Raw genomic sequence first — 144,179 nt, forward strand, 5'->3', positions numbered from 1 at the left:
GAAAAACCAAGGAAATTTAAATATCTTGAATAAATCATCCAATAAAATTAATTACAACAAAAATATAATTAAAGAAAGAATAAAGAGATTAGTAAAAGCATAATGTTTATCTAGGAACGTCTACTACGAGAAACTTTCTCTAAAAATAAATGGAAGTCTCAACACTGTAGTGATTCGACCAGAGTAGTTAAGTGAACGCAAATGGCTATCAAAGAATTTATCACTAGACAGATTAGGAACACAAGGAGGAAGGACTGCAAGAATAATAATTAGAGCAATACAGCCAACATGAAAGAGTAATACGAGAGGCGTCAGAACATATAGAAAGTATTAGAGGTCGTAACATATACCGGTATAAGATTCAAAAAACTGAAATAAGAAAACTTTCCTGAACCAGAATGAAAAATGCTCTTATCATAGCGCAAAAAAAAGGCGAATACTTTTTGGGAAGAGTTAGGTGTGTAAAACAATGGATCTAGGTTTCCGACACATCTGGCAGCTTCAACAACATTTAAATCATACCATCTTGAAACCTTCGCGCGTTTTTACTTCTTAGTATCAGTACCCATGTCATGTAATACAATGCATCGTGTCAAGTAGAGTAATATGACATATGATGTCGTGGCACATAACATGACTCATGCCACATGTCACCGAACATGGCAATAAAGTTTAGGATATATACATCCCCACTCCTGGTACTTCCTATTATAGACTCATCCTACTCTCCAGAAGCACATAAATGTATATCTGTTCTTACATTCCTCACCACACGTGTAACAGGGAGTGTATTTGGCGGAGAAGTGGTCCCATCGGGGAAAAAATCAACCTGTCCCCCTCCAGCCAGATATCAAAAAGTTGTTTTAGCGTTCTCCCAGGAACAAATCCACCCCCAGAAATTTTATCCCGCCAGGGAAAACTGTTTTAATTATTATATGTGTATATTTTACACTGTTTACTACGACTGACAAATCTTCTAAATTTGGGGCTTCAGTGAACTCATTTTAATGAAAATGATTCGAATCAAATTAGTTCTTTAAAAACAGTGCTCATATAATAGCACGATCGTTATAACAAACTTCTCTAGCTGAAGTATGGAGCCGAAATTAGTTACGCACGAGTTGCGAAGAATATTGTTTCAGGTAACATAAGTCAGTGTTGTGCGCGGCTGATATTCGGCGGTTTTAATAATCATTTTGCTGAAGATAACTGTTTCCATCATAATCCATAGTTGTATAGAATCCGTTGTATAAACAGTGATTTAGTGACACGTACACAACTTACAGACAACACTTTAACACGACGTTAACTTGGAGTTCTTTAGCAACTTCATCAAATCTTTAGCCGGGAGAAAAATTATTTAGTAATTGCTCAATGTAATAAAATAAGAGTATCATTTTCATTAGCAAATTAGTTAAATACCAAACCACTGACAAACACAGCGAACGCCACACTGGCGCCCAACGTGCGGCCACCAATGCACATTTATTCATTTTATTAATTGAAATTGTGATCTATTACAGGTACGGGGTACCAAAACAAACTATGAATCATTGTATATTTTCTTGTTTCATGAGCATTGACATGTTCCTACCAAACTGCTGTACGGATCTGTATCTGCGCTGATCCGAGACACAGGAGTAACTTCATATAAGCAGTGCAGTTCACCACCCTCACACAGGTAGGAACAGATGTGCCTGTTCAATAGTTGCATAGCAGCACATCAACAATATTCGCTGTATTTACAATTTGAAAATTAAAAATCAGTACCTGCAAAAAAAAATTTAGAACTACTTAAACCTAACTAACCTAAGGACATCACACACATCCATGCCCGAATTAAACATCAATGCCTACAAAAAAAAATTTAGAACCACTTAAACCTAACTAACCTAAGGACATCACACACATCCATGCCCGAGGCAGGACTCGAACCTGCGACCGTAGCAGTCGTCAGTACCTGCAACGATAAGTAGTAATGATTGAATATTCTGGCTGCAAGAATAATATTTTTGAGTGTTATTTGTGTATATGTGTTAGTTATAAGATCATTTTGTGTCAATTGGTACTTGTCAGTGATTTATATATTTGTTGTGCTATATTGGTGATAGAATGGCTAAACAAAAGAAAAATAAACCGAATGAGCATACTGATGCAGAGATGACATCAGAGTCTCAGGTAGAACAATCTACCCATATTTCTGTCGAATTATTAGCAAATTTAATTATGAATGATAATTTAGAAACTGATGTGCCGAGTGATAGTACAACCGAGGAGTTGCCAAAACAAACTGACACTACTGGATTCAACCAGTTAGGAATTAATGACAATATTTCTTCTGGGCAAGGGGCAGAAGTTAGCAATGCTCAAGCTATGTCCATACAGGATATGCAAACAGCATTATTTAATAAGTTTACTATTAAAGAGCAGGAGCGTGAAAAACAACGCGAGCTTAAAGAGCAGGAGCGTGAAAGACAACGTCAGCAGGAAAACGAAAAACGTAGACAGGAAAAGCTGATAGAAAAACAGCAACAGGAGCTCAGGGACCAAGAAAAGGAAAAGAAATTTATGGAAAATATAAACAATATTTTTCTGGAAAGAGATAAAGAAATTGTCCGTAGGATAAATCAAGTGTTGGTCGATCGTGATAATGCTATTACTACCCATTTTAAGCAGGAGATCGATGCAGTAAAAACCACTATTGAACCGTTAACAAACATTCCAGTTCAGGTCAGTAGTCTTCAAAGTGAAGTAGATAGACTAGAGAACCAATTCAAAGCCTTGGCTACCGCTGTGGAAACAATGCAGGAGGACATTCCCTCGGAAATCCGAAAGCAAGTCCGAACAGAAGTAGCCAGGGTGCTGAGCTCTGAAAATCAAAACTTTGAAAATCTGACAGTATGCAGTAATGACAACACTGGTACTGACAGGCAAAAGATCGCAAATAATCTGACGGCGAATTTTAATGCACCACAAAGAAGACCAAATTTTGGTAATCAACCTATGTTAGCAGAGCAATATGTGGCACCAAGGAACAATAATAGTGGAATAGAATGTACTTGTAACAAAGCAATCACACCACCTGCGAATGATAGCAATTCCATGCACTTAACTACTTTGATGCATGAAGAAAACCTAATTAAGCATAGACAGTTTCAAATATTTAACGAAGAAAGCAAGAAAAACATACATCCAGTAGTTTTCATTTGGAACTTCAAAAGTGTTCTTCCAAAATCATGGTCGGAAGAACAGAAAATACAGTTTGTGATTTCACATATTGCTGGTGATGCGTCGCTCTGGGCATTAAATGCAGCAGAAACTTGCAAGACTTTCCACGACTTTGAGAAGGCGTTCCTTGATCAATTCTGGTCAGCGTCTACTGAAGAGCGACTCCGTAAAATTGTTTACAATGCAGAAATGTACAATCCGAAGTAAGGTTTCCTTAAGAAAGTACTTTGAAAAATATATTAACGTGACCCGGTACTGGGATGAGCCAGTAACCACCAGAGACCTATTGCGAGTCTTAAAAGCTAGATTACCCATACATACTAGAAAAAAATTATTTAATGTTACAGACACCGATCTGAAAGAATTTCTGTTTGTAATTGATTCTCAGGATCTAGTGCAAGCAGATGCCAGAAAACATTCTGACGTGATCAGCAATAATAATAGTCCTAATAGAAAAAATTCTTGGAATGGAAATAGGGACGAAGGTAGTCCAAAGAAAAATAAAACTTATAGTAACGGAAAATACAATAATAATAATAGTAGTAGAAATCACTACAACCAAAATTGTGGTTATCCTAATAATAATAACAGTAATCATCGAAAGGCTGAAGAACACCAACAACCGAATGGTAATCAGAGGCCGTACCACAATGAAAACCCAAACAATAACAACAGCAACCGAAAGAGACGAAATGACAACAGGTCAGACAGTCCATATAAAGACAAGCCTAAAAATATGCGGGGTGACAGTGAATATTGGCGACAGCCAGGGCCGAGTCATTGGCAGCCGCAGCAAAATTCTATCAATTCAGGTAAGCCAATAAATTATGTACAGGCTATACCTATACCAAGCAATCAATATCCACCGTTGTGAGATCCAAGCAGGCCTCTTCCGACTGAAAACTCACAAAATGTTAGAATAGTGGAGGTACCTTCGGAACAAAACAAAACACTCAGAAGCCAACAAACTAATTTCGGTCCCTGTAGGCCTTCGCCAGGTGACCGAGGCCAACGATGAAGGCAATAGGTCGACAGAACAAAAGATAAACATGATACGGTATCAGGATGGCAACAGGATCGAAGATGAGCTATATCAGGAACCTGCTGTCTCTGATAAGCCAATAAGGGAAAATATCCAAGCAAGTGTCACCGGAGCTGTAAATGGTGTAACAACTACTATTCTGCTTGACACAGGTGCGAATGTATCAGTTATGACCAGGCAGTTTTTTAAGAAGATATCGGAGATGAGATTGCCGATTTTGCCGGTTGCAAATTGTAAGGTTATAGGGGCACTGGGAAAAAAAGCACAGAGTATAAAATACCAGACACAGGTGGAAGTTTCCTTGGGAAATGACTGCTTATTATGCACGTTCCTACTAATGGATAACTTGTCAGTACCGGTGCTTCTGGGTCTTGAGTTACTTCGGGAAAGGGAAGCTGTAATTGATCTCGCCCGTGGAACATGTGCCAACAGCGACATTAATACTGAATCGTAAGATCGGTGCGAACCTTCCGCTGATGAGAAAAATGAATCTTTCTGTCAGCAAACAGAAGTTGTTAGTGTTGGACCATAAGCACCCACAGATGTGTCACAAAAATCGAAATAACGATGCACCCAGCAACGTAAGTGACATCGTCACAACAAGAGAAGAGAAAGTACAGGAGGCAACTTGCATTAATGCTTCAGAGGCTAGACAATTAACAGAATTATTATCCGGGTACCCCGATGTATTCATTGAACGCCCTGGAATCATAAAAGATTACCAGTATAATATGAAAGTATATCCGCACAAGACCTATTGGAGATCATCTTACTCGGTCCCCTGGAATAAGAAAAACGAAGTGATACAAAGGATCAATCAGAAGTGCAAGTGCACTACCCCATAACCGTAAATATAATGTTTATAGTAAAATAATTAGCAGTAATAATTGATAATGTTATGTATGTATTAGTTTATAAGCTTTTATGTCAAGTATTACACTGCAGTGTTGTTGAATTATTTGAAGAAGGAGTAGAGAATCCCCATAATAAATGTATTTTTACTTTAAAAGATATAAATAACTTGATAAACACTTGAGTGCTGTTGCATTAGACGTGAGGAATTTTACCTTTCTGTACGTAGGATAGAAATGATTAAAATGCTGAAGTAATATGTTTGTTCGTGTGTAAGAATAGATATAACGAAAATATTTTCATTAGATCGAGTCATGTAGTCCCATACACGTAGTGAGTGTTGGTGGTGTGTGAGCTGTGTGGCTCAGAAAAAAAAATAATAAATTAAACTGATTTCACCACTAGTGAAGCGAAATCTGAATTTGTACTGATTTACGTACACGGTTTCATTATGAAGTCATTTAAAATGCTCTTATGAGCAACATTCCTGTTAGATAAACCGAACATGGACACCTGTCCCAAAAACATGGTAAATAACAATCCCAATAAAAAGTAAAAAATATAAATACATGTACCTGTAATAAAAATGGAAATGTACTGTTATCTGGACAGTTCAGTAATGATCTCATGGTCAAGATAATGTAGCAGATTCTGAAAGTTTTATATTGTCTCATGTTTACGTGACAGTGTAAAATTTTAAATTTTGTTATTCAGTCATGGTAATATGAACTTACGTGCAAGTGTACCAGACCACATTATTTGAAAAGTGTCATTTGCATATAGATTGTGTGTTAAGTACTGTGGAAAACTGCCGACAGCAATCAGAACAGTGAAACGTGTTTCGCAGGAACTAGTGGACGCGTGAAGAACTGTGATTTACATTGTGAATAATGATGAACAGTGATAAAAACTGTGATCACGTAACCTTATGAACGCTCTTGGAGTGTCAAAGTTAGCAGCAACGCTATGAACGTTGAGTACTGTTGACTGTATTAATAATTAACTTGAACTGAGGACCTTTAGTAGTTTGATATGAAGAGTCTCCGCGTGCCAAATTTAATGTGACAAACTGTACAGCCAGCCGCGTGGCAAAACAATAATGCAACGTTGGCTACGCAGCGCGTCGCGAAAATATTTACATTCTGCTTAAGTGAACAAAGCACACTACGGACACGCGTATGATTAACGGTGCAGTGTTCAAAATGTGCATATTGTGATAAACTTACATGTGAATCACTACATTGTGTTGAACAGTGTCAAAATACAGAACATACTCCAAAAACAGTCTAATTCCATCCGTGTGAATGCAAGTGAAATGGACACTAATAAACTTTTCCACAGGATGAAAATAGTAATTATCTTGTCACTGATGCTTATATTTTGACATTTCATGTACCCGTCTTAAACTGAGGGACGAGGGAAAGGAGAAACAAGACCTGCGGCAGCGCGACTTCTAGCCAGCAGCAGATCCAAACCACGATGCAGCCGACGGCAGCCGACGCCCCACCGACTCGGCCGGGGGCGGTCCAACAGCAGCCACTACCTGTCTGCGGTCCAACGGCTCGACACGGGGGCGGTCTTACGACGTCAGCGGCAAATTCTTGTGACATTAGATAAATGAGTGACTTGATATACCACCATGAGAAAACATTCATTATCTCAGTTGCTTACAACAGAGTCATAAATTTGCATTTTCCAGCATATTTTATTACATTCATGTCAAGCCTGACTGTTAAAAGAAGGTATCTGTATTTTCTTGAAGCCCCTTGGACGGTTTTATTCCCGGTTTTCCGAGTCCAGTGAACCCAAATGGGGGGGGGGGGGGGGGATAAGTTAATACGAGAAGTATCCGCAGCAAATTCCGAGATAATACAGTCACTGAAGTCATGTAAAGTACTCGATTCAACTATAATTTTATCATGTCTAAGACAACATTGAAACTAGACATTGCATCTTGAGAGTAGCAAATCTACGTGGACTAAAAAAATATACAATAGAGAAACTATTTTTTTTTTTTTTCTCAGCCCAAGGGGCATTGTAGCATCCACGTGATAAATTTTTGGCTACAGTGCGACGAGAGGAAATTATGCCTTTAACAGTTATCAACATTATCTATTCGACGTATGAAAAAACATTGAAAACTTATAAATATTAATTATTTATATAATATTCTATGATGTAATCAGACATATCGATGTCTGTCATACAAAGACAATATTAATTGTAAATTCCTATTATGATCTGCTTTTGTCTTCCTTTGTTTTTACCTTTTGTTGATTGGCTTTTGTAGATTGCGGACGCGTAGCGAACTGAGGTCTGTTAAGAAATTGTAATTTATTTGTTAATTATTACTTGAAAATAGAGTTCATTATTATTATAAAAATGTGTGAATAATTATTTGTAATTTTAATTCCTCTCTCAGTAAGCATTGTCTGTGTTAATTTTTCTTTCCGCTGCAAGGAGCGCAGCCATTGATAATAGCGATTTGTATCGCGTTTTTGTCTGTGTTCCCTAGAAACAAATCAAATGTTTGCTTGATGAGGTCTAAATAGTGCACAATATGAAAGTATAGTTTATAGAATTTAATAATCATTTCAGATACTTACTTATTTGGTCTAACAATAGAAAGTCTCTATCAATTGTCTCCCGCCATCTTAACAATTATCTCAAATTCAAATTACCCAACTCTGCAGACATAAATGCTGAACGTAATATAGATGTGTAAAAATAAATGTGCACCGGTGGTTCCGAACTCATTTTAATGAAAATGATTCTAATCAGATTGGTTCTTTAAAAACAGTGCTCATATAATAGCACGATCGTTATGACAAACTTTTCTAGCTGATGTAAGGAGCCGAAATTAATTACGCACTAGTTGCGAAGAATATTGCTTCAGGTGACATACGTCAGTGTTGTTCGCGGCTGATATTCGGTGGTTTTAATGATCATTTTGCTGAAGATAACTGTTTCCATCATAATCCATAGTTGTATAGAATCCGTTGTATGAACTGTGATTTAGTGACACTTACACAACTTACAGACAACACTTTAACAGGACGTTAACTTCGAGTTCTTTAGCAACTTCATCAAATCTTTCGCAGGGAGAAAAGTTATTTAGTAATTACTCAATGTAATAAAATAAGAGTATCATTTTCATTTGCAAATTAGTTAAATACCAAACCACTGAATAACACAGCGAACGTCACATAAAGCACATAGAATAACTGCAAAAATAAATACGATACCTAACGAAATGGTAAATATTGAGTGAAGTTTATGGCGTTAATGTATGTAAATGGTTTATATTACGTAGATGAACTTACGATACGACAATATTACATAGATAAACTTACTTAAAAGCTCACTATATAGCAATCTGAATCATTGGCACAACAAATTATAAACTATTGAAGAGCATACATCTTGGGTTTATCTCTTATCTTAAAATTCTTGTCATTGTTTATTTAAAGAACGAATTAATAAAAACTGAACGTTAAAGAACCGCCGCTATAAAACCTCACGTGAATAATTTTGAAGCGAAATGTTGCGACAGTTAATCAGAACTAAGTGTATGGTGGGCTGAGATAAGCACAAGAACTGCAAAATAAAGTATGCTTGAACATAGTATTAATTGAAACTTCCTGGCAGATTAAAACTATGTGCCCGACCGAGACTCGAACTCCGGACCTTTGCCTATCGCGCGCAAGTGCTCTACCATTTTTTTTTTTCAGTCGCGCGGTTCTGGAATTTTTTTTGTAATAACAAACATAAACTGCTTCTAGCATTTTTTAATATATAAGACGATGACTTCATAAAATAAAATTTTTCTGGGAAACGTAAATAAGTGGACTTTCCACTTTTTTTTTACATAAGAGTGAAAAAAAAATCCTGCTTCTGTCAGGACAAAACAATAACGGTCTACGTTCCTCTTTCAGGCGCGTACCTCGCTAATCCCATCATACCTCGCGTTGGTGTCGGGTACGTCTTCACGTGTGTTTGTGGATCCTCTCCACTGTCCTGGTCCTTTCTTGTTCTAATACTTATAGACAATAATTACATTCTCCTACCCGGGACACCCCAACTTGGTGGGGGATCAAGCAAGGCACTCCCTAAAAAATTTGCGTAATATGTTCGATATCTCGGATGTCTCATAAGCTGTGAGTGATGTTCCTGTAATAAGGCCGAGAAGTCAAGCACATTCTTACTGCCGTCTCGGAAAAGATAACGCACAGTCAAACCTCGAATCCAAGTCACTGCGTTTGTCTTTGTTCGGGGATAATATGTCCTGTCTGGGAGAAGTAATGTGCGTGGTTTTACTGTTTGCGGCCCCACCCGAAGGAGGAAGGCGATAATTTTTTTGGACCAAACACCATACGTCCGCCGAAGGACCGCATATCAGGCGATGCTCCTCTGTGTCTATAACATTGCACTGCAGACACAGTGGCTCGTCCGCCATATGAATTGTATGCAACCTGGAACGAGTCACGTATTTGCCATTTACCACCTGATACCACAGTGCGCGCGTTCCCGTATCAAGGTGTGGATGGTGCACTGTACGCCATACCACTGACCACTTAACTGTTGGTTGGCGGCGCTCTACGGCATTGTTCGGCCGTCGTCGAGTCAAGATATATATCACGTGATATATCACGTGATATATATCACGTGCCGTTGCCGTCCTGGTAGTCGGTAGTTCCATATGTACATAACTGTGTTCCACAAAAAAGGTTCGCATATGGGTAAGCGATGGTGAGATGTGAGCCACCGCTACCGGAGCCGAACGAGAAGGTGGAGCGAGTTCGTCTATCAAGGTGCCCGTCAGACATGTCTGGTGTCGCGTCCACATCTTTATCATTGTGGTTACATAAATAGCCACTGCTCGGTCGCGTACGTGGACTAGTCCAAGACCTCCACGACTACGAGGAAGGGTGAGGGTTTCGTATCTTACCTTAAAAAGCAGACCCGTGCTCACAAAACATCCTAGTGCCGCCAGGATTCGGCGGGCCAGTACCTCCGGTATAGGAAGAACTTGTACCAGGTGGGGGATGCGAAAGGCTAGTTAAGTGTTGGCAAAGGTGACCCGTTGTATCATATCCAGTGCCCTTAACCTGTGACTTCGGACACTCGCACGAATTGTTTGCAGAAGATGTCTGTAACTCAGTGCCGCCGTGCGTCGAACGTCTGTAGTGAAGATAATTCCTAGGCATTTCATCTTGTTGATCGGCTGTAATGGTGCTACACTTCCTGTCGTGAGTCCTCTCCCGATGTTCATCGCTCCCGACTTTGCCATGTTCAGGGACTTCCCGTAGCCATACAATACAAATTAATCCAATGCAAGGAGGCTCTTGCCTCGTTGCCTGACCATGCTAAAAACACTAGGTCATCTGCGTATGTTCGGCATATAAACTTGTTGTGCCTTATCGTCATTCCTTGGAGTCGACTCCGGAGCCCGCAGAGCAGGGGCTCGACAGCGATGGCATACAATATCGTTGACAGCGGGCACCCTTGTCTGACCGATCGTGAGATGGTGATGGGCCCCACCAATCGTCCATTGATGAGCACTTTGGATGCGGCTCCGTGGAGAAGTCTCATAACGACGGTGACAAAACTTACCGGAAACTTCATTTTTGTCATCACGTCCGTGAGATAAGCATGACTCAGCCTGTCAAATGCGCGATCGAAATCTATCGATACCAATACACCACGGAGACGACATGTTGATGCCAGTGCGATAACATCGCGGTAGTCCCTGAGTGCCGTTTGTATATTGCTGTCTCCTCCTAGCTGGGTTTTGTCTAGTGAAATCACTTGGCGTATTACGCGTTAAAAGCGTGCTGCAAGTATCCTGGCGTAGATCTTGTAGTCGCAATTAAGAAGGGTCAGTGGCCGGTAGGCCTGTATCCCTGTGCCGCCAGATGGTTTGTGGATGGGGATGATCATTCCTTCCACGAAGGCGGGTGGAAGAGGCACGTTGGGAGACATCAATTCGCAGTACATGGCAGTCCATCGTGGAATCATGAGATCTTTAAATGTACGATAGAACTCTAACGGAAACCCGTCGGGTCCCGGCGATTTGTGCGACGCTCCCTTATCAATCGCTTCCATTACGTCGTCAACTGTGATTTCACCTGTTAACTCCAGGTTGGCCGACTCGTCGAGACACGCGGAGAGCGTTCGTCGGACCTCCTGAAAGGCTGGCTTATCGTGTTCCGCTTCTTCATAGAGATGACCGTAGTGTTCCTCGAAAGCGTTGGCAATATCTTTTTGCGTTGTCATGCGGCGACCATCTGGCAGTACGACCGTCTGAATTAAGGTTCTGCGGCTACGTTGTTTTTCTCTGATAACGTGATACATCGACGGTGATTCTCCACGGACTCGTTCAAAGGCCCTTGCACGGATTGCGACTCCCTCCAGACGGCGGCGCGTTATGGAAATTATTTGGGCCTGTGCTCGTTTTATACCGGCTCGACGCTCCTGTGAAGGTGCTTGTACAGAAAGTTCGCGGAGCATCGTGAAATAAAATTCCGTCGTGTGTCACCTCCACATCATCTGCTCTCTTCCGTATGCAATTAACGCTCGGCGCAATGCAGGCTTAACGCATTCAGCCACCGCTGCAACGTCGTCGGATATGTCGGGAGGCGTCGTTCACACACGTGCCAAGCGTCTTCGACTATGCGTCTGCACTCAGGTTCCCTGAGGTGTGCTGTATTCAGTTTCCAAACACTGCGACTCCTCCAAACTTGTTGACGACTCAGGGAGACCGTGCAAATACACTCCTGGAAATGGAAAAAAGAACACATTGACACCGGTGTGTCAGACCCACCATACTTGCTCCGGACACTGCGAGAGGGCTGTACAAGCAATGATCACACGCACGGCACAGCGGACACACCAGGAACCGCGGTGTTGGCCGTCGAATGGCGCTAGCTGCGCAGCATTTGTGCAACGCCGCCGTCAGTGTCAGCCAGTTTGCCGTGGCATACGGAGCTCCACCGCAGTCTTTAACACTGGTAGCATGCCGCGACAGCGTGGACGTGAACCGTATGTGCAGTTGACGGACTTTGAGCGAGGGCGTATAGTGGGCATGCGGGAGGCCGGGTGGACGTACCGCCGAATTGCTCAACACGTGGGGCGTGAGGTCTCCACAGTACATCGATGTTGTCGCCAGTGGTCGGCGGAAGGTGCACGTGCCCGTCGACCTGGGACCGGACCGCAGCGACGCACGGATGCACGCCAAGACCGTAGGATCCTACGCAGTGCCGTAGGGGACCGCACCGCCTCTTCCCAGCAAATTAGGGACACTGTTGCTCCTGGGGTATCGGCGAGGACCATTCGCAACCGTCTCCATGAAGCTGGGCTACGGTCCCGCACACCGTTAGGCCGTCTTCCGCTCACGCCCCAACATCGTGCAGCCCGCCTCCAGTGGTGTCGCGACAGGCATGAATGGAGGGACGAATGGAGACGTGTCGTCTTCAGCAATGAGAGTCGCTTCTGCCTTGGTGCCAATGATGGTCGTATGCGTGATTGGCCTCGTGCAGGTGAGCGCTACAATCAGGACTGCATACGACCGAGGCACACAGGGCCAACACCCGGCATCATGGTGTGGGGAGCGATCTCCTACATTGGCCGTACACCTCTGGTGATCGTCGAGGGGACACTGAATAGTTCTACCATTCCTAGACCGGCAAGGGAACTTGCTGTTCCAACAGGACAATGCACGTCCTCATGTATCCCGTGCCACCCAACGTGCTCTAGAAGGTGTAAGTCAACTACCTTGGCCAGCAAGATTTCCGGATCTGTCCCCCATTGAGCATGTTTGGGACTGGATGAAGCGTCGTCTCATGCGGTCTGCACGTCCAGCACGAACGCTGGTCCAACTGAGGCGCCAGGTGGAAATGGCATGGCAAGCCGTTCCACAGGACTACATCCAGCATCTCTACGATCGTCTCCATGGGAGAATAGCAGCCTGCATTGCTGCGAAAGGTGGATATACACTGTACTAGTGCCGACATTGTGCATGCTCTGTTGCCTGTGTCTATGTGCCTGTGGTTCTGTCAATGTGATCATGTGATGTATCTGACCCCAGGAATGTGTCAATAAAGTTTCCCCTTCCTGGGACAATGAATTCACGGTGTTCTTATTTCAATTTCCAGGAGTGTATATGCTATGTGATCTGAAAAGGCGACAGGCCACAGTTCCGCATCGAGGATCGCAGGTTCGAGACGACGTGTTACGTAAATGCGATCGAGACGACTTTCAGAGTGACTCGTGACGTAGGTGTATCCACGTCTGTCGCCATGTATCTTCTCCCATGTATCAATGAGATTCATGTCCTGTATGAGTTGTCGCAGCTCTGGGCATGAAGTATAACGTGGGTGTTGATCTTTTGGTGCGAGCACGCAGTTGAAGTCGCCTCCAAATAAGACATGTTCATACCGACCTAAGAATAGTGTTGCAATCTCCTCTGCGTAAAATCGGGATCGGTCGCGCCGTCTGTCGGACCCCGACGGTGCGTAAATGTTAACGACCCTTACTCCCAGCACTGTGAGAGCCAGTCCTCGCGCTGACGGCAGGTACACCACGTCCTCGGCTACTATGCCGCTACGTAGAAGTATCGCTATTTTGCTGCCGCCGTCGGCAGTAGGTGTAACGTACGTATCGTACTCATAGAGGTCGGGGAAGCTCTCAACACATACTTCCTGCAGCAGAACGATGTCGACGTCTGACGCATGCAACATGTCTCGTAATAACTGCAATTTTACGGGCGCTCTGATCGTATTAATATTAATAGAGGCTGTTCGATATGCCTGCCGCTGTTCCTCAGTGCGTAAAGCGCACATGAACGCTTATGTTAATTTGTGTGCTGCTGCCCGGTGACCTGCTGTCTGTGCGTCAATCTGCATCTTCTGCGCGGTTAACATCCGGTGAACGCAGCACTCGCCATTGCGGGTGCGTCGTCAGTGTGTGGGTCAGCATCGGATTCGTCGGCCCAGTTACTGTGCTGGAGGTCCAGCTCCCGTCGCGTCTCTCCAGCCGGGCTGACCGAAGGCGGTGGCGTTGCTGCGGTGGGTGGAGGGTCTCCTTCCTTCGGCTTTCCGTCCGGTGTGTCTGTATTCAACCCCTGTCTAGCGTGATTCGCGTCGTACTGCTGTGTGGGGCGTAGAACCTCCCGTTGCGCATCCAGATGCACTTTATCGACGTTACACCCAAGTTCGTCTGACATGGACTGCAGTAAGCAGGTATCAGACGGCGCTAGCCGTCGTTTCTTGTGGCGCTTAGGCGACCGTTGTTTGCGCGTGCGCGCCTTCGTATCCGAGTGCGGAAGTGACTCCCGGTGCTCAGGGACGAAAGCAGCTGTCGGCACAACCGCAGGATCAATTTCCATATCTCCTACCGATCCTTTCCGCTCGGTTAAGGGCGTCGTCGGCGCCGGAGCGGCAGAAGTGTGCGTCGTTTCGTCACTGGAGGCGGTCTCTGCTGCAGTCGATTGCCGTAAACTGTCAGGATTCTGTACCTGGTCATTCTTCGGGATGGGATCTGTTCGAAATGCGTCCGCATACGTTAGTGGCGGCGGCGTCAACGTGGACGTAGGTACGGGTTCGCCATTTGGAACTTGCACTATCCTCCGCTGCATACATTCGGAACGCACGTGGCCCTCTTTCCCGCATCCTGAGCATGTTTTGGGTTGTCCATCGTAGATGACTATAGCTCTGCATCCGCGGATGAACAAGTACGAGGGTACATGTTGTGTCAGTTCTATTCTGATTTGACGCACCCCATTGAGAACGGGGTAAGTCGTGAAGTTGGACCATTTTTCCTGAACGTGGCTGAGCACTCTTCCATACGGGCGTAAGGCGTCAATGACCAAGTCAGACGGAACCTCGAAGGGAAGTTCGAAAATGCGTATGTTTCGTAAGCCCCGTCCTGCATGATCAATAATAGTTACTTCTCCAACATGTCCATCAGAGTGACGAAACTTGAGTCCATGTTTAGTATCTCGGATGATTCTGTCACTTACTGCATCGTTAATCAGCTTGACGTAAACGACACTGCTCACTATGGAGAGGTGGATTCCGATAAGTTCGTTGTAGTCAAGTTTAACTTCGTCTCGTAGGAACCATTCTATTTCGTAGGCTTTCGGTCTCGCATATACATTCGAAAAACTAATATTGAGAGTCGACTTTCGGTATGCATGTGCCATTCTGTATCGAGTCGTCTAAACGCGCGAGTACACCGAAGAGGTAAACAACTGCGCGTGCGCGAACTTCTCCGGCAGGGACGTAAACAGACGTCCGTGCCGTAGCACCGCCAAAGGCAGACTGCTATCTGAGCTACCGAAGCACGACTCACGCCCGGTATTCACAGCTTTACTTCTGCCAGTAACCGTCTCCTACCTTCCAAACTTTACAGAAGCTCTCCTGGAAGCTCTCATTATGGAAACATCCCCCAGGCTGTGGATAAGCTATGTCTCCACAATATCCTTTCTTTCAGGAGTGCTAGTTCTGCAAGGTTCGCAGGAGAGCTTCTGTAAAGTTTGGAAGGTAGGAGACGGATACTGGCAGAAGTAAAGCTGTGAGTACCGGGCGGGAGTCGTGCTTCGGTAGCTCAGATGGTAGCCGGCACGGTAGCTCAGCGTGTTCGGTCAGAGGATTAGCTGCCCTCTGTAATAAAAAAACTGAGTGAATGTATCAATAACGAACTCCAATGGGCGTCAGGTGACGTCCGCCACGAACAGTTGAAACGAACAGTAACGAACAAAATGAGATTAAAAAAAAAAAAGATGATAGAGCACTTGCGCGCGAAAGGCAAAGGTCCCGAGTTCGAGTCTCGGTCGGGCACACAGTTTTAATCTGCCAGGAAGTTTCATATCAGCGCACACTCCGCTGCAGAGTGAAAATCTCATTATAGTATTAATTGTTCAGTCTTGTTCGCAAATTGTGTCCGAAAATAAATTTTCTTCAAGATAGCACAGTAGGTTTTGAAGAAACCGCAATAAAACATTTTATATTGGTTAGAAAGGCGCTGACCTTTTTTCTTACTATTGTTTTTATAGCAGTTTTTAGATTAGGTTAATTTTGTACATGCTCATTGATAAAGCTCTGAATGCTCGATCAAATGGTATACCACTTTGTGGAGGGCTGGGAGTAATTCTGATCTGGTACATGCTTTTTTTTGTGCACGTCCAAATATTTTTCGATGATTTTCAGCCACTAGTGAATAAAATCTCTAACGTATTAACAGTGAAAGAATTGCAAACTATAATAACCAATTTTATCCAAATATATTCAAATACAGCGCTTAAAATACAACACATTTCTATGACACACAGTTTTATGTGCAAACGCGTGATTTGTCTCACGTAAAACCCGAACAATGAGAGATTTTTGAAAATGCTCCGCATAATTACCATAAGAACATATTTTTTATTATAATCTGTATCACTTTAAACCGTTTTAGCACGTGCTTAAAACCGGATTTCACGTGCATTTCATGTTCAACTCTAGACCGCTATATCGTGGCAACGGATAAAGCTTTCGCAACACAACAGGAAGATCTTTAGTTACACGTATTTGTCAATCTTCTTACAAAATTTTAACCGATTCGCACAAGTCTGAAACATAGAAGTTGAGCACGTAAAAAACTCACAAAAACATGTTTTTTCACATAAAATCCAAATGAAACAAGATATTTGAAAGAGAGATTTCAATTTTATCGTAAGAATGATTTTTTTATTTATTATTCAATTCACATAAGAACTGGTTTTAGGTGCTACATGTAACTCGATTTTAAACTATCGTATCAGTATAATGTTAATGGTTAAAAAGTATTTTGTTTTGACTTTATCTACTTATCTATCTTCGTGAAAAGTTTGGACCGATTTGTATAAGTTTAAAGTACACAAGCGGCACGATTTAAAACGTCCCAGAGAAACTTACTTCTTGCAGTTAAAAATAATATTTTTTCAAACGTAATAACTTAGCTTAGACCAAGGTCCGATACACCGGTGGACCAAACTTGATTCATCAATCTCTCTCCAGTTCGGAGTATTTAACGGTGACTGTTTTTCCACGTAAAATCAGAACGTGCACGTAAAATCAGAACGATGATGACTGCTTATGCACGTAAACTCCGAACGGTGCTCATACAAATGGTGCCACTAGCTGAGCATTAATTTCAGCCCAATTAAAATCTTTTGCAGAAAGAATCAGTCAGTTCTCACAATTTGCTTGGGCGCCAGCTCTAGTTCGTCGTACTGCAACATAGCTAGAGTAAGAAAGATGTTCGAATGACTATACAAAAGGCCACTGATCAGGGCTAAACCAAAAACTTTTTACCCCATCTTTTTGGCTCAAATAGGAACCGAGCACCAAGACCCCTCTCTCTCGCCTCCCCCCCACCCTCCCACCGAAACCGTGATTTTGCGCGCGGCCTGTTCATACATATTTGTTACAGGGCTTCCGCACTGTAACGACAAGAAGGTAAAGGTAAAAGATAAAGTCTGTGGCGCAAGCCCTCCACTGCTGGTAGAGTGCAGCTCTTCTGTCCCCAGCGGCATTAGGAGAGGGAAGGGTGGCAGGCCCATCTTCCGAACCGCTCTTCGGCGTTGGCAACACTTATAAGGAGAGACACTCGCACGGAGCCGATGGCTCTTGCCGGGCTAAATCAGTTTTTCACAGGTACAGGGACACAAAGAAGTCAAGCACATCTAGTCGTTCGAGCTGGCACACGCTCACACCATAGCCGTGAGCAACTATGTATTGCTTCAGTGTGGCCCGGTAACATGTTTCGTAGCAAATTTATTTTTAAGACATTTGTTTTAATGATAACTGACAATGACGTTGAGCATAATGAGAACTGACAACGAAGTTCAACATCTAATTTAATATTTTGATGGTATAAAGAACGGGGGCAGCTTTGGAAGAAACACGGTATTTCTTACGACTGTTGCAGCTTTATGATCACTGCCGTTTAGGACGAAACTTACATTGGCAAATTTATATTTCGTTACCGTTTTATTTCAACGTTAAACATAAAAACTCAGAATGTCAATGAAAATTACTTATTTTGTTTGTCACTAAAGGGTCAATGGCTGGTGTCAATTTTCGAGTAATAATAATTCGACGACAAGCTCTTAAGTTGAAGTATGCTAGCGCGCTTCTGTGGGTGGATTTTGCTCTCTTCATTGTGTAAAACAACAGCATTTATATGTAAGTCCATACATCGAGATAATCGTAGCTGCAGACTTGCAAAGTGGTGAAATTTTACATTGAGGAAACAAAAACCTACGAGACTAAGTTTGCTACGAAACTAATCACGCAAACGTTACAGTGTAAATGTATAAGTTCTAGCTGTAGCCGAGTTTCCACACTGTTAACATAACCCGAAAATCAGTGAAACGGCGCCCTTTAAAAAAATGCTTTTCATAGTGATAACGTTGGTAACATTACTGACACGTTTATTTCTGTGTTCCTATATGATGAATGCTTTCTTCAATCATCTCTTTAAAAACGTTTTTTTTTATTTTTTCGTAATTTTTGGACATCGGCTTTTCCCTGTTCGCCTTTCAGGTGCGTAAAGGGCTGTGGCACACCGAAAGATCCCAAAGATAATTTTTTATTTCTATCACCTTCAACCAGAACCAACATTTTTTTCTATTCAATTCATTATAATGTTTGCTACGAATTTTAGACGACCTGTTACCTGGAAACCTAAAACAGATCGTACCAGTAACTAAACATGTTATATTGTTCCACATACAATGTTTTATATTATGTATGTAGTAGTAACTCATGTTAACAACAATATTGGTAATATTAATGAAGAAATAAAACAGAACATTTTAAGAATAAGAATCAATTAAAAACGTAATAAAAAAGGAATTAACTCAATTTCCAAACTTACAACTTCCATCTTATATTACTATATATGCTACTGGCAGCTCCGGAAAAACTCAAGGTTCCCCTACAAACTACAGCTACACCTACTTCTAAAACTAATGTTCTACACTATTCTACATCACTCACTGTGGTTGTGCATGCCTCGGCTATCCTCGAGTCTGCGCTTACCCGTGTGAGAGGCCATAGCATCTTTCCTTTTCTTTATATTTTCTTTTTCTTTTTTCTCTTAATTAAATGGATGTGTACCTATCATTGTCAAATGGCTCTAAGCACTATGGGACTCAACATCTGAGGTCACCAGTCTCCTAGACTTAGAACTACTTAAACCCAACTAACATAAAGACATCACACACATCCATGCCCGAGGCAGGATTCGAACCTGCGACCGTAGCAGCCACGAAGCGCTTAGAACCGCTCCACCACCACGGCCGGCCCTATCATTATCTAATTGAGGAAACGCATCTTGTAATTTATTTACATTATTTTGATATTCAAAGCGTCCACTTAATCATATAGACTGAAAGTTAAACAGTTGGCTGTTAGATATCCAATGTGCTATCATACTGACTTTAGTCCACAGGTTTTGGTCACTTACAGCTGTTTGTAGACTGCAGTCTAATTGTCCGGAGTCTTTCTTTCTACCTGAAAAAGGGGGTATCTGAGAACGACACATTCAGCGGAACCTTTTTCTCCACATCCACAGATTGGTGTAATACTACATTACACTCGAAGCAGGTGTTGAATATGTGGACAGTGAGTTGTTAATAGGTGTACCATACTTCGAGTACCATACCTGTTGCCCATGCTTTGGAATATGCTGCATCCACGACTAGCAGCGTTCCTGGTGTCCCAGTCAGAGTGCCAGTCATCTAACTTCCAGAGTGTAAAATATTTTATACGTAATATGCGTTCCTGTGACCTCGTACTCACGATCATATTGCTGACGCCCCATCACTATGTCCATCAGACATATCCCGAGGATTACCAGTAAATCCTCTACAGGTGTAATGCGAAAGGCACCAGTGAGCCTCAGAATTACGTTGCGCTGAATTCGTCACAGTATTGTTTCGTAGCTACCAAGTCTAAGGCTATGGGCACAGATCCTGGCAGTGAAGCCCATAACGGCGTTGAAGACAGCTTCGTGATACGACATCACCACATAGAACGGTGATTTATAGCCAGCAGTGCCAGCACGGGTCATCTTATGTACAATTTTGGCCGCTTTCTGAGTAACAGATTTCACGTGTTCTGGAAAGTTTATTCTCTCGCCTAGAAGAATGCTTGATTATCTATAAACAGTGGTGCGTTATACAGGTACTCCATAAAGCCTCAGGAAAGGATTTGTGGAAAGAGGAAGTCTTCCCTTCAGAAGTATGTATCTGGCTTTAACGCCCATATTCATTTATTGTTCTTGCACCAATTCTACATATGAGCAGGCATGTCATTCGCGCTTTCCTCAAGTCTCGCCCAGGAGCCTACAGACACAACTACTAGGACGTCATCTGCGAATGCAACGACGCCTTCAGTAGCATCCGACCCGTGTAACAGATGTAATGGGGGTTCAGTAATACAGTGGACCACTTATGGAGCCTTGAAGACAGCCCTTGGTAATCTTTTTGATTATCTTGCTCTGCCCTGTAAGCCACTGGTTGATACGTCCGCTACAATAATCTACAAAACATACAGACGTTTGAGTACCCTGAGATCTCGAACGCGTGCGAACGTCGCAAGCCACTAAAGATTGTCGAATGAGCCTCTGATGTCAATCATGGGCACGATTGCAAACTTCTTTGTCGAATTTTCTACGATCTGAAGAGCTCTATTAACCGCAGCACTATGAACTTCACTTTTATGAATCCATATTGACACGGGTTTAGACCCAAGAGCTCCCTGTGTCCCTGCAACCGATCATAGAGCACACGTTCCTGAACTTTGGCAAGACGTTTAGTACGCAAATCGGTCTATAGCTTTTCTGTGATGCCGGGTCTTTACCCTTTCCCTTTTTAATCACTACTGCTCTAGCTGCTTTCCATATCGCCAGGATCCTAGCTACTCGCAATGCCTCGTTTAGTAACACTGTCAAATATGGCATTATCAATGAACCTACCAACCGCACAATCTCTATATAGGCTCTATCCCAACCAGGTGACTTTCCACTTTTGAGGTTGGAAATTGAGCGAAAGGTATCACCCAATGACTGATTGTTGTATTCACTACCTAGTTAATTTCTATGTTGGGCATGTATTTCAGTATCTGTGACTGCGTTATCATCAGGAAGTGGGGCGGTTAGCAGATATTCTGCTGACTCCTTCCATTGAGCTGTCATTGAGCCATCTCCTAACGATTTGTGGACATGGTAGTAGGTATCTTAACCTATTCGGTCAATAATTTATATGGCCCTCCCGATATGTCAAAATTGGAGTTCCCTTTGTACAAATTTCTCCCAGTTTATTCGTTTGGTTTTGGTTTTGTAGAGCATATTAATTGGATGTATTCACGGAGCTTAGCAGTGCGCTCTGGTTGCGCTAGAGCACGTTGACAAGCTCTTCTTCGCGATCTTATTCTTCGCCTCGTGGAAAGTTCTGGACTCCAAGGGATTGTAGTCTGACTGTTTACCTTTTCTTTAGGAATATAAATGTCCTGTGCTCTTTGCAAGAATTTAGTTAGTAGCTGCGCACCCATGTCTACTCGTACTGGAAATGATTCCATTAGAAATGCTGCAAGGCAGCCAAACAAGCCATATCAATCGGTTTTTCTGACGTCTAACCCAATCCAGCTTTCATATGCTTGGCCACTTCTATTATTATCTTTTCCCCTTTCGATGACAAGTGCGCTATGGTCACTGGAGGTTAGGTACTGGAGCACTTGACAACTATTTATCTTAGCTGCTGCCACGCGGTTTGCTAAAGTGACATCTGTGTCAGTGGCTACACCAGCTAACAGTGAGATCCAGTTCCTGTACCACGTCCTCTAGTGTCTCACCTCGTTCGTCATTTTGCCTACTCTGCCACAGATACAATTTTGCATTCGCGTCTGTCGCCACAAGGATCACACACCTCGGCCATATATGAGTTTATCGACATAAGATACGATGGGACGAAAATACTGTATGTACATGCTTGCTATAACCCACTTTGTCTGCGCGTTCTTCACTTCCACTGTGACCATGTTCTTGCTACGCAGGTGTGCCACTTTTGTCGCAGTGAATTTCCTATTTGTAACGACAATGGCAGACATTGGCTCACTGTGGGCAGCAGCTCTTGCAATACGCGCAGGAAAATTTGGGAGCTTGTTGTTTCTACAGTACATCAACACACAGCTGGGCAGTTAGGTTTCGCATTTCCGTCACTAGCTATTTACTTCGAGCAATATTTACCTGTTGTATATTTATCGTTTTACATGTTTAGAGTGTAAACAAAGCACTTTGGAGAGGGGAGGGGTGGGTAAAAGAAAACATGTCCATACGCTTTCACAAAATCCACTTATAAATGCTCAATGTCGAATGGTTCTTTCTTCTCGTGAACGCATGCCGAAAGAGGTCACATAATGGTTTAAACTCTGTTGGAAAATTATTTATTCTCAAAAGAATTCTCTCTAATGCCCAGGGTGTAGGGTACGTAACAGATTTTCCTTTAAGATGCGCAACACTAATAAAAGAGTAACCAGCAATTCACTGGGATTCCCCAAACGACGTCACTGGACATTTACTTCTGAAGGATTATAAATTCTGTCAGTGTGCAATTAAAAATCATTTTCTGTAGGGCTCAAAATGCTAGAAACATTTTTTGTATGTGACAGCAGGACCTGATTTTAACTGCACTTCTCGATTTTGGCGATTTTCGTACTCATCAGTATTATCACGGTCATCACACTCCACTTCACGCGGAAATAGAAGAGGCTCTGCAGACACTGTCGAGGCTTCATGGGTGTCAAACATCAAACAGAACCACCTTTACTCCTAACTTGAAACTCAAATTGGGAAAAACAAGTTGCAAGATTTTCAGGAAAACTGAAGTGAACCACTTGGCAGTTAGTCGCTGGGAATCAGTTACTTTGTCTGTTGACAGTGTATATATAAATTTAGGGAATACAATGAAGTCCTGTACAGTACAATCAACAAGCTCAAAGAAAATAAGCATTGGCCTGCAATCACAATGCACCTCCTCAAGAAGTCAGTGATGAGATTTTTATTCGTAAAATTCACGAAAATGCTACCCTGATCTTCAAATTACTAGAAGCCTCATATAAGGAGGAAGGGGGAAACGTCATGATGCCAACGAATTTTAATTGGTACTTGTTTGTTCATTTCTTTTATAAAATGCTAAAATCCATTTTATTATAAGTTTGTTTTTCTATGCTCAGTGAAAATTTTATTGTCACAAATATTAACCAATCTGACTGAAATTATTGCAGGAAGTAGTCTTGATATGTTTGCATACTTCTATGCACTAATATTATCGAAAATGTGACTTGTTTAGTTTGTCATCATATTTATGTGCCAATAGTTAAAGAAATTAAAAGGCTAAAATTTCAAAGGAACAATGAAAATAAGTTACAAATATTCCCCATAAAATGGATCCACACAATCGTTGAACTATGTCTTGTGAATGTACCTTCAAACAGAGACATGTGAAAAATATGATGTGAGTAACAAAAGTTGGGTTTCAAGAATACCATTAAAATCGTATCAAAACTTCAAAATTTGGATATCAGTGAAGTTATGGACTTCAGAAGTTGGGTATTGCTACAGCTTTGCAAAATGGACACAATATTAAAGTTTAGTTTGCTACCTGCAAAGTAGACGAAACGCTAAACTTTTGGGTGGAGCACTGTGTCGTATATATTGTATGTTCGTATCTAAGACAACGCCAAACCCAGTTACGTTCATTCCTGTGAAGGTGGCACATTGTTCGCACTTCTGCGCTACTATTCGGCCATGCTGTGCTACGTAACGAAGTCTGACCATCCCTTTTTACCTCGAGCGCTCACAACCCAGGCGGCAAGCGAATGTGAGCGCTTTTGCTCCCTTAGCCTCATCCTTAATAGGCCTGACGTAGTCTGCCACATATGTTACTATAAATAAGTTTAACAGACACAACCCATAAAGAAATTTGGAATAGATATCAACATAAACATCATTTCCGCCCTTTTTATTGCCCATGAAAACCACACATTGCATGTTGTACCACCATACAACGAGACGTTCAGAGGTGGTGGTTCAGATTGCTGCACACATAGGTACCTCTAATACACAGTAGCACGTCCTCTTACATTGATGCATGCCTGTATTCGTTGTGGCATACTATCCACAAATTCATGAAGGCACTGTTGGTCCAGATTGTCCCTCACCTCAATGGCGATTCGTAGTAGATCTCTCAGAGCTGTTGGTGGGTCACGTCGTCCATAAACAGACCTTTGCAATCTATCCCAGGCATGTTCGATAGGGTTCATGTCTAGAGAACATTACCCACAATAAACAAATAATACATTAGTTAACAAATTTTATGACAGGTCACGGTAATAAAATAACCTTCACATATTTTTGAGACAGTCACAGTCGAAAAATATCTTCAGATTCCTTTATCCCAACAAGCCAAGTTGTTCGAGTATTTAAGGCCTACACAAACAACAAAATGAAAATATTGAAAACTAACCTAAGTATAAAGTTTAGCAAAGTCGGTTTGAAGGATGATTTGACTCCCAGATATGTAAAACTAAAAACAAACAACATTTCTTTCTCTGTCAAGTGGTCACAAAACGAAGGTGAAAAAATCTGGTTGAAAATTGAGGTGAAACAACACTACAAAAAGAAAAACCACATAAATGTCTTAGTATATAAAATGCACTTAGAATTACTACTACTCACCCATGCATCTCAGTTACCTTCATAAAAGAAGCTCTCGACGAAAGTTACAACAGAATTAAAGCAACATGTATGAAGAAACTAGGTCAACTCAGACAATCAAACACTTACCTCATTTACAGCACCAAAATTCAGACTTCCCACAGATTTTTACAAAGAGCAGTCAATTCCATAAACATTCATTTCAACAACAACTAACTTTCTCTACTAAACAAAGGCCTTCAACATAAACTAAAAACAGAACTCAATCAGGAGAGCATTAAAGACATCATTTGCTCAGTCAAAACAGCAGCAAATATAGCCAAACCAAACTAAAATGGACAAACAGTAATAGGACATAAAACTAATAAATTAATAGAGAAACACCTTAACAGTAATCCAGTAAAAGAAGCTAAAGAAGAGAACAAGTTACTTAAAAACATCAACATGAAGCTCACTGAAGGCAATGCACTAGCAGTAAAATCTGACTAATGTAAGTTATCATGGACAAACATGAATATATAAATAAAACACCTTAGTTCTTTCAGTTTAATCATGTACAAGAAATCTCTCATGACCCCACACCGAAATTTAACAGTCAACTGAAGAAACAGTAGAACATACTTCTTATTAACAAGTGAAGAAACACAGTGCTTAATAACTACAAAATCAACAGTCCCAAAGTTAAGAGTCCAGCAAAGAACAATAAACCTAATATCCCTATCAGACCAATTGTCAATCTATAAATCATCCAGGCTACAAAGTTATCTGTAAGCTGCATTCAATTTTACAAAAACAATACAAAATTAAAACCTCTTTTTCTGTGAAAAATAGCTACCAAGCAATTCAAAGTATTAAAGATCTTCATATCACACCCAATGCAAAGCTAATCTCCCTTGACATAGTAAACATATGTAGCAGCATACCCATCAAAGAATACATAGACGAAATCAAATATAATTCATTAACAGGTCAGACTATGTCCACAGCTGGGGTAGTTGAATTAATAGAATTTCTAGAGCTTGTCCTTTCACACAATTATTCCATATTTAATGGTAAAATGTACAAACAAGTTGTAGGCCTGGAAATTGAAAATCCTGTAAGTGGTATCATTGCAGAAATTTTCATTAACCACCTTGAAAATAAACATTTCAACAACAAAGACCCAGAAAATTGTGCACTACTGCAGATATGTTGACGACACATTCATTGTATACAATGGAACTAATGAAAAATAGAAACGCTATTAAACAGGTTCAATAATTTACACGATAACATCCAGTTCACCATAGAACCTGAGAAAGATAACAAAATTTATTTTCTAGACATGACAGTAATTAACACAGACCGAAACCTAAATATTAATGTATACAGAAAACCAGTACACAGATAGAGTCATTAATAGATCTTCCATACATCCCAACTCACATAAACAAGCTGCATGCACATACTTATTAACCAGAGCACAGAATTTCCCACTTAATGCTGCCGACTATGAGACAGAAATGATCACTAGCAAATACATTGCACTTAATAACAGCTATCACCAATGCGAAATAGACACACTTTCACAACACACAACTAAAAATGACGACGAACTATGTAAAACAGCTTCCTCACACAACGTCCAAAAGCCCAAGTGTATGACATTACCATATTTAGGTGTCATATGAGTCAAAATAGCCAAGCTGTTTAAAAAAACAGACATCAGGGTCACCTTCGCCACCAACAACAACTTAAAAAAGAAACTGATACATGACATCTCACATCCTGCAGAGAAACTGCACAAATCAAGAATTTATAAAATTACATGCCAAACCGGAAGAATTTTTAAAACCCACTTTAAAGTACACATTGTTTCAGACTTGGCAAACCGTATAAATCAGCTACAGCAAAACATATAAATAAAACAGGAGACAGTGTTACAATAGGCAACCATCTCAAAATACTACTTAATTTAGAAAACAGCTGGAAAATGAACATCTTGGGAGAAATGGAAATAATCAACCATGGCCACATGGGGAATTATGAGATCGTGAATGAAGTGATGGACTTCAAATCTTTTCCAATTTCACTATGGTAATCTTAGAAAAAAAGATACATAAATCACAATCATCTGAATCTAGCCCCAGCAATAGCTTAGAAATGTGTAAAATAAATAGTTTTCATATCGTCATGTATGCAATAATATTGTAACATGTACTCAATTTCTAATGCTTTACGTCGAGACGTGCAGAAGACATTGTAAACATCTGATACCACATAGGTCAACACACCGACAGTCAAATCGAAACCAGCTGTATTTTGACCGCCATGTGGTCCGCTGCACTACAGATTTGTTTTTGTGATCGTGTTTCCAAGTTACTGGTACGTTTGTGAAAATTTGTGAAGAATGATAAAGAAAGCTAATAGAGCCACAGAAATGAAAACACCTCAATTCATCACAACGAGACTGCCACGCCATAAGAACAAAGTGACTGAATGTTACATTTTTCATGCAAACATCAGTCCAGCTTACAAAGTGACATCGCCTCTTACTAGGTTTTTATCTTCTTCCACAAGGTAACCACACCTTAAGACTCCGTCTGAAAGTTTAAATATACCAGTGGTTTGGAATCAATAAATACCAAATTATTCGGACATTTGGACTGAGATATGGTAACGACACTACATCATTATAGGAAGTGTTTCAATGCCAACAAACGCCCTTTCTCGGAGACAGACTGGTACCTCTCTACTGACACATTCGGTATAATACTTTTTTTCAAAAAATAGATGTGTAATCTAGTTACCTGAAAACTGGAGATTCTGAAAACTGCAGTGGCGTGTGCATTGCCCTTTCTTTGCTTTCTCCTGTCACACTTGGACCATCTGTTTCCACAGCGAGGATACACATGACATCCCTCGTAGGTTCAGGCATTACTTACATTTTGTCAGACTGTTGGACCATAACAATTCTGAATAAGATTTCTTACAACACGATTCAACAATCGTTGAGCATCTAATGTATTTCCATCATGATGTTTTGTCTCTTTCGTCAATATATGCGACTTAGAGACGCCTTCTCGTATAAATTAGCGAACTAGTAAGTCAAAAGCATAAAGAAAAGGCTTCATAAACAGCGTGAAAACTGTGGAGTTGATATTTCTTTCAAAGCGCGCAAACTGCTCACTGGAAAGTGAAACACTGTTGCAAATTTATAGGTTTATAGCTTGCAATGACAGACTAAGGCAAGAAGTCGAACACACAACATCCTGGAAAATTGAGAAGCTGATACTGTTACTTTTACAGTACAACATCGTGCAATACACCATTTTAAAGCGGAAATTACAGAGAATTATTTAAGAAAATTGAAAAATGTATTGACAAATTTATCAGAACTCTCACTACACTTTACCTGCAAATAAATAAGGGGCTTGCATCGTCGTGAAAGAAATCTGTATCGATACAGCAACAAAAAGAGCACAGTAGGAATATATCAAATGTAATCCTCAGAAGCACGTCCAAGGGCTACAATTGCGGTTTTATCCATCTGGAATCTTCCGTATTGTGCGGTAGAGCCGCAAACATGTGACATCTGACGCGTCGGACGCCTGTTTTGCGGATATCGGTGTGGGGGAGGGGAGGGGGAGGGGGTCCTGCGGTCGTCATTAATTCCAACTGCACAGCATCCTTTTTTTTATCATCCTGTCCTACTGCAAACACGTCAGAGACGGGCGTAATGGAGACCTGCGCAGTGAGAACAGATAATATAGCCATCTACTGCATTAATGGTGCGTGTAAAAGCCTTTTGAGCATGGACGGTAGGTATAAATGAGAAAGAAATTGTTATTCGTCCAAACGTCCGTTTGGGCGAGTCTGAGAGATAACATAAAAATGATCTGCTTTCGTGGTCATGCCAGTAACATTTGTCAGAATAAACATGCTGTGTCAGAAAGTTATTAGTTCAGACCCGGTTCGTGGATAGTTTTACTTCATCAGAATTAACTTACGGAGGCAGAAAGCAAAAAAATGTAGCGAATGAAGCATATAAAAGGAAACTACAGAAGTTTAAAAAATGAGGTTGGCAGAATGTGGAAAATGGCCAAACGGCAATGGCTGGAGGATAAATGCAAGAAGCATGTATAGCTAGGGGAAACAGAAATACTCCCAATAGGAAGGCTAAAGAGACATTTGGAGAAGTGAGAAGCAACTGTACGAATACCAAGAGCACACATGGTAGGCCAGTGCTGAGAGAAGAAGGGAACTACGAAATGTGGAAGCAATTTATAAAGGGGTTCTACGAAGGAAATAAACTTAAAGACAACGTTATAGAAGGGAAGAGGAAATAGAGAAAACCCATGAAGATGAGAGGGGAGATGTGATACTGCGAGGAGACATTAACAGAGCACTGAAAGACTTTAACCGAAACAAGGCTCTAGAATAGACAACACTCCCTCAGAACTTTTTCAGATCCTTGGAAGAGACAAAACCAATCCATTTAATGTGCAACATATCTGAGACATATGAAATACCCTCAGCCTTCAAGAATAGTGGAGTAATTCCAAACCCAAAAAAGCAGGTACTGACAGGTGTGAATATTAGCGAACTACTAGTTTAATAAGTCGTGGATCCAAAACACTGACACAAATTACTTACAGAAAATGGAAAAACTGGTAGAAGCCGACCTCGTGGAAATCAGTTTGGGTTTCAAAGGAATGTAGGAACACGAGAGTCTATACTGTCTCTACAACTTATCGCAGAAGACAGGTTACCGAATGGAAAACCTACTTTCATAGCATATGTTGTAACCTACCCACAGATAATTCCATAACCTACCAATAATACAATGAGACTAATCTCTCAATAAAATTATGGGTCACTTATAACCTTTCAATAATTGACCGTAAATTTGGACGTCAGCAGTACTGCGTCATGGCCCTGAAAATTCATTCTGAATAAATTGAAAAATCTTACCTCAATGAAGTCGCCGGATAACGCATATATATCTGCTCCCATAAGAAATTTTTGTTGCACAGCCCAGTGCAGTGGTGGCCGATATATTTGTCATGTATAAAAAGAAACAACTGATTTTTCTTTACAATAATCAGGATTACCATGTATTGTAGAAATTAATAAATTCTTTAAATTGAGATGAATGATTGCAAAAGTTACTTTTTATGAGAAAGATTATTATTAAGAGATTTTTTAAAAAACATTTATATGGGACTTGATATAACAATACTACACATGCACAAGGGTGCTTTTACCTTATAGTACAAGCTCAGGCACCACGACCAGCCCAGCCAATTCGATACACACGACTGCTAGCAACTACTTACTCTTACTGCTACACAGTTCCTACTGCATACAACACTGCTCTTTGGTCTGAGATTCTCTTATAGGTTACATACTGCAGGCAGCGTGCGAGCAATCCATCAAAATTACATCTGCTTGAGTGCGCTAGCATAAAATTCCTTAATCATGGACCTCTTACATAACCCTCCACTGGAAGGGGCTGGGGCAAAAATTTGGCAGCGATGGTGAGTCAATTGGACTTGCCATGAGCAACAAATTTTTCTATAATCTTTTTAGTTTACTAAGTCTGCAGTCACAGAGTATATATATATATATATATATATATATATATATATATATATATATATAACATTACTGATGAATAATTTAAGTACAGAATGAATAGAACGTATCATGAAATGAAATAAAGTGCAAACGCACTGAGTACAAAATATATGAACAAATGACATAAAGTGCACACGCACTGTAAAACTCTTTACCATTTTTACATGAATTAAACATATAAAGGAGTGAAATAAAGTGCACTTGCACTGTAGAAGTCTTTAGCATATTTACATGAACTGAATACATTAAGAAATGAAATAAAGTGCACACGCACTGTAAAGTCCTTAGCACATTTACAAGAATTAGGAAAGGAATGGGAAGGATAGCAGCATGGTTGTAGCACAGTGGGTTGTACATACCTGTACTGAAAGTCCATATCTTTATACAGAAGCACAACACCAAGTGAGACAATCTGCAGTTTCTTCCCTGAAGTATTTATCAGTGTAGCCAAGACACTGAAATGTTGTATTAATATGTTATCATTTTGGTAGTACATTAGGTACATCAAACGGTAGCACTACAATAGCGTCTCCTTCGATCAGAGTGGTGGACAGCTTGATGTGTCAACACCACATTCTTGTAGAATTCATACTCTTACATCAAAGCAGAATTAGTGCAAAAACCAAATATAGTGTACAGTAATCATGAGGATGGACAGGACATACGGATATTGCAGTAATTGGTGGTAATTAGGTCAGAAGGTGAAGGATACATTAAGTCTTATGCAAGTTATCATTCAGAATTACACTAGTGTATCAACCAATTTGAATAATTATTTGTCAGTCATTGGCTAGTTACAAAACGTTTATGTGGTATGTATGGAGTATTACAAAACATTATTCATAAGTCATCTAATTAAAGTAATTATTGGCATAGCATTTATGCATAAGTCATCTCATTATAGTAATCATTGGCATTGCATTTATGCATAAGTCATCTTGTAATCATTGGCATTCATTTATGCATAAGTCATCTAATTACAGTAATTATTGGCATAGCATTTATGTATAAGTTGTCTCACTACATTAATCATTGGCATTCATTTATGCACAAGTCATCTCATTACAGTAAACATTGTCATTCATTGGCCAGTTACTAAACCTGTAGTAAGTATTGAGTATTACAAAACACTATTGATAACTCATCTCATTGCAGTAATTATTGGCATTCATTGGCCAGTTACTATATATTAATGTAGTATGTATGGAGTATAACAGAACAATATTCATAATTCATCTCGTTATAGTAATTATTGGCATACCATTTAATGCATAACTATAAAACATCATTGAATATTACTCAGAAATCATCATTCAAAACTGGAGTTATTGCATGCAGCAACAAGCTGCTAGGAACTATATATGATATCATGTACTTAAAATGTAAGACATTGTAACTATTACTCAAGGTGTTTAGCCCAATAATACATAGACATAATGTAATCAATACATCAGAAAAATTTGCATTATATTTAGGACTAGAAGTATATCTTAAACTGGTAGCATTATTTAGTTGTATACTGGTAATAGTTGGGACTGGTAATAATTTTTTTTTTGTGCAAGCAATGCATTGTGTTGGGATCGGTAGTCAATTGCTGGGGCATGAAAATATTTGCTAATAACTTATTGCTTTAAATAAGGATTAATAATGTCATTCATCATGAGTCAGCTGTAGCAAGGTTATGAAACAAGTAGAGTATATGTGATCACATTCATAAATAATAGACACAACTGGGTAAAAAAATTACAAGTACTTGAACAGGTTTAGTAACTAACTGCTTATAGCATATTAATATCATGAAAAGCTTCTCACGGAAAAAAAAATACAAAGTGGATCATTGAGCTGAAAGAAAAAAAGTATATTATGCTGAAAAGTAGTAAACTTCGAATTAACAGGTAATGAAACGTGTACTTAATATGTATGTACTCTAGCTGTCTTTCCAAAAACATTCAGTCATTACACTATGTGACATAAGACATGCTGTCAAAAGGAACCGCAACACATACTTAAATAACTACATAGCATTTCTTAACTAATAGGAAATATACAAACTTCATCATTATCATCATCTGCAAAGAAAAACTCCATTATTCATATTACCATATTCTTCAGACAACTATTCATCGTCATTTATTATCACCTGCAAAAATAGGCACTTCATTATTCATCTGTAAAGCAAAACTTCATTATTCATATTACCATATCTGCATACAACTATTCATTATCATTCATTACTTCATATATTATAGTTTCTTACTTCTAGCATATTTCATCACTAAAATTTTAGTGTTTGGTTCTGTCTGACAGCCTGCCTCAATCGCCTTGTATTCTGAAAGAAAAATAATTAGTTAACACTGCTGTTATACAGTGTGTACAGTATATTCTTGTAAATGCTTGTTAATTCTGATCCATTCACTCTTCATGACAAGGTATTCTATTTTCTTTCTTTCATTCTGATGGTAAAATTTCCATTTCATAGTAAACTACTGTGGTTTGTTTAATTTATTTCTTTTCACGTTATTGCTTTCTGAAAATGATGAATATGGATTAACATCTTGCATTTAAATCATATACCCATTAAATAAAAACTTGTTTCTAGTGATATGACTAAGCATACATCATAGCATGACAGAAAACGTATTAGGTCAAAAACATAGACAGTTTTCAGGTGCGAAAATGTACACACAGTATCATAATGTAGTAGCAAAAAATGTAGAATAGTCAAGATATTGAGATATCATAAGGAAAAGTGTCAAAGTCAACTGGTGTTTGTTATATCTTAAAGATTTCATATTGCATACAGAGAAAATTCTACTTTCAATAGGATAATCATCATATATACATAAAAAGAATGGAAAATGTACATGGTCTGATACATAACGACAAGAAAAGCGCTCTGCTAACGTTACCTTGCCAGGCACTTGCCAAGAAAATTATAATCATCATCAGTAAGTGGTCATATAAATATCTGGAAATGGCATTACAGTGTGATAAATCGTAAAATACGTTCATTCAATAAAGGGTTTAATATTGAAAATATGGTGATTGCCCTTGCTTTTTCTGGTTCTCAAAGTTTCGACGTGTACTACATTGGGCTGAGGAATGCTGCGAATTCTATATGAACCTGCATATAGAAGCTCAAATTTACTGTAGCTACTCTTTCCTCTGTTGGATAAATAGTGTGTGGGTACTAATATCTTCTGTCCAATGTGAAAGTCACGGAGTGTACAAACCTGTTTTTGTTGTCTTCTCCAGCGATCTACGGCACGTTTGATGTTGTTGAGTGCAATGTAAATTATTTCATGGTGGCGTAGCCGACGAGATGTAGGAAGGATATTAATTCTTTAATTTTGTTAGTTGGTTCAACATTTTTCAATATAACAGATAGCAGAGTATATTCATTTGGTGTCCTAATCAATATGTATTTATGGCAGTATATTCTACATAGTTTACCAATTTCCCTCATTAATCGTTCATATGGGTTCGAAGTAGCGCGATACCTGGATATATAGATTAGAGAAATGTTTCTAGTTCGTAACACACGTGTACATATCGCGAATCGAAATTGTGGTCCATTGTCAGAAATTACTTTCAATACATGCCCTACATTAAATAAAAAATGTTTTACAAATCCATTCGAAATAGATTTAGCAGTAGCTTTTTGTAACGGAGTGAAGGTAACAAATTTCGAAGTAAGTTCAACAGCGACAAAGATGTGACAAAAACCTCTACTAGATCTGGGAATCGGACTAAAAATGTCTACAGCGGCCATATGTCTCAATTTAATGGGTACAATTGGATCTAACGGAGGAATGTGTGAAGTCTTGTCTGATTTAGCTTTCTGGCAGATTTTACATGATGCTAAAACTCGTCGAATACGTTTCTCCATGTTGGCAAAATAGCACTTCTGTCTCAATATAATAAAACATTTTCTGGCTCCATAGTGTGCATAAGTTAAATGAGTATACCAAATTAATTTGTTAACAAGTTCGTGGCTGCTGTCCAGGTGAGAGCGGCGAAACAAAATGTTCTTGCGTACAGTATAATGGTTTCAAATAGTAACGTTATTCTTATCTTGCCAAAGGTATTTAATTGCTTTGCATACGTTGACTTTGCTCTGCTCTTGTGCCATGTCTCGTAATAACGACGAAATGAAATTTTCAAATGCAACTTATTGAATTTACATGACGCTAGAGTTTGCTTGGCAGAAGTTAGTTGCAATGTCTTGCTGATTGTTGCTGAGAGAACGGGATAGTGCGTGTGCTACAATATTTTGTGTACAGATATACGGAATAGGATAATGTTTAACTTTAAATGTGTCGTGCTGTTTAACTTGAAATTCATATATAAAACCGGACATAGTACCAGGGATGTTGTCAAAACCTGGAGCTTGCTGTAAAAGAATTTTGCGTAGTTGAGAACGTTCGTCATCTGTATTTGCGCTGCTTTGTTTTACCTTCTCAGAAATCATTTGCATAACGTCATAGTCGGCTTCGTCTGGTGTATTGTAGTTGTGAACATACGTATCTGTGAATAATGTGGAATGACAGTCTATGTTACAGAAATGACCTCTGTTCGATTAATTTTTTGTTCTTCTGCAGATAAAGAGTGCTGAAGTTCTAATGCTAGTTGCATATTTTCAACCTTTAACATTAAATAGGAATTTTGCAAGTCAATAATTGTCTCGTGTTGTACAAAAAAATTCGTAACTAAAATAACATCTGTTGTAAATAAGGGAACAATCCAAAAATTTGAGTGGAACGTATGACCTGCAATACAAAATGATAAGTGTCTGTAATTTTACATCTAGTCCTTTACCAGATACTGTTCCTTTTACTTTTGTTTTGCCTAATGGTAAAGTAGGATAAGTATTCTCTTTGTTGCATTCGTTGAATGTTTCTTCATTTATAACTGACATAGGCGATCCAGAAACAATTACTGCTGAAAATGTGGATGATCCAATCTTTACTTCAATGACAGGGTGGCAAATGGTTTTTTGTGTAACTGGTTTTTCATGAAAAAGTGTGTCTCGGATGTCGTCAGACGTAATCACATTTTCGTGAACACGATTCTGTGTATCAAAAGTATTGCTGCTGCAAGATGCAGCCTGTACTGTATCTAGTCAAATTCTTTCTGACATGCTGTTATTTGCGGGAGGATGCTGAGGCATTTCAACTATTTGTACTGTTCTGTTATTTCGTCCTGACGTATTTCGCTCGGGATGATATCGACTGTCTGGTTCATTCATGATAATCTGTTGTTGAGAATGATTCTGCTGCTGGTAAGACCTACTGTTATTAAATGTGCGCTGAAATCTGTGCTCATTACTTTTACGTCTGTCATGATAGTCATTATTACACGGCACGTTGCGATAGGAATTGCAATGATGTGTTTTCTGTACGTACTGATTTCCTTGTTGCGGTGCGTTACTATTTGGTGGAGCCGACGCTATACATCTAAGCAGTGAAACATTAAAGCTTGGTTGACCTTGCACATTACATTGTTGGTTAGGTATGCTAACCGTCTGGTTTTGTTGTTGTTGTGGGTAAAACCTCTATTGTAACCAAAATGTGCTTCCTGTTGCTGATAATTTTGACGATACTGATAATTAAAATTTTGTTATTAAGGTTCTAGTGGTTGTCATTCCTGGAGCGTCTATAACCTATCCTATTAAAATAGCGTGGCTGGTCGTAATTACTGTATGCTTGTTGGCCTTTGTTATGATGTGAAAAATTTTTGTTTATGAAAGAATAGCCTGATTGCTGAACTTCCAAAAGCTGTAGCAGATCTCTAAATGCCGAAATATTTTCTTTGTGCTGTTCTGTTAAAAGTGACACTCTTAACGATCGTGGTAATTTAGAAATACATAACTGGATAAGTGCTGATTCACTGTATGGCTCACATAAGTGTTGATTTTGTTGTATCATGTATTCAAAAAATTGCGTGACAGTGGGAAAATTTGAGTTCTCATAATTTGGTAACCTAATTAATTGATCCTTGATTCCGCGCTGCGTCGTCTTCGACCAATACACAGATAGAAAAGCATTCTGAAATTCTTCTACGGAGTAGCATTGTCTCGCGATCGGTCTCATACGAGGTGCTGGTTCGCCTTCCAAAAAACTACAAATAGATTCAAGTTTGTGTGTTACGGGCCAAGTTGGTGGAAAAGCAAAGCTAAATTGTTGTATCCAATCCAAAGGGTGAATCTGTGTTCTGTCATTTTTATTTACCTTAAATTTCCTAACACATAGAATATGCTTGTAATCAAAATTATCGTCTCTGAATGTTTGAGCAGGCTCAGAATTGTGCGATAATCTCTTTGTCTGTGTCTGCCCGGAATCCATGTCACGTACTCTTTGTAAATTACCTTAGTTATACTGGCTGTGTGAGTTGTGACAAATGTTTTGAATGTGGCACGTGCTATGACGTGTTAGAGGCTGAAACATTTTTCATTTCTGTCACTTCTTGCTGTAAAGATGACACTTTTTATGCAATATATTATTGGACGAACCTATCTCAGTGATTGTCTGCTGTAAGTTTTGGAATTCGGGTGTTTGGCTGAACGTAACAGGTGACGTATCGTCTGATTTGGTGTCATTGTTATTTTCGATAACGTCAACACGACTGGCCAATTCATCATATTTTTCAGTCAGTGCTTTAAGCTGATCGTCATTTTTAGTGTCATAAGCATTAATTTGTTGTTGCATTTTACGTGTGGTTTTGTTTAATTTCTTAACGTCTGCTTTAATAGCATCTGGATCCTGTATTAATTCCAATTGTTCAAGTCTGCTGGTCATTGTCTGAAAGTCTACTGTGTGTGTGTCTGTTTTTATTTTAAGAGCGGAGATTTCATTATGCAATTCAGAGTTCAACTGTTTCATAGTATTAATTTCGTCCGATACTATCACAATGTTAGCGTCTACGTATGTTTTTGCTTTCGTAAATAACTTACGCTTATTTTCCTGTCTCTGTGCAGTAATTGTTTCCGTGACTTGTTTCTTTACTTTGTTCTGTTTCTGTATGAATTCACGGTAACGCGTTTCACTGTTTTGTAACTGGTGATTAAAACATTCGTCAATTTAGCTATTTTGTTGTTCAAATTTCTTATATACTTTCGCATCCAGTGTGCGTGAAATTTCTGCTGACATTAATTTAAGCTCGTCGCGTAACTGTGTTGTTTTTTCAGAACATTGTTTAGCTACTGCACTAATTTCATCTCTAAGTAATTTCGATGTGGCTGCATGTGTACTACTTAATTCATGTGCAACAGATCTAATTTCTTCACTTCTGTTCCCAGCATAAGCTTTAAATTCCTCACGTAATTGTTCTTTAGTATCATGACAATGCACGGTAACGGATGTAATCTGTTCACTAAGTTGTTTGTTCTGTTCATTAAGTTGACTGAAATTGTTATCTTGTTTTTCATTCGACTGTTTGAGATTGTTGTCTAGTTTTTCATTAAGTTGTTTTGTTACTGTTGTCTTGTTTTTCAGTGAAATGTAGTAATGATGCTGCAACTTGATCCATACCAAAATTACCGACTCTGTTCTCTGTACTGTGTGATTGTGTATCTGCATTAGTCACGTTTTGTGAAACCATTTGGTCATTGTCTGATTCACGAAAAGGTTTGCTAATTGGATGTGAACTATGGGTCACTACATCGAAATCAAATAAATCTGATGTATTGTGACTACATTGTTCATCTTCGTGAGAAAAATGTATCTGTTCACTATGCAATTTTTGTAAATCAGGTGTGTCAAACTGGGCAGTGTTCATCGTATCGGAACGTGCCACGTCATCAGTTATCGTTAAATGAAGTGTGGACATGATTGAATTTGTTTGTTCATCATTTAGATTACAATGATTACTGGTGGTCGGCACGCACTGATTATCTGTAATTGGGAGATTATCATTACGACACTGAGTGTCGCTAGTATTATCGGTCAAATTATTCGACTCGGCTTTTTCACCCATTGCACATAGCGATGTACTGTTAGCAGTTTTTCGCGGCATTTTCACAAATCAAAGTTAAGCACAAAATCAAACAAAGACAAAGCAAAAATGGAACAAATACAATATCAACAAAAAGCAATAAATTGCCGATGATCTGTGAAAAAAGGAGTGACAAATTAGTAAATGCGTTGCGGCAGATGCAAGCTATATTTAGCATTAGTTAAATAAGAGCAGATAGGCGTATATAACTGACTACTACTCAGAAATTCACAAAGAAATACGATCCTGGCCGGTTTTCAACAAGTGTAACCTCCCAACAGATAGTAAGAGAAAATGCACACGGAAGTAGTGGATTTCCGTGCAGTCTTGAAGAAGTAGTGTTGTCCTTCCAACGGAAAGACAGTGCTGACTCTTGACATGCAGACAGGTAATGGGCCACAACAGAGCAAACCCACAGCAGAGTCAGTCGAAGTTTTGAAGAATATTGGTAGATAGGTCAACACAGAGTAGACACATTGTAGTCCTTGTAGAGATTACGGTATTGGTGGGCCACCAGAGGTGCAGACCCAGTAGAGTCCTTGTAGAAATAATGGTACTGGTGAGTCATCAAATGTGTAGACCCACTGTAGTCCTTGTAGAGATGGCCAGCAGCCATCTGTTTGACTGTGCAGGCGCACAATCACCATTGAAGAGTCTTGCAGATAATATAGCAAGTCCATAGCCCACCACTTGTCCACTCACAAAGTTTTTGGAATTGTCCTTAGAACCAGCAATGCTGTTAACCAGTCCCTTGCTGAATTATCAACACACTTGCAAACACTATCAGTCCCTACTTCTCACATATTGTCCATATACTATGACCAACAGAAATGTGTGCAGTGAAATGTAACTTACAAGTTACTTAATTTGATGAACTGGTGTCAATTACAATTTTATAGCATGAGAATACTATAACAAAGGTACAAAATATATCATTAAAGAACATAATAGTACAGATAACATTTGCAGTAATACAGGCTTTACAAAAGAATAGAAATAAACATATACATCAGTGTTACAGGAATTGTGACATAAGTAAATACATAACATAATGAGAATAGTTTTCAAAACAATTTCACACATGAGCATTGAAACAGAACATGATTAATAATGTCTAAACATCTTTACAAAGAAAATAACATAGTATTTGAAAAATTCTACAACATAAATCTTATTAGCTAAACACATAAAGCCAGGAAGAAGACAATACACAAGGGTACATAAACACATAGCGCAATAATACAAAAGGAAAGACAGGGTTTGTGTTAATTGTAACATTTAGTACTGCAGTCCAACCCAAAACTTCATTCCATAAATCTTTCATCTTATTTCAACATTTGTTTCCACCAAAACATCCTATCCAAGCATGCTTTCTGTATTTATATGTTCACATATTTCTTACCTCATTATTTGTATCCATTATCTTACCTCATCATTTATTTCCAAGAAAATCCTACCTAAGCTTGTTGTCTCTAAACCCTACTTTTTTGTTCATATCGTCTTTCAAAATACTTTTTTGGCCAAACCGTTTTCTTATAGCTTCTCAATGCATTTCTTCCAATTCCAATTACTCATGATTAGTTTCTTATATAGTCTACCCTCTCTTAAGCTAACTTAAACCTACTGAGCTCAGATGCTAAACTAAGGGATGATGCAATGCAGCAGCACAAAACAATTAATACAAACAGCAATAAAAAAAATTCAAATTGCCAAAGCACACAGCAATATATACATATATATAAGTTAGCAAAGGAAATGCAGCATTATCACTAATATGAGCCAATCTGCAGCAACAAGAAAAGTAAATCAGTAGTAAAACTAGCTTAACAAAGTAATACAAAGTGAAATTTAGTAGCAGTATGCCTGGCAAAAAGCACCAGCGAAAACAATAACTTATATCTAAACATGACAAAGCTGAAGCAGAAAAAATATTACACTAAAGACAACAATGCAGATAAGGAAAATGTATATTCACATCTTAATGTCTATATGATTAAAGTGGTGCACCACAAAAACTTATTGTAAAAAAAAAATATTACCATGTACTTGAAAAGAAAATTCTGTATGCAATTCCTGACAAGGGAAATGTCTTTTTGAGCTCCTTCATTTTTTTTAAAGTACATCATAAAGTTATTATTTACTGGATCTGTAGGCATAAAATATTTATATTGGTACATCCATTAAATTTTATAGTAACCAATGCTGCAGTGCAGCTAGAAACTAGAAATTCAACAAAATAGGCAAAGCAAGCGTGAAACGTCATTCGCTAGCCATAAGGCATTTCATAATGCAGTAAACAATCCTCCAACTAGCAAGACAATAGACGTGAAATGTTTCTCATCATTTCATTAGGCATTTTAGTAAATATCATAAATTACGTGCTCCACAGTGTAATCATATGTTTTCAAGTTTGAGCGTGTCGTATTTGCGATGCTTTCTACAAAGGAATGTCAATAGCCAGGATAATGGCCTCTTTTTTTTTCTCCACCTGTGCCTCTGAAAGGCACACACTAACGGCTTTTTTCCCAGGCGACTGTCCCACAGCTGGGTGCCCACGACGCATTACGTGCACGTGGTCACTTAACTTTCTTACCGAAATATTTATGACAGCAGTTTCCGCTACAGTGACAGTCTCATATAAAAATATTTTCACAGGTTGAGAATTTTCGTTACAAATGTGTAGAAACAAAATCCTATAAATATAACAGTTTCCCCAAAAATTTCGCCAGCATTGTAATACATTCACGCATTTACATACATTTCATAACTCTTAAAGTACGATTCTTGGTTTCCAACAACCTTTTTCACAAGCCAGAGTCCCTAACCACTACTTATTATTCCTTACCTTATTCGTTGACACGTCTTCAATATTTCATCATAACAGATGCATAGCATAATCAAATAACTCATATAGCAGCAGCTTCTTGATCATAAACATACCGCAACAGCATAATACATATAGTCATCGTAATAATAACATCATATCACCTCAGTCAACTCTCAAAATCGTCGTAGATTCCTCCAATAATTTCAAAACCTTAGAAAAATTCTCTGCTCATGTCAAAAGTGTCATCTGCCTCAAACGTACTTTAAAAATCATGATCCCATACCAAATACATCATTCAAAGCTCTCATAGTATCACAATGGTTCCGAAAAAATATGAACATTTCAAAACGTAAAGACAAAATACAATTTAATAAGTCTGAAGTTATCCAACTGTGTAATTACGTAAACATTTGTCACTGATGTAGTAAAATAAATGTTTGTCTCTCCCAGTTAAACGATCAGATAGCTGTGTAATTAATGTGTTAGAGAAATATGGTACCGATGTGTAAGGTTGTATAAGCAAATACCATATTAGCTAGGGCTCCTTGTGCTTGCCACACACATGGTACACCAAGTAAGCGTGTACCCCCCTGAGGATTAATGTAATTATATCCTCAGGTGTTACAGATTACAGCAATGGAATGAAATGTATCACGGAAAACTTTCTTTGTACTTCAAATATGTTGAAAAATAAATGGTTTAAGTACAAACTTAATCACTCAAATGCGTGTCCTGTAGCGCTAAATGTGCGTCTTGCTGTAAGACAATCTCTGTGGAAGTATCGTAGTTATTGTCCTCCCAAAGCTAAGTTCTGCAGAAGTCAATGTACTTACCTCATGATAAACGAAAGTGAAATGCTTTACGTATAGATATCTTAGTTATTACGCTTATTGCCGTGATGAAATAAGTAGTGTACTGTACGTATTGTTGTGCTAAGAAAAGGCTGTCTCATTGTAGCTATACCACAAACGTTACTACTAAAACATGTTTTACTTTCCAGAATAATACATAAATACTGTTCAGATACAAAACAGATACAGTGCAAAAGCAACATTGTAAATTGTCACTCATTAGTAGCGTCGTGATAAAATCGTGTAGGTGTCACATAAACTAACCACTGAGTCGTCTGTTATCTCACAAAAAGTACTTTAAATCCAGAATGTATTTTCAAGTAAACCAAAATGTTGCATTAAAATCTCATTAGCAGTACTGGTAAATGTTCTAAGTATGTCAGCCTTATAGTCGTTACGTAATCGTGGAACTAACAAGCAAGAAGGTACACACACAATAACACTGTGACGTCTGTTCACTATAACAATGCATCCGTAATTTCTGTTTAAATAAGTTCTATTGGTTCTTGACTGGATATTTAACTTCAAACATGGTTGCACGTTAACAGATTCTAAGTCTGACAAATTGTACTACTAGCGTGAAGTGAAAAATTTTATGGCAAAGACGAAGACAAAAAGCAGATTATCTTTCAATAAACGGTTTTACATTTGAAATGTGGTACAATCTTTTACTCTTCATAGTACTCAGAGTTTCAGCTTGAACGCAATTATCATACAGTATACGTCGGTAAAGAATATTGGAATTTTTCTCCAGATTAGCGTCTATGTTATTTTTCTCTGAGCCAGCCGGCGCACGAGGCTGCCTGCGGTGCGAGTCATTGTCTGCTATCTCTTTGTTGGCGTGCGTCGTTATTGGGATTAGGAGACCTAACTTCTACAAATTCACCTTGCCCAGAGGGCCCAGCTCTGTTTGAATCCCGCCAGTTCTGATGAAATTCCGGTCTGTCGTTATGATTATATCGTCTGTCGTCATGTCGGTACTTCCTGTAGTTTCTTTCTTGTCGGTTAAGTAGTGGAGAATTTCTCCCTGAATCGTAACTGAGCGCTGGACCGTTGCGTCTGAAACTATTCTGTCTCCCATGATAACAATAGTTCTGGTTGCCATATTGTCTGTTTCTCTGATTGTCTGTGTCATAGTCACTACCGCGGATAGGCGACCTTTCCCTGTAACTATTACTACTCTGCCAACGGTTGTCATACGGTTGGTGTCTGTTTTGGTCACGATTTACGTTGTACGAATAGCCTTGTCGTTTATTATTTCTGTCATGGCGGAATGTGACAGGTGCGACCTGTAGTTGTTGAGCTCCTGTTTCCGCGTTCCGCGATTTTCAGTGTCAATTTCCGGTTCTTGTAACAGTCCCTGAAAAGCTTCAATGTCGTCTTTGCATCGCCCTGCTAAAATAATCTGTCGTAAATGTTCAGGTAATTTGATTAAGCAAATGTGGATGAGTTCTAAAGGGGCTGTATGGGTTTGAAAGATACTGATTCTTATGTAACATGTCTTGGAAATACACTCCTGGAAATGGAAAAAAGAACACATTGACACCGGTGTGTCAGACCCAACATACTTGCTCCGGACACTGCGAGAGGGCTGTACAAGCAATGATCACACGCACGGCACAGCGGACACACCAGGAACCGCGGTGTTGGCCGTCGAATGGCGCTAGCTGCGCAGCATTTGTGCACCGCCGCCGTCAGTGTCAGCCAGTTTGCCGTGGCATAGGGAGCTCCATCGCAGTCTTTAACACTGGTAGCAAGCCGCGACAGCGTGGACGTGAACCGTATGTGCAGTTGACGGACTTTGAGCGAGGGCGTATAGTGGGCATGCGGGAGGCCGGGTGGACGTACCGCCGAATTGCTCAACACGTGGGGCGTGAGGTCTCCACAGTACATCGATGTTGTCGCCAGTGGTCGGCGGAAGGTGCACGAGCCCGTCGACCTGGGACCGGACCGCAGCGACGCACGGATGCACGCCAAGACCGTAGGATCCTACGCAGTGCCCTAGGGGACCGCACCGCCACAACCCAGCAAATTAGGGACACTGTTGCGCCTGCGGTATCGGCGAGGACCATTCGCAACCGTCTCCATGAAGCTGGGCTACGGTCCCACACACCGTTAGGCCGTCTTCCGCTCACGCCCCAACATCGTGCTGCCCGCCTCCAGTGGTGTCGCGACAGGCGTGAATGGAGGGACGAATGGAGACGTGTCGTCTTCAGCGAAGAGAGTCGCTTCTGCCTTGGTGCCAATGATGGTCGTATGCGTGTTTGGCGCTGTGCAGCTGAGCGCCACAATCAGGACTGCATACGACCGAGGCACACAGGGCCAACACCCGGCATCATGGTGTGGGGAGCGATCTCCTACACTGGCCGTACACCTCTTGTGATCGTCGAGGGGACACTGAATAGTGCACGGTACATCCAAAACGCCATCGAACCCTTCGTTCTACCATTCCTAGACCGGCAAGGGAACTTGCTGTTCCAACAGGACAAAGAACTTCCGCATGTATCCTGTGCCACCCAACGTGCTCTAGAAGGTGTACGTCAACTACCCTGGCCAGCAAGATCTCCGGATCTGTCCCCCATTGAGCATGTTTGGGACTGGATGAAGCGTTGTCTCACGCGGTCTGCACGTCCAGCACGAACGCTGGTCCAACTGATGCGCCAGGTGGAAATGGCATGGCAAGCCGTTCCACAGGACTACATCCAGCATCTCTACCATCGTCTCCATGGGAGAATAGCAGCCTGCATTGCTGCGAAAGGTGAATATACACTGTACTAGTGCCGACATTGTGCATGCTCTGTTGCCTGTGTCTATGTGCCTGTGGTTCTGTCAGTGTGATCATGTGATGTATCTGACCCCAGGAATGTGTCAATAAAGTTTCCCCTTCCTGGGACAATGAATTCACGGTGTTCTTATTTCAATTTCCAGGAGTGTATTTGACAAGACTGAAAAATTCAGATTGTTCGAAATGTTTCATCATAACGATGCTATGTTTTACTCGGTCTTGTGTAGCTTGAGACCAATATGCAGAGAGGAAGGCATGGTAAAATTCTCCTTCACCGAGACAATCGTGAATGACCGATCGCATTCTTACACCTGGTTCATTCTCCAAGTAACCACACATAAATTCTAATCTGTGCTCTAATGACCAGTTGGGAGGAAAACAATGAGAGAATTGATGGAGCCACGCTTTTGGATGAATGTCGTTGCCAGAATTCTTAAATGTTTTGAATTTACGTGCAGTAATGAACAGCTTATAGTCAAAATCATCGTGTGGGCGAGTAGCATATCGGTCATTGTTACGTCGTGTCGGCGGTTACATCTCAAAATTCAGTGCACCTTGCCAATTTATTTCATGTTTTCCGAAATGCCCTGTGTTATTATTTTGTGGCTTTTCCGTATTTCTAAGTTCGTCTTCCCGTGTTGGAGCGCGAGTGTCCTCTGAAATATGTAATTTTTGTATTACCTGCGTCAACTGATCTTGTACTTCGCGGATTTCTCTTTTGTATTGCGTATTAATTTGATTCTGATTTTGTTTGAATTTCTTAATTTGTTCGTACTCTTCTGTGTCAGTGATGGCTACAGGTCTTGTGTCATTCAGATCATCATCTACCTTTGCAGATAAATTAGTGAACTGGTCCGAAAGTTCGGCTACTTTCTCCGATAGTGAACACATTTTCTCAGTGTGTTTTTCTGAACCAAGTTTCAGAGTGTCCATTTGTGTTGAAATCGAATCTACTGTGTCCTTTAAGTTTTCCTGAGTTCTTGCAAGTTGCGTAACTGAATCGGTGGATGCAACTGAGTCAATTTTAGCTTGCAAGGTCTTATGATTTTCATGAACAGTAGTTTGCAGTTCTTTTATGGCTGCTTCGTGAATCTGTAATGCATTTTCATGCCGCGAAAAAATAGGTTGAAAATGCTCACAAATCTGTGGTTTTACGTCATTACAGACTTTTTGACATTTCGATTCAATGTTATGTAACTCGGTAGTTAAATCTTCACGTGTTTGTTCAAGTGTGGTGTCTAACTTTCGAAGATTTTGTTCCATTGTGCCTAACTTTTGAAGCTTTTGCTGTGTTTGTCTCTGATTTTGTTCCATTGTGTACAACTTTTGAAGCTTTTGCTGTGTTTGTCTCTGATTTTGTTCAATTGTGTCTAACTTTTGAAGATTTTGTTCCATTGTGTCCAACTGTTGCTGTGTTTGTCCCTGGTGTTGTTCCATTGTGTCTAACTTTTGAAGCCTTTGGCTGTGTTTGTCTCTGATTTTGTTCCATTTGTTGCATTAATTGCAATAATAATGTATTAGTGTTGGGAATCTGTTCCTCTATGCTTTTCGGCAGTGCATTTGCACCGGCAACGTTCACATTTTGACAAGCAGAAAATGTGTCTTGACTTATTTGAGAAAACGGTGAGGACGCAAAACCTGAATGTACAGTATTTGCAAGATTGTGTCCTATCATTTCGGATTCCTGACGCGAGCTGTTGTCGACCGATCGATCGATAATGCTTCCCTATTCACTAATTGTTTCACTGCCTGCACCATTATTTGCCGCCCGCTCCATTTCCCTATGCACTATTACCAAATTACTACTTTGAACATTAGTTAATTCATTACATGGTGGCGCTAACACACTGCTTTCGTCTTCACTGCCATTTCTCAGTTTGCTTTGGAGCCTAGTATTACGTTTTTCACACGCCATTATTGTCACAATATTTCACACGACAACACAGAAAAACTCAATTTGAAGAACAAAAATAAGAGGACACATTAACATAGCAAATAATATCTAGTTAATTGCAAGCGCAGCTGTGAAATACTTGGTGCACCTCTACATGCATGCCACAACTGTTTTACTGTACAACAATGAAAGACTAAAACTACAAAGGAGATTCTCTCTACAATTACGCGCTAGCAATAAACAAAATCTACACGAGTTACACAAACTACAAGAAAAAAATCAGAAGATTCCAGTGAGGTATCCTCGGCTAAGGGTCGACATATGAAACGTCCCCTTAGAAAAATTATAGAAGACTGTGCTTAAACTGACACACAACAATATTTAGCGCAACGCAATCTGACTTTCAAAAATCCCTACAAAAGAATGGCCCTGACTAACATTTACCTATGCCTTTCACAAATCACTTACCTCACCAAAAATCTTCGTTACTCGAACTACTGCAATACAGCGAGCACCACTACTGCCAGCTAAATAAAAGGTTCAAACTACTGAAGGCACTAACTACTGATAGGCATAGTTAGCGAATGAAAGATTTTAATAGAGAACAAACAATGTATTTACCTTAATAGTCATTATATATATATATATATATATATATATATATATATATATATATATATATATATATATATATATATATATCAGTTCATGACATCCAGTCTTACAAATTTCAAAACTCCACCATCTCTCTCCCCACGTCCACCACTGCTGGCGGCTCACCTACAACTGCGCAACGCTACGCACTGTTAACATCCAGCCGCCCAACACTACAATGGCGAGTATTACAACAATGCCAACCAGCCACTGACTGCACACGGCACAGCCAGTGATTCTCATACAGAGCGCTATGTGGCGGCGGCGTTACCAATAATAAAACCTAAACAGCCTACTTACACTAGCAACAAATTCCTTAATCATGGACCTCTTACACTGTAGACTTAGAGAAAGCATTTGACAAAACTGACTGGAACTTACTCTTTGAAATTATAAAGGTAGTAGAAATAAAATATAGAGAGGGAACGCTTAAATACACTTCTTATTGGAATCCATGTGCAGTTAGAGTAGAAGGACATGAAAAGGAAGCAGTCGTTAATAAGGAAAACAGAGAGGGTTGTAGCTTATCCCCGATGCTATTCAATGTGTTCATTGAACACACAGTAACGGAAACCAAGTACAAGTTTTGGAAAATGAATTAAACTTAATGCAGAAGAAATAAAATGTTAGAAATTTGGAAAAATGACATTCCGTTTAAGGAGTGTGGTAACTAACTTATTATAATGTTTTGATTACTTTTGACACAATCACGTTTTATAATACAATAACACATTTTGTTTTAACATCGTAATATCATTTTTTCCTTATTGTACCATCTGAAGATCGCCACTGTGGATCGAAGATGCTTATGATTCTGTCATAAAAAATGATTGTGTGAAAAATAAACAAAACTTTATAACATTAAGGTTTGTCAGTGTATATCTGCAGGGTACATCAAAGGACTGGAAGAGCAATTGAAGAGCAAGCATAGTGTCTTCAAAAGTGGTTATAAAATGGAATCAACAAATGTAAACTAAAGATAATCAAAAAATAAAGCGATGCTGAGAAAATTTGATTGTGAAATGAGGCACTAACAGTAGTAGATAAGTTTTTCTATTCAGGCAGAAAAATACATGATGACTGCTGAAGCAGAAAGGATATAACGTGAGGACTAGTAATAGCAAGAAAAGAATTTCAGGAAAAGAGGAATCTCTAAACATCGAACATAAATTTACGTGTTAGGATGAATTGCAGAAGGTATTTGTCTGAAGTGTAGCCTTGTGCGGAAGTGAAATATGGATGATAAGCTGTTTAGACAAGAACAGAATAAAAGCTTTCGACTAGTGTTTTCATTGAAGAATGCTTAAGATCTGAAGGGGAGACTGCATAACTAATGAGGAGGTACTGCATCGAAATGGGGAGAAAAGAGTTTTATGATAGAAATTGATGGTTTTGGAGGGAAACGTCAGGTGCAAAAATTTGCAAAGGGAGACCAAGAGTTGAATACAATAAGAAGATTCAAATGCATATACACGCATCAAAAAATGTTTTGCATCAGCCCATTTCCCAGAACTCCTGAAGATAGACGTTGACTGTGGATATTTTATCACAGACACAGTCCCTTTGACTATTCAGAGGTGTCACTAAACCTGCCCAAAGATGTAAACAACCATGCATGAGCAGCGACTATTAGACGGAAAGGGTCCGACAGTCGATCAGTTCCAGTCATTCCACCAGGAAGGAGGTACACGGCTCGTGTTCTCTGTAGGTCAACCGTGTCTAGACGGTCAACGCCGCGGTACGATCGTGTCCGCATTGTTACTTTGTGCCAGGAAGGGCTCTCAATAAGGAAAGTGTCCAGGCGTCTCGGAGTGAATCGAAGCGATATTGTTCGGACATGGAGGAGATACAGAGAGATACGAACTGTCGATGGCATGCCTCGCTCAGGCCACCCAAGGGCTACTACTGCAGTGGATGACTGCTACCTACGGATTATGGCTCGGATGAGTGTGACAGCAACGCCACCGTGTTGGATAATGCTTTTCGTGCAGCCACAGGACGTCGTGTTATGGCTCAAACTGTGCACAATGGACTACATGATGCGCAACTTCACTCCCGAAGTCCATGGCGAGGTCCATCTTTGCAACCACGACACCATGTAGCGCAGTACAGATAGGCCCAACAACATGCCGAATGGACCGCTCAGGATTGGCATATCGTTCTCGTCACCGATGAGTATCGCATATGCCTTCAACCAGACAATCGTCCGAGACGCGTTTGGAGGTAACCCAGTCAGTCTGAACGCCTTGGACAAACTGTCCAGCGAGTGCAGCAAGGGGGGGGGGGGGGGGTTCGCTGCTGCTTTGGGATGGCATTACATGGGGCCGACGTACGTCGCTGGTGGTCATGGAAGGCGCCGTAACGACTGTACGATACGTGTTCATGGACGACAATTCGCGCCTCCGTCGTGCACATCTTGTGAATGACTTCCTTCAGGATAACGACATCACTCTATTAGAGTCGCCAGCATGTTCTGCTGACATGAACCCTATGGAACATGCCTGGGATAGATTGAAAAGGGGTGTTCATAGACGACGTGATCCGCCAACCACTCTGAGAGATCTACGCCGAATCGCTGTTGAGGAGTGGGACAATATGGACCAACAGTGCCTTGTTGAACTTGTGGATAGTATGCCACAACGAATAAAGGCATGCATCAGTGCAAGAGGACATGCTATCGGGAATTAAAAGTACCGGTGTGTACAGCAATCTGGACCACCACCTCTGAAGGTCTCGATGTGATGTGGTACAACTGCACTTGCCAATGAGAATGATTCTATCTTTGTAACACACTTTGTGCAAGGCGTAATGGATGCTAAAATAAAGTATTTTCATGCCTAAAATATCTGTATTACTTATTAAAACACATGTGATACTACTGCCGATGGAACTTTCAGGATAAGCTGAACTTTCATCAAGCATGGTTCGATCGATGCGCTTATTTTAATGCATAATAGATCCTCAAATTAAATATTTCTCACATCCGATCTGTCTGTCTTATTGTTCTATAACTCTACAAGAAACACATTAGCTTAACTAATATGCTTGTCAAGGGTCACAATCGTATTACTGCATCTAAAATATCTGTCAAAAATACATAGAGATAGTACTGTTGTACTTTACAATATCTCCACGTTTAAAATATCTGCAAATATGCCAAAGCACACACACACACACACACACACACACACACACACACACACACACACAATGTTTATGTCGATGTTATTACCACATATAAAATCTCTGTATTCTTTGTCATAAATCGTAAACATACGCACAGTAATTATGTCAAAGCTATTACCACATCTAAATCGCTTTTATTATTGTTCTATAAAACATATATTAGCTAAAATAACACGCCAGCTACTGGTAACATGCAATTAATGTGTAACTTACACCTGAAATGTAAAACATCACTGTGGACTCTCAAATTAGGCACCACAATGCTATTTTCTAGCCAAATTGTTCTGTAACTGTAAAAACGACGCATCAGCTAAAATAACATACTACAGTAGTAGTTCACTATCCATTTTAGGTCTGAATGAGGCAATGTTACCAGCAGTATAAAAACAAATTGATCAAGCACCACTTTAGACGTGAAGAAATGATGAATCAAGAAAAATGTAATTAACATTACCGACTGGCTAGTATATGTTTTGTTTCCTTGTTTTAGATCTTGAGTTTACCTGTGCTAGAATTTTTACCCACTTGCGTCACATTTTCTGACACCTTTACGCAATAAAGCATACTAAATGTGAAGCAGTTTTACGAGATTTTTAAAGTATTGTATTACTTCCACTGTATATTTTCGTAACACGCAAGTATAACTTCAACATGCACTAAATACTACATGTAAAAACAAAATGTTTAAAGACATTATGTGTCACCTAGAAGATTTCGCAGAGAGAATAGTTCGACATCTCGAAAATACGATCTTTCGCCACACTTGCTGCAAGACACAATGAACACTAAAGTGAGATATATTCGCGACTGTAGTACCTGCATTATTTATCAAAATACACGTGACACTACTACTGATCAAACTTATAGGTTAAGCCACATTTAGCAGTGAGCATAGTTCGATTATTGTACCACACTTTAAAGACACCAAAAATTGTATTATTTACAAAATGCATAAAGAATTTGTTATATAAGAGTACAAGACACACATGGCTCACTTATTGAGACTACTGATCTATCTTACAGGTTAAAATTCATTTGGAACTGACAATCGTTTGACAATTGTACCCACACTTTCAGGAAACCATAAACTTTCTGTGACTTGGAACTGACAGTCAGTAGGACGGCGACGAGGAAGAGAACGTGATCTGCTAGTTTTATTATCTAGGATAAAAGCAGGTGTCTACCACTGCCAGAGCAAGTGGAGAAGATCCTAAGGTACGACTAGGAGCAGCTAATGTGCAGTTCAGTTCAAATGAGGTCGGAAAGCCTAAAAATGTGCAAAATGTTAGAAAATCTTAGGAAAACGAAAGTAGCTGTGGGCAAGGTGTAAGTCCTTAGTTGAAGAAAAGCTTAGAGGTAGCGCACCACGCCATCAGCATTTTGAAACCAAAGTCAGGGTAAGTAAAGTGATAGAGGACATAAACTCTATATGTAAAGACTTTTCAAAAGAGGATCTTGTAATGATAGTAGGCGAGTTGGGAAACAGTTTGGATGGTGCATATGACATGGACAAGATAGCTTCCGTGCCCATGACACCAATGTACAACTTGTTGAGCTGTTCTGGCATCGTGATCGGCTTCACCGTAATGAAATGTGGATTAATGTGACGTTTGAGATGGCACAGATGGCAGCTGACATTGTGCATGCTGCTCTGGTACTAGTCAGGACTATCAATAAACGGAATTTCAGTTGACATGGCCTGCACCTAAACAGGATTGGAAAGGGAAATATGGTACAGTTAATTCAAGAAAAAGTAGGGGATTAATCATGGTACATACATTGTCAAATACATGTTGTCGTGGGTAGGAGAAGCAGGTCTTTTTTAGGATTAGTCCAGTTAACAGGTTCCTCTACTTGAAGATCTCGAGCAGTAGAAAAAATTCTGAAATAGGCACTCAGAAGATAAATTTTAACACTCCAATTGACACACGCACTACATGTCATAAAAGAAATGGAGTCCCTGGAAAAAGTAACATGGGATATTTTCACAGACTTTACAATCCTTCACTAAACATGCAATCAATAAACTATAAAATACATCAGTTTGAAGCTGAGTTCCGGTATTTGAGTTGCATATTAGTTTGTGTCACTGAGCACTGGTGTAGAGGCACAGAACTACAACATGCAGTATTATTGTTATGTGAAAATGACAGGCTCTTACTGTAAGACTACTTATCAGGGTGGAGGATCTTGCACTTATGTCAGAAAACAAGGTTTAGTACTGTAGCTAATGACAGACACGTTGTAGTATCAGCTACTGATTTAACAGGACTTGACATCAGCAGGAAATTAATCATTTTGTGTGTGTATCGATCACCCATTGGTGAAGTGCGCACTCTTTTTAATAATGTAACTGTCGTTCTCCATAAAGTCACAAGTATGAAAGTCAACATAATTTTATATGGAGACATAGAAGTAAATACAAATATCATGTATAAAACTAGCAGCACTCTCATAAATATCTTTCAGAGTTTTGGTAAACCCCTGTAGGTCTATAGGCAAGAAGGATTGCTACAATGACTACATTAGTAATTGACCATGCAGTCACAGATAGTGTGATTTAATTACGAAAGTCAAATTAATAATTTACTTGGAAAATAGAACCTTTTAACTTAATCACTGTGTGGTTTCCAAAGTGGTAGAAGTACAGGAGCAGCCACAGCAGAATTCACAAAAGTGTTACTTGATGGTCTTGAGAAGGATGAATGTCTCACAGGCATATTTTTATGTCTTTCTAAGACTTTTGTTACTGTTGAGCATTACATTCTACTAAATAAGGTAGAAACATCACGGATAAGAGCTGTACCCAATGACTGTTTCCAGTCACTCCGAGGAGATACGATACAAACAGTACAAATAACACATGATCTCAAATAAGTTTACACTCTTGGAAACATACTCATCAGAATCAAAACACACATAATATAGGAGTTCCTGAGGGTAGCGTGTTAGAGCCAGTAATCTGTCTTATGCACAACAGTGAGTTTCCCAATAGTATTAGTCACAAAGAAAGAACTTTTTTTGCTGATGACAGCAATATTACACATCACAAAGAATTAGAGAACTACTTGCAGAGAATAAAATGAAACCCTCAAAGAAGTATATAGTTGCTCAATGTGCAATAAAGTGAAGTAGAACATTTAAAAAACCACATGTCATGAATTTCATTTTGATGAGGGAAAATAACAGTATTAAATGTAGATGGCAGTATAAAGACTGTGTAAAAAAGACAAAATTTCTGAGAATGAATTTTGATTTTCAAATGAAATGGTGTGAACACAAAAAGATACTTGCAAATAGATGTCGTTCAATTAGAGTCATGTCAGCAGCATGTAACAGTCAGTGTCTTTTAGTTACATATTATCATACATGTACTCAATTCTTCGCTGTGAAAGTCTGTCTTCGGCAAAAAAATGCACAAAACACGAAAACAGATTTAAAACTACAGAAGAAAATCAATCAGAATAGTAACCCAAACTAGAGCTCGAGTTCCTTATAAATGTGTGTTCATAACACTGGGAATTTTAACTGCACAATGTCAGTGCATTTACCAATTAGTTGTACACATCAAAAATAAAGTTGATAATAAGTGTACAAACAGCTCTTTCACGACTGTAGAACAATAGGTAGACTGAACTTACATTTAGCGAAAAAGAATAAACATAAAACTCAAAACAGCAATTCCTCCCAAGGAATAAAACTGTACAATAAATTGTCCAAAGAGACTAAAGTGCTAATCAAAACAAACTTATTTAAAAAGGCAGTTAACAATCCTGTTAAACAAAACACAATATACCAAGGATTACTTGGATAACCAGGTTTGCCAGGTTTTTTTTCTAAGCGAAGGTAGGATTTTTTTAAGAACTTGACGCTTGTAAACTGAAAACAGCTGACTTTTGTTCTTGAAACTGACAGCTGAAATTGACACGCTTAAACTAAAAAATTAAATTCTTCGATCAGCACCAGAGGACCACGTGATGCCGATCGCAGTACAGGTTCACTGAAATGATCATTATTGATCGCAAGTGTTTCCATCTGACGCCATTTCGGCGACTTGTGCGTCGAAGAAAGTGAGTTGAAATGATGAGGAAATCACAAACACCCACGAGAGCAGAAAATATCTGAACCATCTGGAAATCGAACCTGAGACCCCCTATCTAGATGCAGAGTTTGTAATCACTGCGTTGTTCGCATGGCGTGTGGTGGAGCCCGTAATAAGCACACCGCTCTCCAGGCCGTTGCCGCTTTCGAGACGCTGATGCCGCTACTAATGGGCCGAGTAGCTCCTCATTTGGCCTCACCGGGCTGACTGCACCCCGTACCAGTCTTCCCACACAGAAAAAGTCCGTTGCTATACCGGCAATTGAGCCCAGTCCGGAACCGTGCGACTGCTACGGTCGCAGGTTCGAATCCTGCCTCGGGCATGGATGTGTGTGATGTCCTTAGGTTAGTTAGGTTTAAGTAGTTCTAAGTTCTAGGGGACTAATGACCACAGCAGTTGAGTCCCATAGTGCTCAGAGCCATTTGAACCATTTTTTGAATTGAGCCCAGGTCTTCCGCATCACAGTCCGACGTGCTGTTCATGTATCTATGGAGATGGACAACAATAAACAAGTACAGGGTATTTCTGTAAGAGCGTGCAAAAATTTAACAGGACACAGAGGATACGCCACTGAACAATTTGAGGCACGGAACTTGGGGTCGGAAAAGCAAACTTACGAAGGTAATAGGAATAAAATCACATAACATGTGTACTTTTTCATTCACATTAGTTACAGTTACCTGCAAACACGATTATTAACAGAATGAACGTACCATGAACGCTGAAAATGAAGGCCATCAACCTCAATGCAAGCTCGACATCAGTGACCAAGATTCTGACGCAACCTGAAAAACATCCCTGGTGTGAAACTTCCTGGCAGATTAAAACTATGTGCCGGACTGACACTCGAACTCGGGACCTTTGCCTTTCGCGGGCAAGTGCTCTACCAACTGAGCTACCAAAGCACGACTCACGCCTCGTCCTCACAGCCTTACTTCTGCCAGTACCTCGTCTGCTACCTTCCAAACTTTACAGTAGCTCTCCTGCGAACCTTGCAGAACAATCACTCCTGAAAGAAAGGATATTGCGGAGACATGACGTAGCAACAGCGTGGGGGATGTTTCAAGAATGAGATTTGCACTCTGCAGCGGAGTGTGCGCTGATATGAAACTTCCTGGCAGATTAAAACTGTGTGCCGGACCGAGACTCGAACTCGGGACCTTTGCCTTTCGCGGGCAAGTGCTCTACCAACTGAGCTACCCAAGCACGACTCACGCCCTGTCCTCACAGCCTTACTTCTGCCAGTACCTCGTCTGCTACCTTCCAAACTTCACAGAATCTCTCATGCGAACCTTACAGAACTAGCTAAGCCATGTCTCTGCAATACCCTTTCTTTCCGGAGTGCTACTTCTGCATCGTTCGCAGGAGAGCTTCTGTAAAGTTTGGAAGGTAGGAGACGAGGTACTGGCAGAAGTAAGGCTGTGAGGACAGGGCGTGAGTCGTGCTTGGGTAGCTCAGTTGGTAGAGCATATAACAATACCGTCTGTCACTGCTGTACCATAACCTTAAAGCTGGAAGCAGGTTTTGTGATAAAACTATTTTATTAAAGCAATTATAGTACAACGCAACAGAGCAGTGTTACCCTCTGAGAGGAATTTGTTGTGTTGACCGTGTTGTACCTAACGGAGGTGGCTTATCGGAAGTGAAAGTCAGAATTACGGAAATATTTGAACAGTAACAAACAAAATGTTGCCTATCTGTACTGTTTAATGGGTAAAGAAAACGGTCGCCAGCCTAACTAGGCAAGAGAATGATTAACATTCTCGTTCAAGAAAATAGTTATTAGTAACTTGAATGGATAAACACAACCTATACTTTGTCACACGCGAGTGCACTGAACTCTTGACACATACGTATGTTTTAAGATAGAAGCTAACAACTGGAGCAGCACAAACTATTTGCAAATTTATAACAGATACCGAAACACACTATTACTTTAAAGGTTACACAAACTGGATGGTCTTTATAACGTTATTATTACTATTCACTGCAGAATCATTAATTGGATATAGGTTAAGTCTCTCTCAGTTAAATACGTTACTATTTAAAACGAAAGTTAATTTGAATCCACTTAAAGGTTGCTCCTCACTATCATTTGACTAAAGAAATTAAGGTTTCCTTAATTAGTGGTCTTTCCGTTACTTGTTACCGAGCATTAACCCAATAGACAAACTGTGGATCCTATTATATTATTAATAAGCACTTCTGATACACAGGAGAGACAAACACTTAGCAAACTTGAGTATAGAACGTTCCACACTGCAGTTTTCCACTTTTACTACATTGAGACATATATGTAAGATACTGACTCACCTTCTGTGATTTACAACAGGCAGTAATGAGATCATTTACGAAGCAAAACTTCATAAGCCTCAGTCTTACGAACTCTTAATTTGAAGCTGGCAACAATACATTAATAAGCAGTTTTATTAGGAAAATTACTTTCATTAACTTTCTTTTTTTATGTTCAAGAGGCATTAATTATCAAAAACACTGTTAATGTTCTTTCAGTAGGAACACTCGGAAATCACTTTAGTTCAAACGGAGAGGAACCTGAGAGGTGTTATGATAAGGAGAAAAATCAAGGTAGGTACATAAATGCAGTTATAAATTACCTTATATTTGAGCACACTAACACATCCATTTAGCTGATCCTTCACTGTACATTATTATAGTACTCCATTACAGTGATTGCGCAATGTGGTGGCGATTGCATGTCGGTAGGTGGAATTGCAGGTAGAATTGCTGGACTCTGTTATTTCTTGGTGGCGATGATAGATACAAATTCCAGAATGGTTCCAGCTATTTATCCATCCATCCGAGGCATTGGAAAGGAGCAGAAAATTCCTCTCTCGGGACCAGCGCAATATGCAACATTTACATGGCAATGCACAGTTTGGTAGCTCGTCCCCGACTGGTAGCTCGTCCCCGACTGACTCTTGTTCCACCTTTTCTACCTAGGCCAACCACAATTTGCGCGCGCTACACAGTTCCGTCCCCGAGGGGAACCACAACACCTTTTACATACAAACTAACTAAGAACCCTAAGTGAGGATCAGCAGTTTACATAACAGCAAACAAATACAATAAATAAAACAGAACATTTGCACATATTAACATTTCTACCAAAAATTATTCACACAAAATTACAATTATGTACAGTAAGTTTTGTTCCCTCCAAATGGGACAAAGAATTTAAATGACAGATACACTACACTGCATAAAATCAAATCATGACATAAAGCTTGTACAAAGAAAGGAGTATACAATTTTGTGTCATCTATTCACTCAAACACATTTACAGAAGCTTAACGATGTAATGTTAAATGAAACAAAAGCAAAATAAATCCATACAGCATAAGAGCTGTGGTGTTACAAGCACTTGCCCGCGAAAGGCAAAGGTCCCGAGTTCGAGTCTCGGTCCGGCACACAGTTTTAATCTGCCAGGAAGTTTCATATCAGCGCACACTCCGCTGCAGAGTGCAAATCTCATTCTGGATCCCTGGTGTGTTTCCAATCACATCACAGGCATCTACACTTATGGTGTAAAGTATGTTCAACCAATATGTGTGTAGCTACAACAAATACGTTCGTCTGTGAAAATGGACTCGATAAGCAACCTGAGCTATCAGTAAACCTGCATAACACCGTGTGCGTGTTGTATGTGTGTCAGTTTCACTGTCATTTAAGCCCTCAAAGCTATCTGACTGCGTACTTGAATATGAAAAACTGCAGGAACCATTGAACCTGTAACAATGACTACCCAAGCTATCTGACTGCGTTTTTGACCAAAAATTTACATGTGATACAGAATCTGGCTTGTGCAACAGAATTTACTGGATTACAGTACATGACATGTTGTGGTGTCTCAGTGTCCCTGTTTCGTCCCTAAGTTTTGCACTAATCTCTTTAAGTGGCTGCCTTTTTCCATGTGGTTCACTGCATTTCGCAGCAGCATGCAGCATCAGTGGCTAAAGCTTATTGTTACTAAGAATGAATTTAATAAAAGGGACTTTGCTTGGGTCCTGTTAACTACTAAATAACTTGTGAGAACGGATTTCATAAATTAAGTGTTTTTAAAATTTCAGAATCATTATGGCCAGTAATAGTCAATGACAATTACAATGACGTAGGTTCAATAATAGCTGAGTGCCAGATTAACAAATTATTTCAATTTCTAAGTTACATTAACGTTAATTAACCGCAGCATAGTTATTGATTGGATGTGGAGAACAATTGTTATTATTTGGAGGAAAGTAGGCTTCTTAACTGACAATCAAAACAAGGGATTATTGCAAACCCGGACTAACAATCATGAGACTAACCCTGCAATTGCTTTGCGCTGTGCATGCGAAGTTTACCTAGAATTCCATCTTCAAACGTAGTTAAGCCATCTTAATCTCTCCTGATCATATTAATGAGTGAGGCCTTCAGTGTGGTAATACCTGCCATCACTGACGTGAGGGCAACGTGACACGTCTTCTGTCTCCGACCGACACTGTTACTTGCTCTATCGCAGACAGAATCGCGCTCCCATGTCTCGCCCTGAGATTGTTACTATCTGCATCTGAGTGCTTACACAACGCACAGAATAGCGTTTCAATGTAATGGAGAGTTCTGACACAATTCTTATAATGGAAACTAACTGCATCTGCGTATCCATTGGAGTATCATGAACTGTGACTTTAGATAACCCCATATGAAATAATCAAGGGGATGCAGGTCAGGTGACCTCGCAGGCCATGGAATATGACCTCCCCTTTCACTGCAGCAATCACGAAATACTGTCACTGTACTACTTCATCGTATTGTGCTGAACAGCACTGAGTATTAAATGAATCAGTCGTTGATTCATAGCACGTTCTGTTACGGAACAGTGTTGATACGATTCGACAGAGCCATCTTGTGGACAAGTAAAGTAAACACAACCAGCATCACGACTTCCTATTAATCAGCCTCGTCCTCTATGTTTCCTTGCAGGAAATAAATAATGTACATGCAAAAATAAACAGAACAGTATGTGTAAACTTCTGCGCATGTTAGTTGTAAATAATTAGGAAAACGGTAACTCTAGACAAAGCGGTAGACAAGTTTACCTCCATATCCCTTAAGCTGGCTTCTCCAACCCCTGGTTCTCTTCCTCAAATTGTTCATTAGAGCATTCTCTATGTCCTGGAATATTTTTGCACGCTCTTACGGAAACATCCTGTATAAGTCAAAAAACTCAAATATTTACCTCAATTATGAGTTTCTTGTCTACGTGTTACAGTGCTATGGGTAACACAATTTAAAATTTGAACCGAAATAAATCATGGCATTTTACTTGTCCGTTTTTCAGTCTGCTTAGTACGACCATACCTTCATCCCTGTTTGAAAAACGAAGAAACTGCAGGCACATAAATGAGCCTATGAGACGACACCGAATGAAGTATGATGTTCTGTGAGCTGCAGTGCTTAAGTGATTTTTTAAATTTCATTTTCACCTCTACGAGGTACATCAAAATACGAGATGCGCGAAGTGCAGCATTATAATGATATCTGCCTTTGTTAAGCCATAAGTAAACCTCACATCATTCATTATTAAACTGCTTGCGAATTTCAAGATTTTCTTCTTTTCTGGCGCTGGAATGGCATTGATTTAGCTTTCTGACGGTGTATTCATTTGTAAACATGCTTCAGGAATGGTAAAATGCACCCTAACCATAATCAATTGTTTTCCTCTGATTTTGACTCCCTACTGAACCCAAGTTAAAAACGGTTGTCGGATGCGTGTTTATCAACTTAGCTCTCCTCGAACGAAAAGCTGGCTTTGTCATTTCAGCTGCGTTTATATAACTGCCACTTAATTTCAACAATGACGTAAAAAACGGTTTGGTGCAATCGGGATTTTTACGTATCCTGATTTAATCGAGAGCCGGGTTTGTGGTAGGAAATCGGGACAATTCTGGGTAAATCAGGGTACCTGGCAACACTGTAGATAACAAAAGGTAGGAGTTCGGTGAAAAAATGTAACACTCACAAACAATAACAACGGTGACTATAAAACAATATTTCACATAACACTTTCACACTATGTTATTTCAATTTCTTTTTCTTTACTGGAAGAATTTCTTCCTAAAGCTATACATTGTACAATACTAGCGTCTTATCCTCTTTCTGAGCTCTACATGTCACTCTTATACAGATATCTTGACTCAGTTTTACAGGCTAGCAAAGGGCAAACTATGATTCACAAAATGGAAACTGGGCATCGTCGCAATCGTCCTGACATCAGCACATAATGTCTGTAGTGTTGTGTTATGAGACACTGTGAGCAGTGGGCGCAGTGACTGGGACTGAGAAGTGAATGAACAGTGTAGTACTTGCATTATACATCATTACATACCCTGTTTCTAAGGCAATGCTGTAGAGTGGGGATAAACTGAATGAGGTAGATTGTAAAGAGCTGTCCAGTATGTTGGTAAAAGTTACCTGCCGATGAATAGAGCTACCCAAGCCCCGTTTGTTCTTTTTGCAATGGGGAGGGAGACTGAGGAGAAGTGAATTAGGAAAAACAATCTTTGTTGTCAAAATGGGTTACTGCTTTGTGTTTACACGTGGGGGTAAATAAGAAGGTAACATTATTTATTTATTAATTTTTTATCATTTTTACCATAGTCTGCGTTTTTACCCAGCATAAGAGGATTATATCCTTCTTTTCATAACACTCTCTGTAGGTTTTCTGTGTCGCTGCAGATGTTACTCCTCCCCCTCGGTCCTTTATCAGTAATACTGCATATTTATGGAGTCATTGTATCTGGAGTTCTTTGTGTAATGTCTGGGTGTCCTTGAAAAACAATTTTACCCACTTCTTTCCAAATTTCCCGTCTTCATCCTTCTTCATTGTTCTTTGTGTAATGTCTGGGTGTCCTTGAAAAACAATTTTACCCACTTCTTTCCAAATTTTCCATCTTCATCCTTCTTCAGTGTTTGTTGACACTATTAGTTGACTTCTGCTCATAGGGAACACATTGTTTTCACTCTCAAATATCCGTTTAACTAGCCAAACTTTACATTCCTCGCCCAGTATACAGAAAGGGCCCATCTGCCTTTGAATTGGGGTATTTTCCAGAAGCTTTATACATCAGTGTTGGTCTGGGGACATTGTATAGTTTACTAGCACTTGCTATAGGCATCCAGTTTCTTACAACTTCCAAGGCTTCATACTTTTGAATCTTGTTTTACTTTTCTTTCCCCATACCAAGTTATATAAGCAACACGATCTCCCACATAATCACATCACTTCTGGATACACCTCCTAAATTTAAAATAAATTTCGAGAGATCATATTTTCGTCTTCGTGGAAAACTGTAGCTGACATACATTGTCTTTAACCACGCTTTATTTACATTTTGTATTTGGTGCATTAAGAAGTTACACTTGTGTGTTACGAAAATATGCAGTTTAAGTGATACAATGCATTAAAGGGCACACTTTCAGTAGATGACACAATATTTTAGATTATCTGGTTTTTGTAGGGCGCTAATACATATATTTTAGATATGGTAATAACATTAACATAACCACTGTGTGTGCGTGCTTGTGTGTGTGTGTGTGTGTGTGTGTGTGTGTGTGTGTGTGTGTGTGTGTGTGTGTGTGTGTGTGTGTGTGCGCTTACATATTTCTTATAGGCATTTAGACATATAAATACTGTAAGTTACACCAAGTTCATCAAAATCTTTACATCTTTTTTCTGGTGGATATTTTAGAAGTGGAAACTACATTGACATAAATATTGTGTGTGTTGTTGACATATTTTTCACTTCATTTTAGATGTGGGAATACTGTAAGTTACTCCTTTTATGAATTTTTGACAGCCATTTGAGATATGGAAGGAACATAATAACACTACACATACTCAATATTATGTTGCAGGGGAAGCTCATGTATTTTTGATAAATAACACAGACATTTCAGACATGGAAACACCGTAAGTTACATCATTTACATGCTTTTAACAAACATTTTAGATGTGAAATTAGCACTGTGAAACTTTACATAATAATAGTTGTGTTTGTGTGTGTGTGTGTGTGTGTGTGTGTGTGTGTGTGTGTGTGTGTGTGTGTGTGCATGTGTGTGTGCTTGTGAATGTTTGATAAGTAATACAGACATTTCATATGGAAAGACTATTGCAGCACTTGACAACCATCATAGAAGAATTTAGATACGGAAAACAATTAATTTAGGGGCTTTTAACCCTTACACCAAGCATAGTTCATGGATCAAATGATTCATTGTTACAGCTGCTTACATCTGTTTATGATGACAAGCAACAGGAACACAAAAGAGCAGTTGATTGTGTATCACATTTTAAAGTTTTGTGCAATAGTAGTTTAAGTAAAACTTATTTTTGGCGATCTAATTTATTTTTTACACTGTGTAACTGAACACTGGTTTTTAACTATTTGTGGCAAGTATGTTTTGCACTCACCCTCATGTAAGAGAAATACAAATATCACAAATCATATTGTATGCTTGTGGTGACAACTAAAATTCACCACAGACAATATATTTTTTCAAGCAACAAACAGCTGTCGCAATCTACCTTCCATTATGAATAGCCCCTACAGCGTGAAATTGTTCTTCAACAAGAAAGATTTCATTTAATTTTGAAAATTTAATATAACTGTCTCTGGGCTGCTGTTCTCTCGAAGAATCTGGGACAAAATCAAGATATCAATATTCAGCAAGTAAATTCTAGTGTTCTATGCCCTGACTTCTGGTTTACAGTTTATAAACATCAATACCACATCAAGCATCTTGAAATTTTTTAGGTTTGGTATAGTCGGAAATGTGTTTCTACAGATAAGGTTTTCCTCAAAAAAGCTTTGAGTTTGATTTCATATATCTAATTTCTGCCAGGCAAGTACAGGACCGATTTTTTTCAAAGCACATGCTTGTTCTTAATACTGGTTACGAAGTCTTTTGTGATGTAGTCCTTGGATATAAAGTTCTCAGTAAATTTGCCACATAAAATTCCGATAAAATCCCAAGCTTTCGCTGACTGCTTCAATTATCGTCGTCAATGGGTACGTCAGACATGGCCCCTGGCAACGACGAGGGAGGTAATCAACGAAAGCTTGGAATTTTATCCGAATTTTATTTGGTAGGTTTACTGAGAACATGTTTTTAATGCTGTTGCATAAAAAAAATGGTTCAAATGGCTCTGAGCACTATGGGACTCAACTGCTGTGGTCATTAGTCCCCTAGAACTTAGAACTACTTAAACCTAACTAACCTAAGGACGTTACACACATCCATGCCCGAGGCAGGATTCGAACCTGCGACCGTAGCGGTCACACGGTTCCTGACTGCGCGCCTAGAACCGCGAGACCACCGCGGCCGGCGTTGCATCAAAAACTACTGCCTTAATGCAGGACTGAAAACTCCTTTCACCGAGAATTTTGTTGTCAACTTTCGCCTGTACTTTTCCATAGCAAGTACAAAGTCCAACATACGAGTAAAATTACGAGAATGGAATGATAGTAGCCGGCCGCGGTGGTCTCGCGGTTCTAGGCGCGCAGTCCGGAACCGTGCGATTGCTACGGTCGCAGGTTCGAATCCTGCCTCGGGCATGGATGTCTGTGATGTCCTTAGGTTAGTTAGGTTTAAGTATTTCTAAGTTCTAGGGGACTGATGACCACAGCTGTTAAGTCCCATAGTGCTCAGAGCCATTTGAACAATTTTTTTTTTTTGAAATGATAGTAACAGACAAGAGTCTGACGAGAGAACAACATTGTTTACTCTCTTCGACACGTGCACTGTAAGCAGTAAACCAGATCAGCAGTAATGACCATGTGTGTTTTGCAATGTGGCATGCATGACAACTCATGAGAGTCAAATGCATTGGATGTGCCACCTTACACCATCTAAGGCAAGGAAATCAAACTTTGCACATATGCAAGTGCTGCTTTATGTAATTCTTGATGAAAACCTTTGAATATAACACAAAAGAATTTCAGAGCATTCTGATACTTTTGAATACCCTCTAAGGTACTTTGAAATACTATGAGCTATACACATATGATGTTTTTCGGTTGAACATAAAAAGGATACTTTCGAGCACCCTGCAATTTACGCCCCGTATGTAATTTTTTCGGTAAATACTTCTGAATAAGCAGCAAAAGATGTACTGTTCGGATACTTTCAAGCACCATGTAAACTACTTTGAAATATTGAATTTACATGTCTTGCGTAATTTTTTGGATACATTCTTCGAATATGACAATAAAAATTCAGAGCTTACGCATACTTTTGAGTATTCTAAAATTTCAGCGAGTTCAGATGGTTTTGAGCACCCTTTAACGTTTTTTGAACTACTGCAAGATGAATCTTTATTTAATGTTTTGGATATGTATTGCACTAAAATATCACTTTCAGCACCCTGTAAAATACTTTGAATTACCACGAATTACACCCTCCAATTGATTTTTGTATGAATATGGTGCAAAACAAAATCAAAAGCATCCTGAAACTTTTGAGCACCCTGTAAAGCACTTTCAAATATTGCAGATTTACCTTTTGTGAAATTTTTTGTTTAATTATTTTCATATTGTGCCAAATAAACTATTCAGGCCGTTCACATACTTCTGAGCCTTGTCAAATATATGGAAATACGAAGTTTGCACCCACTACATAATTTTTTGGATACATACTTTTGAATATAACACAAAACAATTCAGAGCTTACATAGACTTTTAAGCAACTTGTGAAATGCTTTGAAACAGAAGTTCCAAGTTTTATGAAATTTGTTGACTGAATATGAAGCAAAAAGAATTCAGAGGGTTTGGATGCTTTTGAGCACACTGCAAAGCACTTTAAAACACTACTAATTACTCCCTTTACATAATTTTTTGGTTGAATATCACGCAAAAATATTGAGAGCGTTTCGCATCTTTTGAACACCTTGTAAATTTCTTTAAAATGCTGCAAGTATATAATTTTATGGATACATAAACATATATTAATATAGAGCAGAAAACAGACATTAAGTGGTTTTGGAAACTGTTGAGTGGCCTTTGAAAAGTACTTTGAATTACGGCAATTTTCATCTTTTACATATTTTTTGAAAAAATGTTTTTGAATATGGCGCAAATAATTAAACTCATTAATCTGTTTTTAAGATTCCTATAAAATACTCTGAGCTATTGAAGTTACATCCTTTACGTAATTGGATAAATACTTCTGAATATGATGCTAAAATATTCTGTGCGTTCAGATACTTATGAGCACTCTGTAATGTACTTTGAAGTACTGCAATTTACGCCCTTTATGTAATTTTTTGGTTAAACATTGCACAAAAAGAATCAGAGCATTCAGATACTTTGAAGCACTGTGTTGAGTACATACTTTGAAATATTACAAGCTACACCCGTTACGTAAGCTTTTGGATAAATATTTTTAAATGTGGCACAGAACAATTGAAATCATTTGGATACTTCGAGCACTTTGTGTTTGGGCATATGTATATACACTCCTGGAAATGGAAAAAAGAACACATTGACACAAGTGTGTCAGACCCACCATACTTGCTCCGGACACTGCGAGAGGGCTGTACAAGCAATGATCACACGCACGGCACAGCGGACACACCAGGAACCACGGTGTTGGCCGTCGAATGGCGCTAGCTGCGCAGCATTTGTGCACCGCCGCCGTCAGTGTCAGCCAGTTTGCCGTGGCATACGGAGCTCCATCGCAGTCTTTAACACTGGTAGCATGCCGCGACAGCGTGGACGTGAACCGTATGTGCAGTTGACGGACTTTGAGAGAGGGCGTATAGTGGGCATGCGGGAGGCCGGGTGGACGTACCGCCGAATTGCTCAACACGTGGGGCGTGAGGTCTCCACAGTACATCGATGTTGTCGCCAGTGGTCGGCGGAAGGTGCACGTGCCCGTCGACCTGGGACCAGACCGCAGCGACGCACGGATGCACGCCAAGACCGTAGGACCCTACGCAGTGCCGTAGGGGGCCGCACCACCACTTCCCAGCAAATTAGGGACACTGTTGCTCCTGGGGTATCGGCGAGGACCATTCGCAACCGTCTCCATGAAGCTGACTACGGTCCCGCACACCGTTAGGCCGTCTTCCGCTCACGCCCCAACATCGTGCTGCCCGCCTCCAGTGGTGTCGCGACAGGCGTGAACGGAGGGACGAATGGAGACGTGTCGTCTTCAGCGATGAGAGTCGCTTCTGCCTTGGTGCCAATGATGGTCGTATGCGTGTTTGGCGCCGTGCAGGTGAGCGCCACAATCAGGACTGCATACGACCGAGGCACACAGGGCCAACATCCGGCATCATGGTGTGGGGAGCGATCTCCTACACTGGCCGTACACCTCTGGTGATCGTCGAGGGGACACTGAATAGTGCACGGTACATCCAAACCGTCATCGAAACCATCATTCTACCATTCCTAGACCGGCAAGGGAACTTGCTGTTCCAACAGGACAATGCACGTCCGCATTATCCCGTGCCACCCAACGTGCTCTAGAAGGTGTAAGTCAACTACCCTGGCCAGCAATATCTCCGGATCTGTCCCCCATTGAGCATGTTTGGGACTGGATGAAGCGTCGTCTCACGCGGTCTGCACGTCCAGCACGAACGCTGGTCCAACTGAGGCGCCAGGTGGAAATGGCATGGCAAGCCGTTCCACAGGACTACATCCAGCATCTCTACGATCGTCTCCATGGTAGAATAGCAGCTTGCATTGCTGCGAAAGGTGGATATACACTGTACTAGTGCCGACATTATGCATGCTCTGTTACCTGTGTCTATGTGCCTGTGGTTCTGTCAGTGTGATCATGTGATGTATCTGACCCCAGGAATGTGTCAATAAAGTTTTCCCTTCCTGGGACAATGAATTCACGGTGTTCTTATTTCAATTTCCAGGAGTGTATGTGTGTATGTTAAAAGGAGATAGAGCTTTCCACATACTGTTGCTGGGTTGCTTTGTAAGAGAGAGAAAAGATATGCAAGGAGAACAAAATTCGAACAATGAAGTAAAGAGTTTTGTCTTGTGCACACAAATCATAGGCAAATATTTTTTAAACTGGTACCATTATGTGTAAATGTCTTGACCTTGGCAACTGTGAAGGCTATGCAACTTGTTTCTGTGTATCTTTAAACTTGAAGTCATTCTTATGCGTCATTTTAGACTGCACTGTGACTGGCTGTAGAGGGTGGATGGGGAAGTGGCAAGGCGGATAGGAGGAAAGGACGAAGAAGGGGAAGGGAGGGGGAAGTGGGGGTGGTTTGTCATGTGATGATGATGATGATGATGACGTTGATGGTTATGATAATGATTATGATGTCATAAACAAAGAGAGTGTGTCTTAGTCTCAAATAGAAATAAAGTGGACCAGAGCGCCCTATGCAAACAAAGTGTACCAGATAGTACCTATACATGTTACTGACGGATTGTTACCTGCTATTGAAGGTGTTGAAGTTCTCTCCAGTAAACGTCAGCCTGCCAATACACCATTGATTTTAATGTAATACCTTAACCAAAACCTAGGTAAGTAACCCTGAACTTACCATTAATAGAAAAGATATTGAAATATTATGCCCGGGATTGAGTACCAGTTACGAGAGAAGAATCACAGACAAGAAGTAACACGTTGTAGCACATTAACTGAGTACACAGAAAAGTATATTATGAGCTGAACTGTCTGCCCCAGCAGAGAAAACTCCTTTTTAAACATACATAGCATGTTATTGTAAACTGCGATATTCCAAGAGTAATTAAGTCCCAGAACCTACAACAAGTCAGAAACATTAAATTATAAATCACTGCAGGAGGCAGAAAGCGAGCCTGTCGATTAAGTAGTGCCTGCCACTGACAACTGCACCATCACGGCCCTCCTTGCAAAGCAGCAGACGTCTCTTTTAGAGTGGACTAGAGCTTTTCTGATGGTTCTTGATGTTATGGTTCCATTGTCACGTTTTCCTGGTCATCGCAGGGCCGTTGTGACCGAACGGTTCTAGGCACTTTAGTCCGGAATCGCGTTGCTGCTGCGGTCGCAGGTTCAAATCCTGCCTCGAGCATGGATGTGTGTGATGTCCTTAGGTTACTTAGGTTTAAATTGTTCTGAGTTCTAGGGGATTGATGACCTCAGATGTTAAGTCCCATAGTGCTCAGAGCCATTTTTTTCCTGGTCATTGCCGCATTGGTTCAAATGGTTCAAATGGCTCTGAGCATTATGGGACTTTCCTTCTCAGGTCATCAGTCCCCTAGAACTTAGAACTACTTAAACCTAACTAACCTAAGGACATCACACACATCCATGCTCGAGGCAGGATTCGAACCTACGACCGTAGCGTTCGCGCGGTTCCAGACTGTTGCGCCTAGAACCGCTCGGCCACCTAGGCCGGCCACTGCGGCATTCAAATCCACCGAAGCATCGGATTCGCCATCAGGTCCAGATCTTTCTTATATCAGAGGCCCCTATCATTGATCTGCACCTCTGAATATGATAGAGCTTCATGCAAAGGACATGAACTACATCCCCTTGCTTTTCTCTCATTGTTTCAGGATCATCCTCAGCGTTATCTGTGTCATCTGAAAAGCGGCGTAGGATTCGGTAAAGGTCAAACACTTAACTCCCGCACAGGAGTAAAAATACATACGTGTAGCCTAGGCTATAGGTTACAAATCGATTTTGGCGTTATGATGCTCACAGTCATTAACCTGGAATACAGAATATTTACTGTATCATGTCTGGTGATGAGCTCAAGCTCGGTCAGGTAGGAATGGAATCAAAAATATTCATTGCTGTTCATTTTGTCAGGAAAAACGACATGAAATCTGCAGTGTCTTGCTATGCTGCACTGTACGCTAATGTAACAATAGACATTATAATAACATAGGCTCTGTATTTGACATCAGCATATATTCAGAGAGTATCTGCCAACGTCTCATTAATAAGTTCTGTGAGACCTTTCGTCTGCAGAGGGTAGGCAATTATCAACCTGTCGACGATGTTGCATCATGAAATTACTTCTGACTCCTGTCTCGACAGAAATCATTGTGGTACTTTATAATTCTACGAGAAACCTGTCGATTTCCAGAACTTCAGCAGCCGATGTGGTTTTGGTAACAGTGTGGAGGCTGGAGTGGTCAGTGCACACTGCTATCCGCTATTCCAGACGACCATAACTTGGTATGTCATGAAAGTAGTTCAGTATAACTGCCTGTAAATGACCTGGAATGACGGGCACAACTGGGAGGTTATACTTCTGAAGCTTCAGCGCCCTTCTTCCCAGTTGTCCTGATGGATCCTCCTGTCTTGTTACTGCGGTGAATGGTCTGCCACATAAATATCTTTAGAAATTACTGATTACCCAAAAAGCTAAAAGACTTTTTTTTCTCTATCAGAGTAATTCTTCTTGGAGTTAAAGAGTACGTGGAGGTGTAAGCAGTCAATCTTTTAGCGCCTTCCCAGGTTTGCAGTAGAACTTCTCCCATCCCACAACCTCTATCATCAGTGTGTTGTTCCATCTCAGCGTTCTGACGTGTTCTACATCCTGGAGGACCTCCTTACTACGCATCAATTGGAAAGAAACTAAATCTAATCTAATCTAATCAAAAAGTACTATAACTGTCCCTCGATAAGGTTACAGAGCAATTTTTCTTGCTCCTCGGCATCTCTCACAGGAGTTCTTGTAGTTGTTGTGCCTTCCAAATGAAATCATTCATGAAGCGTTTATAATAGAAACAGATTTTCGGTGAAGCCTCTCACATCGTAAGTGTGCCAAGGAGTTGAAAAATCTGTCACAACTCTTACATTTTCCATTGGCTAGACAACCCAAGATTTTTATTTCTGGGCTCTGAGCACTATGGGACTTAACATCTGAGGTCATGAGTCCCCTAGAACTTATAACTACTTAAACCTAACTAACCGAAGGACATCACACACATCCATGCTCGAGGCAGGATTCGAACCTGCGACCGTAGCGGTCGCACGGTTCAAGACTGAAGCGCCTAGAACCGCTCGGCCGCTACGGCCGGCTTTTATTTCTTATTCGACAAGAAAGCACTTTCTCAGGTTCAGATGAATACCTGCATCATGAACACAGAGAGTGCTGACATGATGTTAGCTGTTTCAGACTAAGTTATTAATAATTCTGTAAAGAGTAAGTGTAGTGTATTTAGCTGTAGTCCATAACGGGTAAAATAAATTCAGTTATAACATGCTTTTACTACAGTATGTAGATGGTGTACATAAACCGTTTTTTTATTTCTGTTGAAAAAGCCACTCATAACTTCATTGTTTATAATTAATAAATGTTATTAAATTAACATAGCTTTTCTAATTTAGTAGTACATAAATTAGTTACTCAGTATGTTCCTGAAACATTGGGCAGAACAGTCTTCTATGCAGAGAACATATGTTTCAGCAAGACTGCAATATACAACTTCGGTTTCTTTTAGCAAACAGCAAGGGTCCTATTGATAAGAACTTTGTCTATTGTTATCATTCGTTGATGTAATGGCATTGGTGGAATTTCGCTTGTCTCATAAAGTTCCTCAGATGTAACATGATATTCTCTGAGAGCGCCAATAGCAACTTCCACACATCGTTTGTCAGTTTGTGGCTAATCCTGGTCTTGCATTGTTGCTTCTGGTCTATGACATCTGTGCTAGAGCCCATTGTTGATTCGGTGCAAACATCACGCAAAATACTGCGGTTACCTATGTCGTTCTCGGTGATCTTTATGTAAGACCTTTATCTTCAAGAGCAACAATACGCAAAATCGTGGAAGCACATTTTCTAACTCAAATTACTTAAAAACAGGGTGCCCTATGTGCTGAATGAATACTTGCTTCCAACTTTAAGGAACGTAATTTTCACTGTTGTAGCGTTATCAGCTCTTGGAACTCCTGGAGTTGTTGGCCTGCACGTTACTTAAGAAACTACCCTCATCAAAAAGTAAAGAAAATCGTCTAACAATGTCTATCTTAACAAAGCAATCCATGGTTAATTTTGCAATTATAGAACTCTTGGGTTTGCGCTCTCCAAAATAAAACCCCTGAATGATGTGACACGAGGTCAAATTTTGCGTATTTCTGTGTGATGTTGGAACTCACCTACCAATTAACTGTAATTTTTCCGTTATGTACTTCCTTCCGAAAATTACGTTGCCGTGGAGAAGCAAATTTGCTAGTCACCTATGAAGATGAGTTCCGTCTTATGAATCTTAATTAAGTTGGCTTATTTCATTTGGGAGTACTTCGTGCCGACAAATTTCGGTGTTTGGCGAAAGCAACCAACGGAAGATTAAAATCAGTACCCCATTTCCTCCCCCTACCGAAACATAAACGGTACACCCATCCACGCATAAAATAACTATTTCGATTAGAAGCATCTAGAATCATTTTTAAAACAATATTAATTATGTAAACTGAAACGCAACAGGCGACGCGCACATAGAATTATTACACAGACTGCCACCTTATACGCAGAGTTACTATAGAAACTGCGACCTTGCACATACAGTTACTACACCAATTGCAATATTGTTGAGTGTAGGCCAACAGTATTAATGAATTTGCTACGCTCTCAATAAAAAGAGAATCAACATATTGTTAAAACACCGTACCCAGCAACCATTCTCTCGATAACTTTACATTTGCGTCTGATTTTATTGACTTTGCTGTTGCCACAAGCTTGAAGTAGTCCTTTGTCATTCTTGTAGACACTCCCAGCTGATACAACGGATTTATAAATGAATAGTTTGACTTCCCTGAATCGATTATTGCTGTTACTGTAACAACAGTTGTTACAGTTGTTAATTATTATTGCTATTATATATTATTAAAACATGAACTAATTGCGCTATGGCAGCAGCAAGACCGGTATTGACTGTGAAAATGAAGAACTGCAGGCCAACGAAGGTTCTTGAACCATCCTATCAGCAAACTACAGAGTGTAAGTGTGTCCATAATTTCTTCATTTACTGTGGGTTAAGGAGTTGTTCTAGTAGCCACCGAATATCGAAATAGTTCATTAGGTACTCCCACAAAACTTTGTTTTCATTAAAAGAAACAATTTTTTGTGGCCGATTACTCGTTGGTAATGCACAGCATTCGTTAAGACGTAGAGTTAAAGAAGAAACCAGTAATGAGGCTTAAGACGTAGAGTTAAAGAAGAAACCAGTAATGAGGCTGTTGCTCATTGTCAGACACTGTGGTGGTTGCCGTGAAGGTTTAACAACAATTATTTTGTAGTTCAGTCACTTAGCGTTGTTTGGGTATAGCGTCGTACTTTCCTCGCAATGAACTCTGATTCTGGCAACTAGATGTAAAGGATGTCAGCAGAAAAAGGGGCGTTGAAAGGGAATGTCGAAAATTCTGCAGAGAGTATACTACATTTCATTTTCATGAAGGTGTTGGTGATCAAGCTGTCTTCCTGACCTACAGTGAAGACATTACAGTTTCGAATGAGCATAATCCAGAGAGACATTTAACACAAAACATCTGTTTGCTGCAGTGAACTTTCCGAAAATGGGAGGACAAAGAAGTGATGGCAAATCATAGTTATTTTACAGAAGCATCAAAATATTGTTCTTGAATACAGCCGACGATAAAACTAGTTTTAATGTGGCATAAGATATCGCAAAAATAAACAAGGTATTTGCAAACAGCGTGTCCTTCACGAAATGCAACCTTGTTATGACTGAAAACACCTATGCCGACAACAACAAAGTTCAGTTTATCTCTAAGATCGCGACACAGCCTGTGGAGGTCAAAGGAGACAATTTATCTGAACAATCGACGTCTAATGCCATCCAACTGTTGCTTCAGGAGTCTTTGAAATATTTCTGGAATGCCTGCTACGTGAAAAGGCAGCCTTAAGTATTGCTGTAACCCAAATGACATACCGATGATCCTGAATGTTTGAGGCTCAGCATCAAGAAAAAGTATGACTGAGAGGCCAATCTTCGAGTAACAATGCCCACCTGTAAGGCGACAATGATTCTTTAGGCTATTGTAGCACATGGGTATCCATCACAGCTTGGGCATTGGCTGTAGCTTTGGGGTCGCCACAGATGCGAAGAGATCCGACAAGTGTATGAACTACTTGGACGGTGAATAACTAGGGACATTCTTCAGTCTGTCTTTTAAGATGAGTTTTAACCTCTGTATTTCCTTACATATTCCTGCATTTCTTCGGAACCCAAACTGATCTTTCAGGTGAGCTTCTAACAGTGTTTCCATTCTTTTCTAAGTGATTCGTGTCTAGCCGGCCGCTGTGACCGAGCGGTTCAGGAGTTTCAATCCGGAACCGTGCTGCTGCTACGGTCGTAGGTTCTAATCCTGCCTCGGGCATGGACGTGTGTGATGTCCTTAGGTTCGTTAGGTTTAAGTAGTTCTAAGTCTAGGGGACTGATGACCTCAGATGTTAAGTCCCATAGTGCTTAGAGCCATTTTTTGATTCGTGTCTCTCTTTAGGAACCATGTCTCATTTAACAATTGATTCCATACTGATTAAGGGTATCAGCACATGCCTTTCTCGGCCTCGGAATTATTACATTCATCTTGAAGTCTGAGGGTAATTCGCCTATCGCACAATGAGGTTGGACAAAAATATGGAGACATAGCGAGAAATACCTGGTTGAAAGTATATGCGGACGTTAGCCAACCTCGACGGTTCCGCTGCTGAATTTAACCGTGAACGGCATCCCTGCAATGTCTTCAATACGTTGCAAAAGGCAGGCGTGGTCAGAACAATGTTGCGAGTGTACTATGGGGAAGCTAAGTGACTTCGAAAGTGTGCAAATAGTTGGTGCACGTATGGAGGGGCTTTTATAACCGAGGTAGCAGAAGTGTTTGTCGTTTCAACGGGCACTATATCAGATATCTATATCACATACGGGAAAAGCGGAAAAACATCAAAAGTCACAACGTGGACGAAAGTTTGTGTTGAGTGATCGTGATAGACCTTCATTGAAGAGGATTTGACGAAAAATAAGAGGACGTCAGGTGCAAAACTGAATGTCGCTCTCACGAACACTGTCAGCACCAAAACAACATGAACGGACTTCCATAAGCGGGGAATTGTATCAATATTTGGAATTCCAAAACCGCTCATTAATGGTGCAAGTGCCCATTACAGGAAAACGTATTGTTGAAGCCATAAAACTTGGACTGTGGAATAGTGGAAGAATGTCATTTGGTCGGATGAGTCTTGTTTCACACTGTTTCCAACTTCTGGCTGAGTTTACATCCCAAGATGAAATACGACGGGCGGTCGGTGACGATTTTGGCAGCCGTTCCGTGGTATTCCAGGCGCCCCGTGGTTACTCTGCAAGTTCGCGTTAATGAGAAGCGTTATGTGAGCATTCCGGCTGATCAGTTCCACCCCATGGTACCATATTTGTTGCCCAATGGTGATCCTGCATTGCAAGAGGATAGAGACTCTGCTCACACAGATCGCATCGTCCAAGACTGGTTTTATAAACACGAAGCCACCACAGTCACCCGAAGTGAATAATGTTCACTCTTTGTGGTCTACTTTGGAAAGAACGGAGTGTGATCGCTATCCACCACCATCATCGTTACCAGAACTTGTCACTATGTTGAAGGAAGAATATTATAAGATTCCCTTGATACCAATACAGGGTCTGTGTACAGGGTCTGTATCCATTCCGAGACGTTTGGAAGCTGTTTTGAATGCCAACGGTTTTCCTGCACCGTATTAGGCATGGTAATTGTTGCCGCCTGCGGTGGCCGAGCTGTTCCAGGCCCTTCAGTGTGGAACCGCGCGCACGCCACGGCCTCAGGTTCGAATCCTGCCTCGGGCATGGATGTGTGTGATGTCCTTAGGTTAGCTGGGCTTCAGTTCTAAGTTCTAGGGAACTGATGCCCTCAGATGTTAAGTCCCATAGTGCTCAGAGCCATTTGAACCATTTTTAGGTAATTGTTGTGTTTCGGTGTTTCCATGTTTTTGTCCGCTCCCTGTATACCTAGCATACCAGGTTGAATAGTTGTGTTATGATATGTTCTCTCAAGGACGTATATAATTTTTAGGGAATGTCGTGTGCTGCAGGTGCCATGTTTCGATGTCTTTCAATGCACCATAAAATCCTTCCCTCAGTATCAAAACTTACATCTGATAATCTTCCACTTGCTTTTACCTTTCGACAACATATATAGTGTCTTTTCTTTATAATTCCTTCTAGATATTCCTTCCACTCTTCAGTCTTCCTTTCTTTATTTGCTTTGTTAACAGATCTCTTGATATTCACACTGCTGCATTTATTATTCTATTCTTTTAAACTTATCCATATTTCTTACACGTGTATAATTCTAGAGATACGTGTTTCTACTCTTGGAATTCCTGATTTTCCTTTCAGCGCTCTTCTCAGTTTCATTATTTAGATGTACGTTTGTTCATGTAACGAAGCTATCGTTTAACTATCAAACATCAGTAATCCCATTACTGCAGAAGTGTGTGCAACAGTCAGTTACTCTACTTGTGGATAATACAGTTCTCTACACCTCTCTAATGACTGTACTTACAGAAAATGGACAGTGGGTAAGTGGAGGCAGATGCATGGTCCAGCGAGTAGCAATTTTGCATCTTGTCAAATGATGCAGGGCGTTGTGCGGCTGTCCCGCACACTGGAGAGCACAGACCAGATAAATTCTTAGGAAACAATTTTTCTATCTTTATTGAGTCATGGTAACTAGACTGGATGCTGGGCAGCTCCCTGTGATCTCATGCCTTCAGCGTGGGATGTTCATGTGTTTGATTTCTCACAGTAGGGGACACTGAATGAGGGACGCCTTCAGTGAAGTTTGTTGAACCACCTCGGCGAGTGTGGTGGAGTAAAAAATGGTTCAAATGCCTTTGAGCACTATGGGACTGAGGACATCAGTCCCCTAGTACTTAGAACTACTTAAACCTAACTAACCTAAGGACATCACACACATCCATGCCTGAGGCAGGATTCGAACCTGCGACCGTAGGGGTCGCGCAGTTCCAGACTGTAGCGCCTAGAACCGCTCGGTCACTACGGCCGGCTGTGGTGGAGTAAGAGGAGTTACGTGGTGCTTCAGGCGCAGTCGCGCTAGGCGCAGCTCTCCATTGCCCGCAGACGTTTGCTCTGTTAATACGGTCCTTTCCGCTCCCCCATGCCATAAGTTAGGCTTGCATGGGCTGTACTTTCGCTTCCTGTGGTCGTCTCTCCACCCTTCTCTAGGCACCAACGTACACCCTCTTTAGGAATTAAACCTCTTCGGCAGTCAGCTTTTTGCAGTTAATCTCTTGTCGATCATTTGACCCCTAAATCCAGATGCATGCTGCCTCACATCTCGTGCCTACCCGCCCAGAGTCAAGTGTATTGAAGAGCCAACAATGCGTTTAGCCACAGTATGTGGAGGACGTACTTCAAGCTGTTGATGGTTCTGTGGTGCTTCAGGCATGTTTTTCATATCAAAACTTGGGCCTACACGTTCACTTTGCCGCGAACGTAAAATCAGGATGTTTATTTTTAACTTTCCCAGTGAGTAAAAAAAATGGCTCTGAGCACTATGGGACTCAACTGCTGTGGTCATCAGTCCCCTAGAACTTAGAAGCACTTAAACCTAACTAACCTAAGGACATCACACACATCCATGCCCGAGGCAGGATTCGAACGTGCGACCGTAGCAGTCGCACGGTTCCGGACTGCGCGCCTAGAACCGCGAGACCACCGCGGCCGGCTCCCAGTGAGTAAATAGTGCTTTTGTCCTGCGTCTTCATGATGAGTTTGCCGTGAATACTCCTGTCTTCCAGGATGGTAACATCCATATTGCCACAGCTGGACTCATTCGTTCCCAGTTTGACGAACACCTAGGCACTCTATCGCAAGTGAACTGGTCTGCTAAATCTCCCGATCTTAATTCTACAGAAAATGTCTGGCACTATTAGGAACGGCAGGTAAAACATAGTAATAAATATGCACACGTTTTGCAGACTGTATGGGATCTAATTCTAATCACCAACGAATGGCTTCAACTGGATATGGCATGCATAACGAAACTTGCGCACCCTCTTCCTCACCGAACTGACCCCTTATTAAGGCTAGAGGCACTTTTGGGCAGTATTATTGTTTTGTTTTAGAGGGCAAAAACAACTGGGGTCATACGCGCTGGGCAGTATTAGCTTGTCGTCTCCTTGAGGAGTGACTAATTCTTTGTCTGGTGTGCTTAGTCGCGAGACGTCTAGAGACAGCTCCAAAATTATATTTTGTCTAGCAGATGAAGAACTAATAACACGGTACGGCAAGACAAATCTAACGCAGTCCTATGAATATGAACAGAAGCGTTTTGTGAATAAGTCCGTTAAAACAACGTAGTTTCTCTCCCTATTAAACTTCCGTTCGGTTTGTTGAGAAAGATCGTATCGCAATATGCATGTAGTACAAGAGAAAGGAGTGACTTGAGTGTCTCAGATCTAAACCCGCCAAACAAAGAGCAGTTGAATATAGGCAGACAGAAAGAGAAGAGTTCATTCAACAGTCTGGCAGCGCGAACTGCTCAATTGTCTCGCGTAGACAATAGGGGTGCCCTTGCGAGATGCGAGAGAAAAGCCGCTTCGTGTTCCAGTACTCTTATGCAGTGTGTTTCTTAGTCCTCCGTGCAAACCTCGAGAAGACACTACGAGCACAGCACTTCAATTAAGTGTCTCTTCACGTTTGTATGAAACGGCAAGGAAATTCATTTGAGAGATCGATTCGAAACAAGATCTGTTTAAAGAAGTGTTATTTTTAGTACGCTGCTAAGTGACATCCTGCACGAATACTAATAGATGCTGATCAGAAGTAACCGAAAAATGAACATCTACGAGGACGTTACGTGGAAACACTATATTTACATGAGACATGGATAGAGGCCAATACAGGTAATGTTGGATGTGTCGTGCTATGGACAAAGGAAAACGACATATTGACAACTGCGTTTGATTTCCTGAATGCATGATCTGTCGTTTTGAGTACCGCGCTGTAGTAGTAAACTTTGTAGCCCTAGAACCAACTGGTTGCATTGCCAAAACTTCATCATCTTCTGGGCACCACATGTTTCCAACTTAATAGTTTAAGGCGTTTAATATATGAATACCTCAAATACTGATAAAAATATAGTCTTTTAGAGCTCAATTTTACTCATATAATTCGAAACATTAAGAGGACTGCCAGTCTCCATGGCGGAAGTCGCTAACATAATCCTGTGTCGTGGCGCTTTAGTCTGAGATAAGGTGGTTCGAATCCTGCTGGTGGAAAATTTTTCCTCTGGCGTACCGATTGGTTTCATTAAGGATGCTCTCGAAATCGCTTTTAGCCACTAACTTTCTGAAAAATTCCAGTGTTTAATTAGCTTACAATACAAATGTGTTAATTCTGGATGTTTACATTTAACTCTGAAAACATTACAATATGCCATCATCGTTACAAGTATTTATCCGTTTTTACGGTGCATAGATGGTCATAACAAATTCATGAAATTTCATTCCTAAGTTTATCATTGTCGGCCGCAATTAGCATACTTGCCATAGCACGCTTTATTCCTCACTTAAAACAATTCAAAACATATAGAGTGGGCAAATAAAACTGGATCAGAAGATATTCCATGCATTTTAAGATCTGCCCCTGTTTGGGTTTGCTGTATTAAGGTACATGGAATACTTTTCCAGCCTAGTTTTATTTTGCCTACGCTGTACTACCAGCATGCCTCAGTAGCCCACCTCAGTAGTTGCGCAGTCAGTCTTGCGGACTGCTAAGCGAAGGGGTCTGGGTCCGATTCTTGGCCGGGTTGGGTGTTGCGTTGTTTTTACGTTAGTATCATCGTAACTGATATTTTACTGTTGAGAAGGCTGAATGGGTACCTCCCAAAAGCAAATAAATTGAAAAAACCCTCAGCGCCTGGTAATTGGATTGTAATTCTGCGGTTAATCACCATTCACCGACAAGAACTCACACTTACATAAACAACCTTGTATTCACTCAAAAACTCAATGACAGCAGAATACGGTATGGCAGTAGCCGGTTACTGAACGGTGACGAATAGCCCAAGATTCTTAACGTGCAGTCAGACGGCAAGTAGCATGTCTTCCTCGAGGACACCACTTTCGATATTTAGTTTTGAGCCTGCGGCTCTCGCTATTCGGAAAAGGATGATAGATGTCAAATTTCTCGATGAGGAAGTGATAGGTACTCAAATTAACGACACTGTTGTATACATGCACACTGTGTAAATAACAAGTTAGTTTTGAGCCTGCGGCTATCGCTATTCGGAAAAGGATGATAGATGTCAAATTCCTCGATGAGGAAGTGATAGGTACTCAAATTAACAACACTGTTGTGTACATGCACACTGTGTAAATAACAAAAATTGAAATGAATGCTCAAGAACACTGCTGGAGCGTAAAATTTAAGCATCTTGATGGACATATCACCACAGACTTACTAACTTACACGAGTGTCAGATTTCGATCTGTGAGAGTAACTAATTAATCGTTCGAAATGCCGCTAGAAGTGACCAGAAAAGAGTTTAGATTATACGGGAGAGTTTATGAGACCAGACAAGTAGGGTCTGAAAACTTTTAGCACGGCAAGTTAAATGGCAATCGAGTAGCTAATGTAGGATTACAAAAGCACATACCCTCCTACGTGACTGTCTGCGGCCATTCTATGTTGTGTATGGAAATCAACTTCACACATGCTCCATACGCAATTGTACTGAACACCTGACGGAAAATTGTGCATGTAGACCTCCTGGGCAGCTGCCTACTGAAACAGTCAACCAGGAGCACCGTTATGTGCAGCTGTGCTGTCGGCGGACAGGCCACACTGCGAACACATCAGGGTCTGAAAGTGGTAGATATGAGCCTGAGGAAGTTAGAACACTACCGCCGAACAGCGGCGTAGCAAATGGTAAAAGTAAACCGATCGGCAAGGATGCTATCTGCGCCATTGTCGACTCGCAGTGCAAGGAACGCCAGAATGCGCCTAGGGATGGCGAAGAGGATATGGGGATGGCAGAAGACGTTAATGAAAGCATAGCGAACATGGAGCACTGTGAAACTAGATATTCTGAACTTGCAGCAAAAATACGGAACGTCGAATCTTGGACCGTTGCGAACACTATGCTGGAAAGATCAGTGACCAGTGGATGCAATTACAAAACAGCTTTAACACTGCGACAGTATTAGGTGTTGGCAGCGACCCGTCGATTTAATGCAAAGATGAGAAAAAACATAGGTGTTCAGTGTAACATCATATGGTAATTTGACATAGAATGATACGGATGATATTGTAATTATTGTTTCACCGAGATGAGTGCAACTCGAGTGAAAGTGTAAATTCGGGCAAACTAACTTCCAACCTACGTCCTCATTTATTTGCTGCAAGTATTCCAGCCTCTGTCTTCCTCTACAGTTTTTGCCCTCTACAGCTCCCACTCGTACCATAGAAGTTATTCCTTGATGTCTTAACAGATGTCCCGTCATGTTGCCCTTCCCTCTTGTCAAGAGTTTCGCATTTGTTCCTTTCCTCGCCAATTACGCTGAGAACTTCCTTATTTCTTATCTTATCAGTCCACCTTATTTTCAACATTATTCTGTAGCAACACGTATGAAATATTTCGATTCTCTTCCGTTCCGGTTTTCTCACTGTCCGTGTTTCATTATCATTCAATGCTGCGCTCCAAAAGTACATTCTCAGAGATTTCTCCCTCAGATTAAGGCCTACGTTTCATACTAGCATTCTTCTCTTGGCCAGGAATGCCCTTTTTACCTGTGCTAGTCTGTTTTCTATGTCCACCCTCCCCGTCTATCACGGGCTATTTTGCTGCCTAGGTAGCAGACTTCCCAACTTTGTCTTCTTCGCGATCCCCAATTCTGATGTTAAGTTTCTCGCTGTTTTCATTTCTGCTACTTCTCATTACTTTCGTCTTTCCTCGATTTACTCCCAGTCCATATTCTGTACTCGTTAGACTGCTCATTCCGTTCAACAGATCCTACCATTCTTCTTCTCTTTCACTGAGGATAGCAAAGTCATCAGCAAATCTTCTCATTGACAATCTTATGTTAAATGAACAGTAGGGCCGAAAAACGACATCCCTGTCTTACACACTTTTTCATCCGAGCAGTTCCTTCTTGGTTTTATAGACAGTACAACTTCAATTATGAATATAAATGTTAGATAACGAAATGTTGTAAAAATATCGCTTTGCATCAGAGGATCCCTCTTGTAATTAAGAGGAAGTAGGATTTGTTGTTTCTCACTGCTAAACATTTTTTACGCTCTCTTGTGCAACCTTAATATGGCACAAAGTTTACATGTGCTTACAGATCTACATCTACGTCGGCGCTCTGTAAACCACTGACGTGCATTGCAGAGGCTACTTCCCATTATGCCACTTATTGTGTTTTTCCCATTCCAATCACGTATGAAGTGCGCGGAGAATGATTGTTTAAATGCCTTCGAGTTTGCTGTGGTTAATCTAATGTTGTCCACACGATCCCTACGGGAGTGGTACGTAGGAGATTGCAGTATATTCCTAAAGTCCTTATTTAAAGCCGGTTCTTGAAATTTTATAAGTAGGCTTTCTCAGGAAACTTTACATTTGTCTTCAAGAGTCTGCCAAATGAGTTTCTTCAGAATTTTTGCGACACTCTCCCACGGCTTAAACAAACCTATTATCTTCGTACTGCCCTTCTCTGGATACGTTCAATACCCGATATTAGTTCTGTTTGGTACAGATCCCACATACATGTGCAGTGTCAAAGGATGGGTCGCACGAGTGACTCGTAAGCAATGTCCTTTGTAGACTGATTGCATTTCCCCAGCAGTCTCCGAATAAACCGATGTCTACCACCTGCTTTACCCATGACTCAACATGTCTGCTCATTCCACTCCATAACCCTTCAAAGTGTTACACCGTGTTATTTGTGTGAGTTAACCGATTCCAGCTATGACTCACTGAAATTATAGTCATATCATAGTACGGTTTTTCGTTTTGTGAACTGTGCAAATTTACATTTCCGAACATTTAACACAAATTGCCAATCTTTGCCCCACTTTGAAATCATATGAAGATCGGACTGAATATTCTAACAGACAGTACTTCTTTACAGATAGCTGCACCATATGCAAAAATTCTCAGGTTACTATTAATGTTGCCCGCAAAGTCTTTAATATACCACGTGAATAGCAAGGATCCCAACACATTTCCGTGGTGCGGACTCGAAGTTAGTGCTAAGTGCTCTGATGGTTCTCTACCCAAAACAACTTTCTGCATCCTTCGTACCAAAAAATCCTCAATCCACTCACAAATTTCGCTTGATACCCGATACGGTCGCACTTTTGATAATAATCTTAGATGTGGTACGAGTCAAATGCTTTTCGGAAATCAAGAAACAATGCATCTACCTGACTCACTTGATCCAAAAGGCATGGACATTATAAGTATTAAGATCTGTCGTCAATCGCTTTTCTTAAAACATATTTGTTAGCTTTGCGACCTAACAGGTATGTAGTGCGGTACTTAAATGTTTTATCATATACCCTATGGTAGATCTTTCGTGGTCCTGTGTAAACAAAAAAAAGATGCACGTGGCTGTATGATATTTTTATATATGCAATACTTTTATGAAGTAATAGCTGTATCTCTATCGTACAATGTACATAAATGCCTTTTTTTAAATGGTCTAGTAGTCAGGGTTTCTGTCTGTAGATCGCATGGTCTCGGGTTAGATTTCCCATCGGGTCGGATATTTTCTTCTCTCGGGGATTGGGCATTTGCGTTGTCCACATCATTTCCTCTCATCTTCACCCAAGACCGAATCGCAGGAGGAACGTCAAATACAAACATTTGCAAATGCAAATGTTTTATTCAGGGAGCTGTTAGCAGAAAAAAAAATGTTTCAGAAAATTCATGTCACTTGGCTGCATTAGAAGAATTTATTAATTTGCTACCGGTCTCGGTCAATGATCATCATCTGTCCCGAAAAATTGGCTACTGCAAGTCACATGTCAATCAATACAATCAATACAATCGTATTCCTGTTGAATGTGCGTGAGAAAGGTTACTGACATATGAAGAGTATTGTTCTTGTATATTATTACTCCTGAAAGTGACAGTTAATACTATTGTACGGTTCAATATGATTGATATGTGACTTGCAGTAGCCAGTTTTTCGTGCAAGAGGATGGTCAGTGGCTGAACCGATAGAAAATTGATAAATTGTTTTAATGAAGCCAAGTGTGACGAATTTCTTGAAAGAAACACTTGTATTAGAGACTGAACAACCCCAGACAAGATCTACTGGCCAGTAATGCAATACGATCATGTCTGTTCGTGAGGTGACTAAATATGAACAGAAATACTGCTCCATGACGAAGAGGCCGTACTCTTTAATTCAGCAGTTCTCATTTAATAAATGGTTCTGACAGCGCACGACGCTTTTAAAAGCTCTTACGTTGCAGAAGCGTAATTCGGGACACTTTTATCAGAGACGAGTAGAGCCGTGAGGCATCATAATGCAGTGAGGAACAGGAGCTACAGCAGCAGGTGTGCGAGACGGGAAATGAGCTCACACGGGCGGAGGACTTCCGACACGTGAGTGGCCAGCCGCTAGGGACAGGGGGCAGGTGCCGGTGGTGGGGGCAGCTGCGGTCTGTGGTGGCGAGTTTTAATTACGGCCGCTACCTGAGCCCCGGCAGAGCGCTGCGAGCAGTCCCCTGGGTGCGCCTACACCTGCACCCAGGCACCAGCGTGCCACAGCACAGCACAGCACTCAGTGGCACTGATCGATGGGCTAGTCTCAGGAGCAGCTCTTTAGAACTTCTCCTCTCCCTGGCGCACACAGAAAAAATAGAGAACACCTTAAACGACTGTAGATAGGAAGTTCATAGTCAGAGGACACGTACAGTCCTATGCTCTGCAGAGATGATTTAGTTCAAATGGCTCTGAGCACTACGGGGCTTAACTGCTGAGGTCATCAGTGCCCTAGAACTTAGAACAACTTAAACCTAACTAACTGAAGGACATCAGACACATCCATGCCCGAGGCAGGATTCGTACCTACGACCGTAGCGGTCGCAGCGGTTCCAGACTGTAGCGCCTAGAACCGCTCGGCCACCTCGGCCGGCAGAGATGATTTGTATTTCACTCGCCTCGGTTCAGCATGTGTCCTGTTGGCACAGGGTCCTCCCTGGTCCCTGATGACTTATTCCTTGCGTGATGGCATCGACGTATACAGGATGGTCCATTGATAGTGACCGGGTCAAATATCTCACGAAATAAGCATCAGATGAAAAAGCTACACAGAACGAAACTAGTCTAGCTTGGAGGGGGCGAACCAGATGGCGCTATGATTGGCCTGCTAGATGGCGCTGCAATAGTTAAAACGGATATCAACTGTGTTTTTTAAAAATAGGAATCCCCATGTTTTATTACATATTCGTGTAGTACGTCAAGAAATATCAATGTTTTACTTGGGCCACTTTTTTCGCTTTGTGATAGATGGCGCTGTAATAGTCACAAACGTATAAGTACGTGGTATCACGTAACATTCCGCCAGTGCGGACGCAATTTGCTTCGTGATACACTACCCGTGTTAAAATGGACCGTTTACCAACTGTGGAAAAGGTCGATATCGTGTTGATGTATGGCTATTATGATCAAAATGCCCAACGGGCGTGTGCTATGTATGCTGCTCGGTATCCTGGACGACATCATCCAAGTGGCCAGACCGTTCGCCGGATAGTTACGTTATTTAAGGAAACAGGAAGTGTTCAACCACATATGAAACGTCAACCACGATCTGCAACAAATGATGATGCCCAAAGTAGGTGTTTTTGCTGCTGCCGCGGCTAATCTGCACATCAGTAGCAGACAAACTGTTCGAGAATCGAGAATCTCAGAAACGTCGGTGTTGAGAATGCTACATCAACATCGATTGCACCCGTACCATATTTCTATGCACCAGAAATTGCATGGTGACGACTTTAAACGTTGTGTACAGTTCTACCACTGGGCACAAGGGAAATTAAGGCACGATGACAGATTTTTTGCACGCGTTCTATTTAGCGATGAAGCGTCATTCACCAACAGCGGTAACGTACACCGGCATAATATGCACTATTGGGCAACGGAAAATCCACGATGGCTGCGACAAGTGGAACATCAGCGACCTTGGCGGGTTAATGTATGGTGCGGGATTGTGGGAGGAAGGATAATTGGCCCCCATTTTATCGACGGCAATCTAAATGGTGCAATGTATGCTGATTTCCTACGTAATGTTCTACCGACGTTACTACAAGATATTTCACTTCATGACAGAATGGCGATGTACTTCCAACATGATCAATGTCCGGCACATAGCTCGCGTGCGGTTGAAGCAGTATTGAGTAGCATATTTCATGACAGGTGGATTGCTCGTCGAAACACCATATCATGGCCCGTACGTTCACCGAATCTGACGTTCCCGGATTTCTTTCTGTGGGAAAAGTTGAAGGATCTTTGCCATCGCGACCCACCGACAACGCCTGACAACATGTGTCAGCGCACTGTCAACGCATATGCGAACATTATGGAAGGCGAACTACTCGCTGTTGAGAGGAATGTCGTTACACGCATTCAGGTTGACGGACAACATTTTGACCATTTATTGCATTAATGTGGTATTTACACGCAATCACGCTGTAACAGCATACGTTCTCAGAAATGATACGTTCACAAAGGTACATGTATCACATTGGAACAACCGAAATAAAATGTTCAAACGTACCTACGTTCTGTATTTTAATTTAAAAAACCCACCTGTTACCAACTGTTCGTCTAAAATTGTGAGCCATTTGTTTGTGACTATTACATCGCCATCTGTCACAAAGCGAAAAAAGTGGTCCAACTAAAACATTTATATTTTCTTACGTACTACAAGAATATGCAATAAAAAGTGGGGGTCCCTATTTTGAAATACACTGTTGATATCCGTTTGACCTATGGCAGCGCCACCTATCGGGCCAACCATAGTGCCATCTGGTTTCCCCCTTCAAGCTAGACAAGTCTCGTTTTTTGTAGTTTCTTCGTTTGACGCTTATTTCGTGAGATATTTGGCCCTGTCATGATCAATGGACCAACCTGTATAAGACGCGAATGGCGTCCTATAGTATACCCATCCATGCTGGTTCCAAAGTTAATCTATGGTGGTTTTCACTGGTAACAGTACTGCACCTGTCGCTTCACCAATCCCACACATTTTCGTTTGGCAAGAATTCTGGTGATCTGATGCGTCAGTGAAAAAGGTCGACATTCTGTGAGAGCGAGAAGACACGTGTTCGTGCAGCAACATGTGGTCTTGCATTGTCTTGCTGAAAAATGGCGTCTGGGGCGTTGTGCAGAAAGGGTATGGCCGCGGGTCGTAGGATGTCATTCACGTAGGTCACAGTGCGCTGGACACGCACCAACAGTGATTTGTGGTTGTACCCAGTAGCACCGAACACCATAACGTCTTGAGTTGGCGCTGTATGTCTTGTGCGAATGCAGTCACTGTGATGCCACTCCCCCTGTCTGTGGCGAACCAAGACGCGGCCATCATTTTCAAAGAAGCAGAACCTGGATTCGTCCGAAAACACTGTCTGATTCCATTCCTGTCCCCAGTGATGCCTTTCCATACACCGTTACCGTCTATCATGCTTCTGCACATACGTCTTAGGTAAGCGGAAAAGTGAACGACACACACGAAACCCATGCCATAGTAAATGGCGACGGACAGTCACCCCTGACGGTGCACGATGTGTTCCACTGTTCCACTGTTGTGCCAAAGGCGAGGGGGACGCAGATCCGTCCTGTAACGCCATTCTGATCAGACGTCGATCTTTTGAGGAGCAGGTGGGTGGTTTGGGTCGTGCGACCTGGTGTTCTAGGGCCCCTCCGTGAACCATTCTGCACACACACGTTGCACTGCCGAAAACACCTCGTCCAACACGAGCAGCAATTTCCCGAATGGATGCATCACATTCTCTCATGCCAATAATCCGACCTCTTTCAAACTCACTGATCTGACGATCAGTTTCATGCGTTCGTCTGCGAGGTATCCTGCACGTCTGCTCAAGTCCCACTGATCCATTCCCTGCGGTTTACACCGACAACGAGAGCTGCAGGCATATTTTACTGGTAGATGGTGTTGTGCCGCGATATCGATGTTGACCTTGAACTCACGGGCCGACACCATTCTAATGTTAATCATTTCTGCAGAACTTACTAATTTACATGTCCTGTGAATATAAATATCCTATCTCTAGTCGTTAGAGATGTTCTATTTTTTGCTGACATTAGGGTATTTATCTACTTCTCGAGACAAGATTACTTTTCACGCAAAAATTTACTCTTTTTCAAATTAGTCTGCCTTCAGGACGACTCGTTTTGCCCAACATTTTTGCAGTGAATAGACACTTTCATAGCATTTGTCGACCGAGAAAAGGCACTCGACAATGTAAAACGGTCGAAGATGTTCGAAATTCAGAAAAAGAGATGAGTAAGCTATAGAGAAAGATGGGGATTGTGCGATTCGTACTACAACCTAGACCAATGGAAGACCAAGAACGAAGTGCACGGATTAAATAGTGTGTGAAATAGGGATACAGTCTTTCGCCCAATTTTTTTCATACCGCAATTCGAAGAAGCGGCGACGAAATCAAAGAAAAATTATTTCTAGACCGGGATACTGACTTTGGTCTTCCGAAATTGTATCACCACAGAAAATCCTAAGACAGTACCTCGTTTCAATCATCGTGCGGATTTCAAAATAGCAGATAGGGAGATACCGGATCTCGGAATAAAAAAGTACCTGTAATCGTTTAGTAGTGGAAAGGCATCAGGACCAGATAACATACCTACAAAATTTTACAAAGATCTTGCGAAAGAGCTTGCTCCCCTTCAGCCAGCTGTTTATCGTAGATGGCTACAGCAACAAAGGATACCTAGTGATTGGAAGAAATGGCATGTAACTCCCGTATCCAAGAATAATCGCAGGAAAGATGTAGGCAATTGTATCGTTCACGTCAGTCCGTTGCAAATTATGGAACATGTTTTATGCTCAAGAATTATGATGTTTTTGGAGATCAAAAATCTTCTCTATAAAAATCAACATGGATTCCGTAAACACAGATCCTGCGAGACTCAGCTCGCTCTGTTCCTCCATGAGACACATAGCGCTGTAGACAACGGCGCTCAGGATGATGCGGTGTTCCTTGACTTCCGAAAAATGTTTGTCGCTGTCCCACATCCCCGTTTAGTCAAAACAAATACGAACTTATCGAGTATCTGACAAGATTTGCGACTGGATTAAAGACTTCGTTTCAGATAGAACTCAACACGTCGCTCTTATCAGTGTAAGTAGGCTGAATAGGTTTTCTTATTGGTAACGCCACGTAGCGCTCTGTATGAAAATCACTGGCTGTGTTGTGTGCAGTCTGTGGCTAGTTTGCATTGATGTCTGCCGTTGTAGTGTTGGGCAGCTGGATGTTAACAGCGCGTAGCGTTGCGCAGTTGGAGGTGAGCCGCCAGCAGTGGTGGACGTGGGGAGAGAGATGGCGGAGTTTTGAAATTTGTAAGACTGGATGTCATGAACTGCTATATATATTATGACTTTTGATGATATTAAGGTAAATACATAGTTTGTTCTCTATTAAAATCTTTCATTTGCTAACTAATTCCTATCAGTAGTTAGTGCCTTCCGTAGTTTGAATTTTTATTTGGCTGGCAGTAGTGGCGCTCGTTGTATTGCAGTAGTTCGAGTAACCAATATTTTTGTGAGGTAAGCGATTTGTGAAACGTATAGGTTAATGTTAGTCAGGGCCATTCTTTTGTAGGGATTTTTGAAAGTCAGATTGCGTTGCGCAAAAAATATTGTGTGTCAGTTTAAGCACAGTCATGTACAATTTTTCTAAGGGGACGTTTCATCGGAACAAAATTGGAAGTTGTAAAGGTGATTTCCGGACTGAATCAAGGAAGTGTGATAGAACCGCTATTTCTTACAATGAAAATAAATGATCTAGCAGGAAGCGTCGAATGATCCTTAAGACTGTTCGGAGATGATGTGGTAGTCTATAACAAAGTACACTACTGGCCATTAAAACTGCTACACCACGAAAATGACGTGCTACAGACGCGAAATTTAACCGACAGGAAGAAGATGGTGTGATATGCAAATGATTAGCTTTTCAGAGCATTCACAAAAGGCTGGCGCCGGTGGAGACACCTACAACGTGCTGACATGAGGAAAGTTTCCAACCGACTTCTCATACACAAACAGCAGTTGACCGGCGTTCCCTGGTGAAATGATGTTGTGCTGCCTCGTGTAAGGAGAAGAAATGCGTACCATCACGTTTCCGACTTTGATAAAGGTCGGATTGAAACCTATCGCGATTGCGGTTTATCAAATGGCTCTGAGCACATGGGACTTAACATCTAAGGTCATCAGTCCCCTAGAACTTAGAACTACTTAAACCTAACTAACCTAAGGACACCACACACATCCATGCCCGAGTCAGGATTCGAACCTGCGATCGTAGCCATCAGGAGATTCCAGACTGAAGCGCCTAGAATCGCTCTTCCACCGCGGCCGGCTGCGGTTTAACGTATCGCGACATTGCTGCTCGCGTTGGGCGAGATCCAATGACTGTTAGCAGAATATGGAATCGATGGATTCAGGAGGGTAATATGGAACGCAGTGCTGGATCCCAACGGCATCGTATCACTGGCAGTCGAGATGACAGGCATCTTATCCGCATGGCTGTAACGGATCGTGCAGCAACGTCTCAATCCCTGAGTCAACAGATGGGGACGTTTGCAAGACAACAACCATCTGCACATACAGTTCGACGTCGTTTGCAGCAGCATGGACTATCAGCTCGGAGACCATGCCTGCAGTTACCCCTGACGCTGCATCACAGACAGGAGCCCCTGCGATGGTGTACTCAACGACGAATGGCAAAACGACATTTCTTGGGATGAATGCAGGATCTGTTTACAGCTCATGATGGTCGCATCCGTGTTGGGCGACATCGCGGTGAACGCACATTGGAAGCGTGTATTCGTTATCGCCATACTGGCGTATCACCCGGCGTGATGGTATGGGGTGCCATTGGTTACACGCCTCGGTCACCTCTTGTTCGCATTGACGGCACTTTGAACAGTGGACGTTACACTTCAGATATGTTACGACCCGTGGCTCTACCCTTCATTCGATCACCGCGAAACTACAGTTCAGCAGGATAATGCACGACCGCATGCTGCAGGTCTTATACAGGCCTTTCAGGATACAGAAAATGTTCGACTGCTGCCCTGGCCACCACATTCTCCAGATTTCTCACCAATTGAAAACGTCTGGTCTATGGTGGCCGAGCAACTGGCTCATCACAATACGCCAGTCACTACTCTTGGTGAACTGCGGCATCGTGTTGAAGCTGCATGGACAGCTGTACCTGTACACGCCATCCAAGCTCTGTTTGACTCAATGGCCAAGCGTATCAAGGCCGTTATTACGGCCAGAGGTGGTTGTTCTGGGTAGCTATTTCTCAGGATCTATGCACCCAAATTGTGTGAAAATGTAATGTCATGTCAGTTCTAGTATAATATATTTGTCCAATGAATACCCGTTTATCATCTGCATTTCTTCTTGGTGTAGCAATTTTAATGGGCAGTTGTGTAACAATGCCAGAAGACAGTATCGATTGCAGAACTTCCTATCATTGTTGAAGATGCAGTCTCTAGCAGTCGAACCCTGAACCTTAATGAATGTGACATACTGCGCATACATACGAACAGAAAACCACTACTGTACAATTACAGTGTTGATGAGAAGCTGTTGGAAACAGTATGGATCGTAAAATATTAAGTAGTAACTGTTCAGAGCGACCTCTACTGGAATGACTACATGTTGTTGTTGTTGTTGTTGTTGTTGTTGTTGTTGTGGTCTTCAGTCATGAGACTGGTTTGATGCAGCTCTCCATGCTACTCTATCCTGTGCAAACTTCTTCATCTCCCAGTACCTACTGCAGCCTACATCGTTCTGAATCTGCTTACTGTATTCATCACTTTGTCTCCCTCTATGATTTTTACCCTCAAGGCTGCCTCCAGTACCAAATTTGTGATCCCTTGATGCCTCAGAACATGTCCTACCAACCGATCCTTTCTTCTAGTCAAGTTGTGCCATAAACTCCTCTTCTCCCCAATTCTATTCAATACCTCCTCATTAGTTATGTGATGTACCCATATAATCTTCAGCATTCTTCTGTAGCACCACATTTTGAAAGCTTCTATTCTCTTCTTGTCTCAACTATTATCGTCCATTTTTCACTTCCATAAATGGCTACACTCCATACAAACACTTTCAGAAACTACTTCCTGACACTTAAGTCTATACTCGATGTTAACAAATTTCTCTTCTTCAGAAACACTTTCCTTGCCATTGCCAGTCTACATTTTATATCCTCTCTACTTCGGCCATCATCAGTTATTTTGCTCCCCAAATAGCAAAACTCCTTTACTACTTTAAATGTCTCATTTGCTAATCTAACTCCCTCAGCATCACCAGACTAAATTCGACTACATTCCATTATCCTCATTTTGCTTTTGTTGATGTTCATCTTATACCCTCCTTTCAAGACACTATCCATTCCGTTCAACTGCTCTTCCAAGTCCTTTGCTGTCTCTGACAGAATTACAATGTCATCGGCAAACCTCAAAGTTTTTATTTCTTCTCCATGGATTTTAATACCTACTCCGAATTTTTCTTTTGTTTTCTTTACTGCTTGCTCAATATACAGATTGAATAACATCGGGGAGAGGCTACAACCCTGTCCCACTCCCTTCCCAACCACTGCTTCCTTTTCATACCTCTCAACTCTTGTAACTGCCATCTGGTTTCTGTACAAATTGTAAATAGCCTTTCGCTCCCTGTATTTTAACCCTGCCACCTTCAGACATAAGGCATAAGACATAAGAGAAATAATAGAAAAAAGTTGTTGCCAGACTGAAATTCATAGGAAGAATCGTAAGGAAAAGCGCTTGTTGCAGCGATTCTCGAGAACTGTTCATCCATATGAGATTCTTACCAGGTAGAACACCAGGCCGGTTTTTTGCTTGCTCCACTGAGTGGGGGCGTTCGGAGACCCTCTGGCGTTCGGTGTCCTGTCGTGTCTCAGCAGGGTTCCGCCTAGAGGGCTGATTTACTGCTCTACAAGGATCCTCTGTTGGTCTCGCTGTCCTTTTCCTTCTCTCGACGCTTCTGCCTTGTAGGAATTGTGTCTTGCTAATTACGTCCTTTTCTTTCTTGATACTTCTCGCATTGCAACTTGTGGGTCGTTGCATCTCTTCCTTGCTGGAGCTTTTACACTGGTTCTTACAAAAAGTTAATTTAACCTACGTGTTTTACACCTTCTTAAAAAGCTTTACAAATTTCGGCGCCCTTTCCATGTTACAATTCTAAGATATTTGGAGTCTTTATGTCTACTCAAGAATCCACAAATTCGTTTTTTATTTTTGTGTAGTGTCGTGGTGTATAGCACTTTAGTATTTCATGCTGTTATACTATCTACACTTTATCCCTTCACCTTAATCTATGGTACTATTGGTGTTAGTATTGAAACTACTTTCTTTTTCCCACCTTCCTCTATTTTCATTCTTCTTTCTCCTGACGATCTTATCTACAACATAATCTTGAAATATTGTGCTGATTATTTACCAGTAATAAAATTAATCTTCAAACTTTTTGATATGGCTCACATGGTGAAGTCCTAAGGTTTTGCTGTTTTTGGGTTCATTAGTTACACAGCATTATCATGAGAAATTCGGCTAACACGTCCTTTGTATGCAGCGTAAAACTTATGTATTTTGTGTTTCTGTTTGCTGTAGAGATGGTGTGTTTTTACAAATACTTTCTGGCCTACTGAGAATGTTCTTTTAATTGCTGTTCTATCCCCTCTTTCTTTTCTTTTAATGGCTGTCTTTCTGATGTTGGAGAGTGCTGTTGCTATAACTTGTTTGTGCTGTCTACGTGGTACAATAGGAAATCTAACATTTTCTCTGGTTATGTTTGGGGGTTCAATATTTTTAAGTACAGTAACTGGAGGTAGTAGTGTAGTGCTATATGGCATTTCATTTATTACTTCTTGAAAATCTTTAAGGTATATATCCCAAGTGTTGTGTCTTGTGCCTGCATATAATCGGCATAAAGTGCCTATGTCCTTCATAGATCGTTCTGCTGGATTTACGCTAGATATGTACTTAGATATGTAGATGGGTTTTATTTTGTGTTGTTTTAACGTGTTCTGCCATTGAACTGATTTGTATTGTGGGTCATTATCAGAAATTATTCGTTTCACTCGACCTACTTGTCTGAGAAAATCTTGTCTAAATGCTTTACTTATAGTAAGACCTGTTGCCCGTTTTAATGGTGTCAAGGTAACATATTTAGAAGTAAGTTCCAAAACGACAAATATGAAAATATATCCATATTTTGTGCGTGGGAGGGGCCCCATCAAATCTGTTGCAGCTGTTTGTTTTAATCTTTTAGGGATTATTGGAAACATGGGTGGTTTGGTTTGGAAAGTGACGTGTTTAGCCCTCAAACATTTTTTGCATTTGACTAATACTGTTCTAAATCGTCTTTCCATATTAGGAAAATGGCTTGTTTGTTTTGTTTTTAAAAAGCATTTCTTTGGTCCAAAGTGGTCATTATTTAAATGTGTATACCATATGTACTTATTAATTAGTTCATCTGGGATATAAATTAACCATTCATTCGTTGCAACATTTCGTCTAAAAAATTAAACATTATTTTAACGAGATAGTGCTGTCGAATGTCTGGAAAATCCTTACTTCTCCAATTGTGTTTGATTCCTAGTATTTCGGGATCCTTGTCCTGTTCTTTGCCTATGTTTTTCAATGCTGTCGTAATGTAGTTTTCGAAAGGTACTTGTTTCATATACACTCCTGGAAATGGAAAAAAGAACACATTGACACCGGTGTGTCAGATCCACCATACTGGCTCCGGACACTGCGAGAGGGCTGTACAAGCAATGATCACATGCACGGCACAGCGGACACACCAGGAACCGCGGTGTTGGCCGTCGAATGGCGCTAGCTGCGCAGCATTTGTGCACCGCCGCCGTCAGTGTCAGCCAGTTTGCCGTGGCATACGGAGCTCCATCGCAGTCTTTAACACTGGTAGCATGCCGCGACAGCGTGGGCGTGAACCGTACGTGCAGTTGACGGACTTTGAGCGAGGGCGTATAGTGGGCATGCGGGAGGCCGGGTTGACGTACCTCCGAATTGCTCAACACGTGGGGCATGAGGTCTCCACAATACATCGATGTTGTCGCCGGTGGTCGGTGGAAGGTGCACGTGCCCGTCGACCTGGGACCGGACCGCAGCGACGCACGGATGCACGCCAAGACCGTAGGATCCTACGCAGTGCCGTAGGGGACCGCACCGCCACTTCCCAGCAAATTAGGGACACTTTTGCTCCTGGGGTATTGGCGAGGACCATTCGCAACCGTCTCCATGAAGCTGGGCTACGGTCCCGCACACCGTTAGGCCGTCTTCCGCTCACGCCCCAACATCGTGCAGCCCGCCTCCAGTGGTGTCGCGACAGGCGTGAATGGAGGGACGGATGGAGACGTGTCGTCTTCAGCGATGAGAGTCGCTTCTGCCTTGGTGCCAATGATGGTCGTATGCGTGTTTGGAGCCGTGCAGGTGAACGCCACAATGAGGACTGCATACGACCGAGGCACACAGGGCCAACACCCGGCATCATGGTGTGGGGAGCGATCTCCTACACTGGCCGTACACCTCTGGTGATCGTCGAGGGGACACTGAATAGTGCACGGTACATTCAAACTGTCATCGAACCCATCGTTCTACCATTCCTAGACCGGCAAGGGAACTTGCTGTTCCAACAGGACAAGGCACGTCCGCATGTATCCCGTGCCACCCAACGTGCTCTAGAAGGTGTAAGTCAACTACCCTGGCCAGCAAGATCTCCGGATCTGTCCCCCATTGAGCATGTTTGGGACTGGATGAAGCGTCGTCTCACGTGGTCTGCACGTCCAGCACGAACGCTGGTCCAACTGAGGCGCCAGGTGGAAATGGCATGACATGCGGTTCCACAGGACTACATCCAGCATCTCTACGATCGTCTCCATGGGAGAATAGCAGCCTGCATTGCTGCGAAAGGTGGATATACACTGTACTAGTGCCAACATTGTGCATGCTCTGTTGCCTGTGTCTATGTGCCTGTGGTTCTGTCAGTGTGATCATGTGATGTATCTGACCCCAGGAATGTGTCAATAAAGTTTCCCCATCCTGGGACAATGAATTCACGGTGTTCTTATTTCAATTTCCAGGAGTGTAGTTCATTGTAAACTGGTCTTCTGCTGCTTCCAAACCTATGTTATTGGATGCACCCTGTGGACATCGTGATAAAGCATCTGCTAATACATTCGCTGGTCCTGGTATTTGTGTGTAATAGTGAAGTCAAATTCTTGTAGTATTAACATCCATCTGGCTAACCTCCCATGAGTTAGTTTGGCGGATAACAGAAATTCTAATGCTTTGTGCTCAGTGTATACTTTTGTTTTTCTTCCGAATAGCAAGTATCGAAAACGTTGGAAGCCCCATACAATGACCAATGCTTCCAGCTCCGTGACTGAATAGATTTTCTCGCTTTTTGTGAGTACCCGACTGGCAAATGCAATTGTTCTATATGATCTTAGCACTGCCTTTTCGTATTCTTGGAATAAAACAACTCCTAAACCTGTTTTCGCGCTATCGGTGGCCATACAAAAATTTTGTGTTAGGTCAGGATGTGCTAAAATCGGTGCTGTTGTTACTGCGTTTTTCACTTTTAAAAATTCTTCATTGGCTTGTTGATCCCATACCCATGGCGTGTTTTTTTTCAGTCAATGCACATAGGCGTGGTGCTGCGAGAGAGTCGATCCAAATAAATTTTTTATAGATTCCGGTGAGACCTAGAAATCCTCTGAGAGTTTTCTTGTTATATGGAGTACAGAATTCTTTGATTGCCGTTAGTTTTTCTGGGTCGGGCATTACCCCTTTCTCGGAAATTATGTGTCCTAGAAATTTGGCCTCTCGCCTTCCAAATTTGGATTTTGTTATATTTACTGTGACCCCATGCTCTTTCATGATCTGTAAAAACTGATTTAATGTGTCGTTGTGATGTTCCCAAGAGGGTTCTGCTATAATCACATCATCAACATAACAAGCAATTTTTTGTAAAATTTCAGGACTGAGTATAGTATTAAATCCCCTAATAAACGCTGCTGATGATATGTTTAAACCAAATGGCAATCGTTTAAACTGGTAACATCTACCGAATACGATAAATGCTGTAAATTTTCTACATTCTGGGGCCAATTCTATTTGCCAGAAACTACTCCGTAAATCAATTGATGAAAACATCTTAGCACCGTGGAAGTTTTGTATCAATTCATCTAATTTTTCTGGGCGATCTGTCTCAGTGATTATGATTGTGTTGATCTGTCTGGAATCAAGCACTAACCTGATGCGCCCATCTCGTTTTTGTACAATATGGAGCGGACTGTTATTTGTGGAGGTAGTTGGTTCAATAATATCATCATCTAACATTTTAGATATCTCCTGGAATACTTTATTCCTGTAGCTTAATGGGATTGTATAGGTCGCCACTCTAAATGATTTGTGCTGTTTTACTTCAAACTTGTACTGAAATTGTTTAATACTGCCAGTCTTAGGTAAAAATACCTCTGCTTTATCTCCTAAAATACCATCTAATTCTCTTTTACTGTGTTCCGAAATACCTTGAACTTCTTTCAATTTTCCGTCGATTTCTTTATGGACTTCTAACATGAGTTGAGGCCATTCCTTCTTTTGTGCATACCATTCTAATTCTTCATCCTCTTTATCTCGCGTCATTCTTAATTGTTTGTTTATAACTGGTGTTTCTCCTAATTTTAGCTTTAGCTCAGAGAGAAATGTGAGATTCCCGAATGTTACGCTGCCTTTCCCCATATCTATTATCGCTCGTCTCTCATTTAAAAAATCTGCACCTATAATCAAATCTACAGTTAGTTTAGGTATAATCACGAAGTTGGCTTCGATCTTTTGACCTTGGTACGAAAGAGTTAACCTTGTTTGTCTCGTAACTTCGCTGCGCTGCTTTTGTGATACGTTTGTGTAACACACTGTTTTCAACAATTTCACGCGCTGTACCTGCTGCTTGTCTAGTAATTTCGTTTGTCTGTTTCTCTACTTTCTTGACTTCTCCGTGGGTGTTGTTACGTAATGTTTTGATCTCATCCTGAATGTCATTACGCAATGTTTGTACGTCCTCTTGTACCTTGTCAATGTCTGTTCTCAATTGATTGTGACCTGTTATAAGTTTCCTATCACTTCTCGAGATTCTTTTGCCTCGTCTTCAATATGACTTAGGTGTAACTGAATTTTTTTGTTTTTTTTTTCTTCAATCGCACGCATTTGTCTCGTGGTTTCTGCAATTTGTTTCGTCATTTCTGCAATCTGAATTTCAATTTGGTTCTAAATTTCTTTATTTTGTCTTGTCATGGTTTCCGTCACTAATTGTAATAATTCTGCCAGATTGGTGGGTCCTATTGCGTTTTCTTCCTACGTCCTACGCTCTGTGTTTTCGCCCAATTCTTGGTTTGCAACCGATTGCATTGAACTGTGCTGTGACACGTTTCTGCTCGCATTCCTTGTACTCTGTGGTCAGGGAGCTCTGATTACTTGCACTATGGGTTCTACGTATTCAAGACGCAAGTTGGAATCCTCATCGACTGTCTCACTACTTTCCTGCTCCTCTGTCGTATGCTGACTTATGTTTTCTATGCCTTGACGTACATTATCCTCGTTATAGTGCGTTATCTGTCCTATTTCTCGCGATACTGCATCGTCTGTTGTACTCTCCTCTATTCTCTGTCCATTTTCATGCTGGGTTTCTACCTCAGTTCGGTCAAGGTCTCAATCTGCCATTGCTAATCTTTCCGAATCCCTTATTTTCTGTTTTAAAAGCAATTCACGCGCCCTACTTCGCGTCAACATGCGCTCATACGATCTCACGCATTTCATAAACTTTTTGTTCACACGACTTGACAAACCAATCACTTACTTGTTGAGTCAGAACCAACTTGTCAACGATGTATCCGCCACCTGTGCGATTGCATTGGAGAGAAAACTTAATTCTAACAATATTAAAATTCATAACTTAATTAAGCTATTGTCTCTGCTACAATGTCTCACTATTTATTAAATACTTTCTTACTACCTATCGCTGCAGCTACTGTTTTCGACTATGTATAACTTTAAGAAAAAAATTTTTACTACGAAATTTTTCAGCAGGTATTTTTCTGACCTAGTTAGGCATGTGGTCGACCTTCAATAATGGTATTTTACCATCCTGGCAGGGTCGCCATTTTTTAACATTCTGGGTGGTGTCTGTTTGTTCTATATCGTGTCTCCCTACCACTTTCGTGTAACGACGCTCTGAGCGGGTTTTATAGGGAATTGTTTAGTTTGAACCTGGGACCTGTTGCTGGTAAGGAGACGCCAGACCACACATGACATGTAGAATTCAGAAGAGTTCAGTGAGACTAGCGATGCTATAACCAATGATTTCAGCGTCAGCTTCACTGCACTCCCTGTAAAAGAATCTTAATACTAACTAAATGTAGTGGAAAGGGTTCAAGGCTTTCCTATTTTTAGTTAGCTGGTAAAATAACGTCGAAAAAGCAGTTAAGTTTACCATTGGAAATTTTATTCTACTCACAAAACATTGTTTATAAATTGCACTATTGATAAAAGGAAGTGTTTTAATACAGGATGGTAAAAACCAACTGCGTTCAACAAAAATGTGAACGAATTTTCTCTTAATGGGTTTCCAAGTTCTACAATGGATCGAAGGATGACCTATGCCATATCACATCTATAATCTAGGTTTAAATTAAGTTTCACAAAAGAGAAAACTATCAAAATGATCTACAGTGACCCTCAAATATCTAATTACTTATCTAACTTGTCGTAAATAACAGTGGCTGATGTGCCTTCTCAATAACTATATAACAGAAAAATCATTCAGATTTTTACTTCAAGTGGCAAATGTGAGCACCATGAGCTTTAATTGACGATCGACACTAGTGTTACGGAAAAAGGGGGTGTAACAGATGAGACTTCTGCGGTTCTGAGTGAAGCTTTATGTAGTGTTATGAGGCATCGCGTGCGTTCATTACCTTGTCGTTGGTTAGGCAGCTTCAGGGGGACAGCGGCCGGCGCAGCAGCCATCCAGCTCGCCGTCTCGGGACTGACTCTTACTTCTCCTTACTACAATTTACCGAAGTTGCTGCCGGCAGCACAGCTCCGCTCACCTCGCCATCTCGGAAGCAACTCTCCACTAACTTCCTTACTACAATTTACCGAAGTTGGTTTAAAAAAACTAGCTGGCTGTGTTTTCATCTGACCAATCAGGGTCTCAATGTTAACCTTAAGCTCCGCCTACAAAAATTCTGTCTACCCAATGAGAAACGTTATACTTTTCGTGGTGGGGCAGTGTTTTTAAAGTTTGCAACGTAACAGAGACGCGAAAAAGTCTCACGCTAAAACTTGCAGCTGGTGTGGTCCTTTTAGCTTTATCGTAAGATCTATACTGTTCTTCTGGAGGGCTCTATCTTTTAACATGGGCTGGGGGAATGGTCCTAACGTAACAGAGACGCGAAAAAGTCTCACGCTAAAACTTGCAGCTGGCGTTGTCCTAGTGGTTAGCTGACGACATGGGTGTCCAGTCCGTCCCTTATCGTAGGGCCTTCTTGATTAACACAGTTCTGCTCTCGGCTTCTGTTCTCGTTTCTCCCCTCGTAATTGCGTCTATCTCACGGGGGAAGGTATGACATGCATTTATGCATTCTTGTGTTAGTCTGTGGTATTCCATTTGCTCACTCGTTACTCGTATTACTTTGGTTAATTTAATGTCACGATTTATTCGGAGCTATGTGACGTACTACTGGATTTGCTTATCATGTCAGGGTTTTCATGGAAGGTGTATTTGCCTGACACCTTACATGTTCTCCCTCTACGATTTTTAGCCCCCACGCTGCCCTCCAATACTAAATTGGTGATCCCTTTATGTCTCATAGCACGTCCTACCAATCGATCCTTTCTTCTCGTCAAGTTGTGCCACAAATTTCTCTTCTATCCAATTCTATTCAATACCTCCTCATTTGTTATGTGCTGTACCCATTTAATCTTCAGCATTCTTCTGTAGCACCACATTTCGAAAGCTTCTATTCTCTTCTTGTCCAATTTATTTATTGTCCATGTTTCACTTCCATACGTGGCTACACTTCATACAAATACTTTTAGACAAGACTTCCTAACACCAAAATCTATACTCGAAGTTAACAACTTTCTCTTCTTCAGAAACACTTTCCTTGGCATTGCCAGTCTACATTTTATATCCTCTCTACTTCGGCCATCATCAGTTGTTTTGCTCCCCAAATAGCTTACTACTTTAAGTGTCTCATTTCCTAATGTAATTCCTTCAGCATCACCCAATTTAATTCGACTACATTCCATTGTCCGCATCTTGGTTTTGTTGATGTTCATCTTATATCCTCCTTTCAAGACACTGTCCATTCCGTTCAGCTGGTCTTCCAGGTCCTTTGCTGTCTCTGACAGAATTACAATGTCATCGGCAAAACCTCAAAGTTTATATTTCTTATCCATGGATTTTAATTCCTACTCCGTATTTTTCTTTGGTTTCCTTTACTGCTTGCTCAATATACAGATTGAATAACATCGGGGATAGGCTACAATCCTGTCTCACACCCTTCCCAATCACTGATTCCCTTTCATGCCCATCGACCCTTAGAACTGCCACCTGGCTTCTGTACAAATTGTAAATAACCTTTCGCCCTCTGTATTTGATCCCCCTGCCACCTTCTCACTCATCAAGTGATTAAATTCACTCGTTGAGAAAATTACTAATTTTTTTGATTCAGTGTCTTCAATTTTGTTTTCCATTGAAGACCTATTGTCTGTTTGTCTATTTTTCACTTGAAGGAAACTAACTTCCATAATACGTTGAAGACTATGTTAAAGTTGTGTTCGAGAAATAAACTTTTTATATTTTGACTATCTGGCTCTGTACCGGATATCTCCACGGAACCAGATACATCGCAGTGGGTGACAGTAGTCTATAAAAAGATGATATCTTTGACATAATGATGAAAGAGTGCTGGAGAAGAAGAACAAGATTGTTGTATTCCTGCAACAACCGGAGCTGTTCTTTTACTTAGTGGTATTAAATATGTGGCGAATTAAATAAATTTTTGGGTATAAAGATTTCTTGCAGTGAGACGACTGAACGGTTATTCTGTGGAGAACACGTATCTTTCTGTCGTTCTAGTGGCAACTTTCGCAGAGTTGAGGCCGTTTCTGAATGTATTGTCATGTACGCTTTTAAAATTTTATCTCAAAATGCATTGTATTGCTGTATGATTACTGAATTGAAGTATTGGAGTGTTTCACAATGATCCCACGATAAATTTCAAATGATACTAACATCTACATGAATTAATAAATATTGTTTTTGTGACCTGTAATTATTTGTGATTCAAATGGCGATGAACACTGTGGGACTCAACATCTGAGGTCGTCAGTCCTCTAGAACTTAGAACTACTTAAACCTAACTAACCTAAGGACATCACACACATCCATGCCCGAGTCAGGATTCGAACCTGCGACTGTAGCGGTCGCGCGGTTCCAGACTGAAGCGCCTAGGACTGCTTGGCCACAACGGCCGGCCTTTGTGTAATACGAGTACAAGTAATCTTTGTAAAGATTCCCGTGTTATATCTCGTTCAATCTGACAGGAAGAAAAATTTAAATAGTTAAAACGGCTCTGAGCACTATTGGTCTCAACATCTTCTGCCATTAGTCCCACAGAACTCAGAACTACTTAAACCTAACTAACCTAAAGACATCGCACACATCCATGCCCGAGGCAGGATTCGAACCTACGACCGTAGCGGTCGCACGGTTCCAGGCTGAAGCTCCTAGAACCGCTCGGCCACTCCGGCCGGCCAGATAGAAAAGGTTTGTCTTCCAAGAACTTGAGCGCCTAATAGCATCAGACCTTCAGTTAAGTCAATGCTTGCAGCTAATATTGCGAGGAGTCGAAGGAAATTAACGACTTTAACTGGACATTTACTAGAATAACTTTCTACTACTTCAGTATATGTTGAATTACGTATTTCCAATAATGAAAACGTCGGAATACAAGAATGTTTGAGAGGGGCACAGTGAATGTCCTGATTGTATCACATACTACGTAGAGTTCACGCGAGACGTACCGCAAAACAAGAGAAGCTTTATCCTCAAAAAATTTCTAAAATCCAGTGTAATCTTAAAATCTTTACGGACCCAATTCTTATCTGTGCCTCTAAGAAAAAGACTGACAAGACCTGTCTACACGAATTCATTAACAGAGATTTCTGCAATTGTTCATCCAGAATTAAAGTAATTTCCATTACCGAACATGCGTAAGGGCAGAATGCCGTACGTGTATCCCTGACTATCCAGGGTTGACAAAGTGGCAACAGGCAACCTGCTCTGTGAGGTCCGTGCTAGCGGGCCAGCTGTGATGTGGCAAAAGGAGGCATTTTGTCCCTAACTGGAGATTCACCTGTCTGTCGATGGACAAAGTAGAAAAGAAGGACCCAAGGTCATTAGAAGGAAGCAAAGAAGAAAAGTTGGTGTTTAACACACTGTGGATGACGAAGACCTTAGAGACACAACACAATCTCGGAGAGGACAAAGACGGGGAATGGAATATCCTGTATTTCAAAACAGCTCATCTTGGATAATCCAGTTTAATCCATTTGGCAGAACCAAGGAAACCCTGAATCTGATTGGTTGGACAGGGATCGGGACCTCGATTCTCCTGAGTGAGCATCCATTGCGCTAAATTCTACGCAAGTTTGCTCGGTAAATTTCAATAGAGCCGAAGGTCCAGAGCGAACGGAAAAGTTTTTTGAAGGATTTGGCTCTGGTTTCTTTGATGGAATGAAGCTGGAATTCGCACGAAAGCAGTTAAAGAAACAACAGGAACTCTAAGTCAGGTGCCCATACTGGGACTTGAGCCACTCACCTCTCGAACACGAATCCAGTATCCTAGCTACGGGCCCAACTTGCTCGGTAGATGGCAGAGATCAGAAATGAGCTCCGTATACTCGGTTTAATCTCGCCAGAGTCCTGTGATGTCGTCTCTAAGCTCGCCATCTTTGTGTACTCTGTTAGCATTGAATATTGTTGTGTTTATACATACATTTATGTAGTTAAAACTTTACTTATATTCAATATTTATACAGGAAATGTCTAACAATTTCATTGACATATCCACACTTTAGAGGCGTTACCGAGTGTTGATTAATTACTAAAATAAGTTACAGAAATAAATGGTAAGCTATACAAATCGCTTTAGCCCATAAACGCAAGTTACGAGGAGCAAATGAAAACAGAAATAGCACGTTTCTTTGTTTCAGGGATATAACAGGGGCCTTGCAACCAGCCCAATTTTCCTTTTGGCGCAGCACGCATGTTTTCTCATGATAGAGGTGGAATAAACAAGAATACAGGCGTTTTGTTTTCATTGGGTGAAATTCGTATGGTTTTCATCTGAAGCGTGGACTACCGCGTTAAAAGAAAGTATTCCAGATAACACTACTCCTCTATGGAACACGTTTGCCATAGTGTACTTTGCATCAATTAATTTCTTTCCGGCTTACACCTTCCACAGTTTCACAAAACTTGTCTTCGTTAAAGGCCATCTGATCCCGACAGCTGGTCAATTCTGCCTTGTCAGCCCTACTTTACAGCAGCACAATCGTGTACTCATCTCCCGTACTAACAATACGTCACGACTAGCCTTACACTTGTGCATGCTTTATAGTAAGTGAGAACGAGTGAGCGAATATGAAGTGATTTCAGCGCCACAGTTCTCAGACTCATCACACTCGCGGGAACACAGCAAGAACGGAGAAATCCTGTAAGCACTGATGTAACAGCGGCGCCTCGATGTATAAAGTGGGCAACCCGCAAAAGGGGATTCGTACTTGCTCCGTTTCTGATCTCCAGTATGTAGATTAGGAAGCGTCTAGCACAGACAAGAGAGATGAGAACTTCCCCATCTTTCCTTCCAATGTCTGACATTCTGAAATATTTTTATGTAGTCGTGACGACGTCTTCAGCAGTATTTACTGGTCTTATTTTATTTGCAATCGATTTCAGTTCAAATGGCTCTAAACACTATGAGACTGAACATTTGAGATCATCCGTCCCCCTAGACTTAGAACTACTTAAACCTACATCAACATCTACATCCACACTCCGCAAGCCACCTGACGGTGTGTGGCGGAGGGTACCTTGAGTACCTCTATCGGTTCTCCCTTCTATTCCAGTCTCGTATTGTACGTGGAAAGAAGGATTGTCGGTATGCTTCTGTGTGGGCTCTAATCTCTCTGATTTTATCCTCATGGTCTCTTCGCGAGATATACGTAGGAGGGAGCAATATACTGCTTGACTCTTCGGTGAAGGTATGTTCTCGAAACTTTAACAAAAGCCAGTACCGAGCTACTGAGCGTTTCTCCTGCAGAGTCTTCCACTGGAGTTTATCTATCATCTCCGTAACGCTTTCGCGATTACTAAATGATCCTGTAACGAAGCGCGCTGCTCTCCGTTGGATCTTCTCTATCTCTTCTATCAACCCTATCTGGTGCGTATCCCACACTGCTGAGCAGTATTCAAGCAGTGGTCAAACAAGCGTACTGTAACCTACTTCCTTTGTTGTCGGATTGCATTTCCTTAGGATTCTTCCAATGAATCTCAGTCTGGCATCTGCTTTACCGACGATCAACTTTATATGATCATTCCATTTTAAATCACTCCTAATGCGAACTCCCAGATAATTTATGGAATTAACTGCAAAAAATGTGGGAAATTAAGGAGATGGGACCTGGATAAACTGAAAGAACCAGAGGTTGTACAGAGTTTCAGAGAGAGCATAAGGGAACAATTGACAGGAATAGGGGAAAGAAGTACAGTAGAAGAAGAATGGGTAGCTCTGAGGGATGTAGTAGTGAAGGCAGCAGAGGATAAAGTAGGTACAAAGACGAGGGCTGCTAAAAATCCTTGGGTAACAGAAGAAATATTGAATTTAATTGATGAAAGGAGAAAATATAAAAATGCAGTAAATGAAGCAGGCAAAAAGGAATACAAACGTCTGAAAAATGAGATCGACAGGAAGTGCAAAATGGCTAAACAGGGATGGCTAGAGGACAAATGTAAGGATGTAGAAGCTTATCTCACTAGGGGTAAGATAGATACTGCCTACAGGAAAATTAAAGAGACCTTTGGAGAGAAGAGAACCACGTGTATGAATATCAAGAGCTCAGATGGCAGCCCAGTTCTAAGCAAAGAAGGGAAGGCAGAAAGGTGGAAGGAGTATATAGAAGGTTTATACAAGGGCGATGTACTTGAGGACAATATTATGGAAATAGAAGAGGATGTAGATGAAGACGAAATGGGAGATACGATACTGCGTGAAGAGTTTGACAGAGCACTGAAAGACCTGAGTCGAAACAAGGCCCCCGGAGTAGACAACATTCCATTAGAACTACTGACGGCCTTGGGAGAGCCAGTCATGACAAGACTCTACCAGCTGGTGAGCAAGATGTATGAGACAGGCGAAATACCCTCAGACTTCAAGAAGAATATAATAATTCCAATCCCAAAGAAAGCAGGTGCTGACAGATGTGAAAATTACCGAACTATCAGTTTAATAAGCCACGGCTGCAAAATACTAACGCGAATTCTTTACAGACGAATGGAAAAACTGGTAGATGCAGACCTCGGGGAGGATCAGTTTGGATTCCGTCGAAATGTTGGAACACGTGAGGCAATACTGACCTTACGACTTATCTTAGAAGAAAGATTAAGAAAAGGCAAACCTACGTTTCTAGCATTTGTAGACTTAGAGAAAGCTTTTGACAATGTTGACTGGAATACTCTTTTTCAAATTCTAAAGGTGGCAGGGGTAAAATACAGGGAGCGAAAGGCTATTTATAATTTGTACAGAAACCAGATGGCAGTAATAAGAGTCGAGGGGCATGAAAGGGAAGCAGTGGTTGGGAAAGGAGTGAGACAGGGTTGTAGCCTCTCCCCGATGTTATTCAATCTGTATATTGAGCAAGCAGTAAAGGAAACAAAAGAAAAATTTGGAGTAGGTATTAAAATTCATGGAGACGAAGTAAAAACCTTGAGGTTCGCCGATGACATTGTAATTCTGTCAGAGACGGCAAAGGACTTGGAAGAGCAGTTGAACGGAATGGACAGTGTCTTGAAAGGAGGATATAAGATGAACATTAACAAAAGCAAAACGAGGATAATGGAATGTAGTCAAATTAAATCGGGTGATACTGAGGGAATTAGATTAGGAAATGAGACACTTAAAGTAGTAAAGGAGTTTTGCTATTTAGGAAGTAAAATAACTGATGATGGTCGAAGTAGAGAGGATATAAAATGTAGACTGGCAATGGCAAGGAAAGCGTTTCTGAAGAAGAGAAATTTGTTAACATCGAATATAGATTTATGTATCAGGAAGTCGTTTCTGAAAGTATTTGTTTGGAGTGTAGCCATGTATGGAAGTGAAACATGGACGATAACTAGTTTGGACAAGAAGAGAATAGAAGCTTTCGAAATGTGGTGCTACAGAAGAATACTGAAGATAAGGTGGATAGATCACGTAACTAATGAGGAGGTATTGAATAGGATTGGGGAGAAGAGAAGTTTGTGGCACAACTTGACTAGAAGAAGGGATCGGTTGGTAGGACATGTTTTGAGGCATCAAGGGATCACAAATTTAGCATTGGAGGGCAGCGTGGAGGGTAAAAATCGTAGGGGGAGACCGAGAGATTAGTACACTAAGCAGATTCAGAAGGATGTAGGTTGCAGTAGGTACTGGGAGATGAAGCAGCTTGCACAGGATAGAGTAGCATGGAGAGCTGCATCAAACCAGTCTCAGGACTGAAGACAACAACAACAATAACTGCTTCCAGTTGCTGACCTGCTATTTTGTAGCTAAATGATAAGGGACCTATCTTTCTATGTATTCGCATCACATTACACTTTTCTACATTTAGATTCAATTGCCATTCCGTGCACCATGCGTCAATTCGCTGCAGTCCTCCTGCATTTCAGTACAATTATCCATTGTTGCAACCTCTCGATACACCACAGCATCATCTGCAAAAAGCCTCAGTGAACTTCCGATGTCATCCACCAGGTCATTTATGTATATTGTGAATAGCAACGGTCCTATGACACTCCCCTGCGGCACACCTGAAATCACTCTTACTTCGGATGACTTCTCTCCATTGAGAATGACATGCTGCGTTCTGTTATCTAGGAACTCCTCAATCCAATCACACAATTGATCTGATAGTCCGTATGCTCTTACTTTGTTCATTAAACGACTGTGGGGAACTGTGTCAAACGCCTTGCGGAAGTCAAGATACACGGCATCAACCTGTGAACCCGTGTCTAAGGCCCTCTGAGTCTCGTGGACGAATAGCGCGAGCTGGGTTTCACACGACCGTCTTTTTCGAAACCCATGCTGATTCCTACAGAGTAGATTTCTAGTCTCCAGAAAAGACATTATACTCGAACATAATACGTGTTCCAATATTCTACAACTGACCTAACTAACCTAAGGACATTACACACAGCAATACCCGAGGCAGGATTCGAACTTGCAACCGTAGCAGCAGCGCGGTTCCGGACTGAAGCGCCTAGAGCCGCTCGGCCACAGAGGCCGGCTCGATTTCGGTGTTATGTTATAGTATCTTCAGGCCCCTATGGTACCGGGTTATCATATAGACATAGGGTAATCATTATCATACGCGTCATAGACTGCAGAGAGTACTGAAATGGCCAGTGAGCTAGGTGATTGGGAAGTGGTAGGACTAGGCCATCATATAACCATCAGTCACACAACAACAGTTTTACTAAAATACCAGAACTGCGCTCAATAAGTAATAAGATACAAATTGATGCCCAAAAGGTTACAATGCAATTATAAATTCCAACAGGTGTTCAGTTAGCTTCCTTTCAGAATCAGTCAAGTGTGGGCAGAACTCAGATCTGGCACCAGTTCACAGTTCTGGATAAGCCATATTACAAGTTCAAATTGGCTCAAATGGCTCTGAGTACTATGGGACTGCTGAGGTCATCAGTCCCCTAGAACTTAGAACTACTTAAACGTAACTAACCTAAGGAAATCACACACATCCATGGCAGAGACAGGATTCGAACCTGCGACCGTAGCGGTCACGCGTTTCCAGACTGTAGTGCCTAGAACCGCTCGGTCACACCGTCCGGCTTATTACAAGTTGCTGGCCACACAGCGCAGCTCCTAGATACTCGTAATAAACCAAAAACAACAAGTGTTGGAAAATCTGATACAAACTTAATACAAGTAGCGGAAACTTGCAAGAAGCGGTGTTGATAACAGAAGCGTAATTGAATGGAATTAAGCAAAAGATACAGCACCGTCTGGGACAAGTTGCAACGCTCACATCTTAAGCTGGCTAGATTTTCCACCATACATTCAATATTTTGCAAATTCTTTTCGATTTATACTGATATCAATCTTACGATGCATAATCGGATTATTAATCGTTCCATTGGCTGATACTGGCTAGCACCACATACTAACTATTACTGTAGTACTGCATGTCTGGGAGTTAATTAGGACTGAGCGCTGATGGAAATGGCGTGTAGGCAACACATTTCTCAGAAGCCTCCGTCATCTTAATAGGAGCTAGGAAGATACCTGTCATGTTCTACAGGGGCGGACATTTACTGCCATGAGAGAGGGCAGAGCGAGGAGAGGCGAGTTTACAATGCTGGAGGCCGCAGAATCCCTGTAGCGTGGACGATGCAAATGGGAGGTTGTACTCTGGTAGCCAAAAAATTTCAGAATAACGTACCCGGCAGAAAAGCATCGGAAGCGGAACAAGGCGTAAAAACCTCCTTTTTAGTGCAAAGGAATGTGCGAGGCCACGATTGTTGTACGCTGATATCCGAGGAATCTTCTCACACGAAGCACCGGGGCATGCTTCCCACTGAAAAGCAGAGACGCGTATTTGATTGCCGGAGTACTAAGTACGCAGGAGGGAAAATTGAAACTTCCAGAAAATCTTCTGAAAGGGGTATGAACTTCAGGTGACTGGCTGGCAGATCAGTGACCCATGTAGTGAACAGTAATGTTTCTGTAACGGCTGCTGGGATTCATCGCCTGACTACAGGCGTGGACGCAGCAGGCATATGGCGTGGAGACGCACTTCCCTGCAGGTATCTATCAAAGATACTTCACTCTGAGGATCGACCTATAGACTTCACTGGTGAGAGTCACAGCAGAGAATTTGATGGTTAGATTTTGAGAAGTGTTGATTTCAACACAATGTGCATATGAATTTGTTTCCTTGTGAATGCAGTTATTATTTTGTTTGCCGGCCGGAATGGCCGAGCGGTTCTAGGTGCTACAGTCTGGAACGGTCGCAGGTTCGAATCCTGCCTCGGGCATGGCTGTGCGTGATGTCCTTAGGTTAGTTAGGTTTTAGTAGTTCTAAGTTCTAAAGGACTGATGAGCTCAGCAGTTAAGCCCCATAGTGCTCAGAGCCATTTTTTGTTATTCTGTTTATTCGAGTGATGATCCTTCACTTCTCTGTGACACATACTGTGTAAGTAGGCTGTTTAGGTTTTTTTATATTGGTAACGCCACGTAGTGCTCTGTATTAAAATCACTGGCTGTGCTGTGTGCAGTCTGTGGCTGGTTGGCATTGTTGTAATACTCGCCATTGTATTGTTGGGCAGTTGGATGTTAACAGCGCGTAGCGTTGCGCAGTTGGAGGTGAGCCGCCAGCAGTAGTGGATGTGGGGAAGTGAGATGGCGGATTTTTGAGAGCGGATGATTTGGACGTGTGTCCATCAGAAACTACATTTGTAAGAATGGATGTCATGAATACATATTATGACATGAATATATATTATGACCTTTGAACACTATTAAAGTAAATATATTGTTTGTTCTCTATCAAAATCTTTCATTTGCTAACTGTGCCTATCAGTAGTTAGTGCCTTCAGTAGTTTGAATCTTGTATTTAGCTGGCAGTAGTGGCGCTCGCTGTATTGCAGTAGTTCGAGTAACGAAGATTTTTGTGAGGTAAGTGATTTGTGAAAGGTATAGGTGAATGTTCGTCAGGGGCATTCTTTTGTAGGGATTATTGAAAGTCAGATTGCGTTGCACTAAAAATATTGTGTGTCAGTTTAAGCACAGTCATTTATAATTTTTCTAAGGAGTCATTTCATAACTGAAATACGTTTTTACGGAAGAATGCTTGTGTCGATTTCTGTTCCTAGCTAGTGAGCGAACATAAATCTTGTACTAAGGTAATTTCAGACCCAGGAGTTTGCGGACGGCATGCTGTGCCCACTGTGTAGGCAGGTACACGAAGTATACCGTCTGCACAGCGGCCGATGCCACAATGAGCAGATTATCGGTGCAGTATAACTGCTATCCGTACTTCATCAGGTGATAAAGTGCCAGTCAGCGTGTGGATCTTCTGTTTCTCACCGCTAACAAGTATCAACCAACTTCGTGTCCATCTAACAAAAGTTGGCTCAGTATAAAGAAAGTCATACGCCTGTTCTGCCAATCTAAAAACAATATTTATGGTAGAATATGATATTGTGTACTTCATATATATACCATTTTTGCACTTTATATGTTTTTAAGAATAAATTATACGTAGTATCCATGTTGTTATTCGTTGTAGTAGCACACCAATAGGAATAACTGGTTTGATTTGCTAGACTGAAGCGAATAAGAACCACAGCACAATACTTTGTTTTATGGAAATTCCTAAGCTAGGCTGTCAGTGGCAAGGTCGTTTTAATCATTTGTAAGCCTGAGAATTCCATTGTGGAGACAACATTAGGCAACCACACATACACACGCTAGATGTTACAGACATCATGCGAGTTTACGACATAAAAGTCTTAAAACCGGATGCAGTCACTGAACAAGATAAGACCAGCTGTAACACTCAAAACTATTCTTCCATACATCCCAGTACTAAAATAAATAAATGGCCACTTATAACTACGGCAAATAACATTTAATTCCGACACACAGTATCGAGAACAAAGTAACAAGAGGAAGCAAATAAACACCAAACAATGAATAATCAACTCTTTTCAAATCTGTCAGAGTCAATAACAAACACCAAGTAAGAAACCGACTGCAGACCAATAGGGAGGAAAGTTCCGACAAACAGAGTTAAACAGAATGGACTGTGTGTTAATGTCGGCCTCGCGGCGCTAGTACACACCAAAAGGAAACGTTCCCAAACATACTCACCAAGATAAGTTCTTTTTCGTTGAACCGGGGCTGCTCCGAGTGGTAACTGGTACACCAGTCTTCCTTTGGTCGCACCCCACTACCTGACGATACCTTCGCCTAATGTACACATATCAAAAAAAGTGTTGCATCACCTCGGTTCCGAGAGTTCCGGAACCTGTACAGAAAATTGGGATAGAGATCAACATAAATATCATTTCCGCCCTTTTTATGTCTCATGAAAACCACACATTGCGTGTTGTACCACCATACAGCGAGACCTTCAGAGGTGGTGGTCCAGACTGCTATACACACCGGCACCTCTAATACCCTTTATCACGTTCTCTTGGACTGGTGCATGCCTGTAATCGTCGTGGCATACTATCCACAAGTTCATCAAGACACTTTTGATCCAGATTGTCCCACTCCTCAACGGCGATTCGGCTTATATGGTTCAAAATGGCTCTGAGCACTATGGGACTCAACTGCTGTGGTCATCAGTCCCCTAGAACTTAGAACTACTTAAACCTAACTAACCTAAGGACATCACACACATCCATGCCCGAGGCTGGATTCGAACCTGCGACCGTAGCAGTCGCACGGTTCCGGACTGCGCGCCTAGAACCGCGAGACCACCGAGGCCGGCTTGGCTTATATCCCTCAGAGTGGTTGGTGGGTCACGTCGTCCACAAAGAGCCCTTTCCAATCTATCCCAAGCATGTTTGACAGGGTTCATGTCTGGAGAACATGCTGGCCGCTCTAGTCGAGGGATGTCGTTATCCTGAAGGGAGTCATTCACAAGATGTGGACGATGGGGGCTTGAACTGTCGTCCATGAACACGAATGCCTCGCCAATATGCTGCCGATTTGCTTGCACTATCGGACGGAGGATGACATTCACTTGTCTTACAGCCGTTACGGCGCCTTCCATGACTACCAGCGGTGTACGTCGGCCCCACATAATGCCACCTCAAAATAGCAGGAAGCCTCCAACTTGCTGCATTCGCTGTACAGTGTGTCTAAGGCATTCAGCCTGACCTGGTTGCCCACAAACACGTCTCCGATGTTTGTCTGGTTGAAGACATATGCGACACTCATCGGTAAAGAGAACGTGATGCCAATCCTGAGCGGTCCATTCGGCATGTTGTAGGGGTCATCTGTACCGCGCGTGGTTGCAAAGATGGACATCGCCATGGACGTCGGGAGTGAAGTTGTGCATCATGCAGCCTATTGTGCACAGTTTTAGTCGTAACACGACGTCCTGTGGCTGCACAAAATGCATTATTCAACATGGTGGCGTTGCTGTCGGGGTTCCTCCGAGGCATAATCCACAGGTAGCGGGTCATCCACTGCAGTAGCAGCCCTTGGGCGCCTGAGCGAGGCATGCCATATACAGTTCCTGTCTCTCCCTGAATCTCCTCCATGTCCGAACAACTTCGCTTTGGTTCACTCCGAGACGCCGGAACACTTCCCTTGTTGAAAGACCTTCCTGGCACAAAGTAACAATGCGAAAGCGATCGAACCGCGGTATTGACCTTCCAGGCATGGTTGAACTACAGACAACACGAGCCGTGTTCCTCCTTCCTGGTGGAATGACTGGATCTGATCGATTGTCGGACCCCCTCCGTCTAATAGGCGCTGTTCATGGATGGTTTTTTTTTTACATCTTTGGGAGGGTTTAGTGACGCATCTGAACAGTCAAAGGGACTGTATCTGTGATACAATACTACAGTCAACATCTGTCTTCAGGAGTTCTGGGAACTGGGGTGATCCAAAACATTTTTTGATGTGTGTATTATCACCCATTTCGCCTCTTGTCCGTACGCTTGCATAGGCACTGGGCCAGGGTTTATTGAAGAATGGAATACAAACCGTCGGCTTTGACCAATGACGTCGGAAGTTATCAGATATGATGTATTGCAGAGATTTAACAGCAAAGACGAATGTTGAGAAACAAAGAAATACAGGACTGAAGAAACATATGGTAGACATATATCACGTACATCCATATTTCGAACATAATGTTAGGTACCGGTATATCGCTTCTTTGAGTCCTAGTATCCTATTTTTCATTTGACCTATGTAGGTCAACTGAAGTACGGGATACAAATTTTACAGTTGGTACTTTTTTCGCCTCCGCTACTACTAGCATCCTATTCTTCAGTTGATACTAGTACTCGCGAAGGCGAAAAGATCAACATCCGTAAAATTTGTATCCGATACTTCAGATGACCTATATAGATCAACTGAAGTATGAGATACAATTTTTTAGTGATAGTATAGAAAACATACTCACTACTATACTATTGCTTTAGTAATAGTATCGACTGAAAAGTATCATAGTAGTACTAGCAACAGCGAAAAAACTGACAACAGTAAAATTTGGATGCCGTACTTCATTTGACCTGTGTAGGTCAACTGAAGAATAGGATACTAGTGCTAGCGAAGAGGAAAAATAGCAACATACATAACATTTGTATCTAGTACTTCAGTTGACCTATATATATATTAATTGAAGATCAGAATACTACCTTTGTAGTTCAACTGAGGTACAGAGTGCCAATGTTACTTTTCGTCTTTGCTAGCACGGGTCTCATACGATACAAATTTTTCGTATCTCGGTCTTTTCGCCTTCGATAGTATTAATATCGTCTGAAAAGACCGTAGTAATACGTGTGCTAACGAAGACGAAAAAAAGCGACAACTATAAAATTTGAATCCCGTGCTGCAGTTAAGATACATAAATCCATACCCACAAACAAAAATCAACAAATAAAAATTGTCCAGAGTGAAGAATTCTTCCAAAATATCTCAAACTCACTAAAAATGAAAATAAGTACCGAATGAACTGGAACGAACAAATTATTTAAATTAATACAAGCGACAAAAATCTTAGACAGCGTCTAGCTCTGTTTTTTAAAAACATATTCATTTGTTTCAGTTTATAATGATGACGCCTCGGCACAGAAGATAACCGATTTACTATGTATGATTCGAAAACAAACACATTAATATCTATGAGTAAACTGTGACGTCGTTTGTCGAAGCCAATGGGTTGTATCCCATTCTCCAGTTGACCCCCACGTCGACGTCACCCACTCGGCCACGTGCTGCCCTGGAGGCGCCCACTCACCTTGTCTGCTCGGAACGGACAGCGCGCTGCCGTTGCCAGCTGGAACCTTCCTTCTTGATTACCAGACGGAGACCCCTCTCCACGAGCTCGGTGCACCTGGAAAAGGCTCGCAAGTCGCCGCGCACGCCCCCTCGGTTGGTACGTGTGAGGCCGTTGCTGGGTAACAGCCAAAGAGCATAATCACGCCAAACATCGATATAGCTGAAGTGTCAGAACTCGATGCGCTCTCTGCTGAATCTCGCTTCCTGCTAATGGTGTGAACTATGCCAGGCAGAAGACCGCGTAATGCAACACTAAAATCTATTACAAATAAAATAAGACCTATAAATATAGCTGGATGTGCTGACATTTCAAACATTGTTCAGGAACGCGCTTATCCATAAAAGTTTCGCTTTGTGAGTGCAATAGCGTTTATGATGCTTATAACAATAATGTAGGCAGAATGCATTGCTATTAGATGGCAGTGGCAATCCTCCTCCCTTCCAAGGAGTGGTAGCAGGTATTCTGATCGTACTTTCTGAGAACAAATCCTTCACACTGATTAGATGATTACCAAATTACAGTATTACACTCGCTGTAAGTTCTAAGAAAATGGTCCTTTTAAAACTCGAGATAAAAAAAATAGGAAGTAATAACAAGGCAGCTACCAACATACGAGCTTACACATCTTAGAGTAAATTCCTACTATTTTTCCATATTTTGTTGGTCTTAAATTGAACCCGTAATTACTAATAGGCTCTTTCTCACGTTTCTTGGTAAAAAATGCCTCTTTGTGGTTCAAAATTCTCTGGGAGTAGGTTCATCATATCATGCTAAAGACACTACAGTTGTTCATTTCTGAAAGATCCCTTTGTACGCTTCTTTTGCTACGCTGGTTAAACTAATAGCAGGTTGATAAGAAATAACTCCTCCACCAGCTTGATTAAAAAATCGGACAAATGGGTCACCCTGTTTGAATAAACTTGCCTCATATTCTGCGACTTATGGGCGAATCACACACTCTTGCACTAAGCCCTGCTATATTTGTCTAACACTAGATAATTGATCAGAGACATTTTACAAAATTTAATAATTTTGATTAGAATGTGACAAAAATTCATTCAGTGGAAGATAATTTAATTCTGAGTAACATCTACTGTTTGTTCTGCAATAAAAATGTAATAAACAATGCCCGTTACAAACTTACTAGTATGAAAGAGAATTGCACTACGCTTTCCTAGAGTTGAGTCGGCGCACAGTAAAGTTTACGGTTTCTGCACACGTGCGAAATCTCTACTCGTACCTCATAAGACGAGCCTTTTGATGCTCCGTCTGATAACATGGAACTAATTTCCGGACATAGATTACCACCTCCACCAACAACTGTTCAAATGAGACGCTGATAATGAGAATTTTTCTTATCGTCCAACAAAGAAAAACGGTTATTGGAATACAATGTCCATTAACAAGCCCATGGACCATAACTCACATATATTGTGTCACACTATTTTGAGGTTTTGAGCTTCAGAGAATATTACAGCGATCTTGTCAGCTTTATTATGTAACAATAGACCCGACCCATCTGTAGTTTCCACATGTAATGTGTTCAGAATAACATGAATCTCTTGAATACTTGTAGATGATTTATGTACAATTTTCGCCTAGCTTTGTAAATGGATTTACGAAAGCCATCGACATCTTTAATGATAATCACTTCCGTGAGTTCTCCTTCCAATAGATTATACATGAATTCTGATGGTCTCCCACATATACAATATGTAGCCTTCCTCTTCACAAACTGCTTTCTGCCTCTGAATATCATCACTAGCTATTTCTGCTTGGTTTGGTCGTCTTGTCTCTCGATCACTTTTGTGTCTTCAACTGAAGTAATTTTAATAAAAGTTTTGCAATTCTTAATGCTGCACGTCTATCATGCTACACTACTTTTCAAACATCTTTGCAATCCAAAAGTGTAACATTTCTTAAGTAGTATTTTCCTTCACCTTCTACTCACAGTAACAGCAACATCATCAAAGTACATGTTCACTATCAAGCGATCTGCTGTAGATAGAAACCTGCGGCCACAAACTACCACTCTGAGGAGGCACAGAGGACTCAAGGCGCTTGGATTTGTTCAGGAGGTTTGGGCCCTGCTAACTCAGAGAGCATACTGCTTATAGCAAGCTTGGGCCCTGCTACCTGCCAGACCAGCTTGTTACAGCAGGCTTGCATCCTGCTGACAGTCAGATCAACTTTCTTATGGGAGGCTTGAGACCAGCTACGTGCCAGACCAACCTGCTTGTGTCAGACTTGGGTGCTGCAACCTGCCAAGTTAACCTGCCTAAGGGAGGTTTGGTTCCTGATATTTGCCAGGCCGACACACTTATGGGAGGGTTGGGGGGGGGGGGGGGGGGTTGTTGGGGGAAGGAGACCAGACAGCAAGGTCATCGGTCTCATCTGATTAGGGAAGGATGGGGAAGGAAGTCGGCCGTGCCCTTTGAAAGGCACCATCCCAGCATTTGCCTGGAGCGATTTAGGGAAATCATGGAAAACCTAAATCAGGATGGCCGAACGTGACTTATGGGAGGCTTGGGTCCTGCTAAGCACCAGGCCAAAATGCTTATGGGAGGTTTGGGTCCTACTACCTGCCAGATCAAGCTGCTTAATGTAGACTTGGGTCCCACTACCTGCCAAACCAACCTGCTTATGGGAGTCTTGGGTCCCGCTACTTGCCAGGCCAACAGGCATACAGATGGCTAGGATCCTGCTACCTACCAGGTGAACCTGCTTGCAGGAGACTCGGATCCTGCTACCCAGTGGGCCAACTTGCTAATGGGAGGCTCGGGTCCTGCCACCTACCAATCCAATCTGTTTCTGGAGGCTTGGGTCCTGCTACCTGCCAGGCCAACATGCTTATAGGTGGCTAGGCTCCTGCTACCTACCTGGTGAACCTGCTTGCATGAGGCTTGGATCCTGCTACCCACCAGGCCAACTTGCTTGAGGGAGGCTTGGATCCTGTTACCTACCAAACCAATCTTTTTCTGGAGGCTTGGGTCCTACTACCTGCCAGGCCAAGTCGTTTATAGGAGTCTTGGGTCCTGCTTCCTGCCAGGTCAACCAATTTGCAGGAGGTTTTGGTCCTGTTACTTGTGAGGCCAACATACCTCAGGAGGCTTGGACCCTGTTACCTGCCATACCAACCTGCTTACAGGTGGTTTTTTATCATGCTACCTGCCAGGCCAACTCGCTTACGGGAGGCTTGAGAAATGCTACATCTGAGGCCAGCCCAGTTACAGAGGCTTGGGTTCAAATGGTTCAAATGGCTCTGAGCACTATGCGACTTAACTTGAGGTCATCAGTCGCCTAGAACTTAGAACTAATTAAACCTAACTAACCTAAGGACATCACACCCATCCATGCCTGAGGCAGGATTCGAACCTGCGACCGTAGCAGTCGCTCGGCACCAGACTGTAGCGCCTAGAACCGCATGGCCACTCTGGCCGGCGGAGGCTTGGGTCCTGCATCCAGAGAGCAAGGTGAGGTGTACTCACAGTTCTATTAGCTCAGTCCCAAAAAGTCCTGCGACTGCCCAAGTCTGTGCATCACTAACCCATCAGCGCCAATGCCAATTCCTCCAGTCGCCCCCTGGGCTGGCGAGGGAGTATTATAACTGCATATCGTTGGCAACTACTGTGTGTGGAGGAGGGAAGCCTCAACAACATATCCAGGTTCAAATGAGTAATGGTTGTTTGTCATTAGTCACCACCATCTTGTGGATTTTAATTAATGAATTAACTAATAATGTGATCAAACCGAAACTTTGTGTCCAATTTCTTCTGTACCTGTTCTGTTACAGACATCATAATCCATCGAGATGAAACATGTAAAATTCGGTCATAGAGTTTCATACAATTTAGGCAAATAAGATATCAAAATTTAAATTATGTGGCTAACATCGTTCAAGTTTTATTTATTAAATGAACTATAATTTAAAGGTAATCTTGCGACAATTCGGGTGCTACAAGATCTGCTTTTATGATATGTGTTGATGACTCTATATTTGTGTTCTGGCGTGGTTAATTGATCCATCTTAATTACAGAAGCTTTCCAGATTTGATACAAGTACATGACTTCTACCGGCCACTCGTGCAACTGTTTGTTACCAATACCCATTTCGTTCTAGTTTGTAGCTGCACGCATCACGAAGCACAAAACATATCCAGTTTCCACCATTTTGGTCGTACGAGTGAATTCGAATGTGCAATGAATTCGCCTCCTCTATACAAAGAGTTCGTGCTATTTAGTTTTAATGTACGTTCTCGGAAACGTGTAGATCAGCTTTAAAGCCCACATTCTGCTAGTGGACAGCAAGTCCTAGTGCCGAGGCTGTATGCTACCCACATCCCGCATTCAAAGGCTACACTTTCTGAGGCTGTCCGCAAGTTCACCTCAAGAAACTTTCGACCTCTTTACAAGTTCTCACTGCCTTGAGTCCACTACCTGGCCCTGTCCACACTTTAATGGGCGCTCTGCTGTCGAAACGGACGTCAACCAACGACTCGCAAGCAGTCAGATGAGCGTAAACTCGCGCCTTCTCGTCGAGAAGCGACATTTTAACAGGGAACCGCCGTTTTAAATTGTGCTGGGAACATATTTACAGTCCACGTAATGAATACGGAGGGAACTTTTGTAGCAGATAATTTAGAGATGTTGCTCTCCTTGGAATCTCGAAGAAGAGAAGTGGAACATGAATCAAATACAGCATTTAGTTGTGCTATTTATTCAGAATTTAGACTAATCAATCATTTCACATGTGGTGACCACCTTTGGTTTCATTGATGGACTTGTAAAGCACACACTGAATTTCGTTTTCTAGTAACAAAAGGTGTGTCCTTCCTTTATGTCCAGTGTACAATGCAAGTGTTTCAATCAGATATAAAAAGTAGAATATACCAAGAAGGTTATTAAGTACAGTCCATGCGGTTATGCGCATTAGTATAAAGATATTCTGACAATCTGTACAGATAATGACTCATGTTATAGAATAAAATATTTTAGATGTATTTTAGTGGTGTCACCGCCAGACACAACACTTGCTAGGTGGTAGCCTTTAAATCGCCCGCGTGTCGCCGCTATCAGTGATTGCAGACCGAGCGCCGCCACACGGCAGGTCTAGAGAGACTTCCTAGCACTCGCCCCAGTTGTACAGCCGACTTTGCTAGCGATGGTTCACTGACAAAATACGCTCTCAATTGCCGAGACGATAGTTAGCCTAGCCTTCAGCTACGTTATTTGCTACGACCTAGCAAGGCGCCATTTTCACTTACTATTGATACTGTGAATCATGTAATGTCAAGAGCGACGTTCGTCATTAATGGATTAAAGTTAAGTATTCCACCAGCTACGTCCGTTGTTTCTAAATTCTAATTTCCTTGTCCTGTACCAGAGCTAAATCGCGTGCCTTTCGGCCTCCCCTAGTAACACGGTGTTGGCTCTCCTGCCAACCACAACATTATACATCCAAGCTTCTGTAAGACACAGTGGCCCTGGAATGCACCCTCAAAATTTCGGACGTTGTTCAGGGATATTTTCAGTGTATTTTGGTGTAAGAGTCGCGTGGACTCCAATATGGATCGTTACACAGTAACTGGATTTTGTTTGACAACAATGAATTGTTCTCGATGGTCCTCTTCCATGACCAGCACAGTCACCACTTCTGACACAAATGGAATTCTTCTTTTCGGGCCCCCTAGCTCAAGACGCTCCGGTCGATACTCGAATGGAACTTGTTGCTAGGATTGTCACAGCCAAAGAAGTAGACGTCAAGTCCCGTGATACTTTGTAAGATTACCAGCAAATTTTTCGTATTCAGTGCAAGTGATATAAGTTTTCTTTTCATTCGATGTGTACACCGGAAATTATTCAAACAGATGTCTTCAATAGTCGATATGTCACGCCACAGAGGTTCTGAATACCAGCAATTCGATCTTTTTGTCATCAGTCGCATTGTCCTTGCCAGTGACCATTCACTACATGCACAGGATGTTGCTTTTTAGAAATATGATTTTGTGAAGACTGATTTGAGAGGTGTGAAGATAATCATGTAAAGTTTTCACCACGTTGCTTTCTCCTACGTAATTCATCATGAGTTTGAGACAGGCATATATTTAGCACAAATGAAATGATATGATCGTATGACCTTGTTGGATGGGAGGCCCCATGCGGGGAAGTTCGGCCGCCGGATTGCAAGTCCTTTTGAGTTGACGCCACTTCGGCGACTTGCCTGTCAATGATGATAAAATTATGATGAAGAACACACAACATCCAGTCATCACGAGGCAGAGAAAACCCCTGATCCCGCCGGGAATCGAACACGCGACCCCGTGCGCAGGAAGCGAGAACGCTACCGCAAGACCACGAGCTGCGGACGTACATTTAGCGCAATTCCGCCTTTACAGGTTCGGATCTGTTAGTATGATTCTCCATATGTGATTAAACAAAGTTACTTGCTCACAAAGCTTCGACTCAGATTTAGAGATTCATCAATCCTTCAAAATTTCGTTAACTAATTTCTTGGAAGAATCATATTTTTTATAAGAAGTTATTTTTGTGAAGTTGGTAGTATTTGTTAAGGAATCAGAGTTTCAAAATTCGGTTTTTGAATGCTAATCCCTTTTTAGTCCTACAGTAAATTTGGTTTCTTCAGCTGTCTCGTCACGAAAATTTTGTTTTGGAATTGTGTCTCGTCGCATTCCACTAAACGGAACACAGTCACTCGAAGTAAAGCAAGTACTCAACATAGCTATTTTTCCTTACATTAAATTTGGCAACTTTTTTCTTCAGCTAATTTGCTACGGCTCTGTAATTTAATATTTACGACTTCTAAGCAGAACCGAATGTCCGTTTCCACATTTGTTAGTGTCAGTTTAACATTACAGTCTGGTCACAACAAGATCATTTGCAGTTAAGCGTTGCATTTCAGGATTATCATCAGGATCAGTTCTGGCAAAGTTAGGTTTAGTTTTATTTATTTGTCAGGCAGTCCTATTTTTACAGTAATGTGGAATTTGTTTGCATGTTCATCATTTAATGTTTGAAATTTTCTTTGCCAAGTTTCAGTAAATAAAATGTATAGGGTATTTTTTCAGAAGCATATTGGACATTTATTCTTCCAAATTCGATTTGAAATTCTATGTTTATATTTTTTTCTGTTTCTTCTGTGTGTTGGAATTGCAAACCATGTACTGTGACGTCATGCATTGTAGTACTGTTTACTGCATTGAACGATACGGAATTTCACAGAACAGATTTTTCAATATATAGATTTACGCTTTTTAATTATTTCGGTAAAACTTAAATGCAGTACATTTATACGGTTTCAAATAGATTTGGCAACAGTTCGTATCATATAGTGTTAGTATAAGCACATCACTTGCATTGTTCAGGTTCACGTTATAACACGGGCAAACACGAAAGTTAAAGAACAGTAAATCAATAAATAAATAAAAATAAACGAAACTGTTCCAACTTGAGCTTGTAAGAAACTCGATAGTGTATCACTGTATACTCTACTGTGATCTTTATGGTCCAGATTTTGAACAAAAGCTGTAAGGAAAATGTTCTGTATTTGATACATACTATAAGGTACACTGACAGAACAGACAGAGTGTATGTGTTTTGTATGAGTATTGTTGCGTTATTCCATATTTTGCATTGTTTGTTTTGGTGATTTACATTACAGCCCTTTTTACTGTTGTGAAGCTATTTCCACAAAAACCAAGATAATTAATAAAGCGAATAAATCATAATTACATTATTACCTCGTAACGAGCCACCGGAAACTACGGGGCCATTGTAACAAAACATTCAGAAAATATCCCAGGACAACCTACGAATTTCAAGGGTGTCTGTATGTGGTACTCGTATACCCAGCGCATAGCAGCCAATAACAGATTTCTTCCATCACTCTAGCGCCAACATCTGTTTTTTAAATAAAAACCGTTATATGTTCTGTGCATAGAAAAGCAGACTTCTGAAGTCATCATGAGGCTGTTCTCGTATTTAAATGGACTGAAAGACTGAACTTGACTAATAATTACCCCGGCTTCCCGTTCCCTATAGCTATAGTTCAAATAACGTTTTACTGAACAGTTCCCGCTCGGATGAATCGCCCGTTAAAAAGGGGCTTAGCACAAAAAATTCTCTGTTATGGGCAACGGATAAATACTTCATGTCTCCTGATGTTCTAAACTTGCATATAACTGCCTAAGGTAACGTAATTCGCTCACTAACAAAAGTTTTAGCGCTCTAGGCGAACACCTGTTTCAAATAATAAGCTGTACAATCAAAGAATAATTGTCGCTCCCTATAACGCATCTCATTATTTTAAATGAAAGTTAAATTGAATTTTAATACAAATTATTCCAAATCAAATCTCTGGACTTCCGCTCAGTCCTCACAACTTGGACAAGAGAAACAATACATTACTAAACACTAAACTTTCAAATATAGTCTGAAACCACAAATTTCACTGAATGTGTCTCGTAGTATCTAGCTCTCCTTTATTTATCTGAATAATCAACGGACATCAATTGACAACGACTGGAGTTAAGAATTTGTTAGAGTATGTTCGTTATTCTCGTCGACAGCGTCAGCAAGCTCTGTGCTACACTAGTCATTATTTTGTTGCCGCCACTGTTCAGGGCTCTTTCGACCAGGTGGGTACTTGATACCCTACTGGGCTGAAATATTGCGTGGCGGTTCGTTTGTCAACATGAAACAGTTTTCAAAAAGCATTAATACAATGAATGGCTCCCGCTTGCAGCCCTAATTCCATTAGTCAGGAAATATGTTTACGACATGGACCTAGCGTTATTCCTTCAAAGGGGGAAATAAAAAGCACTTGTACAGCCGACGTAGTCAGACCGTTACAATGTTAAAAGTCTCTTATTTCACAGAAATGGAAATATGTGGCTTATAGCTAAATTCGTAGTAGAGTATATTCTCTGATGTTTAGTACCGATGAAAAATTAGTTGCTCTGGGGACCGACAGTTGGACTGCAAAACATATAAACACACTCTTCGCGTTTTATACCTCTCTCTCTCTCTCTCTCACACACACACACACACACACACACACACACACACACACTCGTCTTTTTTTCAGTTTCACACCATGCGCCTCGCTGTTGCAGAGCAAGTCGAGCATTCAGCAGACAATAGAGATGGCGATAACCACACACAGGCGAGGAGACAAAGCTGTCATAGATGATAACGCACCAGCATACCCTGCGAAATCTGGGCGGACGTTTTCTTGTCTGCCGTTTCGGGCGGCAGAAGAATTAAACCGGTTTGCCCCTATTGACGTGTTGCAGATCCCACCTCTCTGATGCAGCGCCGCCACCAAGACAAATGGAACTTCTGTTTTGTAATACCAGTGCAGTATTTGCCGAGCAGACCTGCCGCCTCGAGGCAGTGGACATACAAACTGTTCCTGCAAGGAGAATACTGGACTGTTCTTGTAGCAGAACAAGAGTTGTTTCGTATCCAGTTTTAGCTTGAAATACTGGAAACGTAGACAACAAATGAAACGAAACGCAGTTCCACAGCTGCTATATGTTACAGCATTGTTTCGCAAACACACTGATTGTCTAAAAAATTTCAGATTTCTGACAAATTATGTCGTAAAATGAATGTTCAAATAAAAGGAGTGACTGATATTTGTCACTTTCCTATTCCGCCTGGAAGGGGGCGCGTGGGTCTGCTCCTGAAAAGTGAAGGGCAGGTCGAATGTAGGAAGCTAGGAGGAGCAGGTGAAGGTGAACTACTTCGGCACTGCGTGTAAATTCAAATAACCTTTACTATAGGAAGAATAGGAATACTTAACTTTGCACTGAGGAGCACGTAGGTGCGAAGCCGGATGTATCAAAGCTCACAGATGCTACACAGGCAAAATTTGTTGTGACTCGCCTACTATGAAATGGAAAAAATGTTGCTTTGTCGTCTACTCGGAATCAAAATGGCTGAATCTGGAGCGGCGGTCGTAGAGCTGCACAGCGCGGGCTAGAGGGCGCTGTCGTGGGTGTCGTAGTGCCAACCTAATAACTTGTAACTACGCCGTGGCATTGTAGCTATCGATGCCACAGTCACCGCTGAATTGAAAATGTGCTCGAGTGTCCTGACAGGGAAAAGGCTACTTAACACGGTGGAGTGCTGCCTAGAACTACGAGGAGTGGTCAAAAAATATGCTGAATAATTTTATTAGAAACAAGGTAATAAGCTTACATGGAATTTCATTTCATGTCCTCCTACGTACTGTCCTTGGCTAGCAATGCAATCCCTACATTGGATCCATGACTGAAAGCATTTGTGGGAGACTTCTTTGGCCCCTCCCACCAGAGGTTCGAGTTCGCCCTGGGGCATGAGTGCATGTGTTGTTCATAGCATAAGTTAGTTTAAGTAGGGACCGATGACCTCATCAGTTTGGTCCCTTAGGAACTCACACACATTTGAACATTTGAAGACTTATTTTGGAAGGGCATTGAGCTGCTCTGTCGTGACCCTTTCAGTGTTAGGAATGGTGTCAAAACGTTTTCCTTTAAGCGTGGTTTTAATTTTTGGGAAGAGCTAGAAGTCGTATGCTGCTACGTCTGATGAGTAAGGCGGATTTGGCCAAACAGGAACACTCAGTATTTCTGCAGGAGAATTGCAATGACTTGTTGAGTCCGTGCCACCTCGAGTTGCTGCCTACGGTGGCCAGAAGGAGGTCCGACTCGACATTAGGAGGTATCCCATGATATTAGAAGGTATCACCTCAGCGCTTAACTACATAACGTAAGTCCGGGAGAGTTGCCGCATGCGACACAGACTGCACACCACAGTAGTTCTGGTAAAAGCCGGCAGAGTGTGCACGTATGCGCTTTGTAGTTGCGCAGTAGACGGTGGACGGCGAGGCAACTGCTTTTGTTCCGATTGTGGGAGTTTTCAGCGAGTTAGTGTCAACAAACGACTAAAGCCTGTAAATCGTACGTGGAAATCTTTTTAGTGTTACGCTTAGTTATTAAATGGTGCTAACATCTGAGTAGCTGTACGAACAGTAACTTCTGTTTGGTGCCTTTCGACTCTAGTCCAGCCATCGTGGCTGCTATGGTCACAGAGTCGTAGGAGAGTCGTAGGATGCGGTGTCTATACCTCATAGATCGGGATACATGCCGCAGTAAATTCCAGTATATATGCCGCACTTTTTTAAATAGGGATACTTGCCGCACGAGTCAAATAAAAGTTACAAAAATGTCTAAACGGCTCTGTTTTCATTATATGTTTGTTTTAGAGGCTTTGCACGTATATTTTGAGAGTTCATAGACCTTATAACATATTTTTAATAACAAAGTTATCATTTTGCAGTAGACTATTTTAGCTTATTTAATTTTGTAACAAGGGTGTTTTTTCCAGGCCTGTTAAAAATTCGTACGCTTTACAAACGAAAACCAGGGGCTAAACCTCGTGGTCTTTGGAATCCAGAAAGACTGAAGGAGGCTATCAGAAGGATTCAAGCTGGCGATATATCTTTTCGGGAGGCAGAACAATACTACGGAGTACCAGCAATAACTAAAAAAGAAGAATGGATAAAGGGACAACTGATGTACCTGCCCATGGGCCTATTAGTAAGTTAAAACTGTTTTATTATGTATATAAATTATTATCAGGCTATTTATTGTCAATAACCACTTGTTTTTATATCAAAAACAGTGCACTAAACCTATTTTGTGGTATTATAGGTAGTACTGGACGTGAAAATGAAGAGAGGCTTATCAGATACATCAAGAAACTTGGTGATGCTGGAGTTTGTCCAGACCAGATAGTAGTGAGAAGAATGGCATATGAATTTGCGGACGCCTTAAAAATTGAACATAGGTTTAATAACGATAAAAAGATGGCAGGGTACAATTGGCTTTCAAACTTTATGTATCGTCACCCTATCTATTAGAAAGGCTGAGGGCTTGACAGTGGCAAGGGCAATAGGGCTCACTAAAGAAACAGCAAATAATTTTTATGAACTGCTTGAGAAGGAGGTAGAAAATAATATGGTGAGGGATAAACCTCAGAACATTTTTAATGTGGAAGGAATTGGGATCCAACCAATAAATAAAGTAGGAAAAGTAGTAGCAAAGAAAGGAGGAAAGGTAGTTGATAAAGGTGCAACTTGAGAAAAATGAGAGTTTGTAAGCTTGGCGGCATGCTGCTCTGCAGAAGGAAGATTTCTTCCTCCGCCTTTAATCTATAAAGTAAACAATTTACAGCCTGAGTTCCAAGATGGACTTCCCCACGGCTCCAAAGTCTACATGAACGAAAAATCTGCTTATATAAACAAAGAAATATTGCTTAAGTGGTTTAAGGATGTGTTTCTGTCCCGGAAAACACAAGGTCACAATATTTTAATTCTCGATGGACACTGTTCACACGTCACATCAACCGCTCTCCTTGAACTCGCAAAAGCTGAAAATGTCTCATTGCTGTGTTTACCCCCTCACACTACACACGCTCTCCAGCCTCTTGATAAGTCCTTCTTTGTCCTAGTCAGAACTTACTTTAAAGCAGCGATTAATACCTGGGTTGAACAAAATGTTGGCTGGAAGCTGACTAGGTACTAGGTTGGCACTATACTTTGTGGGGCTTGGCAATCAACAGCCTCTGTAGGCAACGGGACCAATGGATTCAAGGCTACAGGAATTTACCGTCTACAAAAGAATATTCTTCCACATTACCTGTTTTCTATATCAGATAACCTCGCGCCTAATCCCGAGGCCATACCTTCACAACTTCAAACCGCATCTTTATCCACAACTTGCATCTCACAGCTATCTGACAGCTAACCACAACCTGGTTCCAGCAAAGGCAGCGTCGAGTCTGAGCCTGAGGGAACTCATTCAAAATTTCTATCTGTCATTTCCCCTATACCTAAACTAAATCAAGAGAAACCCAGGAAAGGAAAGAAGAAAGGGGCAGTTTTATTAACTTACATATAAAATAGAGATGAGCCGAAGAAGTGGTTAGCTGAAAAGGCTAAAAAAGAAGAAGACTCTAACGCTAAAGTTCAGATTGGAAAAAGGAAATTAAATTTGGAAAGCCTCGATTCAGATCCCGACAGTCCAGATTACAACAAACATAGGCCTAGGCCTACATCAAAAAGGCATATCTTGATAAGACAATGTGTTGTTGTTGTTTTGTGGTCTTCAGTCCAGAGACTGGTTTGATGCAGCTCTCCATGCTACTCTATCCTGTGCAAGGTTATTCAGCTTCGAGTAACTACTGCAACCTACATCCTTCTGAATCTGCTTAGTGTATTCATCTCTTGGTCTCCCTCTACGATTTTTACCCTCCACGCTTCCCTTCATCACTAAATTGCTGATCCCTTGATAGCGCAGGACGTGTCCTACTAACCGATCCCTTCTTCTAGTCAAGTTGTGCCACAAATTCCTCTTCTCCCCGATTCTATTCAGTACCGCCTCACTAGATACGTGATCTACTCATCTTAGGTGACCGGCCAGAGTGGCCGAGCGGTTCTAGGCGCTTCAGGTTGTAACCGCGTGACCGCTACGGTAGCAGGTTCGAATCCTGCCTCGGGCATGGATGTGTGTGATGTCCTTAGGTTAGTTACGTTTAAGTAGTTCTAAGTTCTAGGGGACTGATGACCTCAGATGTTAAGTCCTATAGTGCTCTGAGCCATTTGAACCATCTTAGATGGGAAGACAGTGTGTAAGAAGTGCAAAGAATTATATTGTGAAATAACTAAAAAATGTGACTGGTTATGCTGCTTGGCATGAAAGGTTTGAATACACCAAAATTGTATAATCTTTGATATTTATTGTGTTGACTGTGGCAGGGAAAATAGGAATAAAAACTAATGATGTAGATATCAAAAACAACAAAAAATATAAAGGATTTATTTGCCAATTCTTCAGTTTTTATTATTATTCCTGGAGTATTTTAATCACAAACCAGCATCTTAACCATATTTTTTGTTAAAAAAATTATACTCTACTGGCCATTAAAAGTGCTACACCACGAAGATGACGTGCTACAGACGCGAAATTTAACCAACAGGAGATGCTGTGATATGCAAATGATTATCTTTTCAGAGCGTTCACACAAGGTGCTGACACGAGGAAAGTTTCCAACCGATTTCGCATACACAAAGAGCAGTTGACCGATGTTGCCTGGTTAAACGTTGTTGTGATGCCTCGTGTAAGGAGGAAAAATGCGCACCGTCACGTAACCGACTTTGATAAAGGTCGGATTGTAGCCTATCGCGATTGCGCTTTATCGTATCGCGACATTGCTGCTCGCGTTGATCGAGATCCAATGACTGTTAGCAGAATATGGAATCGGTGGGTTCAGGAGGGTAATACGGAACGCCGTGCTGTATCCCAACGGCCTCGTATCACTAGCAGTCGAGATGACAGGCATCTTATCCGCATGGCAGTAAAAGATCGTGCAGCCACGTCTGGATCCCTGAGTCAACAGATGGGAACGTTTGCATGACAACAACTATCTACACGAACAGTTCGACGATGTTTGCAGCAGCATGGTCTACAAGCTCGGAGACCGTGGCTGCAATTACCCTTGACGCTGCATCACAGACAGGAGCTCCGGTGATGGTGTACTCAACGACGAACCTGGGTGCACGAATGGCAAAACGTCATTTTTTCGGATGAATCCAGGTTCTGTTTAGAGCATCATGATGGTCGCATCCGCGTTTGGCGACATCGCGGTGAACGCACATTGGAAGCGTGTATTCGTCATCGCCATACTGACATATCACCCGGCGTGATGGTATGGGGTGCCATTGGTTACACGTCTCGGTCACCTCTTGTTCGAATAGACGGCACTTCGAAAAGTGGGCGTTACATTTCAGATGTGTTACGACCAGTGGCTCTACCCTTCATTCGATCCCTATAAACCCTACATTTCATCAGGATAATGCACGACCGCAAGTTGCAGGTCCTGTACGGGCCTTTCTGGATACAGAAAATGTTCGATTGCTGCCCCGGCCAGCACATTCTCCAGATCTCACACCAATTGAAGTTGCATGGGCAGCTGTACCTGTAATCGCCACCCAAGCTCTGTTTGACTCTATGCCCAGGCGTATCAAGGCCGTTATTACGGCCAGAGGTGGTTGTTGTGGGTACTGATTTCTCAGGATCTATGCACCCAAATTGCGTGAAAATGTAATCACATGTCAATTCTAGTATAATAAATTTGTCCAATGAATACCGGTTTATCATCTACATTTCTTCTTCGTGTAGCAATTTTAATGGCCAATAGTGTAAATTCCAACAAATATTATCATGCGGTATGTCACCCATAAGGGCGCGGCATCTCACCCTTAGACTAAGGAACAGATGCCGCAGTGTAAGGTTTTCTTAATGGTCAAATATCATGGCGAATGAATGTATGTAAAACTCTCAAAAATTATATTTTTAGGAAAACTGGTTTGTTTACCTGTACAATAAATTATTCTAACTTGAGGGCATCATGGGATTTTTTATGAATAATTTCGAAAATGTGCGCCATCTCTGCCGGATTTCCCTTACCATCCTCCAACAAACAGTCTTCATGATCTGATGCACACTGTGTTTCTTGCGTGACAAGAGATTCGTCAAGGCGACATTCGAAGGCTGTATGATGCCACACCACAACGAATACAGGAGTGTATTCATGCCCATTGGGACTATGTCTCATATCGATTTTGATGATGGATTCGGAATAGAATGAAAGTTTCATTATTGTAAGACGTCGTGGTCTCCTGACCTCCATTGCTTACATATTCCACCCTCACTATCATATTCCGCACATCAAGACGCTTCAGTCGAACCCAAACTCGATAAGATGAAGTCAATGTTGTATGGATTCATGTAAATGACGTGCAAGTAACAACTAACCGCACCGTGGTTGAAATACTCGAGGCTGACGTACACACACACATTCCAGACACAACGGTCACAGGATCTTTTAGTTCGGGAGAGCAACGACATTCCAGGACGCCGGTCCCAACCTATCTACGTCAGCCGATGGCCGCCCATAGAGCAGAGAGCATTTGCCCGAGTGAAAGGAAGACCCCGTGTTCGGCTTAAAAGCAAATTCCGCTACATTGTGTGGGAGCGCCCATCTTATGCATTCTTTACAAATTTAGCACACAGTTCAGAGATTTTCACAGGGAGACAGCAAGCGCCAAACGCCGATACAACAGATTTCCAGATTGGTCGCCTTAAACGAAACGTCATTCTCCCGTTTTAGAAGAGCTATGCTGATTGGCAGATGATATTTCAGATGCCTTGAGCTGATGGAGTAATGGAAGAAACCGAAAGATATACCCCTTCACCTCTGGCGTGGAGAGGGGCCGTTCCGTTGTCGCTCTTGGAGCGAGAACACGTAACGAGAGCGTGCGCGCTCGTGCGTGTACTCAAAGAGCGAGGAACAAGTCTCTCCTCAGTACTTCACTGGGAGAGTCCTTGCGATTAAGCGTTGTTCACTGTGTTAGCCGCCACACTTATTGTGCGGTGTGAACGGACAGAGTTATAGTTAAACGCCTGCGAGCGAATTTTTGAGTGGGATCGCGGTGGACTGGTTATCTGACCGGTGTACCACGCCAATAGTTAGACTAGGGGCGAATAGGAGTCCTTGACTTCATCAAGGCGTAGGGAGAGTTTGATTGGCGAAGGTCAATCCAGATAGAATGAGAGTTATCTTATTTGTCACCAGCGAGCGGCGCAGACAGCAGTCATCACAGCTTACGCTATTGTGCGCTACAGCTCTTGTGAGCCCTATATTTCCTTCACAACAGTACCCTTCACTGCATTTCACACACAACAGCCTCGACCTTACCTAGCAACTTTCTAACGGATAATTATTCAAGTTTAGTAGGCTCGGCTCTCAGCCATTCTGCCAAGCCAATAACAATCGTAAACTTTGTATAGAAATTTCATTAGCGAATCCTATCCTTAAGACGTAACTTCACATTCCGAAAAGAACCCAGAAATAACGTGTTCAGTTCATAACTAAAAGTACCATTGTGATTTCTCAGAATTTTTGCAAAATAAATAATAATTTTCGTTAGTTTCATGTTTTTCTTACACTAACTAGCACTACTCCAGTACCAAAGTATCCCATTAGTTACGTAAGAAATTTTGTGAATTTTTGTGTCATTTACTTAAAGCGGACGACTCCAGAAGACATTTATTGCTGAAAGTTTTTCAGGCATTTCTCTTTAGAACGTTAGGAGCGTCTGTCTGACTTCTGTAGTAGTGTGGGGGTGGAAATTGTATCTTGCGGGAGCCACAGGGTAAAGGGTACATCTCAGATTAATCCGTTGCGCAGAACGACAGAAGAGCACTCATACGCTCACATTATGTAATACCCATTATGTGACGAACGCCTCCACAAAGTGGACTAGTACTTCGTGGTCCCTTTCCATTTCCATGGGAGTGCGTGATCGTAGTTACGAGAAGCATCTGTTTATTGGCCATCACATATCTTACAATGGGAGTTCTATTGCAGACGACGCAGACCAGTCTACGAAGATGCCGGCAGTGGTGCTGATCAGCGAGAGGGGGACGACCTTGTCCGCGGTGGCCCGCCGGAGCGTGCTGGCCACGGGCGCAACGGCCGGTGGCGGTGGCGGTGGCGGTCCCAGCGGCTGGTCGCCTGATACAAAATCGATGCCACGCCAGCACTGGCCCGCTCTGCGCCGTGCTGCCTGCGGCCTATTTTTGGAACACTGGAGCTCCATTGAAGCGGCGCTCCGGGCGGTCAGGGGTCACTAATCGCTAATGCGTCGCAGGCCAATATCGTTAGGCGCGAGCCATTGTCATGCTGATGGCCGTAGTGGGTCACGTAGCGGTCGCCCACTCACGGTTCGACGGTAATGAACGTAAATAATTTAGATCAGGGCGGTTAGTTTATTACTGCTGATACACTCAAGTCCAGGTGTTCGCCCTCCTTCTCCCAGCTCATTAAAGTTTCAAAGAATATTTAATATAGAATTTTCATGAACAACATTGATTGTGTTTAAAAAAAACCGCGCTCTGAGAGTGCCATACAAACTTACTTTTGAATATACTTTACACTGAAGCGCCAAAGAAACTGGAACAGGTATGCATGCTCAAGTACAGAGATACCTAAACAGGCACAATACGGTACTGCAGTCCGGATCGCCTACGGAAGACAACATGTGTCTGGCGCAGTTGTTAGATCGGTTGCTGCTGCTACAATGGCAGGTTATCAAGATTTAAGTAAGTCTGGATGTGGTGTTATAGTCGGCGCACCAGCGATGGGACACTGCATTTCGGAGGTAGCGGTGAAGCGGGGATTTTGAATCACGAGTGTACTGAGAAAATCAGGAATCCAGTAAAACATCAAATCTCTGACATCGCTGCGGCCGGAAAAAGATCCTGCAACAAAGGGACTAACGACGACTGAATAGAATCGTTCAGCGTGACAGAAGTGCAACCCTTCTGCAAATTGGTGCACACTTCAGTGCTGGGCCATCAACAGGTGTCAGCCTGCGAACCATTCAACGAAACATCGATATGGGATTTCGGAGCCAAAGGCCAACTCGTGTACCCCTGATGACTGCACTACACAAAAGCTTTACGCCTCTCCTGGGCCCGTCAACACCGACACTGAACTGTAGATCACTGGAAGCACGTTGCCTGGCCGGAGGAACCTCGAATCAAATTGTATCGCGCGGATGAACGTGTACGGGTATAGAGACAACCTCATGAATCCGTCAAGTCTAAGGGTAGGCCAGCACTATACTGAATTCCAACATTAGTGATGGAGGGCACCACAAACTTGTAAGGCATGTTCAGCCAGGTGTCCGGATACTTTAGATCATATACTGTAGAATGAGATATCCTCGGTGTAGCAAAACAACTTAAATCACTTAATATAGGCAAGGGCTCTGCTCCAGATTGTATACCAGTCAGGTTCCTCTCAGAGTATGCTGATAAAATAGCTTCATATTTAGCAATTATATACAACCGCTCGCTCACAGAAAGATCTTTACCTTAAGACTGGCAAATTGCTCAAGTCACACCAATACCCAAAAAGGAGAACAGGAGTAATTTGCTGAATTACAGGCCCATATCACTAATGTCAATTTCCTGTAGAGTTTTGGAACATATACTGTGTTCGGACATTATGAATCCCCTTGAAGAAAACGATTTATTGACACATAGTCAGCACTGATTCCGATAACATCGTTTTTGTAAAACACAACAGCTGTTTACACTCATGAAGTAATGAGTGCTATCGAGAGGGGATGTCAAATTGACTCCATATTTTTAGATTTCCAGAAGGCTTTCGACACCGCTCATCACAAGCATCTTCTAACCAAATTGCTTGCCTATGGACTATCGCCTCAGTTGTGCGACTGGATTCGTGATTTCCTGTCGGAAAAGTCACAATTCGTAGTAATAGACGGAAAGTCATCGAGTAAAACAGAAGTAATATCCGGCGTTCCCCAAGGAACTCTTATACGCCCTCTATTGATCCTGATCTATACTAATGACATAGGTGACAATTTGAGTAGCCCTATTAGATTGTTTGCAGATGATAATGTCATTTACCGTCTTGTAAAGTCATCAGGTGACCAAAACGAATTGCAAAATGATTTAGGTAAAATGATGCGAAAAGTTGCAATTGACCCTGAATAAAGAAAAATGTGAAGTTATTCACATAAGTACTAAAAGAAATCCGCTAAATTTCGATTACGCGATAAGTCACACAAATTTTAAGGCTGTAAATTCAATTGAATACTTAGGGATTACAATTAGAAATAACCTAAATTACAACGATCACATAAATAATGTTGTGCGTAGGGCAAACCAAAGACAGCGATTCATTGGCAAAACACTTAGAAGGTGCAACAGCTCTACTTAAGAGACTGCCTGCACCACGCTTGTCCGCCCTATTCTGGAGTATTGCTGTGCAGTGTGGGATCCGCATCAGGTGGGACTGATGAAATACATCGAAAAAGTTCAAAGAAGAGCGGCTCGTTTTGTACTATCGCGAAATGGGGAGATAGTGCCGCAGACATGATACGTGATTTGGAGTGGCACTCATTAAAACAAAGGGGTTTTTCATTGCAACGAGAACTTCTCGTGAAATTTCAATCACCACTTTTCTCCTCCGATTGCGAAAACATTCTGTTGGCACCCACTTACATAGGGAGAAATGATCATCATGATAAAAAAAAAAGAAATCAGGGATTGCACAGAAAAATTTAAGTGCTCGATTTTCCCGGGCAACGTTTGAGAGTGGAACGGTAGAGAGACGGCTTGAAGCTGGTTCACTGAACACTCTGACAGGCAGTTTATTGTGAATAGCAGAGTAATCATGTAGATGTAGATGTAGAACCTTGCAAATCAGCAGGGGACTGTGCGATCTGGTGGAGGCTCTGTAATGGTGTGGGTCGTGTGCAGTTGGAGTGATATGGGACTCCTGATGCGTGTCGATACAACTCTTGACAGGTGACACGTACGTAAGCATCCATTCTGATCACCTACATCCATTCATGTCCATTCTGCATTCAGACGGACTTGGGCAATTCCAGCAGGACTTTGGGACACCCCTACGTCCAGAATTGTTAGAGTGTCTCCAGGAACACTCTTCTGAGTTTAAACACTTCCGCTGGCCACCTAATTCCCTAGACATGAACATTATTGAGCATGTATGGGATGCCTTGCAACGTGCTGTTCAGAAGAGATCTCCACCCCCTCGTACTCTTACGACTTTACGGACAACCCTGCAGGATTCATGGTGTCAGTTCCCTCCAGCACTACAGATATTAGTCGAGTGCATGCCAGGTCGCGTTGCGGCACTTTTGCGTGCTCGCGGGGGCCCTACACGATATTAGACAGGTGTACCAGTTTCTTTGGCTCTTCAATGTAGATAACAATAATAATAATAATGATAATAATAATAATAATAATAATAATAATAATAATAATAATTTCGTGTGGCTCAATCGCCTGGAGCATGTCCTGTTGGACGTCGCTTCGGCGATAGGTGCGTTCATAACCCATGTCGAACTTCATGGAGAAAATTTACTAATTGTTAGAAAAATTAGAATAAAAGGCATAAATTATACTATTTAAAATAAAAAATTGTATTTTTCAGCAGGCCAAGTTTTTAGAGCATGTCCTTTTGAATGAACGATGGGTAGTCATGCCTACAAACAATTACTTACACGTTATTTTTGTAAACGTTCCTCTGCTGCATATCTCATGCAAGTTAGGTAACTGTAGAGGGAAAAAAACGTCAGAATGTTTCTATATTTTCTCTTTTATTGAAAAACATGTGAAAAATACAAACTGAGTGGAATAACAAAAAAATCGTAGACATAAATATAAACATTTACTCGGACACCATTGAACATTTTCTCCAGTACAGAAATTTTTGACATAAAAGAGTACATTTGTCTGAAATAGACTGAAACACAAACTATTTACGAAAAGAGAGAAATTCTGAATGAATCTACCTGGCCTAGATACAATCAATTGTTTTCTGCTGAAAGGCAAAAATACTTCATGCAAGGCTGGCATATTACCTTTTTTTCATACAACCAATGTTTTTGCATCTTACACCGTTCTGATAGTCATCATTACTGGTAAATGCATATTTTTATGACCAGGGCTACCAGGAGACACTGGCTCATTTTTTTTTTATTAGCAGGCACATCATCCTCACTATCTGAGAGTTCTTTGGTTGTATCTCCTTCTTAGAAAAAATACTCTGCAATACTAACTTTAAGATCAAAGAATTGCATTATGTCCTTCCTTTGCTCTTTCCAATCTGTACTGACTACATCTACTCGCAACTGCAAGATTTAAGAAGCAGAAAATTTTTCTGACTGTCTATTTTATGGTCCTGCAACAAACTCTATAATAACTGATAATTCTATCAAATCAGTTGGCCCCTTGCCTTTGTTGTATTCAGCATTTATTCATGGACGGGGCATCAGCTATGCGCTGTTTATCTTTTTTTTCTGCCATATTCGACATGTCCTCTGAATGTACTCCAGAGTTTGTGGCAGAAAGCAAAACTGGTTTTTGGTCAAACCATTTAACAATACATATTGCACCATCCTGAAGCAGTGATTGATCTAATGACCCTCTACCAAGCCTATTCACAGATTTATCATCCAGCAGATGCACACTTACGGGAATCTTTGATTTCATTATTGTTCCAGTGGCTATATTTTATCTGTAAGCGTTTCCAAAGAGGCCATCGTTGTGAAAAATCGGTTAAAAAAACACATGAGTTCCCTCACAAAGAGACGCACACAGTCTTAGGGCAGCAGATCAGCAGATCTCCAACACATATGCTCTTACGTTTCTCACTACCTCCTGGAAACGTTCCCTTTTCTTCACACACTACTAAATCAAGTACTTGTCGAGAAGGAAGATAAAGTTTTTTTTTGTTTTTTGGTTTTTTTAACAAACTGTTTCATACAGACATTCTTCCTGTACCCTTTTCGTAGTTGGACTAACTTCCCACGACTTATCCTTCTTCCTCACGTCAAGGATAGTATTATCAATTACAACTTTTCAGTTATTTCCAATAGTGAAATACCTGTCTCTGGTAATTCTATCAGCTATTGCTGGGACACAGGTGGTTTTCGCCCAGTACATTTTAATCCTTGGCTATCCTATACAAAACATTAGAACTGAAGCGCCAATAAAAACGCTCATTTCAGTGGGGAAATGTTGAGTGGCTTTCCTGTATCTTCGGTGTATCTCATATCTGTAAATTGAACCATATTTGTAACATCTTGAATACCAAAGTATTGATGCAAGTCTTGCACCTTCCAGGCTCTGCGATTAGGCAGTGTTCACTCCATTAAATCTGAAATTAAAAACATAATTTAGGATACTTAGTTTGCATGTTTTTAGAAATATTTTAAAACAGGGACAAATTCATGTTGTATTCTCGCACGCAGTAATATTAGGTTTCTGTCGCAGTTCGAAATGCACAGACACCCAAAACTAAACAACAGCAACATTATAACCAACCAATCAAGCCAGTAACGAAAACAATTTTAAAGGGAATTTTCGGAACCTACAGCTTAATAGAGAAGAGGCACGTGCTATTTCTGGTGATTCCTCACATCGTTGAGAGGCAAAGGCCAGGTTAAAAGAAAGACTGAAAAACTTGGGGTCCAATCCATATTCGATACTGTGATCACTTGATTTCCATGCTTCACCGTTAGACCACCACACTCGGCATGTATATATGTACTTTATGTGTGAGTTTTGAAGGATGAGTATGCGAGGATAAAATTAGGTGACACGTATGGCCATACATTTTTACTGCATTAGCTCGAAAATTTAAATTATTTTCACGGGCAAGAGACCGTATTTGACATAAATTTCAAATAGATAGCTCTGCCCGTTCCTGAGAAAAGGGATTTCAGGAGACAGACAGACTCACAGATAACAGATGGCAAAAAAATATTTTTATGTGAGACAATTACAAATTAACAGTTTTCGGATTATTTCATTTACCTGAACTTTGAAACCTTGCTTCTTTCCAAATTTCACGATTCAAAGCTAACTAGAGATACTCTACAGACTTTGAGAAGTGAGTTTACGAGTGTCAAAATATCCGACATAAAATGTCGTAGCTTTTGGTGGCATTGACTTAGAAGCTTAGATTTTTAACACTGCCAAGAAACAGACGTACGGACAACAAACGGATCCTATAAGGGTTCCATTTTCACCGACTGAGCTATAGAACCCTAAAAACAATATGAGTATGCATGTTCTCAAAATCAGTAGAATATATTAGTAATTGTAAATACTATAGATGTACATAACATTGTTGAGAAGTCTATTGCCGGAAAACTTATGCTTACCCCTCATGAGTGCTCTATGTTGGTCTGGAAAGTATGACACCAGGGAAAAGTAGATCCTTTCAGAGGTGAGGGAGATAAATACTACCTGCTGGACATCCGATTCATATGAAAATGAGTATCAGATGGGACAAGTGGGACGAAACTAAAGCACTTGCCCAACCCAAGGTGTGATGCAATTCGTTGTGAGAGGTGCATGAAGCTAGGAATGATGAACCATTGATGGAGCCTCAGGGATTCCGGGCCACCTCCCAGAGTAATTATCGTTACAGGAGTGTGGGGTTCCGCTCGTGTGGACCGATATATATCCTCAATTCTCGGTGAACCAAAATAGAGAGCACAAAAAGTAAATAAAAAACTGAGGGACTTGGTTTTCAAAATACCTCAAACATCCCGACATGGAGCACTGATCCAATGGAAGCTGTTCCCACAATTGCGTTGGTGGAGGGACCTGTACCAGGAATGGAAAAAAGTTAATGAGAAGTTGGGCCAGGTCAATATTAAGGCTTTTTCTGGGGTGCAGAGGAAGCGAACTATTTAAAGAACAAAGAGAAAATGACAGAAAGGAATGGCACCCCAACAATAAATGGAGGAAACTAAAAGGTCTTGAACCTAACACTCCCACTAAAAGGCTGTCTCAAAGAGAGGAGGGTAAACACGCGCCTTTTACATCCGAGACAGATAGAAAGGAAATGAGGTAGGAGTCTGTTAACACTGTTGACAGGAGAAATGCGTAAAAAAAACTGAGAGAGGAAATGGGGTATCAGACCTATAGTACTGCAGTCCCAATTTTTAGAATGGCTATTTTCCAGCAAGGCTGCCCTCTTTTTAACATCACCTAGGAGCTAGTCCAAATGACGTTCTCTGAAAACATTGGGGAGGACACAAGTCAACGCCCCAAGTTCATAAGGGTTTATCTGGATATGAATGCTCTCGTCTTTGTCTATGAGAGGGTGAAGACAGTGGACTGGCTGAAGCAGATGGTTTCCAAGTTATCTCCATGGGACCGGACAAAGCTTCTGGTCAAGACAGTAGGGGAACTATTCAAAATCGAAAAAATATCAATCTGGTTATCGAAATTACTTAAGTATGTTGCCCAGAGACCGTGTTAGAGGAAGTATGGGTTCAGAGCCACAAAGTAGCGACAGAGGACTGAAAAATCGTTAACCATTAAGTTGTAACAGGTGGCCAAACTCGTGGTGGAGGTCAGAGATAAGTCCCTGAAGGCAATGCGAGAGCAAGACATAAATCCGTACATAGAGTTTTAGTAGGTGACTGCCAGAGAGTTCAGAGACATCAAAGGATACAATGGCGGCGAGCTGGCTGCAGAAAGTGTTGCAAATAAACCAGCAACACAGTGATGGGGCAACCGCCTCCCTGAATCATTTTCTGGGAAGACAGGGCCCTTAGCCAAGAACTCTACTTCCATAAAGGAGGCATATCGAACGTTGAGGAAACTGAAGGTAAGTTGATTTACGCGAGGAATCTAAAAACCCCAGAGCATGCACTTATGTTAAAAACAGAATCTCATTCATGTCGATACCTTCTGTTCTAGGGACTTAGCGACCATCAGAATGAAACAGCATAAAAAAGGGAGCACGAAGGAATTTGTATTGGCCTTGGCATAAAGGTAACATCCTTCTAAGGACCCGCCCAGAGGGCCGTGCGCGTTAGAACGCCGCTTCCAGGGTTGAATCCGCCGGTGGGTTAACAACGAGAGTCGGTGTGGTGGGCAGCCTGGATATGGCTTTTAGACAGTTTTCCACTAGCTGAATAATTCTCAAACAGTTAGAAAAACTTTCGCTCATTGCAACATGAATAACACCACACGCAGACCTTGGAGTATAGGTATTCTGTCCCAGGAGGCAACGAAGTGGCGAGAGAAATGGCATCCGGCCACCTTTAAACTAACCATGCCAGATCCGTTAATAGTCATTCCTATCTTACGCCGATGCGAAAGAAAGTCACAAGAAAAAGAAGAAAATACCTTTAATATGAGGACAGTGTTGTTGTATCTCAGGAAATGAGGAGACTGATGGACAGCTGTTTACAGCTGCACGAACAAATGGTTTTTGGTAGTGATGCCGGTTTTAACCTGGTGTGAGGAAGTAGTGACACCCGTAGCACAGTATACCTATCAGAGAGAAACTTAAGAGATCTTGGACAGAGGTTAAGGAACCTATCTTCAGGTACAGTGTAAGAGAAGAGGCAATTGACATAACGCTGGAACCGCCTTATGGATGATTATGATAAACAATGGCAAGTGAAAATGGAACTATCCTTATCTGACTACATGTTAAATTTAGGGTGTAAAAGGGTGTAATACAGAGCATGGCCTATGAGAATGTTAGGTAGACAGTCTAGGATTCATATCAGAAAGACCTAAACTTACGGTTATTGTGAGGAATTGATCCGGTCTGGGCATTCCCTTCCCATTTTAATTCCATACTGATATAAAACAAACTCGAATTTATGAAACTTACTTTCCTTTTTGGATTGAGTTTTGTTTCTCTATCAATAAGTAAGGGGCTACGAGGTTCAGAAGTAATGCTCTTCAGTAATTTCTTTTCATAATTTTATCGTGCAATTAATATTACGCTAGTGTATATCTCTATTGTCTATTGTCAAACCACAATTTATGACAAATGTTTATATTTTATTAATAGGATTAAGTAGGAATGATTAATATTTGTCATGTTGGAAATAATTGTGGTAGCAAGGAATGTCTGCACCAAAGCATTGTTGTCAGGAGAGACCGCACATTGATGTAATTTTTAAAAAGGGCGGGAGAGACCGCGTATGGATACATTTTAAGAAAAGAGCGGGAAAGACCGCTCATTGATACATTTTGTACTGGTGGCAGGGATTGTCTGCACCAGAAAACGTTGTTGGCAGGAGAGACCACACTTTAGCGTTCTAAGCAAGATGTGAAGCGAGTCAGTAGCAGGTCTGAAGTGAGAGTTTGAGAGGAGCGGTGTGCCTGCCAGCCACCAGCTATGATTTACAAGAGATTACAAACGGATGTACAGAGACATCAGCTACCTATTATCATAAGAGGAACTAATATTATTGAATTATTTTTGAGAAACTTAAGACTACTGAAGGCATGTTTGCGCAATGCTAGTTGTAAGATTATTGTAAAAAGTGAGTCCCATTTGAACGTTTCATTCAGAATATAATTAATTTTTGCCAGTAATATTGCATTACTGATTATAATCCATCCCAAATACCATGAAACTCTGCAAAATTTTATTGTTTTCAAAAAAAGTTTAACTATGAATTAATTAACTTTAGTCAAATTAATTAAAGAATAACGTTAGCTTTGTTATTAAAGAAAAACGCCAGCTTTGGTAATAAATACAGGCACGTATTATGACAGCCCACCAGCAGCAGAGTATAGTAAAACAGAGTAAGTATATTCATGTCGCAAGTCGATGTAACAGTCAGATGGCGATCCAGTAACAGTGAAAAACGTAAAAAACAGTTTTGGGTTATTACAGGTAACCACTGAGGCCCACGACGACGACACATCCTATGTTTCGTCGAAAAAATCAGAAAATCATTTTTAATATGCAGCATTTAAATTTGTATGCGAAGATTGAGAAAGAGAACTAACTTCAAAGGAAAGATTTCATTTGTTATTATTAAGCAAGAGATAGAAGTCCTAAGGGAAGGTTTCATAGGTTATTGCAGAAGGGAAGGTTGCGTAACAAAAGAGATATAGAGGAGACGGGAAGGTTTCAGTATGAGTGTCATGCTGGAGCGTAACTTCCCTGCCAGTGTTCGGTTCACTTGGCTCTGTTGTGCAAGATGAGTTGGTACGTGATTCTCCATGGGACAAGTGGTAGCCAGAGCGACGCCAAGTAAGTACGCCATGGGCCGACCTCAGAAACGGTGTGGGCAGTCGATGGGCTCTTACCGCTGGCAGAAGATGACGATCTTGTTTGTGTCCGGTTGCACCGGCAGTCCAACCCTTCTCTTAGACGCGAAAACGAAGAATTGCTGGTGGGGGGGAGCTACGATATTAACTTTAGCTTTCAGCTGTAGTGATCGGTCGAGTAGTTGCTAGCTAAAGCTGGTTTTTAGTCTAGCCTGAGTCATTAGAATGCAGGCAGTATTGCTTTCTAGGTCTGATTGCGCCTTCTCTGAACTCGGGAAGTCAGAGAAGCAGGTTTGAGACTAGATAACGTTGAGCTAAATTAACTTCAATATGGATAAAGCAGGGAACCGAACCTAATCAGGTAGTGTTAATCTTCTTTCTTTCTATTCTTATTCTGTCAGAGCTAAATGCCCACTCATTTAATCAATTTAGACTTGCTAGATCATTTGTCGTGACGCTCAAAACCACAAAACTGCCTTTCCTCCACTAGTGACGACTCAGTGTTAACTTGTAGCTGTTTCTCTTGCTTATTAAGTTTATATGATTCCTTGTCTTTTGAGATTGTTTTTCATCCAAGCGCATGAGGCGCTTGTGGCGACATCGTATTGTTGGTACCATTTCATCGAGTACAATAATACTAATGTGGACCATAGTTTTTAATTCAACAATTTTGATTTCACCTACATTATTGCAGTTCCATTAACACCCTCCTCAATCTAATTGTTACGACCATTCTGGACTAATAATTAATTTGAACAGCTCTACCTCGATAGCGTTTCCTCTTGGATAACAGATTCATGGGGAGCCCCCGTATAACAGGATGCAGAGTGACAGGGATTAAGACTAACACATGTGTTACATTGTGAGTCCAAGGGTGACGGCGGTAGCACTATCTGAAGTTAAAACTTCGATAAGGAATCCAGCAGATTTACAAGGAAACGGCAGATGGAG

General features: G+C 41.3%; 1 protein-coding gene across 1 annotated transcript; it reads left to right on the plus strand.

Annotated features, from left to right (window-relative positions):
• The first annotated feature begins 2,160 nt into the window (after nt 1-2,160).
• On the plus strand, nt 2,161-6,729 carry LOC126282337 (putative uncharacterized protein DDB_G0271982). Its single transcript, XM_049981993.1, has 2 exons — nt 2,161-2,730; nt 6,580-6,729. The coding sequence occupies exons 1-2, from the start codon at nt 2,161-2,163 to the stop codon at nt 6,727-6,729; spliced, it is 720 nt and encodes a 239-aa protein (XP_049837950.1).
• The last annotated feature ends 137,450 nt before the right edge of the window (nt 6,730-144,179 follow it).

The sequence above is a fragment of the Schistocerca gregaria genome, chromosome 7 (genome assembly GCF_023897955.1).
Source record: "Schistocerca gregaria isolate iqSchGreg1 chromosome 7, iqSchGreg1.2, whole genome shotgun sequence".
Classification (NCBI taxonomy): Eukaryota; Metazoa; Arthropoda; class Insecta; order Orthoptera; family Acrididae; genus Schistocerca; species Schistocerca gregaria.

Coding starts and splice junctions, on each gene's coding strand:
- LOC126282337 (XM_049981993.1), top strand. CDS start 2,161: ATGACATCAGAGTCTCAGGTAGAACAATCTACCCATATTTCTGTCGAA. Junction 2,731..6,579: donor TAACAAACATTCCAGTTCAG/GTCAGTAGTCTT, acceptor CGCGACTTCTAG/CCAGCAGCAGATCCAAACCA.